This window comes from Miniopterus natalensis, chromosome 7, assembly GCF_054644295.1.
Source record: "Miniopterus natalensis isolate mMinNat1 chromosome 7, mMinNat1.hap1, whole genome shotgun sequence".
In the NCBI taxonomy this organism is placed as follows: Eukaryota; Metazoa; Chordata; class Mammalia; order Chiroptera; family Miniopteridae; genus Miniopterus; species Miniopterus natalensis.
In genome coordinates, this window is record NC_142087.1 from 14248426 (window position 1) to 14359879 (window position 111454).

The 111454-nt window shown below is 46.5% G+C and overlaps 3 protein-coding genes, 1 non-coding gene and 1 pseudogene across 7 annotated transcripts in view; 1 reads left to right on the forward strand and 4 right to left on the reverse strand.

The window, feature by feature from the left end:
- Positions 1-6574: 6574 nt before the first annotated feature.
- Positions 6575-51371, reverse strand: TM9SF4 (transmembrane 9 superfamily member 4). Of its 4 annotated transcripts, none has more exons than XM_016200624.2 (18): positions 51233-51371; positions 33129-33242; positions 30561-30660; positions 28137-28305; positions 27906-28035; positions 26687-26810; positions 25320-25438; positions 25106-25217; positions 23803-23873; positions 21866-21998; positions 20616-20697; positions 20446-20521; positions 17201-17284; positions 14915-15090; positions 14360-14423; positions 13030-13149; positions 12375-12464; positions 6575-8492 (listed from the first exon to the last, which is right to left on the reverse strand). In XM_016200624.2, exons 1-18 carry the CDS (start codon positions 51245-51247, stop codon positions 8343-8345), a joined length of 1929 nt encoding a protein of 642 aa, XP_016056110.1. In that variant the 5' UTR covers positions 51248-51371; the 3' UTR covers positions 6575-8342. The 4 variants fall into 4 exon arrangements, with proteins under 4 accessions (XP_016056110.1, XP_016056111.1, XP_087674935.1 ...); XM_016200625.2 differs by lacking the exon at positions 51233-51371 and adding an exon at positions 48801-48881; XM_087818809.1 differs by lacking the exons at positions 17201-17284; positions 51233-51371 and adding an exon at positions 48801-48879.
- Positions 34338-34472, reverse strand: LOC148092695 (small nucleolar RNA SNORA5). The gene has a single exon (XR_015714842.1). It is a non-coding gene; the product is annotated as a small nucleolar RNA SNORA5 (small nucleolar RNA).
- Positions 39237-40596, forward strand: LOC107527721 (E3 ubiquitin-protein ligase FANCL pseudogene; annotated as a pseudogene).
- Positions 51372-57708: 6337 nt separating the features above from the next.
- HCK (HCK proto-oncogene, Src family tyrosine kinase) lies at positions 57709-78850 on the reverse strand. The gene is made up of 12 exons (XM_016200623.2): positions 78734-78850; positions 75669-75711; positions 74988-75090; positions 74124-74222; positions 72651-72754; positions 71995-72144; positions 71513-71665; positions 69681-69860; positions 68848-68924; positions 63703-63856; positions 61703-61834; positions 57709-59108 (listed from the first exon to the last, which is right to left on the reverse strand). The coding sequence occupies exons 1-12, from the start codon at positions 78848-78850 to the stop codon at positions 58906-58908; spliced, it is 1515 nt and encodes a 504-aa protein (XP_016056109.1). The 3' UTR covers positions 57709-58905.
- Positions 78851-105983: 27133 nt separating this feature from the next.
- The window catches only part of CCM2L (CCM2 like scaffold protein), a 14373-nt gene continuing 8902 nt past the window's right edge, over positions 105984-111454 (reverse strand). The window contains exons 7-10 of the mRNA XM_087818557.1: positions 111135-111198; positions 108477-108606; positions 108033-108171; positions 105984-106922 (exon numbers count right to left, since the gene is read on the reverse strand). Of these exons, the coding sequence (XP_087674683.1) occupies positions 106612-106922; positions 108033-108171; positions 108477-108606; positions 111135-111198 (644 nt within the window). The 3' untranslated portion in view covers positions 105984-106611. The remainder of the gene's footprint in view (positions 106923-108032; positions 108172-108476; positions 108607-111134; positions 111199-111454) is intronic.

Below are 111454 nucleotides of genomic sequence, written 5' to 3' on the forward strand. Positions count from 1 at the left end.
CTTATCCATCTTCCAGGAAGCCCTCCATGATTGCCCTAGCCCACAACAATCTCTGCCACCTTCCAAGCACAGCCTAGAACCTGAATTTGGGACACCAGTACCTGTGTGTACCCTCTGGGTTTCTCTTGTGCCAAATGTCTGTCCTTGATGATCCCAGGAGAATCAGGGTGAGCCTCAAAGCATCCTGGTGATCCTGGAAGCTGGTGCCCAACGTGGTTTCCCTGCCCCATACTTACCTAGTAGTTAGCAGGTGCTTTTAGCCAAGATGGAATTACAGGGATTATATTTATCCTTCCACCTGAAGCAACCAGAAAAAAAAAAAGACCAAATACATGAAACTGGTTTTCAAGGCTCTGGATATTGACCAATAAAGGACAGTGATCCAAGACAGACAGAAAACAAGGTGAGCCCTATGATTGCCCTAGCTTACTGCCCTGAAAGAGTTTTCAGGCTGCAGCTTAAGGAGGGGCGACTGAAGTGGAGCCCCGTGCACTGAGTTGAGATAGTGCTGAGAGTCTGGGTATCATGGGGCACTGAGAATGCTTAGAAAGGTCTTGCCTCAGTAGTGGCCAATAATTAGCCCTGGAATGAGCACAGCTCTGGAATTGCCTAAAAAAATCTTATGAGCAAGGCTCAAAAAGATTAAGCTGATTCCAGCAACTTAACTGTCCCAGAACAAAGCTCAAGGGGATTTACAGGATTAAAAAAACATTCAGCACCTAACCAGGTAAAACTCACAACGTCTGGCATCCAATCTAAGACTGTCAGGCCTATAAAGTCACAAGCAACATAATCCACAATGAGGAAAATAAGCAATAAAAACCAACCCACAACTGAAACTGAGGTTAAAATGAGCAGATAAAAACATTACAAGTTATAATTGCATTCCACATCTTAAAAAAGTTTAGCCTCACATATATGGTCAAATGATTTTTGACAAAGGTCCCAAAACCATTCAATGGGGAAAGAACAATCTTTTCAACAAATCGTGCTGGGAAAACTGGATTTCTACACAGAAAAGAATAAAGTCGGGCCCTTACCTTATACCACATACAAAAATTAACTCAAATAGATGAAAGACTTAAATGTAATACCTAAAACTATACAATTCTTAGGAGATAACTGGGGAAAAGCTTCATGACATTGGCTTGGTAATGATTTATCAGATATGACACCAAAGCACAGACAACAAAAGAAACACAAATGGGCTTCATCAAAATTACATCGAAGGGCCTGGCCGGGCGTGGCTCAGCGGTTGAGCGTTGGCCTAGGATCCAGGCGATCGGTGTTTAATTCGAGGTCAGGGCACATGCCCGGGTTGTGGGCTCGATCAATGACTCTCTCATCATTGATGTTTCTCTCTCTCTCTCTCCCTCTTTCTTCCTCTCTCTGAAATCAATAAAGATATATTTTTTAAAAAAATTTACATCAAAGGACACTATCAACAGAATGAGCAGGCAACCCACAGAATGGGATATGATAATTTGCAAATCATGTATCTGATAAAGGGTTAATATTCAGGATATAAAAAGAACTACTACAGTTCAGTAACAAAAAACAAACAACTCAATTTAAAAATGGGCAAAGGGCCTGGCCAGCGTGGCTCAGTGGTCGAGCTTCAACCTATGATCCAGGAGATCTCAGTTTAATTCCCAGTCAGGGCGCATGCCCGGGGTTGCAGGCTCGATCCCCAGTAAGGGGCATGCAGGAGGCAGCAGCCAATCAATGACTCTCTCATCATTGGTGTTTCTCTCTTTCTCCCTCTCCCTTCCTCTCTCTGAAATCAATATATATATATATTTTTAAAAAGGCAAAGGAATTGAATAGACATTACTCCAAAGAAGATATACAAATGGCCAATAAGCATTTGAAAAGGTGCTCAGCATCACTAATCACTAATGCAAATCAAAAACACAAGATACCACTTTACATTTGAATAGGATGGTGTAATAAAAAACAGAAAACAAGTATTGTCAAGGATGTAGAGAAATTGGAACTTTTATGCATTGCTGGTGGGAATGTAAAATAGTATAGCCACTCTATAAAACAATATTGTGGTTCCTCAAAAAAATTAAACATAGAATTACCACAGGATCCCGCAATTTTACCCAAAATAACTGAAAACAGAGACTTGAAAAGGTATTTGTACACCAATGTTCACAGCCGCATTATCCACAATAGCCAAAAGGTAAAAACAACCCAATGTCCACTGGTGGATGACAAGATAAACAAAATGTGGTATTATACATACAATGGAATATTAAGCCTTAAAAAGGAGTAAAAATTCTGATACACATTACAATGTGGATAAACCTCGAACACATGCTAACTAAAATAAGACACAAAAGGACAAATATTGTGTGATTCCAGTAGAGTAGTCAAATTCATAGAGACAGAAAGAATAGTGGCTGCCAGGAGATGGGGGGAGAAGAGGAGTTATATTAATGGGTACAGAGTTTCAATCTGGGATGATGATAAGTTCTGGAGATGGCTAGTTGTGATGGGTGCACAACACTGTGAATGTACTGAATGCCATTAAATTGTATATTTTAAAATGGTTAAAATGGTAAATTTTATGTTATGCATATTTTATTCAATAAAAAGTTAAGTAGAGATGGGGAAGATATAAAAAAAGACCTAGAGGGATGGAGGAGGGCGGGTGGGTGGAGGGGGAGAGATCAACCAAAGAATTTATATGCAGATATGCACAACCCAAGGACACGGACAATGGGAAGAGGGGGACTTGGGAGTGGGGTGGGACAGGGTGGAACGAGTCACTGGGGAGAAAAAGAAACATCTGTAATATTTTAAACAAAAATTAACTAACTAACTAAATATATAAATAGAATTCCTAAATCATGCCCTGGCTGGTTTGGCTCAGTGGTTAGAGCATCGGCCCACAGATCAAAGGGTCACCGGTTCGATTCTTGGTCAAGCGGCACATACTTTGGTTGCAGGTTCAATCCCCAGCCCCAGTCTGCATGCGTACGGAAGCCAACCAATCAATGTGTTTCTCTCACGTCCATGTTTCTCTCTCTCTCCCCCTCTTCCCACCCTTCACTCTCTTTAATAATCAATGGAAAAAATATCCTTGGGTGAGGATTAAAAAAAAAAAAGACTTAAATGAAATTTCTAGAGATGAAAAAGATAATGTCTGAGATGAAAATCACACTGGATGTGATTAATGGCAGAGTACATATGGCAGATTAGTGAATTTAAAGGCATAGCAATAGAAACTATTCAAAATGAAACACAGAAAAGAGAATTTTTAAAAAGGAAAATGAAAAGAGCATCAATGGGTGGGACATCAGTGGTGGGACAACTTCAAGCAACATAACATATGAGTAATCAGAATGGCTTAAAGAAGGGAGAGAGATGGGGGAACAGAAAAAAAATTTGAATATATAATGGCCTAAAACTTTCCAAACTTACTAAAAACAATAAACACACAGTTCCAAGCAGCTCAATGTACTCTTAAGTACAAGAAATCTGAAGAAAACTATACCAAGGCATCCATAATCAATAGCTTAAAAACAGTGACATAACATCATTAAAGTACTATGAAAGAAAAAAACTTGTCAACCTAAAATTCTATACCCAGTAAAAATATCTTTCAATAACAAAGATAAATTTGAGATGTTTTAGGCATATAAAAACTGAAAGAATTCATCAGCAGCAGATCTTCACTACAAGAAATGTTAAAGGATGTCTTTCAGGCAGATGGAAAATGATACCAGATGAAAACTGGATTTACACAAAGGAATGAAGACCACTGGAAATTTTAACTACCTTGGTACATATGTAAGATTTTTTCCCTAGTATTTAAATGCTTTTAAGACAATTATTTAAATAAAATTAGCAAAAGTATATTGTGAGGTTTATAACATATGTAAAAGTAAAAAAGAATGACAACCATCCTATAAAGGCTGGGAAGGCAGACATGGAAGTATACTATTGTAAGTTTGTTGTTGTTTTTTAAATATGTCTTTATAGATTTCAGAGAGAGGAAGGGAGGGGGAGAGAGATGGAAGCATCAATGAGAGAGTCATTGATTGGCAGCCTCCTGCACGCTCCCCACTGGGGACCAGACCCAAAACCCAGGCATATGCCCTGACTGGGAATCGGACCATGATCTCCTAGATCATAGGTTGATGCTCAACTGCTGACTGAGCCATGCCAGCCAGGCTGTAAGCTTTTTATACTATATGTGAAATTGTATATCACTTAAAGGTAGACTGTAATCAGTTAAGGACATATATTATAAGGCCTAAAGTAATTACTAAAATATCAAAACAAAAAGTTATAGATAACCAAAGGAGATTAAAATGCAAAGTGTCCTTGATTTATCCAAAAGAAGGAAGAAAAAAAGAGGAAAAAGCAAACAGATAGGACAAATAAGGAACAAATGGCAAGATTATAGACTTAAACCTAGCCAAATCAATACTCCCATTAAATGTAAATGGTCTAAACACTCCAATTAAAAAGCAGAGATTGTGCCCTGGCTGATTTGGTTCAGTGGTTAGAGCATCAGCCCAAGGACTAAAGGGTCCTGGGTTCAATTCCGGCTAAGGGCACATGCCTCAGTTGCAGGTTCGATCTCAGCCCCAGTTAGGGCGTGTGTGGGAGGCAACCAATGGATGTCTCTCTCTCTTTCTCTTCCACTCTCTCGAAAAAGCAATGGAAAAAATATCCTCAGATTGTAAGACTGGATACAAATCTATAAGAAACACACTTTAAATATAAAAATGTAAATAGGCTAAAAGTAAAAGGATGGAAAAATATATATTGTGCTAACATTGGTCAAAGGAAAGTGGGATTGACTATATTACTTAACATCAAAGTAGATATCAGAGCAAAGACTATTACCAGGGATAAATTGATCAAAAGGACAGTATGTACCTAACAGAGTCTCAAAATACATATAGTAAAAACAAAACTTCAAGGAGAAATATACAAATCTATAATTATGTTCAAAGATTTCAATACCCCTCTTTTAATCAATATAACAAGCAGGCACAAAAATCAGAAGATATAATAGACTTGAACAACACTATCAACCAACTTTACTTGATTGATATTAATAGAACACTCCACCCCCAAACAGAATATTTGTTCATGTGTACACTAAACATTTACCAAGATAGATCATATTTTGGGCCATAAAACAAGTCTCAATAAATTCAAAAGGTTCAGGTAGTACAATGTCTCTGCCCACAATAGAATTATAATAACAGAAGGATCCCTGAAATAAATCCATCAATATTTGGAAACTAAGTAACACATGAATTAAAAAGAAAGCAGCCCTGCCGGCATGACTCAGTGGTTGAGCCTTGACCCATGAAACCAGGTCATGGTTTGATTCCTGGTCAGAGCATATGCCTAGGTATTGGGGGGACTGATCCCCAGCAGGGGATGTGCAGGAGGCAGCCAATCAATGACTCTCTCATTATTGATGTTTCTTTCTCCTTCTCCCTTCCTCTCTCTGAAATAATTTAAAAAATATTTAAAAAATCATGTATTAGTATCTTGAACTAACAATGAAAAATATCAGAATTTATGGTATGCTGCTAAAGCAGTACTTAGGAAGCAATTTATAGAATTGAGCACCTATATTTGAAAAAAAAAAAAAAGCCTCAAATAAATGGCCTCAGCTTCTACTTTAAGAAATTAGGACAAATTAACTGAGGCTTGGAGATGGAAGCGGGGGAGGTATAATAGGCAACCATTGTTTTTGTTGCTTTACATTCCTTACCTTGGGAAGTCATTCTTCCCTCAACCACTCCAAGTGATTCTGGTGAGGCTGAAATTCACAATAGCCAATGCCCTTGGGGTATGCAGCCCATAATACTCTGTTCCCCTTGGTTTAGTGAGTGGTCCAAGATGGCTAGCAGTAATCCAAGCTGGGCGCACCAGGGACCTTTCCTGGGACTTATTTATATTAAATACACTGAAGTAGGGAAGGGGATGTCCTTTTCTAGGCTTTCCAAACTGGCTAATGTAAGCCTAGAGCAATCTGTGCCATGCCCTCCCTACCTTTCCCATAGGGAAGAAGACTCTTGACACTCGGACAGAATGGACCAGAGAGAAGCAGAGTGGAAAAAGGGAGAATCCAAAGGCCATCCTTCGAGGCCCTTGATCTATCCAGATCTGAAGCCAAACATTCTTTTCCTTGGTGACTTATGAGCCAATGAATTGCCCTTGGGGCTTAAGCCAATCTGACCTGTTCTACTGGTTGCAATCGAAGGAGTCTTACATGACAGAGAGGTGGAATTAGCAGTAAAATATTGGAGGTGAGAACTTAAAAGCAGGTCTCACTGCTACCAAAGCTCACAATTAAATACCATTTCCTTCTTGTGGGGATCAGAGGGGCAAATGCTTGTGATTCAGAATGGAGGGGCTGAGCAGGTGGGAGAGGCTATGGACCTGTACCAAGCAGGGAAACAATAGGGTCCCTAACCCTAGGATGCCTGACATGAGACTGAGCTTTGAGGAAAACACCATTCAGCTCAACCCATTTGGAGAAGTTGCCTCGCCTCAGATCCCTAATCCTTATAAGAGATTCAAGACACACAACAACAGGACAATGGCATATTTATTTACAATTGGACCAAAAAAAGGCATACAGGCATTTTTTAATTAAAAAGAATGATGATGATGATTTAAAAAGTCAGGAAAATTGATGATGTTTAAATCCTTTATGAGGAGTCCGTTTCGCTATTCTCCCCAAAAAGAGAATCTCTTAGGGGAAAAATCCAAGATGTGAATGAACAAGACTCCATTACCATTCTCTACTGCTTGGGTTCCCTTTTCTCCAACCTGATTCTTGGTGGCTGCCACTTGGCACTGTGGAGTCACTGTGAGGCAAGGTTGAGAAGTTCACTGGTTTGATTGGTGGAGTTGGTAGGGGCCATTCGAAGAATCTGGGAGGGGAAAGGGGTAGAGTGTGTTCCTAGCTTAACCAGCATCCTGAGCTTTGTCTTGTGGTGGGAATGCCAAAGGGCCTGGAGCAAGGGTGAGTGGCTGTTACTTAAATCCTAATCCCAGGGTGGGTTTGGTCTCTTGAAATTTAAGAGCCAGTGTGACATGCACAGAGTAGGCGGGGGCTTGGCCCCAAGAGTGTGTGTTGATAAAAGAGTGGGTGTTAGCTCCCTCTTTCTAACTTGGGGAAACTGGGCTCCTTGCCTATTCCTGGGAACTGAGGAAGAAATGACAGAACTTACCTTCCATCTCCCTTCTCACCAGCAGTTTTCTGGGCATCCCTCAAAGGAGTCAAGAACTCAGATGGGAGGGGGGTGGGCTTGGCTAAAAGAACTGTAAATGGGTGAGGAGGCTGGGGGATGTCAGGGAGGGAATGTCTCTCCCCAGCCACCTAAAGGAAGGGATCTGAGGTCTCCAAGCCTTGTTCTGCCCAAAGTGGGGAAGGAGGGACCCTGCCACCAGCACACTTTGCAAAGAACAGCAACCCCCTGAAGGAGCTGGGGAGATATCCTGAAGGGTGAAGAACCTTTGCCCAGACACAGACATATGGATACTTGGTTTGGCTCTGGAAATACCTGGCCCTGGATCCAGGGTTTCTTGGCACGAACACAGTTCACTGCAAGTCTCTTCTCTAGTCCAACAAACTCCCACTGCTCCCCAGTACTTCCAGGGATTTCCTTGTAGCAACCAAGACTGGACTTGCTCCTGGTAACAAGATGACCCAGAGGCCAGGGTGGAAGCCCTGCCTTGGGCAGCCCCAGAAGGAGGCTGGGGCAGCGAGAAGAGGGAGGGAAAGTGGCTGGTAGAGGCAGGTTGGCACTGAGGATGCATGTGTAGGCTAGAGCTGTGCTTGTCTCGGCATCAATGGTGAGGATGGGCGGTGAGAGGCTTGGAAACCTCACTGAAGTCCCAGAAGGCCCGGCTTTTCCTCTTCCAGTTAGTCGTGGGGTGGCCAACAGCCCTGAGGAACTGAGGTGGAGACAGCGACCAAAACCCAGTTCTCGGTGGAGTTATCCATGCTGGATCCATTGTTTAAAAAAACCCAAAACAACTAAGGTAAAAACCCCTAGCCAGAAATAAACCTGAACAGGTCATGGAGTTCCTGCTGAAGGAACTTTCTCAGCACTGAAGAAAAAACAACCCACAAAACCCTCACCCCCCACAGAATTGGAATAAGATGACGCAGAAAAACGCACGACTTATCTACAGGCTTCCCGCCCCCACGCAGCCCTGCGTCCAGGAACACCGTGCCAGGAGCTACATTCCAAACGAGCAGGAGCTATTTTATTTTGTGTGCCTCCAGTTCCCCAGCAGGGTGGCTTCCTGTCCGTGAATGGAGTGGGCCTGGCCGTGGTCCACCCCCATCAGTCTATCTTCACAGCAGCGTAGATCTTGCGGACAAACATGTAGGCTGCATAGAAGCCGATGGTGCCCGTGAGGAGCCAGAAGGACAGGACCATGAGGGCCGTGTAGCCAAAGTAGAGGAGAGAGGGAATGAACTCGACAATGTCCAGCTGGGGAATGAGCAGTGGAGAAAAGAGAGGGATAGATGCTTAATGCCAATCCGCCATGGTCAACTGTCTCCCCCCGACTGATCTCATGACAAAGCCTGGCAGGAGAAGGGGCTTGCTCCAGGTGGGCAGATGGGTCCCACAGCCACGGTGAACGTTCTTCAGTACCAGGGCCCATGCATTGCCTTGGATTCTCACGACCACTATGGTAGGTTATTAGCCCATGTTACAGATGGGGCACGGAGGGGCTAAACAACGCCCACAGTTACACAGCTAGGAAGTAGAAAGAACTGGGATTTGAATCTGGGGGCTAGAGGGCTAGGAGTCAAAGGCCCAACTCCATCAACCCAGGCCATTTCTGGCTGGGGTAAGAATCTTCCCAGGGAAAGGCCTAAAAGCTCCCTGGAAGACAGATATGACCTTAGGGGCGAGAATGCAGTAGGTACAAACAACCAGAGCTGTGTTACTTTTTTACCCTCCACAGTCCCCAGAACAGTACAGTGACACTCCTGGATGGCTGGAACAGCAGACAGAGAATGGGGAGGAGAGAGGCGTTTAAGATTCCCAGCTTAGCCCGGCCGGGCGTGGCTCAGCGGTTGAGTGTCAACTTAGGATCCAGGCGATCGGGGTTCGATTCCCGGTCAGGGCACATGCCCTGGTTGCGGGCTTGATCAATGACTCATCATTGATGTTTCTATCTCTCTCTCTCCCTCTCCTTTCCTCTCTCTGAAATCAATAAAGAGATATTTTAAAAAAAAGAAAAAGATTCCCAGCTTAAGGACCAGAGAATCCTTGCCCAGCCTATAGTCTTCTCTTCCTCAGAACACTTCTGTTACTTTGGTAACATCTCACAGGGATTTTATCTTGGAGCATTTTGGACTCCTCTGTAGAGTTTAGAGGCCCGGGCAGGGAGGCCAAGGATCTGGGTTATGCTGGTGTGTGCTGGGCCAAGTGAGGCTAATCTGGAACCTTGGTATCAAGACTTGCCCGGCACATCAGGGCTGTGTGGGCCTGTTACAGGGCTCATGGGCAGACACATGGTCACAAAATGCCAGGAGCCCAGAAGAAAACAGGAAGGTTACTGTTTTGTTTTTGTTATTATTATTTTTTAATGTTTTTGATTTTTTTATTAAGAGAAAGAGGAATGGAGAGGGAGGGAGGAAAGGGTGGAGAGGGGCAGGAAGGGAGGGAGGGGGGAGAGAGAGAGAGATTTATCAATGTCAGAAACATTAATCTGTTGCCTTCCGTATATGCCTCAATTGGGGATCAAATCCACAACCCAGGTATGTGCCCTGACCGGGAATAGAACTGGCAACCTTTTGGTGCACAGGACAACACTCAACTAACTGAGCCACTCTGGCAGGGCATAAGGTTACCGTTTTGACACCTCCCTGAGGTCAAACATTCTCAAACTGGAGGTGAAGGCCATGTTTTCAGGCTCACCCCCCCATCTCTCCTTTTATAAGCTTTCTTGTGGCTGGAGATAGGATAGGGTGATGGGAAGTAGGGGCAGGGGACGGGGCAGTGGTAAATCCAATGGTAAAACCAGGAAAGGGCCGAAGTAAAAAGGCAGTACTGGAAAGGCCCTTTGAATTTAGACAGGCCAAGGCGATCATTTTACAGACAAGGAAGGCTCTGGGGATGGAGGAGGAAGTTTTTAGAACAGAGAAAGAATGAGGCAGAAGGAGAAATGACAGGAGACTGGTGTGACTCCAGGGCGCTGGGTGGGAGGAAGCGGTAGTTATGATTTGTTTGCCCAACACTGTCTCCTGTCTTCCTCCTGCCAGTGTTTTGGAGTATACACTCCCCACTTTGTGGTCCTATTGGGGCTGTCATTCCTAGTCTAAAACCTAAGCTAGTTAGCCAGAGTATGCCATCTTACTGAGGAACAGTGAGGGACGGCATGTAACTCAGGCCAATAATAGTCTTCCCTTAGGGATTGATAATGTGATGGTAGAAGACAGGTGTTCTTTTAGTGCTAGGGCTGCGAAGCTGAAAAAAGGAGACTCTAGGGCTGCCAGGGGCCAACTTTCTACCTTGTGGAAAGATACTACCAGCTGACTGAAGCCAAGAAAACACATGCAGATTTGAGGTGCGGACACAGAGCTCTGACACCATCTGAGATGCTGGATCTAACCATGCCAGAAGCTAGACCTCCAACTTCTTAAATTTTTCAGTTATTTCAGCCAATGGATTGTCTTTTTGCTTAAGCCAAATGGAACTGGGTTTTGGTCACTTTTTTTCCCCATTGCTTTTCAGAGAGTAGAAGGAGAGAGAGAGAGAAACACCGATGTGAGAGAGACACATCAACTGGTTGCCTCCTGACTGGGGATGGGGATTGAGCCTGCAACTGAGGTGCATGCCCTGGCTGAAATCAAAGCCGGGATCCTTCAGTCCACAGGCCGATGCTCTAGCCACTAAGCCAAACTGGCTAGGGCCATGTTTTACTCAAAACAATTCTGATTAATATGTGCTACAGAGGAGGGAAATTAGACTTGTTCTGGATGATTCCAGGAATTACACAGTTTGAAGACAGAAGTTACAGGGAGGCAGATTTCAGTGTCAATCAAGAAAGAACCTGATAATGACAGGAGCTGCTCAGAGAGAGAATGGGAGTGTTAGGAGGGAGTATCTTCTGTTGCTGGATTTGCTAGAGCAGGGATCAGCAAACTCTTTTCTAAAGGGCCGGATTATAAATAGTTTAGGTTTTATAGGCCACATGGCCTCTGTTGAACTGCTCAACTCCACCATAGTGGTGTGAACGCAGCCATAGATGATACGTAAAAGAAGCATAACTGTGTTCCAATAAAACTTTTATGTAAATAGGCGCATGAGTTACAGCTTGGTGACCCCTGCGCTAGGTGATCACTTGTTCGGATCCTTGGGAAAGACTGGCACAGTCAGTACACTGGAAGCAGGGGTGGAGCACCACACTAAGTGATTCTTACAATCCTTTCCAACGTGACCTTTTCGGGGAAGAACATTCTAAGCTTCAACCAACTGACCCATGACCCTAGCTTGGGAATACATCCTGGTTGCAAGCAGAGGACTGCTTGCTTTTGGGTTTTGGAGACCCAAAGTACAGCTGGTGAGACCAAGTCTTCAGTGTTAGCCTTGGAGGTGAGGGATCCTCCAGGTTGCTCCAGACTCCTCTTGGGCCCATTTCCTTTGTGTAACACATGAATCTACCAAAACTGTTGTGGACTGTTTGTATTCTTATTCATGCCACTCTCTGGGGAAAATGAGCTCTGTGAATGTGCCTGAGTCAGGTGAGCCAGGCTCCCTTTCATTTGCTCACACTTCGCCTATGTGGCCCACAAAGCACGGATGATCCGAGATGCAGATAAAGCCCTGGTCACCCTGTCCTTATAATGAAGTACCAAACAGTACTTGAATGAAGAGGGAAAGGGAGCATCCAGAGACAGGACGTCTGAGGGCCTAAATTTGGGTGCTAAAGGCTATTTCACTATTTTCTGCTTTTATTTTTAATTCTTCTCATTTACCTTCTGTATTCTTTCGTGTTCTTTTTGCCCCCAGCTTCTTGAGGTGACTACTATATTATCAATGTCTTTCATTTCCTATTAAAAGCACTGCAAGCTAATATATTTCCTTTAAGTACCCCTTTGGCTGGCTATCACAGGTTCTACATACAATATTCTCATGGTATATATTCTGAAGGCTTTTGTCTCCCAAACATACAGAACATAGATTCTCCCTTTCCTAAGAAGGTGCATGTTCTAGAGCACAGACAGTTCTATACTGGCATTGGTCCCACTGTTGATAGGAAAGTAAGATTCAGACACTTAAGTTTTTCCCAGCACCCTCCTCTCCACCATCCTGCCCTAAAAGGGCTAACCGGCCTTGTTAACAAAATAAGGGTGGTACCTTGTTAACAAAATAAAAGATGGCATAGACCAGGACGTAGAATGCAGATCCCCCGGAGACGAGGAAATTCCTCCACCACCAGCGGTAATCCTGAGGAAGAAACAAGGGTCAGAACCTCTTCCCCAAGTTTCCCAGTTGCCAAGGAGCTAAAGACTCTGGGTAAGAACAGTGATATCTGGGGTGATGGGAATGTTTTATATCTTGACTCTAATGGTGGTTTTACAACTGTATGCATTTTCAAAAGACACATTAAAAAGTGTGAACTTTACTGTTTATAAAATACAGTTTAAAAAAATCAACAACAAAAGAATAGTAATAACAACTAGCATGTTGTGAGCAAAAGCTCCCCACGAGCCAGGTACCATTCTAAGTGCTGTATGTGAATGAGGCCAGTTTAATCACTGTAGCGGTGCTCTGAGTCAGGTCCTACTGCTATCCTTGTCACATGAGGAAAGCACAGACAGGTTAAGCACCTGCCAACCAGAGCTACTAATGAAGGAGCCCGCTGAATAACTGGAGGCTCAGAGAGGAAGTGATGTACCTGCCCAAGACCTCATGTCCAGAAGGGGGAACATGGGAAACTCAAACAGCCTTACTGACCTGTTCAATGTTGGACCCAGGTCCCCCACCCCCACTCCTCACCCCATGCCCTTACCTCTGCACACAGCTGGAAGTATACCATAACGATGCTGATTTGTGAGCAGGACACCACCAGGATGATGAAGACGAGGAACAGGAAGCCAAAGAGGTAATAGAACTGATTCTCCCAGATTGCCTGTGGACACATCACAGCTGGCCTTTGGCTCGCCTGCCTCCCCTGGTGGCCGTTTCCCTAGCATACCCTGCCTGTTCTCAGGACACTAGCCCGAAGTCAGGGCGGGCAAACCACCTGTCACCACGGCAGGAATGGAGACACCATCATGACACCACTGGGGCCTATGTGCCTGGCATGTGGCTCTGACTGGCCCTTCTCTCCAGAGCAGAGGGTGAGCCAGCTATTCTTCGGGAGTGGCTGGGGCATGGCTGACCCTATGATGGGTGGGCCCTAGCCTGCACATGGCAGCTTGTAGAAAGTAATGAATCCCACCCTCATCAAAATTACATAGCAGCCACCACCACTCAGGAGCAGCTTACCACATGCCAGGCAAGCTACATGCTTCATGGACATCTCCACATGTGAGCCTCTGGCAGTGTGGACTTTTACAGCTGAAGTCAAGGCTCAGCGAGGCTGGTGACCGACCCAGGGTCACACAAAGAGAACTGAGGTGGCTTCCCTGTGAGGGCAGCCAACCCATCCTCTGACCCTTTTCCTAGGCAGGGCTGGGTGAGCAAGGGGATCTCAGCAGGGAGGGGCTGGCCCACTCCAGAGCAGCGAATGCTTTTCCAGCACTGACGTGGTGCAAGGCACCCTCTGTGCTGGGTACCGAGTAGGTGAGACAGACTTCAATGGCTATGAAGAGCACTACCGCCAACTTTCATCTTGGTATGCCCGGGACAGGAGCAATCGTCATCACAACCACAGCTACAATTTAACAAGCATTTCCTGAATGTCAAGCACTATGCCTTTTATAGACATTATCACATTCCAGCTTAAAATGACCCTGAAAATAGGCCTCATTCTCCCCTTTCCTGAGAGTTTTGAGTAACTTAGGTAAACATGTGTAGAAACCCAGAAACCAAAGCAGACGCGACAATATTAAAAATAGTGGTGACTGACTGCAGTGTTACTGAAGCAGCTTCTTCTATTTACTGAGCCCTCCCACACCAGACCGGTACACATGCCCTATTGCATTTGACCTGGAAGTCTTCCAGAGCGGCATGACTGTTATCCCATGTCAGGGTGAAAAATGGGGGCTCGAACAGGTTAAATGCCCCATCTAAAATTTCATAGGCAGTAAGAGGCAGAGCACCTAAGGGGTAGGGACCAGGCTAGCGGGGTGAGGGCTGTGTGTGTGGAGGGGAGGGGAGCAGACAGCACTACTCACACTGAAGATGAAGAAAAGCTCGATGAACATGGCGCCGAAGGGCAGGATCCCAGCCATGAGAATGCTGCAGCAGAACAGGAGGATTAGCACTGGGAGGAAACCTGGCCTTTGGAAACCCCAGCTCCCTCCTGAGTCTGCCTGAGAAAGCTTACACAGTGTAGTGGTTCCAATTCTTTCGGCATGCTTTTGTACCATTATAGCCTCTTGAGAGATAAGCAGGGTGGGCATCACCTCTCCATTTTAGAGATGTGGAAACTGAGGTACAGAGAGGCGGGCTGACTTGCCTGAGGTCCAAGCAATGGTTTTAACCAGTGCCACTGCACCTTTCCACCCCTGCCATCCTGGTTTCCAGGTCAACACTAAATCTGGCTATAACTCAGTCCTCTGTCTTGGAGTGAAGCTAAGCTCTCATGAAGTCTACTAGAGCCAGCTAAGCTGCAGAACACCAGTCACAGCACCCTTGGAGGGAGGCACCTTCTCCCATGAACTCCTAAGGAGATGGCTCATGGCAGTGTTGACCTCACCCACTCCAGAAGGCCCCTGCGAGAGACTCACCCCACAAATCGGTTCATGTACCACCGCTGTTCGGGGATCTGCCGGGGAATCTGGTTGGTGCGCACAGGGTTGTCATATGGCTGCTTGCGGAAGCCGAAGTAGTAGCCCAGGTAGACGAGGGGCAGGGAGATTCCAAACCACATGCACAGCAGGGCCACCATGGTGGGGAAGGGCACCTGAGGGCACAACACCATGAGGCCCCATAAAGCCCTGATGCCCAGGCTGGGGACTGTGCAGGGGGAAGGAGACCTTTGGGCTCTCAGGAAGGGAGGGGTACAGCAGGGCCACAACGGCGGGGAAGGTCCTACAGACACACACCCACAGGACTCCTGGCCAGAACCTCCTGGAGCTGACCCCAGCCCTGGGGAAAAGTGGAGTGCACACGGTAGACCATTTGGGCTATGAAGATGGAATCATAGCATCCCAGAGCTTGTCATTCAGGAAGGAAGTGGGGAAAGAACAGGGAAGGAGGAAACTGAGAACATGAAAGAGAGATGAAGAGGCCAAAATGAAGGGACATTATATGTTTGGTATGTTTAGTGAAGAAAAAAAAGAGTGTGTGTGGGGGAAGCTGCACAGTGTTCCCTATTTTGCTAAAATAAACCCCCTAACATACTACTGAGTGAAGCAGGTTATAAATATGTACATCTAGAACTCCACTTTAATAAAAACACCCAATGTTTACGGGTGTAAGCGCCTAGAAAGACCTGTGCCGGAGGGTTAACGGCACCTCCTCGGCCGGGACGCCTGCGGAGGGTTAAAACTGACTTTTCATCGTCTTCTTTACCCTCCTCTCTAAAGTGCTGCCTTTGTAAGAATCATGCAGCAAGAGCGCTGGCCGGTGCGGCCAGTAGGTTAGGCACTGTCCTGTGTGCTGAAAGGCTGCTGGCTCAATTCCCAGGCAGGGTACAGAGCTGGCTTCAGGCTTGACCCCAGTCGGGGGCTTGCAGGAGGCAGCCGATCCATGTTTCATTCTCACAGATGGTTCTCTCTCCCTCCCGGTTTCCTCTCTCTCTAAAAATCAATAAAAAATCTTTAAAAAAAATCCATTAAAAAGAGCCCAGCCAGGTGTAGCTCAGCGGTTGAGCAACAACTAGGATCCAGGCGATCAGGGTTCGATTCCCGGTCAGGGCACATGCCCAAGCTGCGGGCTCGGGGGCGTGCAGGAGGCAGCCGATCAATGACTCTCTCATCACTGATGTTTCTCTCTCTCTCTCTCTCCCTTCTTCTCTCTGAAATCAATAAAGGTACATATTTTTTTAAAAATCCATTAAGAAGAAAAAAAGAATCATGCAAAAAGAAAGAAATAATATCTGTCAAGTATTTAGGACTTATTCCAAAGTAAGCATCTTAAAAACATTTGCTATTATTTTATAATTTTTAAATTACATCATCCTGTTTCAAATAAATCTAAAAAAAGGGAAAAGACTGAAAAAACACACAGTAAAAATCTACATAGTATTTATCTCTTGGTGGTTGGATTATGGGTTACTTCTGACTTCTTTAACTTCTCTGTACTTTCCAAAATTTCTACAATGAGTGTCTGTAATGAGCAGCTGGTAATTGGGAGAAAAATGCTGAAAGAGAGAAGGAACACAGGTATAAAAAAGAGGAAGTGAGAGGAAGAGCACCACTGTTTTTCCTGGGCAGCTTCCTGGACTACTGGAAAGAACCCAGTTCTCCAGCAGCCTGGATGGAAGGCCTCACCCAAGGACTGTTAGTGAGCAACTGCAGGTGGAGAAGAGGTGGCTCTACCTGCTGTGGCTGGGAGGGCAAATGCCTGCCTTACCTCTACCACAGCCCTGCTAATTGATCAAGAACCCATCTCCCAACCCTCAAATGAGTTCACAATCCTACTCAATAAGTCCTGGGCAGCTGCTAGCAACTGGTGCTGGCAGGATCCCCGTCTGAGGACAGGACAACCTGCAGAGGCTGGTGCTGAGGTGCAGGGAATCTTAGAGGAAAGCCTTGTTTTGGGATACTGACCTAATAAATTCACAGCAAGCAGCTTTCCTTGGGACAAAGGGAAATTCCCCAGTTGGCCCCTGTACTGTGGACACCTCCCTATAGAGAAGTGAGCTTTGACAGCTGTCTAAAAAAGCTCACAGGAAGGCCAGGGCCTAGGCAAAATCATGGGCAGGGCTGGGGAAACCCCAGCTGACCCTCAGACCCTAGAGCTGGAAACAGAACTGTGGAGACTCAGAAAAGGGAAGGGAACAGCAGGAAGTGACCTGGGGGAGTGGAGCTGAGCAGAGCCGGCCCTCCCTCGCTGGGGAGGGCACTTACCGCTCCTGACGAGTGCTTGCCCCAGATGAAGCAATTCAATACGAAGCAAATGCCGAAAACCACGCCCGGGTACAGCGTTGCTGTCTGGAAGCAAGGGGGCCAGGTTGGGGAGCTTCGTCTAGGGAGCTCCCACCTGTCCCAGTGGGCCCCCCGGACTAGAGGATCTCAACCCCTCCTTCTCTAGGACTCAACTCAAGAATCATTCCCCCCAGAAAGCATTTCCTGATTCCCAGACAAGGCAGGACTCCTGTTCTCTGTCCTCTGAGATCCCTGAACTGCCCCTTCCTTGCCCTCATTCCAGTTTGTAATTCTGTATTGTTGTTACCTAATCAGTGTCTGCCTATGCCATAGACAGGGGAGGGGTATGCCCTCCTCCTCCTGTTCACTGATGTAATCCTAGCACTTGGAACACAGCAGCTGCTCAATAAACATTTGTTGAATAAAGAATGAATTAATAAAAGTTTAATAAAATGTGTATGTCTGGGTCCCAATCCAAACTGCCTAGACTGGTGGTTAAGCTTTAATTGTCTTAGGGGTGGCAAGCGCTGGGCACTACATGCACCAAGTAACCTAATCCTCACTATGACCTAGATGGAAACTGAGGACAAGAGGACACTGAGGCACAGCAATGTTAAACATCCCCCCTCCACGAACTTCACACAGTCAGTTAAGGGTGGAACACAGATTCAAACCTAGGCAGTCCGACTCCAGAGCCCACGTTCCAGATGCCCTGTGGTGTAGTCTATTCAGTCACAATCTCTTGGGCTGGGGCTCTGGCACAAAGAACCAAAGCCCCAGAACTACAGTCAAGCCTCTTGACTGTGGCTGCATAAGCATCTAGGAGGGTCATTGACCACAATGCCTGAGGCCCTCTGCAATCTGGCACTCAACCTCCACCGCCAGTGTCACCTTTGGCACATAGCCCACCAACCCAATCACTGCTACAGCATGTCCCTGTTCCTGGACCTTTATGTAGGCAGAGTTATAAACACCTCAGGGTCTCTGCCTCCTGAGTGCTAATGTACTAAGGGCCTTTCATGCTCAGTCTCTTTCCATCCACACAGTAACACCCACAGGCAGGTGCAACCATCTCCCATTAGAGATGCAAAAACCGAGGCTCAGAGGGCTGTTCAAGGTTACCAGCCAAGGAAAGAACAGAGCCAACACTGGGATCTAGGAGATTCCAGAACTTGAGCACTCCCTGATGGCCACTTCCATCCATTTGAAACTCTCAAGCCCAGCTCAAATGTCATTTCCTCCATTCCTATATGTTCCTGCTTTACTCTGTCATGAAGCAGGAAACTCCTCATCTGCCTTCCTGGCTGAAGTTTATGGACTGGACACTATGATAGATAGTAGGGGTAAAAACAGGAAAAAAGTCTCAGGTAGGAAGACAAATGCATAAATGGTGAATAACATACATGTGCTACTTGTAGGAACAAGGCTCTGCCCAGGCTGCTCTGGGGGCAGGAAAGAGGACACAGAACGGGGCCGTGGTGTAGCTCCTAGAGGAGTGACACTGAGCAAATAAGAGTTAAAGGATAAGCCCTGGCTGGTGTGGCTCAGTTGGTTGGGCATCATCCCATGCACCAAAAGGTTGCTGTTTTGTGTCCAATCGGGGCACATGCCTAGGCTGTGGGCTTGATCCCCAGTAGGAGGAGTACAGAAGGCAGCCGACTGATGTTGGGCTCACATCAATATTTCTCTCTCCCTTCTGCTCTCTCTAAAAAAAATAAACTATTCTTTAAAAAAAAAATTAAAGGATGAAGTGAGAGAGTGAGGGGGTGGCATGCCCAGGCAGAGGTGATGGCAGAGGCTGGCGGAAAGAAAAGCAATCACAGACCCGCACTGCTGTAGGCTGCAGTACACGCCCATCTGTGAAGGAGTAAGAGCACTTGTAAGGGAAGGGTCAGAAACTTATGGGGAGATCAGGGAGGCCAAGGACAGTCAAGGGTTGAGGCAAGAGGCAAAGGTGACTAAACTTGAGCAAGAGTCCTGGAGATGGAGATGAGAGAAAATTCATGGACTGCTTGGCAGGAAAACCCTTACTTGATGTCTGAGGAGGTGGTGACCTGGGTGAATGGTGGTACCACCAGGTGCAAGGAGCAGGTTTGGGGGAGACTGGGTTTGGTATGGGATCCACTGAAGGAGATCCTGGAGAGTATCTGGGGGGAGACCACACCAGGGGAGGAAGGGAGGGGTTTTACACCTCTGTATATCACACAATGTGTCTTGAGAAAAACGCTTGATGTATCAAGAATTCTGGACCCCTTTTTGATCCTTCCAGAATAATCACCATCACAGCTCTTCTATACTGAGGGTGTACTACATCCCAGGGGTGTGGCAGCTGGAGCTGAGACAGTCTGAGCTTCCCTCCCCCAGGCTTTCTGTGTGATTTCAGAATGCTGGGACTAAAGGCTTCTCTGAGTCTGACACCAGGGTCTTCCTGGTCCTCTAAAGGTGTCACTTGCTCTGGGAAAAGGGGCTAAGGGCTCCCTGGGAGGCAGAGTTGGCTCCCAGGCATCCTTCAATGTCTTTTTTTTTTTTTTTTTTAAATATGTCTTTATTGATTTCAGAGAGAAGAAGGGAGAGGGAGAGAGAGAAACATCAATGATTAAAGAGAGTCATTGACCCGCTGCCTCCTGCATGCTGGGGATTGAGTCTACAACCCGGGCGGGGAATGGAACCCTGATCTCATGGATCATGGCTCGATGCCAAAACTCTGAGCCATGTCTGCCAGGCGGCATCCTTCAATTTCTATGGCCTGGTGGAGGACAGAGAGGGCAGGAGCTCCTCTGCACCAAAGTCTGGAAAACAGGTTTAGGGTGACAAGGGGCCTGGCCTCTGCCCCTTTATGCCACTGGGCAGGGTGCACTACTCCAGCAGCCCTGATCAGTGTTTGACCTTACACCTTTACACTGAGGTTTGGTGCCTAAATTCAGTTATTCTGAATCCCCTATTCCTTCCCTTGCCTGAGACATCACACTAAGTAGACTAAAAATCACCTAAATTCAATCCCCTCATTTTATGGATGTGATGACTAAAGCTCTAGGAGGTCCCCCTGTGTCTATGGGTAAGAGCCCAGCATTTCTGACCCTCTAGATGTACTCTTCCTGCTCCATCATGCTGCTGCTCAGCCTCTGGCCCTAAAACTCTCCCAGGGCCTGCCTACGCTGCTCCAGAGGAGCCCAGAAAGAAACTTCTCAGTTCCCCACCAACACCAGGAGAAGGTTGAGGACACTTACACAGAAGGCTCCTTTCTTCCACCGATGGCCTTTTAGAGTGCGGTACAGACGGCCAGCAGAAAATCCACCGAACACCCTATGGGAAATGGTAGGGATCCACACCAAGGGACCTGTTAGCTGGACTGTAGCTGGTGTATGCCAGCCCCTGGAGCCCGCTCAGACACACCTACCCCATGAACATGAAGAGGAAGCAGGCAGTGGTCATGAGAGCTCCCCGGCTGGAGGGCGACAGCATCCCAAGCATGGCCACAACTATGGAGGAAATAGAGAGAAAGTCAGCGTGGCTGATTGCCAGGCCCTCACCCCCCATTCCTCATCCCAGGATGGCTGACAGGGCCTTGGGCAGATAGGGCGAGATAAGTATACTCCCTTCCTCTCTACAGGAGAAAACTAGGCCTTAGCTGGGATTCAGAGGGGTGCAGCAGCTGCTGGGCTTTGGCTGGCCACATACTAACTGCAGCTTCCAGCCCACAGGGCACTTGCAACCAACCAGGCATTGAGCTGAGAGTATTATGAATGCTAGCTCACTGAATCTGCCTTATCAACTTGGGGAGGTGGAGGTTAGTTTTCCCAATTTCTTAGATGGGGAAACTGAGGCTTACAGAAGTTAAGATCACAAAGTTTGTCCAAGGTCACAAAGCTTGGAGTTGAGATACAAATTTAGGCAGATTAGCTGCCAAGAGCTTAGAGCTTAAAAGTTCTCATCACAAGAAAAACTACAACTATGTGAGGTGATAGGTGTTAACTTATTGTGGTGAACATTTCATAATATATACATATATCAAATCATTATGTTGTACACCTTAAACTAGTACAGTGTTATATGTCAATTAAAAGATGGATAGCCCTGGCCAGTGTGGCTCAGTTGGTTGGGTGTCATCCTGTGCACTGAAAGGTTGCTTGATCCCCAGTAGGGGATGTGCAGGAGGCAGCCGATTGATCTTTCACTCTCACATCAATGTTTCTGTTTCTCTCCCTCTCCCTAAAAGAAAAAAAAAAAAAGATAAAATAGTAAAAAAAATTTTAGGCAGATTGACTAGAACTGTCTGTAACTACCATATATTAGTTTTTAGGGGGTTGTTTTTGAGAAAAAAGGATCTCATTCCAGCCCTCATTCTGGTGCTGACTTGGTAAATCACTTCATGCCTGACTGCAAAAGGAGGCCAACCTCACAGCACTGATGTGGGCTTCCCTGACAGAGTAGACATGGTGGGCTACCAACAGTGCTGGAAAGCTCTGAGGAAGATCAAATTACCAGGGTCTGGGGTTGAGAAGACCTAGCCTTTTTGCTGGGATGGATGGCTCCGTCTGGCCCAGAGATGCCTTCTCCTCCAGGAAGAAAAGCCTACCCTTCTCTCAGACTTAGGCCCATGCTGCTCTGGTGACAGCCTCCCACACCAGGCCCGCCAGGCCCACTCACAGATGACGATGAGGATCATACAGAAGAGCTGAATGCCTGAGCCCAGCAGGGAGCTGAGGATCATGGGGTACTGGGGTGGCCTGAAGACATCACCGTGTACCAACTTCCACCCAGACTCTTCCATGGTGTCCTCCTGCAGCAAAGGGCCAGAAAGTGAGGCTATGTCTTTGGCTCTAGCATAGGTAGCTCCTGTAGGGACCACCCCCGAGGACCCACCCTGACTAGGGCTAAGGAACCTTCAGGTGTCAATCAGCTCTGCTCTGACACAGGAGTGAAAGTGACACAATATAGTGCTTCCCAGAGAACTGTCCCATGGGACAAGGAGGGCAAAAATATGAAGCTCACAGCTACAAAAAGGGAAAATCTCCTTCCCAAACTCCACAGACCAAATGCATAGGAAAATAATGTAAACATCAACATACAAAAATGTTAACTGTGATAGTTTTTGGGTAATAAGGTTTAGAAGCAATTTATTTTTTAATGATTATAAAAATAATATGTGCTCTTACTTGTACCATAAAAAAAGTAAAAAAATGTTGGTATATGGCATGATATTCAATGATCAAAAATAATAAATGTGTACTGTAGAAATTTTTTTTTAAATTTAGAAAAACTGAACAAAATATATAAAACTCATACTCATAGATTAAAACAACAAAACAAAAAGATACAGAAAATAAAATGATTTATATACTTAATGATACCATTGTTTTGATATATTTCCTTTAGTCCTTTATGTATGCACGTGTGTATATGTATATATAATTTATAAACAATGAAACTGGGATCATACTATATTTACTGTGTACTTGCTGTTTTCAGATGATGTTTGTGAACATTTCCTCATGCAAATAAATATTCTTTAGAAGTATTATTTTAATGTCTGTACACTTTTTCATTGTACAGCTAGGCCATAACATAACCAACCCATCATTATGGAATGGTTGTCAATGTCTAGTTTATTTAAATTATAAATAAAGCTGCAATAAATATTTCTAGACTAGGTTTTTGTATTTCTGACGCTTTCTTTAGGAAAATTCTAAAAGAATTACTTGGTCAAAACAAGTCAACTATTTTATAGCATGTACTATATTATATGTACTGCCAATTAATTACTTTTCAGAAAACTACCAATTTATACTTGCATGGGTGGCATAGAAAGGTGCTTATCTCACGCTAACCTTGCCAAAAATAAGTTCTATAAGGAAACAAAAATATGTGCTATTTTGAAGGTCTCAAACTATTTCTCATGATTGTTTGAATCTGTAATTTTGGAGGTTATCTCTGAGGTGAAAGTAGTTACTAGCCAGGTACAGTTCCTTGTCTGTAAATTCTTTGTTCAATATCACATTAAAGATTTTTTTTTTAATCCTCAACTGAGGATATTTTTTCCATTGCTTTTCAGAGGGAGGGAGTAAGGGAGAGAGAGAGAGAAATGTTGATGTGAAAGAGACACAGCGATTGGCTGCCTCCTGCACATGTTCTGACCTGGGGCTGGGGTTCGAGCCTGCAACAGAGGTACATGCCCTTGGCTGGAATCGAATCCAAGACCCTTCAGTCTGAGGGCCAACGCTCTTAACCACTGAGCCAAACCGGCTAAGGCAAGATTTTAGATTTTTTAGAAAGAGATTTTATACCAATTCTTTTAACTGTATCATCTTTTTTCAGTTTTAAAATTTTTAATGTCAAATTCACCGGGTTTTTTTTCCTTTTTCTGTGATTTCTTTCATTGCTTTTATGCTTAGTAATTAGAAAACCTATCCCCATCATTTTGGGTCATTAAACATTTTTTCCTTTTCAATATTTTTAAGGTTTACTCTATAAGTGATTACACACACACACACCCCTCCCCCCCTCTGGTCTAGCAGACCTAGAGCCCTACTGCTAGACTGCTCTCCCTCTCCCAAGTCCATTCCTCCCTAGCCAAGATCTCGTACAATGTCATCCTCTTTGTTATAGTTGGCGATGTCCTTCCGGAGAGTCCGAATGATAATCATGCTCAGGATACCTGAAACAAAAAGGAGAGGAAGAGTCATCAGCATTGCCAACTAAGTGCTGCATGACCTCCTGGGGTTGGTGTTTCACTGAGGGATGATTGGCATGTGTGGCTTCCTTCACTGAGAACTGGTTTATGTGGTCGCCTCAGGGGCTCTCCTGGGCATAGCTCCACCCCACCCACTTGGGAGGGGTGCACGGAGGGCCACCCCCTAGACAGAGGAAGGAAGGAGCTGCTGGGATGGATATGGGCAGCTACAGGACATTGCTTTTTATTCCAGGGAGAAAGGCACCTCAGGAGCCATGCCTGGTCCTACCAGCTTCTCCAGCCTCACCTCCTCCCAGGCTCCCCTCCTCTCACTCACCCCTGGTTCTTCCTGCTCTTATTATCACTTCATGGCTGCATTGCTCTCTCACCTCCATACCTTTATCCAGGCTATCCTTTGCCCTGAATGCTCCACTCTGCCCTGACCGTCTCCTCCTCACACTAGTGTAGTGGTTAAGACAATGGGTTGTATGATCTTGAGCTAAGAAGTCACGGGACTTCAAGGACTGAGATGCTTGTAAAGCGCTTATTAGCACAGCAGTCGGGCCCTGGGTTAAATGTTTATGAAACAGTAGCTAGCATTATCTTTACTTCTCATATGATGCTGAAATGATTAGTTTCATTTCACCTCTGCCCACCACTCTGCCCCCTGCTTAGCTTACCACTCTCTTGCCATCAGGTTTCTCACAACTGCAGGGCAGTGACCCTTGCTGGATCAGTCTTTCCCTGGTTTTTCGAATGATGGCTCCTCATTCAAAGAGGTATTCTCTAGAACAGCCTTCACCTTTCCTCATAGCTGTGTATTTGATCATCTTTTTTATCTGCTTCATAGCACTGACCACTCCACTACTTCTTTGCTTTTTTGTCTCTCACGCCACCAGAATGCAGAGATGGGGTTGGGCTTGCTCACCACCATATCCCCAGCATGAGGGGCAGCACCTGCACAGAATGTGCAACAAAGTCTTGCAGACTGAATGTATGCATGAGATGTACGTCCCCCCCAGGAGCTCTCCAGAGTAGAGACCGAGTCTTGTGTCACCTCTGTGTACCTGATGCCTACCACAGAGTCCTGAGGCCTGTTTTTGATCCATGCTTGGCCCTGAGAACACCTCAGAAGTCCCTTGTAAGTGATGTGATGCCTCAGCCCCTTATCCCTCACCCCCTTGTCCTCTCCACCCTCCCACCTACAGATCTCTCACCTGACAGGAAGAAGACCACAACGACGGAGTTAATGATAGAAAACCAGTGGATCTGCACGTCACTCATGGTAAGGTAAGTGTCCCAGCGAGAGGCCCATTTGATGTCACTTTCCTGGCGGGGGGAGTAAGCACTTAAGAGTCAGGCCTCTGGCTAGACAACTCCTGCCCAGACCAGGACCCTCCTCCTCTGTTGTGGTCTTCAGCCCCTTCTCACCTCCCAGTGTACAGAGTAGGTGAAGTACAGCTGATTTTCCTTGGTGGGGTCAATTTCTTGGGGCAAGGAGTTGGCACCCTCAGGCAGGGTGCATGAATGCTTCTCATCTACTTTGAGGTCTGTGAAAGACAAGAGACTCAGTCTGTTCCTGTGGGGTCCATTGCTACCACCCAAGGGCTGTTCTAGGGGGTGCCTTCAGAAGCTGCCTGAAGGGATGGCATGCTGCTGGGACCCAGGGTCTAAGTGGAGGCTGAGAGAACAGCTCCCCAGAGTCCTGACCTTCTGCAGGGCCTTAGGGGCTACAGAGAGGTGTGTAAGCAGGGAGGGGTCTGAGTCCTCTTTTAATCAGTCAATCTTCCTTAGCTCAATTCCAACACTCATTTACTCATTCAATCAGTCTCATTCACATGCAAAACAACATGGACTCAGTCTATCATATGCTAACTCGTTCACTTAGTCCCCAAAGTTCTGGTACTTTAGTGGTCCACTCACTTAGATGCCTCCATTCATCCTGTTTTCTGTCCATTTATTCAACCAAAAAACATATCATAAGCACCTACTACCTCCCAGGTTCTGTGCTGGAGACAAAACGATGAGAAAAGCAGACAGTCTCTAACCTCAAAGAGCCAATGAGGGACAGATGATGTCAAAATAATCTCATAATAAATGTCAAGCTGTGCTCATGACACTCAGAGGAGAGGCAGTATGGTGCTCTGGAAGTACAGGATGTTGTATATGAAACTTCTGTGTATGCTTTGTTTGAAAATTAGGTTTCACAGCTTAAAAAACAAAACAAACCAACAACTCCCCTCCCCCAAAACCCGCCACCACAGTGGACAAAAGGGCAGACCTCCTAAATGAAAGTGTGCCCTGACGGGTGAGGTGAGACTGGACCAGGTCTGCTGACTCTGGGCCAGTTTTAGTCTACACCACTCACTTACACAGAGGACAAGAAATTCAGAAACTGGTTGACTGATAGCTGTCTGCACACTGCCCCTCTTAGTTCAACCCAGGGGGAGCTGGCTGGTTCTTATGAGAGGCCCAGGCAAGTCCCAAGTTGCTGTCTGGTCTCAGCCAAGCCACCAACTTCTCAGAGCCTCTGGCTCCTCATCTATAATCACCAAATATATCTGGGGGTTGCCAGAGGTGGTGAAATGGTAAGGTGCCAGGCCAGGATACAACAGATGTCAGCTCTCCCCTTGTCCCTCACCTTCTCTAATGGAAATGAAGTGACCCTACCTTGGCTGGATCCACATGCCACCCTGGGGCCTATCAGCCATTTCAGGAGTCAAGTGTAAGAAAACCCAGGGTGTAGAAGTCCAGGCCCTCCACCAGCCCTGCCCCTCTGGTCACACCTCCCCACTCACCCTCCAGCCTGATGCTCTGGGGAATCACCTCGAAGCGGACGACACGGTACGTGTGCTCCTTGTCCTCTTCCAGGTCCTCTCGGTGGTAGTAAAGGATGAATGAGAGGTGATTGTGCAGGTAGATCTACAACAGACCAAAAGAGAAAACAAAATAAGTAGTAGCCAAGAATTGACCAGAAAATCTCTCTGGGAGACCACTCCCTTTGTCCAACAGGCCAGCTGCCCAACTTTCCAAAAACACTGCTCTCACAACTTTCCTATGCTCAGAAACCCTTCAGGGCTCCCTACGGTTTACCAGTCAAAATTCCATCTCTAAGCCTGGCATTCAAGGCCTTCCAACATCTGATTGTCATCACCTAAGACACATTAGTTCGCCTTGTCTCCTGAGCTCCTCCTTGACCCATGAACAGTCTCCACACTGCAGCTTTGTTCACATTTCCTCCAATTAGAACGCTGCCCCCGACTCCACTGAGCTCAAGCCTACCTGCTTTTTAAGGCCCACCTCCTCAGTGACAATCTGAACACATATTTAGCTCCCTTTGAACTGCTTTGGCATTGACAGTCATGGCAGTGGCACATGGTCAGTGAAAGGTATGGAACTGAAGATTCAGGGTCTTACACTGTCAGTTCTCTTCCCATTTAAGATAGAAGCCCTTTGAGGACAGGGGCTGTACCTCAAAAGAAATGTTTTTGTCCTCAGAATTTTTTTTAGAGGGGTTTAATCTTATATATATGTAACCTGAGGGTGTGTTTTTTTTCTTATTTAATCCTCACCCAAGAATATTATTTTCATTGATTTTTAGAGTGGAAAGGTGGGGGGGGGGCAAGGAAGAGAGAGAAACATCGATGTGAGAGAGACGCATTGATTGGTTGCCTTCCACACATCCCGATGGGACCAGGGGTTGAACCTGCAACCCAGGTACATGCCCTTGAGTAGGAATCAAACTTGTGACTCTTTGGTGTGCAGGCCCATGCTCTAACCACTGAGCCAAACCAGCTAGAGAGTATACAGAATCTGAAGTTTTTAGGGCCCTTCCACCTCCTGGGCAGCATCTGGGAGAGCCCTGCCCAAGGGCACCTGGAGGAAGCTGCCTCAGCCAGCCCCAACTTTCCTATTATAAGCCTAGAGCTAAATATTTCCCCCTCCTCTGCGGTCCCAAGTGCTTGTGACTTTGGATTGTGGCTTCCCCAGCCCTTTGAGCACGCCAAGACACTCTACCTTGTTGACATCCACGAAGCCAAGCCGGTAGCCGTGTTCAAACTGCACGTCTTTTTCCTTCTTCTTGTCATCGCCCTCGCGGTTGGAGTAGAGCTCCAGCCGGGTGGCCACAGGCAGGTTGTCGGCAATGCTGGAAACCCAAGGCCCCGCTCAGTCCCTCTGAACCGCCTCTCCCATCAGTGCCCTCCCCAATGTGAATTCAAGGCTGGCAGAGAGCAGAGGACGACTTACAGGTGGACGTAGTATTCCTCCGTGATCCGCTCTGCCACGAGCCGGCTCTCTTTCACGGACAGGATCAATGGTTTGTTGGACTCATTGCACAGAACCTCACACTTCTTTTCGCTATTCATGAGAACCTGGAAAGGGGTGTTGACAATCCGGTCCCCTCTCAGCACCTCTCCTGTCGTAAGAGAGACAGATGGAGCTCAGAGCTTCAGCCCTGAGGCTGCTGAGGTCAGCAGAGCCAGGGAGACCCAGGGATGACTTGCAGCGCTGTCATCAGTTCTACAGCCTGGCACTCCATGCTCTACCTGACCTGTTCAGCTTGTCCCTCTGACTCCCGCCCATCGCCCTCTCCTCCCCCTTTGTACTCTAGCACCACCAGACTCTTCAGAGTTCATCAAACATGCCATTTCATTCCACGCCTCTGGGTCTCAGGTTATTTCCTTTGCCCTGGAGTGCCAATACCTGCCTAAGTTTCTGAGAAACTCCTCATACTTCCAGCTCAGCTTCTGTGTCACCCCTGGGAAGTCCTTCCTGACCTTTTCACTTTCTCCTCTGATTTCCCTCTGCACCAAGGTAGCATCACACAGTGGTGAGGAGAGAGGGCTGCCTGCTACTGAACGCAGGCTCTGCCACTTACTCTCTTGGTAGTCTTGGTAAGTCACTTAACTTCACTGGGCCTCAATTTCCTCATTTGTAAAATGAGGATATAAGCACCCACTTCACAGGGTTACAGTGAGAAATAAAGTACCAGTTACAGAGTAGGCAGGCAACAAATATTATTTTCATCATCAACATCTCCTCTGCACCTTTTCTTATGTCAATGATGTGACTTAGCACAGTGTTGACATATTAAGTTTCTGTCTCCCCTGACTGAATCCTTAAAGGTAGACAGACAGTGCTTCCTATTTACCTGTGTCTTCAGATCCTGATTCAGGCTGGGGTAAAATCCAGTACCTGAGATTTTTAGCCAAAGAATCTTTTTACTTAATGAACTGGCACACCCCTTGCATGCCTGCCTCAGAGTAACCTGCTGCCAGATGTCATGCTGGCAGGCAACAAGCAGTTAGGGATTGCCAACTAAACTCAATGGTGCCTTTGTTCTGAGTCATTCTAACAATGCTACTGTGATGATGTGAAACTGGGGCAAGCCAAAGGAGACTGACCAAGCCAACTAACGCCTGCACACAGACTTGGTCTAACATTTGCCTACCAGTGTGGACCCATGTGACATGGCACTCTCTGCCTCGTCATTCATTCGCTCATTCATTCATTCCCAAACATGTACTGGGTTCTGGCTATGTCCTAGGCCCAAAAGATTTAATGCTGAACAGACATACACACAAAGCTTATGGTCTAATGGGAAGACAAACTTTGATTAAATATTTAGAATAAAGAGAATATATTGTACAACAAGAGGAACTTGCTCTAGACATGGGAGAATGGGTCTAGGAAAGTTTCTCTGAGGAAGTGATGCTTGAAATGAGCTATAAAGGAAGAGAGAAGCATTAACTAGGCAAACAGATGGGGAAGAATGTTCTAGACAGAAGGAACAGTATGTGCGAAAGCCCCTTGAGGGTGAGGGAAGCACGGTAAAATTGAGAGGCCTGTGTGGCTGTGATGCAGAGAGCAACTTGAGGTGAGCTGAAGAGATGGGCTGGAGCTGGATCTTAGGGGCTGTGGGCCACACTGGAAGTTTCAACTTTATCCAGAGGGCAACAAAAACCAATGAAAAGTTTCTAACAGGGGTAGCAGAAGACATTATCTGATTCTGTTACAGAAAGATCACTCTGGATGTTTGTGAAGAAAACAGCAGATACACAGGATGATAGTAGTCTGTTATATAAGTGAGCAACGGTGGTTGTGATGAGGGAGGAAACAAATATACAGATTTAGTACCTACTGAGGAGATGAAATCTAGGGGACCGGTCCTGACTGATACAAGAGATGAGTGAGGAGTGGTGCATATTAGAAAGACTGAGGTTTCTACAACCAGGTTCTAGGTGGGAAGACAGGAAGTATAGCAAAATTAGACTGAGGGCATTTTTTTCAGTTTGTCAAGTTTGACTTGATATATCTGGAATAAGGCTCAGAGGAGAGGTCAGCACTGATGGAAGCTGAGTTGTTGGTATGTAGATGGCAGGGCCACAAGCTGAGGAAGAACATACAGAGAGAGAGGAGCAGGGTTGCAGTCCAAGTAAGGTGGGTATCACTTCTTGATATTTAGAATTAAATTTAAAGCAAGAAAGAGGACATAATGATTTCGAATGGCTCATCTGTATTCCTTTTAACTTTTTAAGCTGGGAACAGGTAGCCAGCCAGGCTAAATGAGCAACAAGCTATGAATGTGGACCCTGTAAGAGATCTGGGAACCCAGAAAAGATCTGGGTTCCCACTGGGGCAGGTTGACAGCAGTGAAAGAAAAGAACTTACCCAGATTCTCTGCCTTGTAGGTTATTTGTAAGGGCCGGCAGAAGGGCAGTGAGTAGTACTCATAAGGTAGCTGGGTTCGAGAGCTGGTGAGCTTCACAGCCTAGTGGGAGAAGAAAGGCCATTATTCCTCAATCCACACTGTTTCAATAATCCTCCTGGTACCCGCACATCTTTGGCATACTCAGTAATATTATCTAAGAGGCAAACAAACTGCTGCAGATACAACTGTAGTATTCTATATACTCTACTGTTCACAATTCTGAATTATTTCAAATTTCATTAGATTTATTAGACTACCTAACAGACTTTGTTAAAAATCACAAACAAATTCAATATATACCAAAAGGCTTCAACATGCTGATATTCTTAGACCCTGTAATTTCACTTTTGGACATCTTTCCTAAGGGAATAACTCCAAATGAGGAAAAACCTTTAGGAACAAAGAGGTTCACTCCTTAATCATCACCATAGTCTCTTTGGCTTCTAGTTCCTTGAGCCCATCAAGTTGCTTGCAACTGATGCCCCAAATGAGCATGATGTGTAGCAATTTGAAATTAAGGGACAAACTAAGGGACACGTACATAAGAACATCGTGTGGACAGCCCTTTGTAACTTTCTTGCCTTCTGCTTCTTCTGAACACTGTGATGCTCAAGACAGAATAAAAACTTTATTTTCACACAACCTCATTACTTTGCTTTTGCACACAGCAGTGCTCACATCAACATGGTAATGAAGCAAGAAATGTACATTTAGTTTAGAAGCAGAATTTATTTTCACTTTATAAGTTCTGCTAGGTCTTTTTATAGGACCACTAAAAAAATCTGGCCCAGCCGGGTGTGGCTCAGCAGTTGAGCATTGACCTAGGATCCAGGAAATCGAGGTTCAATCCCCAGTCAGGGGCGTGCAAGAGGCAGCCAATCAATGACTCTCTCATCACTGATGTTTCTATCTCTCTCTCTCCCCTTTTTCTCTCTCGCTCTCCCTTCCTCTCTCTGAAATCAATAAAGATACATTAAAAAAAAATCTGAAAGACTCCTCAAAAATTTCAACTACACATTATTTTTTCTATGGGGGACTGATGGAGGTGTGAGAATGCGAAGTATTCTATACTATAAACAATGCACAGAAAAAAAGAGTAAGAAAAACATACCAAAGTATTAAGAGTGTATATTTAGGTGATGGTAGAGGGGAGTCCCTTTAGGTGGGAGCCCTTGTACAAGGTTACACCCCTCCCTCCTCTGGTAGTAATTTATATCCAATGACTAGTCCATGGGGGATACAGAGAACTGGTCCTCTTGCCTCAATCTGGAATAACTTTGAGGGGCCAGCCATTCCAGTTCCAGAGCTTCCCACAGTCCTCAGTTGTACCATAGCTTAACGTCTCCCTCTGCCCAGCCCCACTTCCCTCACTCCTGCCAAGTGCTGACCCTGAGAGTCTCCCCAGTACATCTCCTGCACCAAATCTCTACCTTAGAGTTTGTTTCCTAGGAAACCAGATCCAAGAAGATCCACCACCAACCCCAAGCCCTGCTTGGGGCCCTGAGAATGCCATCAAGAGTCCACAGTTTTAGAGACATAATCAAGGTGTCATCCTGCCCACTGCCCCGGTCAACATTTTTAAAGTGATTCCCTTCCACTCTCCACCCCTGCCACAGTTAACTGAGCCACAGATGGGCATCCGGCCTGAAAAGGTAAGGTAGCTCAGTTGGAAAGCTTCTCTCTGAATTCTGATTTAGTGCAATGCTTCTCAAATCCTAATCATTCACATACCAACTTGCCTTATCAACTTACCATTTATTCTACTATTGCATCTGACTCATTTTTCAGTAAATACATTTAAGAAGCAAACATTGTATCAGTATTAAAAACAGAAAATCAACAATAGCCATGAAACCAAGAGTCGATGTACTAGCTATGTTTTCTAATATACATTAAAAGGAAATAGTTATTAAAAGAAAATATATTTGTCAACCACTTAAAATCATCTCATATTACCACCACTCAGGTATGCAGTACAGTTTGGAGATACTGAACTGAAGAATCCAGCTGGCGGCAGAAATTAAATTGAAAAAACAGAGGCCATAATAGGCTGTGTATGTATAGACGATATAAGTTATGCAGGGAAAGCTGGTAAGAGAGGAGATAGAGCAGATAAAAGAGGAAGGCAGAGATGTCATAGAGGAGGTAGGTTGAGAGAGACAGAAACACAGAAAAAAATGAAGATGAGTGAGAAAATATGTGAAAGTGACAGAGACACACAGAAATTAAGACAGAGCCAAAGTGAAGGGGGGGGGGTCACAGAGAGAGAACACACACACAGGGCAGAGATGCAGAGAGCGGGGTGGGGGGGAGAGAAAGGAAAGACGGAGTTCCTAGAACTGCGGGTTCCTGAAGGCACTCTACTTCCAGCCTGTGCAGCAACAAGCGAACCCTCTTAACCCTTTTCCCACGCTTACTAGCACTGGTCTTTGTTCTCTGTAACCACAGGAGGGATAAGACCAGTTCATCATGGTCCTCCAGCCACACAGCCCAGCACAGAGCCTCCAACAGTCCAGGAACATACTTACCTTGATTTCTACAGGGTCATTCTGGTGGAAATTGATTGGCGCGACCCCAGGGACATAGAAGGCTCTTGTTCCGCACATGAGGGAGAGAAGCAGCAGGGACCACGGCAACCAATCCTGCTTGGAAAGAGAGAGGCCTGGGTTGGAATGAGGGAAAGAGGCGAACATCCCTCGAGGGCAGACTAAGTCATAGTTCGCTTGTGTGCTTTAACTGACCCAGTCTTGTCCGTACTCTGGGAAGCCTGAGCCCTTCTAGATGCTGCCTCCTAAATGCCTCCAAGAATGCTACAAGGAACCAATTCTGGACTTCCAGAAATGAGCAATAAAATAAGTGAGGTAATAATTAACATGGAGCAAAAGGGAAGACTAATATAATACAGGAGCTACATTTCCTTACTTCTGGATCAATATTCTCTTTTAAAATATGTTTTTATTGATTTTAGAGAGGGAGGGATGGAGGGGGGGAGAGAGAGAGAGAAACATCAATGTGAGAGAGAAACATCGATCGGCTGCCTCCTAGACACACCCTGACTGAAACCGAACTCGCAACCAAGGCACGTGCCCTGATTAGGAACTGAACTGGTGACCCTTCAGTGCACTGGACGATGCTCAACCAGCTGAGCCACACCGGCCAAGGCTGGACCAATGTTCTTTTAACCATTTCATATTGTGTCACTCTCCTGTAGAGCTAGAAGGTAATAGTCTTCCATTAATTCCCATTTCTCTATAGCAACAGGCTCACTTTGTCAGGAAGCTCCTCTGTTACCAATGTATTTTCCTATAAGCCTTCTTCAAAATTGTACTGATCTCTTCACCTCCCACTCTCCTCCTCACTCAGCTACACTGGCCTTCTGGCTCTTGACAGCAAGTCCTTCTCCACTCCTTAGGGCTATCACCTCTGCCAGAACGCCCTTCCCACAGATATCTGCATGGCTCATCTCATTCCTACTCCCAGTGCCTAGCACAAAGTAGGCACTCAGTAAGTAATCTGCATGCAGGGTAGTCACCTGGGAATCAAAGGCAAAAAAGACCAATTACTGGCCTGAAGAAATTCACCCCATCAAAGCATGGCTTTCCCTTCACTAATACTATTCTTCACCCCCTTAAGGAAGTGGAGCTTCCTGATTCTCTGCATGGTCTGAACAAGGAACTTTTGTCATCTATAATTGGATCACCAACTCAATCTTTTTTTTCTTTTTCTTTTCTTTTTCTTGCTATCTGTAACCAAATTTATCCCTGAAGCCCAGCAGAGGGGATCAGGGCCCATGAGTCACAGTGTTTCTATGGCAGCCTTCTGGGCGAGTACCTGCCATGGGTGGGGCAGGCACTGAATTTGACATGGCTGCAGGCCAACTCAATCTTGTTTCTGCATCTGCCTTCTCTCTCCACCCCCTTTACTGCAGCAGCATTTCAGACCTTCATTTCCTCCCACCTGGACACTGGCCACAACCTCCTGATCACCTTGCCTCAGCAGACCCTCCATCTTTCAAGTTACACTCCCCCCCATACAAAGGTTATTCTTTCTGAAACAGGAATCAGAGTCACTCAGAGGACTTGACAAACACGTAGACCCATTTGCATTTTCCCAGGAGCACAATGGTAGAAAAAATGGCTTAAAAAATTTAAGGTTCTGAGCTCGGTACACTTTTTTATAGATACAAAGGTTGGTCAAAGTCTTAAAACAATATATTCACAGAATATTTCCTCCCTGATTTGTTGTGAACATTTGTAAGTATCTACCAGCTAATGTTCATTATGAAATATGAAATAATAGTTTGACCCTAATAACAACAGTGAAAAATAGCTAAAAGAGCTGCATTGTATTTGGTAATTAGAAGGTCAGCAGAATTAGGGATGAGAGAAAAATTTTAAAGGAAATGACAAGAGTAGAAAATAGAAAATTGCCTAATAGGGCAGGATTCTGTATAGAAAGATAGTACTCCCCACCCTTACCCGTCTTTATTCATTTATTTATTTTTAAATAAGTTTAAATTTACAGAAGAGTTGCAAAGATACTGAGAGTTCCCATATACTTTTCACCCAGTTTCTCTGATGTTAACATTTGACATAATCATGGGTGAATAGGCTTTTAAAAAATAACTAGCGCCCGGCCGGGCATGGCTCAGTGGTTGAGCATTGACCTAGGTCAACCTAGGATCCAGGCAATCAAGGTTCGATTCCCAGTCACGGCACATACCTGGGTTGCGGGCTAGGCAGCTGATCAATGACTCTCTCATCATTGATGTTTCTATCTCTCTCCCTCCTTCCCTCTCTCTGAAATCAATAAAGATATATTTTAAAAAAATAAATAAAAAATAACTAGCTTTGCCCAGCCGGGTGTAGCTCCATGGTTGAGCGTCGACCAAGGATCCAGGCGATTGGGGTTCAATTCCCAGTCAGGGCACATGCCCGGGTTGCAGGCTCGATACTCAGCAGGGGGTGTGCAAGAGGCAGCCGATCAATGACTTTCTCTCATTATTCATTAATGTTTCTCTCTCTCCTTCTCCCTTCCTCTCTCTGAAATCAATTAAAAGAAAAAAAAGAAAAAAAATCTTCCTCTCACTTCAGCTCAGAAATAAATAAAAAATAGAATTTTAAAAATAGAAAAAAAATAAACAGAACCAAGAGCTGTTTTTTTGAAAAGATAAACTCGACAAACACTAAGCAACACTAAGGAAAAAAAGAGAAGACTAAAATAAATAGCATCAGACATGAAACAAAAACATTACAATAGATGCCTTGGAAATAAGCAGGATCATAAGGAACTATAATGAATAATTAAATGTCAAGAATTGGATAACCTAGAAGAAATGGACAAATCCCTAGAAACACACACCTACCAGAGCTGAATCAAGAAGGAATAGAAATCCTAAACAGACCAATAAAAGATAAGGAGACTGAGGCAATGATCAAAAACCTCCCAACAAATAAAAGTCCAGGATGAGATGGCTTCACAGGTGCAGTCTACCAAACAAAGTATTAATACTGATCTTTAAACTCTTTCAAAAAATAGAATAGGGAACACTTCCAAACTCATTTTATGAGGCCAGCATCATCCTGATGACAAAACCAAAGATACCACAAGAAAACAACGGGTCAATATCCTTAATTAATATCGACAGAAAAATCCTCAGTAAAAATACTAGCAAACCAAATTCAGCAGCATATTAAAAGGCTCATACACCAAGATCAAATGGGATTTATTCCTGGGATGTTGACAGGCAAGTCATCAATGTGAGCGATATACCACACTAAATGAGAAAAACCCCCAAATGGATCATTTCAATAGACACAGAAAAAGCATTTGACAAAGTTCAACATCCATTCATGATTAAAATTATCAACAAAATAGGTATAAAAAGAACTTATCTCAACATAATAGAGGCCATATATGAAAAGTACACAGTTAACATTTTTTCTTTTTTATTTATTTGTTGAATTCACTGGGGTGACATTGGTTAATAATATTATTATTTCTTGCTAATAAAAAATAAATGTGTTCTGAATTTCCCCTCCTAGGAAGCCAGGAACTTTTTTTTAATTTTACCTTATCTGATATGTGATTTGAAGCCAGGGCAGAGGATTACAATCTCCTGAGTTATCAAGCCAATTAAATCTAAGAAGTCACCCCAGTTCTACCTTCTGTTGAAACCAGAATCCTCCAATCTTAGCATACAGACACCACCCTTGGGAACTCAGGGGCTTCCCGAGAGTTCAGGTTGCAGAAGAATAGAAGCAAATCCTCAAAGATGTCAATACAACTTTTGTTATGAAGTCTCAAACGAATGGAGCAAGTATACACACAAAAAACAAAAACAAACAAAAGGACCCAACAATGAGGATAATGCTCACCCTGGTGGAAAACACCACTAAAAAGCAACAGGAAGCCACAGAGCACCTGCAAAGTCAGTACAAGGAACTGTGACAGACACTTTACAAACACTAATTTGTGCCATCCTCACAACTACAGCTACCTGGGAACTTTTGTCAACATTTCAAATGATTGCTAGTTAACTAGAGACCCAGAGATTAAATAACTTCCCCAAGGTCGGAATGTAGAGAAACATGTACGCTCTTTTTAGGCAGGTGAGTTGCATTAAAAGATGATGAGCATGCAATGATGACAATGATTACATCTGCAGCTAATATTTACTGAATGCTGATTATTTGCCCGGCACAGTTCTAGGTTCTTTTCATGCAATAACCCAATTAATTTCACAACAATCCTGTGAGGTTAGAGACTCATTATTCTCATTTCACAGGATCAGAAAACTGAGGTTCAGCTCGGCCGGGTGTGGCTCAGCGGTTGAGCGTCGACCTGGGATCCAGGTGATCAGGGTTTGATTCCCGGTCAGGGCACATGCCCAGTTGTGGGCTTGATCAATGACTCTCTCATCATTGATGTTTCTGTCTCTCTCTCTCCCTCTCCTTTCCTCTCTCTGAAATCAATAAAGATATATTTAAAAAAAAAAAAGAAAACTGAGGTTCAGAGAGGAGACGTAACACTGGCTGAGCCAGGACTTTAACCCAGGCAGTTTGATCCCAAAGTCCATGCTCTAATCAGTATAGAAATTAGCTGACTATTTACTGAGCACCCACTATGTATCAGGCATTGTACCAGCCTCACAGAATGCATGTCCACTAGGAGCTCTCAGCCAGTTGGGGGACAGACAGGTCATTGGCCAATCACAATACTAGGTTCCAGATGCTATGGAGGCTTAGGACAGTGTGTTGGGGAGTATACAGGCATAGCAACATACCCAGTCTTGATGGGGAGGGGTGCAGATCTAAGAACTCAAGTCTACTTGAAGGCCTAAGAGAAAGAAGAGGGAAGAAAAAAGTGTTCCAGAAAGAGCAACTAAAGCACAAAGGCCTAGGGGCAACCATAAGGAGTTTTAGCAGGTGAAGTGTAGGCTGGTGCTTCTCAAACTTTAATGTGCATATAGATCACCTAGAGACCTTATTAAAATGCAGATTTTGATTTAGCAGGTCTGGGGTGGGTCCTGAGATTCTGCATGTCCAGCAGACTCTCAGGTGATGATGACATTTCTAGTCCACAGACCATCCTTTGGATAGCAAGCCTGCATAAGTCTGTGTAGACAGGAGGCTGGAAAACAGGCGAGGGACACATCCCACATAAGCCACATTGAGGAGTCTGGGCTTTGTACTTAGTGCAGTGGGGAGATACTGAAGAACTTGAGGTAAGAAAGGGATAAATCAAATTTGCAGTTTTAAGGATGACTCTGGCTACTGCGTGTATGTGTGCACGCACACATGTGTGTGTATCTGAGGGAGAGGGAGTGCATAGCACATTTCTGCCCCAAGACATAGTAATGTCATTCTAAATTTGACATCTAGTAAGTATAAATGAAAACACCCATAAATTTGGTCAGATGTGAAGAGAAGCAGCAGCCAGGTGGGGAAGCAGAATGGTAGGCAGTGGTTCTGAAATTTGAGCATCTAAGAAAACCACCATGAGTATTTATTAAAACAGATCCCTGGGTCCAACCCCCACAGTGTCTCCTTTAGTAAGTCTGGAATATGGCCCGAAAATCTGCATTTCTAGCTAGTTTCCAGGGGATACTAATACAACTGGTCTTGGGATTACACTTTGAGAACCACTGGTGCAGCAGAAAAAGCACAGGCTTCCACTAAATATTAAAAATACAGCATAGAGCTACCCAAACTGGTACTGGAGAAGATAGACAAGACTTAAATGTAAAAATTGAGCCCTAGCCAGTCTGGCTCAGTGGTTAGAGCATCGGCCTGTGGACTGAAGGGTCCCGGGTTGGATTCTGGCCAAGGGCATGTACTTCGTTGCAGGCTCGATCCCCGTCAGGGCACATGCGGGAGGCAACCAATTGATTTGTCTCTCTCATATCGATGTTTCTCTCTCTCCCCCTTCCAGTTTCTCTGAAAAGCAATGGAAAAAATGTCTTCGGGTGAGGATTAAAAAAAAAATTGAAATAGTAGTAGTACTGGGAGAAAATATAGATATACTTACAAGCTCTCACAAACCACTGAAGGGCAAATAACCCAAAAGAATATAAATAGGCAGTTTTTAAAAAGTTCAAACGGGGACGGGCCCCTGAGGTTCCCGGACTGCGAGCCATGGAGGAGACGGAAACCGGCCTGTGGCACCAGTTCCCGTTGCTGTTGCCCCAGAACCGAGCGAGAACCGTGTATGAAGGCTTCGTCACTGCTCAGGGAAGAGATTTCCATCTTAGAATATTGTTGCCTGAAGATTTGCAACTGAAGAATGCAAGACTACTATGTAGTTGGAAGCTGAGGACAATACTTAGTGGATACCATCAAATAATACAACAGAGAATGAAGCACTCTCCTGATCTAATGAGCTTTATGATGGAGCTGAAAATGGTTTTGGAAGTTGCTTTAAAGAATAAAGAAGAGATACATGCACTACCTCCTCCTCCCCCATTCTACTCAAGCCTTATTGAAAAGATAGGAATTCTTGGTTGGGATAAACTTGTATATGCGGATTCTTGCTTCAGTACCATCAAGTTAAAAGCTGAAGATACTTCTGGTAGAGAGCATCTAATCACTCTCAAGTTGAAGGCAAAGTACCCTGCAGAATCACCAGATTGCTTTGTGGATTTTCCTGTTTCATTTTCTGTTTCCTGGATACCACAGAGCTCCATAATAAGCATTCATAGCCAGTTTTTGGCAGCATTGGAATCACTGAAGACATTCTGGGATGTTATGGATGAAATCGATGAGAAGACTTGGGTACTTGGGCCAGAAAAACCTACATGGAGTGCAACCACACGCAGAATTGCAGTAGGGAATAATGCTTCAGTACATGTGGAGGTGGACCCCAGGCACCCTACTATGCTTCCCGAGTGCTGCTTTCTTAGAGCTGACCATGTGGTGAAACCCCTGGGAATTAAGCTGAGCAGAAACATACATTTATGGGATCCAGAAAATACTCTATTACAGAATTTGAAAGATGTCTTAGAAATTGATTTTCCAGCTCATGCTATCCTGGAAAAATCTGATTTTTCTATGGATTGTAGAATTTGTTATGCCTATCAACTTGATGGTGCCATTCCTGACCAAGTGTGTGATAATTCCCAGTGTGGACAGCCTTTCCATCAGAAATGCTTATATAAGTGGTTGAGAGGACTACAGACAAGTAGACAGAGTTTTAACATCTTATTTGGTGAATGTCCGTATTGTAGTAAGCCAATTACCTTGAAAATGTCTGGGAGGAAGCCCTGAAATAATGAAACGTTTCTGTGAAGAACTGGAACTTTAAAAACTATCAAAATGATTTTGCTATCTTCAAAGAAAATATAAAGCAAGCCCTACTAACGTCAAAAGACAAAGAATGGTGAAGCCATAATAATATACATCTGCCTTTGTCTCTTCACTAAGGGTAAACTGGGAAATTACAGGCCAAAATCCTGTAGAACTTTCTAAGTCTGTGACTTCCATACCAACTGAAGCAGTGCGTGCGTACCACGATGGATGTCTTGACTTGTTGAATTTATCTGGATGGGGTTCATAAAATGAGTCTGGGAACTGCATAAAGCTGTCTTTTTGTGGAGAACTTTTTACTTCATTCAAAAATAAAAATAAAATATAATAAAAAATAAAATATAAAATAAAAAAGTTCAAACGGTCAAGCACAAAAAAGAAGGGAGGTAAAACTATGATTAAAGGACTGCCAACACAAGTTATTAATCAGAAAAAAAGTAAAATGCACAGCAGTGTATGTAGATCATAATCTTATTTGTCTAAATACTTTTTTATGTACCAAAGCCAGAAAAAGACATCACAAGAAAAGGAAACTACAAATGAATATTGTTCATGAACACAGAGTAAAAATCCTTAACGAAATATTAGCAAATCAAATCCAGCAACATATAAAAAGTGACCAAGTGAGGTTCATCCCAGGAATGCAAGGTTGGCTTAACCCTAATGTAATGTACCATATAAACAGAACAAAAGGTCAAAACCACACAATTATCACAGCCAATGCAGAAAAAGCACACACTCGTGATAAAGACTCTTAAAAAACTAGGAATAGAAACGAACTTCCTCAATCAGTAAAAGGGCAGCTGTGAAAAACAGTCAACATCACACTTGATGGTGAAAGCCTGAATGCTTCCCCCCAAGATGAGGAACAAAGCAAGGGTGTCCACCCCTGCCACTTCTATTCAACACTGTTTATAGATGCAACTAATGTGCACTATGGCAAGTAATTAATTAAAGGCATCCAGATTAAAAAGAAGTGCTTTTATCTACAGATCACATATCTCATATTTAGAAAAGCCTAAGGAACCCACAAAACAACTACTAGAACTAATAAACAAGTTGAGCAAGGCCACAGAGTACAAGAGCAATACATAAAAATTAGTTGTATTTCTACATACTAACAACAAACAATATAAAAATTAAATTAAGAAAATAGTTCTATTTATAATAGTTTCAAAAAGAATAAAATATTTAGGAATAAAAATTTTAAAAGGACTTGTATACTGAAAATTACAAAACATTCCTAAGAGAAACGAAAGAAGATCTAAATTGGATATTCCATTTTCAAGGATTGGAAGAATCAGTATTGTTAGGATGGCAATTCTCCCCAAAGTGATCTACAGCTTCAATGTATCCCTATTAAAATAGAAATTGATAAGTTGACTCTAAAATTCCTATGTAAATTCAAAGGACCCAGAATACCCAAAACAACTTTAAAAAAGAACAAACTTGGAGGATTTATACTTCCCAATTTCTAAGCTTATTATAAAAGCTACAATAATCAAGACAGTGTGGTAAGGATAACCATAAAGATCAAGAGAACAAAACTGAAAGTCCAGAAATAAATCTTTACATTTAAAGTAAACTGACTTTCAACAAAGTTGCCACGGCAATTCAAAAGGGAAAGGATAGTCTGTTCAACAAATGTTGCTTGACAACTGGTAGCCATATGCAAAAGGAACCTCATACCATACACAAAAATTAACTCAAAACAGATCATAGACCTATATGGAAAAGCTAAAACTATAAAATTTCTAAAAGAAAAGCTAGGAGAAAATCTTTGTGACCTTGGGTTAGGTAAAGATGTCTTAGATTCAACACCAAAAGCACAATCTACATTTTGAAAATTGATAAATTGGATTTCATCAAAATTTATAATTTTACACTTCAAAGGATATTAAGAAAATGAAAGGCTACAGATTAGAAGGAAAATCTTTGTAAATCATCTATCTGATAGGGGACTTGTATCCAGAATATATAAAAAAACCTCTTACAACTTAATAATAAGAAGACAAACAAACCAATTGTAAAATAGGCAAAAGATTCGTACAGACATTTCACCAAAGAAGATAGGAATGGCTAATAAGCACATAAGAAGATGTTCAGAATCATTTGTCATAAGGGAAATGCAAACCAAAACCACAATGAGGTATCACCACACACTCACTAGCATGGCTAACCTCAAAAACACAGACAATAACGAGTGTGGACAAAGATGTGGAGAAACCGAAACCCTCACATACTGGTGGGAAGGTAAATGGTACAGACACTTTGGAAAGTTTGGCAGTATCTTTAAAAAGTTAGACATAAACTTACCACACTATCCAGCATTCCAATCTTAGGCATTTACCCAGGAGAAAAGGAAATATATGCCCATACAAATACTTGTACATGGATGTTCCTAACAGCTTTGATCATAATAGTCCAAAATTGGAAACAATCTGAACACTCATCAATTGGTGAATAGCTAAACAAAATGTAGTGTAGTCACAGAATGGAATACTATTCAGCAATAAAAAGGAATAAACACTACTAACTCATGTTACAACATGATGACCCTCAAAAACATCATGCTAAGTAAAATGAGATGTAAAAGTCTGTATGTTGTATGATTCCACTGATGTAAAATGTTTAGAAAAGGTAAATCTATAGAGACAGAAAGACAATCAGTGGTTGGCTGGTTGTGGGAGCAGGAATTGACTCCAATTGTCAATCCTTTGAATGTAAGGGAACTTGGGGGTGATGACAGGAATGTTCTAAAACTTTGTGTCATTGTGATGATGGTTGCACAAGTCTACACATTTACTAAAAATCATTGTACTGTACACTTAAAATGGGTAATTTTATGGTGTTAAATGATACCTTCATAAACCTGAAGGAAAAAAAGAAAAAACAGCTAAGGGAGGTATAGATGAAATAAGTTTGGCAATATAACGGTAATTGTTGAAGGTGGGTGAGGTGGGGGTTCATTATGCTATTTCTTCTACTTTTGTGTATGTCAGAAAATTTTTATAGTAAGTTTTTTTAAACAAACATTTTTATATGCATAAAAATGTTCTGGAGAAATTTTTTTAAAGATTTTAAAAAATTGACTTTTAGAGAGAGAGAGAGAGAGGGAGAGGAACATCAATGTGAGAGCCTCCTGCATACCCTCCCCACCTCCTGGCACTGGGGATAGAGCAGGCAACCCTTCAGTGCACAGGACATGGGCTGAAACCTAACCAACTGAGCCACACCAGCCAGAGCTAAAGAAATATTTTTTTTAAAATTCAAAACTATTTATCTCTGATGAATGAATTGGGTGGGGATTGCCAAATCACTTTCTTTTCATTTACAGCTTTTTTTATACTAACTTTTTTCCATATACATGGATTACCCATATTCAAAATAAATACATTTACATTTTAAGAAGGTGAAGAAAATGGGTTGCTCCAAAAATCCTTGGGCAAACGCTCCTGAAGATACACAGAAAATGGGAATTATATGTAGAGGGGATTCTGCAACCAGATGTGTGCGTAACCAGACCAAATCAGCAATTCTTAACCTTAGGTAGGGTACTGCAAATCCCTTTTGAGAATCTTATAAAACCCGCAGAGCCTGCTCCCAGGAAAAATGCTACAAAATGCAGAATCTGATGTACGATTCCAGGAGGACTGAGGAGTGAGAAGTTCACGGGCCCCTGGTAAGACCCTGTACTGGATACCATTTCAACTTTTTGTGATTCTTTACCTCTGTAGCCCTGACAGTCTGATAGATGATGTTTGACCCACAGCTCATTTCTATAAGGAAGTTAGAGAGTAGCAAAGTACTTGCTTCTTTGGAAATTCCATTGCATTTTCCTTTAATTTTTAATTGATCGCCACAGGAACTCTCATGTGAGGTTCAGTCTGAAAAGTCAATTAAATATTTAGCAAACATCTTTTAGACGTTCAGAGCCCTGAAAGGAGTGGGAGTCCTAAGAGATGTGAACCAGCCCATTCATCGTTATTGCTTTACTTGGTTTCCAAGTCATGAGATGGCAAAGGTAGCATGTCAAGGAACAAGGTGATGGCAATCAAGAAGCCCTTTGTGCTGTAATCTAACACCCCACCACTGGCAAAGATATGGGTGACCTGAAAAGTTATAAAGCTCAAGAGACCCAAGAATCAAGGTTTTGCCTTCCGTATCTATTTCATTCTTGGGAGCCAGGCATGAAAAAAAATCCATCCCAAACAGCCCAGTGAAGGACTGCTAGGACTTAAGAATACCCCTCACTCCCCCAAATTTGCAGCACCCAGTATGAAAGGTGTGAACAATTTCTTCCAAGGAAAACAGGAAGTTTCCCCTGAGAACTGAAAATTATTTTACTCACATTTCTCTGTGGCCAGAAGTTGACTTTTTTTTCTGGAGCCCTCTCCCTTGCAGCCTCGTTTCCCATAAATCACCTAGAGATACAGTCTGGCCAATCTGAACAGCCTTTCTGGTTCCTATTCCATGCCTTTTCTGCTGCAAAAGCAGCACCTTCCTTAACAGTAAGCTAGGTTCTTCCTCTTCTCAAAGAATACAGTCGCCATTTTAAGATCATTCAGTAAGTGCTCCCCAGATTAAGTGAAAAAACGCAAAGAAAAAGGCTTTGGGGCACAGTTTGCCAACAGTTAACTGAAATCAATTACCCAATCAGCTAAAGCTCCCTAAGAATTCAACCACACATGCAGGATGGTTAATGTCGGCTAAAGAACACTTACCAAACAGCCCCATGGAGCTAAAAAAAACCCACAAAACTCACAGAGCAAAACAAAACAAAACAACAAAAACAAACAACCAAATCAGACTCAAATTAGCCACAGGAGACTGAAAATGTAGCCTTTATTTCAGAGCCCACAGACACTGAGTAGCTGTGAGCAGATACATAAAAAAGACTCAAAACTGTTCTTTGGGGGTAGGGAAAAACCCGCAGCAGGCTGTGGAACCCCAATGAAACAAATAACCACCCTCGCCTAGCAACAGACAACCAGACCTAAACCCTGAGGCCAGAAAATACAGAAATAAACCTTAAGAAATGCATTGACCTTCCCTCTCTGCCTTGAGTATTTATAAAAGAAACTCTCAGTCCAAGCAACAGACTTAAACGCTTCACCTCTGGAAGACTTCAAACCCTGAAGTGGAAACGTTACAGAGTCTCCTTGTGTTAGGCACTTTCATCTCATGTTCATTCAATCATTACAACAACCCTTCTGAGGAGAGGATTATCCTCATGTTAAAAATAAGGAAACTCCCTGGCCGGGTAGCTCAGCTGGTTAGAGGGTCATCCTAATACACCAAGGTTGTGGTTTCAAACTCCAGCCAGGGCACATACAATAATCAACCAATGAATACATCAATAAGTGGAACAACAAATCGATGCTTCTCTTCCTCCCCACCCCTTTCCTCTCCCTAAAATCAATCAATAAATAAAAATTTTAAAAAATAAGGAAACCAATTCAATATGGGAAGATGAAAAAGTTCTGAAGCTGGATGGTGGTGATGGTTGTACAACAACTGAAGGTACTTAATACCACTGAACTGTACACATAAAATAGTTAAAATGGTAAATTTTATGTGATGTGTATTTTACAATTAAAGAAAGGATTTTTTTTAAAAAGGTAACTGAGGTTTAAAGAAGCAGTTTGCCAAAAGTCATAAAATCAATCAGAGTGTCAAATTCTAGCCCAGGTCCTTAGACCAAGCCTTAGTCTCTTCTATAAAAAGGACTTTTGTAAAGATTAGATGAAATAATGAGTGGGCGTGTGGTTAATCAACTGACATGTACTATGTGAGTAGAAAGTTTTCCTTTAATGTCGGGGAACATAGGGGATTACCATAAGCTTTTAATAGCTTGTGAATCAGAATGTCAGAGTAGAAAAAACTTCATGTAGAGATCATCTCACTTTGGGGTTGCAAATTCAACCACCTAGAGGGGTCATACAAGTGACCTAAATGGTGAAGCTGCTCCAGGAGTAAGACAAGAGGGAATTGAGAAAATGATAAACTGGGCCCCGCATAGGGAATGCTCCCGATGGGGACCTTTTGGCCCAGATTTTCAAGAGAAATGAAAACCTAGAATTATGAAATCTCCCAATCATTAACCATTGACAATTAACTTGAAAAATATTAAGTACTGTGCCAGCCTCCCCCACACCCCCAGTAAAGTCCATATGATGATGTGAAACAATTTATATAGTGTCTGACCTACTTCAAGTAGAAACCAAGGCCCAAAGATGTTAAGGGGACCCAGACTCCCTTCTAAACAGCTTTAAGAATTCAGTTTCAACTTGTGATTTGATTTTTTAATAAATTTATTTTTTAAAATTTAAGTATAGTTGGCATATAATCATATATTGGTTATGTCAGTTTCAGGTGTACGATATAGTGGTTTGATGTTTTTATGCCTTACAATGTGATCACCCCATGAAGTCTAGTAACTACTAGTAGCATTTAGCATACCTTCTGAATACAAAACCTTGGGATTCCAAACCCTGGGAATCTGTCAGCTTAATACTCAGGCATAGGTGAGACATCATGGCAGGAAGGCAGAGAAGGAAGCAATGAAGAAGAATGAAACAGACTTGAGAAGTCCTGGGTGTCCCTAACCATGGCCCATTTGGGAAACACTAGTGTCAGCAAATGGTTCAGAGATCAAAGTAGGTTTGGGGGTGGTAGGTGACTCCTATCATTGTCTGTGCCAGATGGCCCTACTCATCCCGGGTCCTTCCCACCTTCCTGCCAGTGCCAGAGATCAAAACTCAACCTCCTCCAGCATTCTGCGACCTGCATCTTTAATGCTGAGATCAAAGGGGAACTTTTATCCAAGCTGTAAAAGAGAAACCAAGAGGCAACTTAATGCTATCTCTGCTCCTCTGTACTTCCTGAGGGGATTAAGGGCACTCCTTTAAAGGGATTCCTCAGGGAAACACATTTCAACCAAGGCCTAGTGTCTGCTCCTGCAGAGTATGTGTGGGTGGAGCGACTCAAGAGATCAGAGAGACAACACAACCAACAGACAAAAGCTTGGAAAGACCACAGAAACTATGATCAATGGGTGGGGAGGATCCACCTGATTTTACAGGTGTATTGGCAAAAGTCACCTTAAATGAAAGTATTTTAAACCACAACGCTTTCAACATGGAATTTAGAAATCAGCAAGTCCAAACCTTAATTTCACAGGACATATGAGGAAACAAAACCAATAAAGTCAGTGATCTGACCCATTCCCATGTTGGATCACTGGCAGTGTTGGGACTAAGCATAGGCTGCTGACTCCTGCTCTAGTGCTCCTTTCTCAATGGGCTAATGCCCACTCCATGTGAAGCCCAGAGGAGACAGCAATTTCCCACACATGGGACTGGTGGCGGAGTCCAGGCCTCCTGCCTCCTGTTCTAGGACTCTACCATCCAGATTCCACCACTAAAAACAGTTCTTGTGCTTCTGACTGAGTTGGGGGGACTGGCTAGCACTGCCTCCATCTGCTCAAAGGAACTCTGAGGTCACTCAGTCCATTCCCCCACCTCTGGACTGCATCAAACCCAAGTACCTCAAAACAGTGGGAATTGACTGAGCAATTCCACTCTTAGGTATAAACCCAAAAAAACTAAAAACACAAAAACTTGCACACTAATGTTCACAGCAATGTTATTCATAATAGCCAAAAAGTAGAATCAACCCTAAGACCCAGCAACAGATAAAAGGATAAACAAAATGTGATTTATCCATACAAGGAAATATTATTTGGCCATAAAAAAGGAATGAAATACTAATAAAAGCTACAACGTTACCTTTGAAAACATTATGCTACGTTTAAAAAAAAGTCACATACTAAACACTGCCTGTTGTGTGATTCTGTTTACATGGAATGTCCAGAATAGGCAAATCTATACCGGCAGAAAGTAAATTAGTGGTTGTGGGGAACAGGGCTGGGGAGGGTGGGAAGTGACTGCTAATGAGTTTTGTGGGGTGATGGAAATGTTCTAGAAGATAGTGGTGAAGGTTGCACAACTTTGTGAATACGCTAAAAACCACCAACTATACTTTAAAAGGACATGTTTTAGGGTACATGAATGATATCCAATAAAAAGGGAGAAAGGTGAAACACAAAATGGAATGAACAATGACACATGGAGAGAAATACAGGACTTTACCCTCCAAATGGGGGTTCTAGGCTCCTGAAATGCCTACAAATGTACTTGATGCACATTTCCCAAGTTCTCCATAATATTCCCAAAAGCATATTTCCTATGCCAGTTATTTCCATAAATGAGATATGCGCCTGCCTCTCACCTCAGACCTAGCGAGAGTAACTTGCTATCCTGTAACTTCAAAGTCATCTAAACCCAAGGCAGGAGGAAGGCAAGAAAACCAGAGAGAACTTCAGTTTATACCAACCATACTCCTATGGTGGGAGAGCTCTTGTCCTGCAGGTTCAAGAAACACCCACTGTGCTAACACAGACCTGGGAGGTGGCAGCCCAACCCTTGAGGAAGAACCATTCACTAAAAAAAGGGAGGAGAGGGGAAAGCCCATAAATATTACAACTTCAAACTTGCACCCACAACCCTAACTTTCAAAACAAAGGAACAAACCAAAAACCAGTCTGTTCCCACGGTCAGTGAATCTACTAGCTCAGTTCCTCTTTGGTTGTATGACTTGCCTCAGAAACCCATACACCCCAAAGCAGATCCACATGCTTACATCCCCAATGGTTGTGAAACAGCCTGTGTATAAGACGGTGTGGGGACTGTTCTGACTCCCGAGTAAGTGCTTGACACAGACCAAACTCAAGTCTATCTGTGACTCCACTCGGCCTAACACATATCCCCCCGTAACAAACCACACCTTTCCACTATTGCATCAAACATGAAGTTTCTTGTGTGCACCCTTTACACTGGCCTCTGTGGGTCACTGTGTGCATTACATCCTGTTTCTTGAAATCAGTTACTATATTCACAGCACTTACCACTACCTGACATTATCTTGGTTCATGTATTTGTTTACTTGTTCTCTCTCTCCTCAGACTGAAAAGCTTCGCAAGGGTGGACCTTGAACCTCCAATTCACAACTACATCCCTAGGCCTTGGCAAAGAGTAGGCACACAAATATCTGTTGATTATATAAACGTGTTCTGGAAATATGTATTGCTAACTTATCTCTTTAAAACTTCTGAACGGGGCAGGAATTTCCCACTGCAATTCTATAAATGACATTTTATTGAACTTTTTTCCTATGGCAAGAGAGGGTGGTGTGCCTTTTCCTGTTAAGTTCTTACACCATCCTTGTTCTGAATGTGGTCCAAAAAAAACTGGGTTTCAACATGCCACTTTTGGGATTTTCCCCATTCATGATTCAGACCGAAGTCTGACAACACAGAAATCAGGCAAGGCTGTGAAATCTTTTACCTGACCTCTGAGGTTCTAAATAAGGAACCCCCTCATTAAACGAAAAGGATAAGTTAACAGTTGGTTAACAGAAGGAGGGAAACTCGTTATCAGCCAAAAACCTATCCTTGTTTGGAGAAAACCAACACCAAAGAATTAAACAAGTATTTTCCTTTGTTAAAGTGAAATGTCACTTCCTTTTCTCTGTGTCTTCCTTTGCACTCACTCCCAGGATAACATTATCAGCTAAGGAAGCAACATAAAGGAAGACCTAGAAAATCACTCTGGATTAAATGACTTCAATTTTGGTTCAGATCTCTTGACAAGCAGAGGGTGAGCTGAGCCTCTGGAAGAAAGGCCATTCCTTCAGAGATCTACTTCCAGGATTTTGTACAAGGAGCCAACAAGTGCTGACCCACTTTCCAGGCACACTGCACCCTTATCCACACACAGGCTTCATCCTAACGAGCTCCATCCCAATAACCTTCATCTCTAACCGCTGTGTGGCCCCTGCTGGGGCATGGAAAGGGGAGGCAGCTGGGCGGGGCTAGTATAGTGTTTTTTAAAACGTAGTACAGACCGCCTCCATCGTAATCACTGGAGTGCTTATAAAACTGCGGATTCCCGAGTATCACCTAACCCTAAGGAATTAAGAGTCTTTAGGAGTGGGGCTCAGAAAACTATTTTCAACATACCTCCCTCCCCCCAACCCCACCCAAGACTTAAGCACACTAAAGTTTGAGAACCAATGGGATAAAAGCTCTCCAGGAAAGGCAGAAAATTGACAGAAAGGAGACAGAAAAATAGTTAGGGAAGGGTCTGGGGATGGAAGATGGGGCGGCGGGGTGGGGGTGGGTAAGGGCATGCTCCGGGGTAACCGTAGTCGACACACGCGCGCGGTGGGAGCAGGTGAGGGTAGAGTTGAGGACCCGGCTCTAGAAAGGATCTGAAACAAGGCTAAGCTTGGGAGGCTGGTCAGACGTGAGGTCGCTTCCGCCGACCCGTCAGGAGAGTGGGGAGGCGGAGAAAGCAAGATCTGGATGTGAGAGGGAGGAGCAAGGGCGGAAATAATGGGGGGGCTCTTCAGAGGGGTCAGGGTTGGGAAGTGAAAATTGGAAAATGGGGATCACAGAAGGCGGAGACCAAAACAGGAATAGGAACCTGCGGAGGCGGTAGCCGAGACCTTTCCTCCGACCCAGGGCCTCCCCCAGGACCCCCAGGAGGCCCTGGGTCGGAGGAAAACTCCAGGCCTTGACAAGCCTGAGTGCGGGGCCAAGGCCGCGGAAAGGAAACTTTGGGGGAGACAAGCCCAATCAGGGATGTCCTCAAGCCTGAACTAGGGGCTCCGGAGGTGGCTCGGGGCAGGCATGGGGTGCCGGAAGGTCCTGGGATCCCCGGGAGAACCCGGCTCCAGCTCCGGCTCCCGGAGTCTCCTTCACTCACCATCGCTGCCGCCATCTTGGGTCCACGTGTCGGCGTGATGACGTCAGCGGAAGTGGTGTTTCCCTGGTTACGGAGTTGAACTCCCCGAGGTGCTGCCGCGCTTCAGTCGCTCCTGTCTTTGCGGTCAGGACGGGCAAAGTAGACTTAGCTCCTGATCTGTAGCCCGGTCTGGGCGGTCAAGTCGCTGATCGGGGGAAGACAGAGAGGATGGTGTAACTATGAGAGCCATATTAGCTCCTGGCAGAGACAGCTACTCCCTTTTCCCCACTGCATTGTGGGTAATGAGGGATGTGCGTAAATGCGCTTGTTCTCTGGGCGCCATCTTTACTATTGGCCGGAAAACCGTTACCAGGGTTACCGGAGGCCTGGATTTAGGTGAATGGGTGGGTACCACGGTTCCAATAGGAGCCAGACTCCGAGAATAATTTGTAATTATATATTTAATTACTTGCTTGACTATTATATATCCTCTTCAGTAGGCCGTAATACCTATTAAGGTAGGATCCTGTTTTTTTATTTAGCCTCGCTCTGCTTCATTTTCATCTGTAAAATGGGGAGGGGATTAATATAATACCTCCATCATAGTTTTATGATGGTCCAATGACATAATGTTGCACAGCTGTCGTGATAGGCCTGATGAATGCCCTTGTGCACATCCCTCGGCGTGCGGTAGTCGCCCAGTCAGCGCGCTGTTTGTTAAGGGGGTGGCGGCGGAAGACGCCTCTGAACGGGAACTGCCCCGTGTGCTCGGCAGGCAAGTGTGCGGAACGGGGCCTGGCCGGAGCCGGCGCCCAGGGCCGCCGGGCGTGTGTGGGCGCCCGGCCACGCGGGCAGGGTTCCCGGGAGGAGTCCGGGGGTGTTTAGAGCACCTCGATGGACGCGGGGGGCAGTGAACCGGGAAGGGCCGGGGGGAGCGGCAGCCCGAGGGAGGCCAGGCGGGGAGGTGGGCCCAGGCCGGGCTGCTTGGGCTCCGCGGCAGTCAGAGAAAAGGGGCCTTGGGGGCAAGGCGGGGGTTAGCCGGGGAGGAGCTGCCCCTGCCCCTTGCCCCCTGGTTGCAAGTCTCCCGGGTCCCTTAGAGTGGAGGAGATGCGGGGGGGGGGGGGGCGCCCTTCACTTTGAGGGTTTTAGGGCTGGGAGTTTAGGAGAGTCTGACAGACTGTTCCTCAGGTTCAGGCTGATGTGCCAAAATGAGCTTTATTCCCTTAATTTCATCTGTCCTTTTTTTTTTTTTTTTAAATAATTTTTAATCCTCACTGGAAGGTGTTTTTTCCCACTGCTTTTTCAGAAAGAGTGGAAGAGGGAGAGAGAGAAACATGGTTGGTCGCCTCCCAAAGCCCCCAGCCTGGGCCGGGATGGAGCCTGCAACCGAGGCACCTGCCCTTGGCCGGAATCGAACCCGGGACCTTTCAGTCAAGGTGCCGACACTAACCACTGAGCCACAGCAGCCAGGGCCGCTCTTCCTCGGGTGCGGCTGGCAGGTGGCGCGCGGCCTCCCGCGGCCTCCCCGGTGGGCCACGCGCTCGCTGCGGCCGGCGGTCAGCGGGCGGCTGCCGGCGGCCTGAGCAGCCGCTTCTCCCGTCGGGAGGCGGGTTTTGTTTCTCCTGCCTCTGAATCTGGCTGGTCACGTCACTTGCTTTGGCCCATAAACTGCGGTACAGATGACTGCCAGTTCTGTGTCTTAACCTTAAGAGGCTTGGCAGCTTCTGCTTCTTCCTTCTTGGGCCTAAAGAAGTCTGGTTACCCTGCTGGAGAGCCACAGGAAAGGGAGGCGGGCCAGCTAGCGCCTCGAGGCTTTCTAGAAACTCCAGCTGAGCGCTAGAATTGTGCATGAAGTCATCCTGGACATCCCAACCCCAGCTGAACTGCCGGCCGAAGGCAGCCACGTGCAACACCGTGGGCAACAGAAAAACTGCCCCGCTGAGCCCAGTTGTTCTAGAGTTTGGAGTGGTTTCTCATGTAGCAATTTGATAATTGAAACACACTTCCATTAACTTGTGACCCACACAACTATCCTGAAGATTAGCTGAACAAATATTATTCGTAAGCGGGGAGAAAGCTTGAGAGACTAAGAGGATTTGCCTGGAGTCTCCTTACTAGTAAGTCACAGATTGCAAACTTGCAACCAGTTCTCCTGGAGCTTGAATCCTGGCTCTTTTCCACCATTTTTGGATGCCTGAAGAGGGATGACTGATAAAGGAAAAGGCTCCACAAATGGTATATTATTCCTCAATATTTCCATTTTCCCCCTCCTCGTGCTTTCTGTTTTCCCCCAAGGGTTTTCACATCCCAATCTCTTTCGATAACATATACCAGAATCCTGAAACTTGGTGGCCTGAGGTCACGTCCCATCCCTACCTCTCACTATATCACATGGTAAGTTTCTTTTTTTCCTGAAAAAAACTTTTTTATTGTGGTAAAATATACATCATATAAAATTTACCATTTTGATCGTTTTTATTTTTATTTTTTTAATGTTTTTATTGATTTCAGAGAGGAAGAGAGAGGGAGAGAGAGAGGTAGAAACATCAATGACAAGAGAGTCGTCGTCGATCGGCTGCCTCCTGCACACCCCTGACTGGGGATGGAGCCCATAACCCGGGCATGTGCCCTGACCAGGAATCGAACTGCAATCTCCTGGATCCTAGGTCAATGTTCAACTGCTAAGCCACTCCCTCCTGGGCTCATTTTTATTTTTTAAAGATATTTTCAGAGAAATATACATGTTTTTTTAATTTTTTAAAAGTATGTTTTTATTGATTTCAGAGAGAGGAAGGGAGAGGGAGAGAGAGATAGAAACATCGATGAGAGAGAAACATTGATTGGCTGCCTCCTGCACTTGCCCTACTGGGGATCGTGCCTGCAACCGGGCCATGTGCCCTGACTAGGAATCGAACCAGTGACCTCCTGGTGCATGGGACAACACTCAACCAACTGGCCTAGGATGGGTAGCTCAGTTGGTTAGTGCATCATCCCTATATGCCAAGGTTGTGGGTTCAATCCCCAGTCAGGGCACATATAAGTATCAACCAGTGAATGCCTAAATAAGTGGAACAACAAATCTCTCTCTCTCTCCCTCCTTCCTCTCTCTCTAAAATCAATTGAAAAACCATTTTATATTGAAAACTTATCATTTCCTAATCCTTTTACTATATGTTACTATTATCTATGCTCTTGAGTTATTTGCATCTGTTTTATGTGTAACCCTGTTAAATGGTGTGTTACTGCATAGCCCTTCCCAGCTCTGTGGTCAGTGGTGTTGGGTTGGTAGCAGAGCCAACTTATGCATTAACACAGTAGACACAGTGCAGAAGGCCCACCATACTTTTAGGTGCCACAAAAATGTTCAAAAGAAATTAATTTTTTTAAATCAGAAGGGAAAAATGAACTTTTGGGTTGAAAATAATGTCTTCATATATAATATTAATATATTCATCTTGATATCAATGTAGTTGTCAACTATAATTTATACTTACTTTAATATATTTATAAATAGAACCTATATTTTTTGGAGGAAGGTTCCAACAAGGGCAAAAGTGCCAAAGGCCCATGAATATCATAATATAGTTCTGGTTGGTAGTTTGAAATTGGCCATGGTGGGACTGTTTATAACAAAAGTCAGCAAATGCTACAAATCACGACTTGAATTACTGTTTCACTAGCAACATTTTTCTGTAAAGGGCTGCATAGTAAATATTTTAGGCTTTGAAGACCATGTGATTGGGTCACAACTACTCAGATCTGCCTTGTGGTACAAAAACCGCTACAGACACTAAGTAATGGTGTGGCTGTGTCCCAATAAAATGTACTTTGCCAAGCCTAGGTCTAGACTTAAAGTGATGGAGCCAATGCTAATAATGCAGATGAAGCTTTAAGTGTGCTGTGTCTGTAGCTGTTACATTGTGATTAGCACAAAAATGTGACAGTATTGGAAACTCTTACCATATTCAGCAAAGAAGTTGCTCATATCATCACCTACCAATGAGTGAAGACACACATACTCCCTTATTCCATTTTCACCTTACTCATGAGTATAAATGAAACTGGCAACCGGCCTTCATGTTGGAACTACACCTGGAGATGGTATGTTGTCAAACAACTTAACCTCTGTGGGTGACTGAAGCTTAATCCTGTGGGGAAAGCCTGGGAAACTGCAAAACACACCCCTCACAGTTATCCCAACCAAGAGGCAAGAGAGCTGGGGTATTTATTTGAACACCAACTCCCAAAAGTCAGTAATTGAGCACTGGTCCCAGAGGGTGTTAATTCCTTAGCACTTTTGGCTTTCTTGGAACACTGGCAGCTGAAGTGTTTTTGTTTGTTTTTTGCAGTTTTAGAAAAAGAGCCCTCAGGCACAGTGATGCAGATAATGACAGCTAAAAGCCCTGGTCACTTTACGGAATACTGAATACTGACCGTGCTTGCCACACCCTCTGAGGTATAAGTCTGGAGGACTGTCCTAGCTGTATGGTGGCTGTGCCTCAGAGATCTTCATAGATCCAGGCTCTATCCAGCTTTGCCATCCCTAGAGTTAATTCATTTTCCTCAGATACAAGATGGCAGCTAGAGCTCCAGCCTTCACATGCACATTCTAGACAACATGATAGAAGAAGAGATGAAAAATAGGGGCAAAGAGTCTGCATCATTTGTCTTTTAAGAAAGGACCCTGGGAAGTGCTGTACCACACTTCCACTTACAACCCATTGATCAGAATGTAATCACAGGACCATACTTTGCTGCAACAGGGAATGGGAAATGTAGAGTTCATTCTGGGTAGTCACATGCCCCTGATAAAATTTCTGTTTCTCCAGGAGAAGGGGGAACATGGATGTGGGGACAACTAGTAGTCAATGCCAACCTTCAAAAGGGAAGAGATGCAAATAGGATGTAAATTGATAGAGTCTTATTTCAGATATACTGTGATGAGGACAGACACATGACAAAATTGAGGGCCCAGGTTGGGGAATAAGGAGGCAATTTTATTTCAAATTACGGGAACCTATACTTATACTCAAAGCCCAGCTAGAGGGTAGATTGAAGCAAGTCATTAGCATGGGGCATTGTGTCCATACCTTCCTTTGCCACCTTCCAGGGGAGGACTATATGGTTTTCCCATAGAATTGGCACAGAATTTATCCCCATGTTTTGGTTTGTTTATTTACTAGACTTTATGTTTTAGAGCAGTTTTAGATTTACAGAAAAATGAGTGGAAAGTACAAAGCTCCCATATATCCCCTCATCCAGCCTCCAATTTCCCCTGTTATTAACATCTTGCCTTAATATGATATATATGTTACAACTAATGAGCCAATATTGATACATTATTATTAACCAAAGTCCAGAGTTTACATTAGTGTTCACTCTGTGCTGTACATTCTATAAGTTTTAACAGATATATAATGATATGTAACTACCATTAAGAGTATCATACAGAATAGTTTCACTGCCCTAAAAATCCCCTATGCTCTACCTACTCATCTCATCCTCCCTCCCCACTAGCCCCCTGGCAATTGCTGACTTTTAATGGTCTCTAAAGTTTTACCTTTTCCAGAATGTCATGTATTTTAATAAAGTCCAATTTGTCAATTTTTCTTGCATGGATCATGCTTTTGGTGTTCTATCCCCATGTTTTCACCTGTCTTTCCTGTGACCAGAGGGATAAATCAGAGTGTAGAGCAGTGTAAACTGATAGAGTGGGAGGGCATGCATGAGCTGACTCCTTGATTTTGTCCACATAGCAATAGGCTCCAACTCTTGAGATTATGTCTATAATAATGCTATGTAACAAAACAACCCTAAAACTTAAAGGCTTATAAGCATGTATTTCTCTCTCACATGTCCATAGGTCAGCTGGGTTTCACTCCATGCTGCAGGTTGGGTCCAGATCTGTGCCACATGTCATTCATCTTTCTTGGACCATGTTCTTTTCAGAGCAAAAGGCTGGAGGGCAAGCCAGACCCACAAGCACACTTTGAGCCTCTGCTTGCAACACACCTTCTAACATCCCATTGGCTAAAGCAAGTCTCATGGCCAAGCTCAACATCAGCGGGGTAGGGAAGTATACTCCTCCTATGGATTACTGAATGGCAATTCAATGTACCACAATCAGGAGTGCAGATCCTATCACAGAGCCCTGTGCTCTGCTTTCAGGCACCCAAAGACACATCCCAAACCAGAAAGCAGAGGAGAAATTGAATTACCAACTAGGTAAGTTGAAGCACTGATAGCTTTATTTTCCACTGCTCTTATATCCAGTTTCTAAGGTTAAGACTCTGTGCCACCCAGGGGTACAGAATCAGTTCAGTATGGGGTTCCATGGGACCCTCGTAGGTGCTATGATACAGATTCTTCAAGGAATGTAATAATATAGAAAGGTGTCATATGCTCCCTTCCCACTGTCACCTCTTCTCATCACTCCCTTTACAACAAAAGCTAGGGACTTTCAGGGGTGACAACATACCTCCTTGTCTTCTCTGCTTCCTTCCCAGGTCTCCCTCCCCTCCACTGAGAGCTTCCCACGCTGGGAACCAGATACCTCTCAGCAGCCACATCTCCAGACCCCAGGATTCTGGCAATGGTGGATACCTTCTTAACAACCACAGTGGCTGCTTGGCGATGGGCAACGCCCCCCGTGCTGGTGGAGATCCACCAGCTCATGTAGCAGTGTGGCTTGGCAGGAGGCTCAGGGTCCCAGAGCGTGAAAAATCATTCCTGTCATTCTGGCAGACCCAGCTCCTTGGAGACAGAGACCCATCCAGAGTCCCAGTGCCTGTGTGATAAGCAGAATAATGACCTCCCCCCAAACAAGGTCCATATCCTAATCCCTAGAACTTGTGAAGATGTTACCTTATTTGGCAAAAGGAACTTTACAGTGTGATAAGGATCTTGAAATGGAAGATTAGATTATTCAAGTGGGTCCAGTGTAATTATAGGGGCCCTTGTAAGTGAGAGAGGGAGGCAGGAGACTCAGAGTCAGAGGAGGAGCTATGATGACTGAAGCAGAGTTTGTAGTAGCGAGCGGAAAGGAACCATGTAGCAGCTGCTAGAAACTGGGAAAGGCAAGGAAATGGATTCTCCCCAAGTGCCTGCAAAAGGCACATAGCCTTGTCCCACCCATTTCAGACTTCTGATCTCTGGAACTGTAAGATGATAAATTTGTGTTGTTTTAACCCACCAAGTTTGTGGTAATTTGTTACAGCAAGAGGAAACTAACAGAGCTAGCAACTATTTGGGGCTGTTTGAATATCGAACTCCACTTCTCTTTGCACTACTGGTTTTGGGGAGGGGCTTTCCCCATTTCTGACTTGTCCAGCAAAAAGACAGATATTCAAGAACTGGAGGAAAACCTGACCTGTCAGTAAAGCCTTTAGCATTTGCATCTTTTATTTAAATATTTCATTATTTTTAAATTTTCCTATTCAAACCACAGCTGTAACTGGAATCCAGATGTCCCAGGCAATAGAAATATCAACTTGGGGTCTCCTGAGAATGGCAGATTGTGGATTGCTAGAGTCAGAAAGAGGTTGTCCAGTCCAACCCACCCACTTGACAGATGAGGAACCATGGCTGGAACGAGGGTGGGTGTCTGGAAGTGGGAAAGGTGAGCGGGCATCTGGCAGATGGTGCTGGAGACACGTCACAGGCCTCAGCGCCTGGCCCTGCCTTTGTCCCACACATCATGGCTGCTGTTGGTACTGGCTCTCAGTGGCTGTGTAGAAGTCGTCCAGCACACTCTGGATATATTCAAAGGTGGGCCGCTCCTCAGGGCGGTTCTTCCAGCAGCGAGTCATGATGTTGTAGAGCTCCTCGGGACAGTGCTCTGGCCGGGGCATCCGGTATCCGCGCTCCAGCGCCCGGATCACCTCAGGGTTTGACATCCCTGAGAAGGAGCCATGGAATTAAAAAGGGAGGGATTGGAGATGGGAATCCAGGGGTGGCAGACACAGTTGCCTCCCCCAACATCCATCACTCCCCACCTCCTGTGGGAGCTGAGCCTCTCCAACTGTGAAATCCATAGACTCCCTTGAGCGAGGGCAGGGGCATTGGCACCCAGTTTTGGCCAATGGGAGCCAAGGGGGAGTCTCCAGAGAGACTTCCAGGAAAGATTTTCCTCCCTGATAAAAAGAGACTTTGGAAGACACACGCTTCCTTCTTCCTTTGGACACTCAGACAATGTGATCCTTGGAGCAGCAGCAACCATTTGACCATGTGAGGAAGACAATCAGACCAACTAACCCAGAGTCCTGAGAGCTGCTGAGCGGCTGAACTAACCAGACACCAATGCCACACTCATTATGGGGATGATAATTTCCTTACTGTTTCCACCACTCCTTAGTCTGTTATTTTGTTACTTGTAGCTTAATGCATCCTAATGGGTACAGGGTTTCATAACCCATTGCCTGGTTTTTCCTGGCATACCCTCAAGACAAAACAGGTGACGAGACTCGATGTCACCCTGTGTGAATAAGGCCATTTCCTTATTTAATTGAATTTGTTAGTTATCCGTAAGAACTGTTAACTGTCAGTGGTCCCTGATTTTATATTACCAGTCTTGAACTCCAAACTCATATATCCAAGTGCTTTCTTGAACACCTTTGCTTGGATGTCTACTGGTCACCTCAGATTTAACGGGGCAAAGACAATTCTTGAATTTCTACCCACAGACCATTGCGCACCCAATTGCTCAGTTAAAACCAGGAGAATCAGCCATGATTCCTCCCTCTCCCTCCGCTTCCACATCAGCAAGTCTCCCCCTTTCTTCTTTTGCAACGTGGCATCAGCCCATCAGCTGATATCTCCATTGCCATCACCGCCTCTGCCTATGCCCCTGCTACGGCTGCCACCATGTCCCCAGCCCCAAACCCCCTCTGCACTGAACCAAAGCATCACTTAAACATGGAAATGAGATGATGCCACCTCCCAGCCCCAAACCCTTCTCTGGCCTCCGCATACTTAGGCTAACACCCCCTCGCTGTGCACCACGACCGTGGGCCCTGCCGGCTCCGGCCTTGCCCGCCTCGTAGTCTACCCTCTGCTCTCACTCCTGGTCTCCAGTGGCCCGGCTTCTTGCTGCTCTTCGGGCATACCTCGGGCCCGTGAACTAGCTCAAATACAACCTGCTCTGACGGGAGCCCCGGGTCCCTCGCCCTCAAACGCCTCTGCTGCATCTTCTTCCCAGCAGTGATCTCCAGCGGGGAGTGTGTCTCCTTAGCGTGTGCTCCAGGCTAGACTGAGCTCCTTACAAGCAGGCACCTGGTCTCTTACTGGATCCTTAGCGCCTAATGCATGGTAGGAACTTGATAAGTCCTGCTGCATGAACAGTGTCCATAGCTTTTGTTCCTAATCTTCACAACCACTCCTGCAAGGGAGATGGTATTACCTGTATTTTGTACAGGCGGAGATACTGCGGTGAAGTGAAGTGAATTTCTCAAAGTGTAATAGTTGATGGGGACAGGATTCAAATTCAGGACAGTTTATAAAAAATCAGGGACTCTTCATATCTGCCTTGCCCCTCTTCCAAGGTTCTGGCTATAGATACCCACGGAGCCATCCCAACCAAAAAGGAACAGAGAACAACATTATTTACTGAGTCCTAGGCAATCTGTGTGTTGGGGCACCTTTGTATATCCACGTGTTCTACTCAGTGTAGGGTGCTGCCCACAGGCATGTGGACGAGTCATCCATTCCACAAAGAGCTACTAAGCACCCACTACGTGGCGAGCACTGAGTAGGCGGTGCAGATTCCCCGGTGAGAGACACAGACGATTCCTGGCCTCGGAGCTCAGAATCCGATGGGGAAAATACTAAACAAATACATAGTTATCTATTGTGATGAACACCCTGAAGGAAACAGTGTAGGGCGTTCGGAACGAGAAGCATGCGGGACCCGTGCGGTACTTGGGATGACCAGCGGGGGGACACAGCGCAAAGTGAAGCTGGAGAAGGAGGCAGGGTCTGGATGACGCAAGACCTGCAGGCATAATTAGAAGGTTGGGATTTTGTCCTAATTGTGACGGGAGACCACGAAAAATTTGGGGGTGGAGAAGGGACAAGGCCTGAGTGACAATTTTAGAAAAATCTCTCTGGCTGCAAGTAGAGGGTGGCCTATAGGAGAGAGGGGAGAAAGCAGGGTGCCGGTTAGGTGGCCATGGCACCCTGGAGGGGAGAGGTGATGTTGGCCTGGGTGTGAGTGGAGGCTGTGCAGTTAGAAGGGGAAGACTTGGGGTGTGTTTTAGTATCAAATGCCAGAACCTGTGGCTGCTTGGGTGTGGTAAGGGGTGAGAGAAAAGAAAGGGTGGAGGAAGCCCCCAGACTTCAGGCTTAAGACACCCGGTGGGTGGTGGTGCCTTTAACTGAGATGGGGCGGGTGGGGGGAGTCTGAGGGTGGGGTCAAGAACTCAGTCCGAGTGGACATTGACAAGAGAGCCAGGCCGGGCCCTGGAAGCAGCCCCAAGCTGATGCCCCCTACGGTACCTGGGTATGGGATCCGGCCGTAGGTGACGATCTCCATCAGCAGGATACCAAAGGACCAGACATCTGACTTGATGGTGAAGGAGCCAAAGTTGATGGCTTCAGGAGATGTCCACTTGATGGGGAACTTGGCCCCTGCGGAGTTGGAAAGAGCCGAGTCAGGGAGAGTCTGGAGAGGAGTCAAGGCTGGGGCTCTGCTGGGGTGAGGGAACAGGACTGCACAGCTGCCCACATCTGCCCCCTGCAGACCTGCGATTTCCCTAAATCTGGCCTCTGGAAGCGAGGAACATCCATGCTGAGGACAGAGGGCTAAAGTGGGGCGGAGTGGGCAGGGGGCCCGGGGTGTGGCAGGGAGCGCACTCCCCAGGACCACCTTGTTAGTTCCGCTGTTACCCTGGTGACCTCCGACTCCTGAAGAGTGGAGTCCTAGAGGCCGCAGAATCCTCGGGGACAGCAGGACTTCAGGGGCCTTGAGTCCAGGTTCCCGCTAATGCCTCAGCGCCCTCGCCCCAGGCAATGGGAGAAGGGAGATTTGGCCTTGGCCTCTGAGGTTTCCACCAGTCGCTGGGTGTCTTCCTCTCCTTCTGCCTGGTCCAAAGTTTAGTTAACCTCTGGTTACTGATTTCTGCCTTAATCCACTGTGGCTGGGGAATGTGGTCTCTAAGGACTCGTGTCCTTTGAAGTTTGATGAGACCTGCTGTACAGCTAAGTACATGGTCAGGTTTTGAAAACGCTCTATGAGGTTTTTTCCTCCCTCCCTGCTGTCCTTGAGATTGAGAGAATTTTCTGCTTATTGTCTCCTGGTTTAGAAAGTATACTTTCTACTCTTACTCTTTCAGTGGTTGCCCTCAGTTTAGATTTTTTTTTATTGTGTCCTAACAAACATGAACTAAAGTGCACAAACCTCTCATATACAAGGTGAGGCATTGTTATTCCTGTATAGACCTTGTAATCACCACTCAGGTCAAGATGGGGAACACTTTCAGCCCCTCTGAGGCTCCCCCCCGTCAGTCAGTACCACCCCCGGCCCAGGTAAGCACTATTCTGACCTCTATTGCCATAAATGAGTTTTGCCTTTAAAAGTTTTATTGAGATACATACACAGGTCATACAATTTACCCACTTAAAGCGTGCAATTCAATGGTTTTTCGTATGTTCACAAAGTTGTGAATTTTAGAATATTTTTATCACATCCCCCCAAAAAACCCCATAGCAGTCACTCCCCGGTTCTCTCCAACTCCCCCCCCCCCCCCCCCTGCAGTCCTAGGCAATCATTAATCTACTTTCTTTATAGACTTGTTTGTTCTGGACATTTTGTATAAATGGAATCACCTAACATGTGGCCTCTGTATCCGCCTTCTTTCACTAGCCTGCCGGGTTGGAAGTTTCCCCACGTGCGGCATGCATGAGCGCCTCACCCCCTTATGAATGATATTCCATGGGATGGACAGGCCACGTTTTGTTTATCTGCTTATCAGTTGACGGGCATTTGGTTTGCTTTGCTTTTTGGCTGTTACAAATAATGACTCTCTGAACTTTCATACACGAGTTTGCTTGTTTCTGAATTTTATATAAATGGAACCATCCAACATCTTTCTTTGGTCTGATTTCTTTCATTTTGATATGATGTCTTGAGAGTCAACCACTTTGTTGCATGCAATGTTGGTTTGTAATTTTTCGTTGCCTCATATGTTGTATTGTATGAATGTACCACAATTTACATATTCATTTTCCTATTTATGTGCATTCGGATTCCTCCCAGTTTTTGTCTGTTACACATAAAGTTGTTCTTACACTTAATTTCAACATGCACACACCTGACTCAATCTAAAATCAGAGTCCCTGGGTGACTCTGCAGGCCAGGACCCTATATACAGAGGACTCTATTAACTAACAACACAGCTAATCCTGGGGCGGCCTTTGCATTTTACCCACTACTTCCACATGCTCAACGCTCAACACTCCCCCCTCCCCACAAGGCAGGCCCCTCGGCAGGTGCCTACCTTCCCGGGCCGTGTACTCGTTGTCCTCGATGATCCTCGCCAGGCCGAAGTCGGCGATCTTGCACACCAGGGACGCGGAGACCAGGATGTTGGCAGCCCGGAGGTCTCGGTGAATGTAGTTCCTCTGCTCGATGAAGGCCATGCCTTCCGCAATCTCCACCCAAAACAGAGACACCCTCAGATCTGGCCCAGCCCAAGATGGGTCCCACCCAAAGGCAGAAGAGGAGCGTCTGAGTGTGAGAAACAGGACAACGTATGTACCAGCTCCCCCTTTCTGTGGGAGAGTCCTACGCTCAGCTGGCATTTCTCTGTCTACCATCCAGGTTGGGAGGGTCCTCAGGGCCTGGGTCGGCGTGGGGCTTCCCTAGGGCTCCAAGACTTCCAGAGGACACATTGAGGAAAAGGCAATGGCATTATCCCGCAGGACCTATGTGTCCCCACACAGGGACAATAGGAAGAGCTTTCATCCCCACCCTCTTTTTGGGGACCACCTAGGCTCACATCACATTCTGATACCTTCTTTATCCCCAGACCTCAGTAGGAAAAATTCATTTATTCACAAATATCTACTGAGTGTCTTGTGGGTGCCAGATGTGTTACTTGAACAGGTGCAGAGGCAGGCAAAGCCCCTGCAGGTGGTAATAAGACCATAAAGAAAGGATAAAGAGGGGTAACAGGAGGGGAAATCCAAGGGCTTTTGGGGTTGAGGGGTCAGGGAAGGCTGCTTTGAGAAGGTGAAATTTATGCAAAGATCTTAGTGATGATAATAAGTGTGTCAAATAAGAATGTTCCTGGCAGAGAGACCATCGTGTGCAAAGGCCCGGAGGTAGGAATGAGCTTGAGTGTTTGTGGAACAGGTTGCTGAGCAGAAGTTGCCACCGGGATAGTGGGGAGAGTTGAGAGGGGAGTGGCTGATCGTGAAGGACCTTGTGGGCTTGGAGAGGAGGTTGGACTGTATTCCGAGTACGATGTGAGGACAGCAGAAGGCTTCGAGCAGGAATGTGACGCTGTCCGATGCATATTTTAATGTCATCCTGGCTGCCGCGTGAATAATAGGCTGTGCTGAGAATTCTTACAATGGGGCCCTGGATGCCTCTGATGGAAAGGGGGCGATTTTTCCTTAGAGGCATTTTTTACTTAGAAGAGTTTGTGCATTAACCCTTATAAAGAGGTTTATTATTAACCCTCAGATACCTAGCAAATGGTGCTTATGATTTACAAACTGGCCTTCAAGCTCCTTGAGGCAGGTGCTCCCACAATCTGTTTTACAGAGGAGGGACACTTTTTCCAGATCATACCACCAAGAAAATTCTGAATGTCAGACTCAAACCAGTCTGCGGGTGTTCAACCCCAGTGCACCCTGCTGCCTCTAATTACTGCTGAGTCCCAGTGCTCTGGAGGACTGCAGCTCCGTGAAATCGGTGAGATATTTGGAGAGTTAGAGGGCCCGGCCAAACAGTCCAAACCAAGGCACAAGCCTGCTCAAGGTTGGAGGAAAAGAGGGTGGTGCACTTACAGGAGGTGGACAGGAGGGGGCACCCATGACTATTGAAACTGAGGTGTGAGGCTGCAGACTTCCCAGCAAAAACTTGAGACTTTTAAATTTTGTTTGGGGTAGCCCGTCAGGGGTTGAGTAAGACAAGTCTTGGCCGGGGTGTGTGGGAAATGTATAAGGAGTCCTTATAGGCACAGTTGGACAGTTGTTACCTTAATGGCAGACATTGTAACTTACTCATGTATTATAAGATGATATTTAACAAATAGTATTTACTCTCTGCTTTGGGGGAGGTACTATTGCTATCAGCCCTGTTTCACAGATGAGAAAGCTGAAGGCCAGAGACATAAGTAACTGGTCCAAGCGAGAACCAGGACAGGAACCCCAACAGCCGTGCTCGTGGTCCATGCACGTACCCATTACTCCACCTGAATTTTGGACCATCTATTTGGCACAGAGCAGGCATAATGCTGGTAGTTGCCATTTTTAGTACCCACTGGCCGACACTCACGTTGTTGATTTTCGCACGAGCTCAGTGGGGTAGGGGGACTAACCCCACGCAGAACAGAGGGGGCTAATGCCTAAGGGCCTCTGGAGTTGGACCAGCGCAGCTCGAGCCCCACAGCTCTGTGATCTCAACCAAGCTGCTCCAACCTCTTACGCTTCCTGTTCCTTCTCTGTAAAATGGGGACATTAGAAACTGCTCCTAAGGGGTTCTGTGAGGATTAACCCTGTAAGCCTACTTCGAGAACGAAGAATGGTGTCTAACATGTAAGTATTCTCTTCAGTGGTGGCACTTAATGCGCCCTGTTGAGGAAAGTGGCTCTCAGAGAGGTTAAGCAACTTGCTCAAAGCTACACAGGCAGAGCTGGGATCAAAACCAAAAATCTGTGCAACTCCTAAGCCCAATACAGAGAGTTGCTTCTCAAGATTTTGTAAACTGAATGAATTAACTGGGCTCAGGGTTGGTCTAAGAATTGGAGGTTGATCAGGTGGTGAGATTTCATGACCACCAAATGGGCTGCCATGATGTCAGGCATGGGAACTTGGGTTTCTTCCAAGAGTATCAGGGAATCACAGAATCAGAGCTGGAAGGGCCTGTAGGAATATTCTAGCTCTTCAAACTGAATCCTACTGATACCTCAAGGCAGCCAGGGTTGGGGGTTGGGGGATGGGAAAAAAGAAAGGCGACCTATGAGGCCTCTCCTTTCAATCAGAGGGCCTCTGTTTTGACCTATTTTATAATATCAGCTACTGTATACAATTTCATTGACCAACAGAGTTGTGCCTGAAAAGAAAAAAGAAAAAAAAGCTTCTGAACTTGAAAACCACAGATGTGGTCCAATTCCCTCATTTGACAAATGGAGAGACTGAGACCCAGAGTGGATCTGAGGCCATCAGCCAGGTGGTAACAGGTCTGGGGTACCCAGCACGGTGCCAATCTGCCTCTAGGACTGGAGGTAAAGGCCAGGTTGGGTCCTTCTTGTTCCCGGGCCCATCTTATTTCTTGGACTCCTGGATGCACAAGGACCTGGCACCTCTTTTTCTCTCTTGGTTTGTTTTCCCATCTATGAAATGAGGAGAGTGGCTCTTGCCCCAGTCAATGACTCTGCCCAGCAAGGTTTCTGCCAGCTTGACTGTTATAATTTAGCAACACACTAGACTATTGTTTCTCTAGGGCCCATTAAAGTCAAAATTCCAGGCCTTGATTTCCATATGTCTTTGGCATTCCAGGCTCTAAAATGCAAGACCTTTTTTTATACCTCTGATCTCCACCCCCCCCACCCCCACCCCAGGATTTGCCTACTCAAATGGGCTCTACTTTAGGCATCTTCAGAAGGCCCAGCTCTAGGTACTGGTGTAGGTCTCCCTTAATTCCCTCCAGGCTGCAAACCACAATCCCTTCATCTTTACCAGCCCCAGGCACCGGCTGACCAGGTGGTTCTTTCGTTTTTTCCCTTTGAGGTTTGGCACAGGCTCTTTCCTTTGTCTAGAACTCCCCTTCCTCTCATTTTCATCAGACTCACTCTACTCATTCTTAAGGGCTCAACCTATAGGCCACTTCTTCTGGGGAGTCTTCTTGGGTTGCTCCTGGACCAGGCTACATGCTCCAGCCATGTAATCCCATAGCACCCCTTTCCTACCTATTTTTCCACAAATAGGAGAGAAATAAAAAGCATTCAGAGTGAGGGTGAGAGGAGCCACAGAGAGGGAAAGGAAGATGAAAAAGAAAAGGGGGTTTTAAGAGGTGTTTCTGTGACTTGTGTACAATATTATTTTGCTGGATACTGCATTCTTTTGACACTGAGCCAGGCCTCTTGGGTCATAGCTCTTGAAGAGATTCAGTTATTTAATATCTATCTTCCCACCTGGACTGTTCACACTCTGTGAGGACAGCAATTCTTTCCATTTTGTTCACTGCCGTATCCCTCAAAATGAACACAGTAGCTTAGGGAAGCTACTTAACCCCACTGGGCCTCGGTTTCCTCATCTGTACTCATCTTCTCTATGCTCAAGTTTCTATTACGTAAACTGGGATGGCAATTACTATCCTGTGGCCAAACTGTTACATTGGTGACTCCCAATGGACCATGCCTCCTGGACTCAAGCCCATGGCCAGTCCCCTTCCACACTGGCTCTGGGCTGTACCCTGTGACATGCTTTAGCCAATGGGACATGAGCAAGCATGATGCAGGCAGAAGCTTCATCAACATTTGCACATTAGGGCTGGGCCCCTTCGTGTGCTCCCTCTTGGGACCTTGCCGCCAAGCCATAAACTCTGGCTGGACTACTAAGCGATGAGGTTCCACATGGAGAAAGACCCCAGAGGATGAGACACCATCGGGGGCCTTCTAGCCCTCGGCAAGCTGCCAGCAGAATGCAGCCGTGTGAGTGGCCTCAGTTTCAACATGTGGAGCAGAAGCAGCACAGCCAACTCCAGTCAACCCACAGAACCACGAGAAATAACTAATTATTGTTTCAATCTCCTAACCTTTGGAGTGGCTTGTTACATTAGAATAGATAACAGCCCTGGCCAGGGTGGCTCAGTTGGTTGAGCATCGTTTCTTGCACCGGAAGGTCACCAGTTTGATTCCCAGTCAGGGCACGTGCCCAGCATGTGGGCTGGATGCCCGGTCAGGGGTTCGTGCAGGAGGCAGCCTATTGATATTTCTCTCTCACATCGATGTTTCTCTCTCCCTCTCCCTTCCTCTCTCTCTAAAATCAATGAAAACACATTTTTTAAAAAGACTAGATAACAAAATCCCACCCTAGACGGGTGATGTGAGGACTGAGTTAGTACATGTAAGTTACATTTTAAAACGGGTGGGAAAACTTGTTTCTGCCAAGGGCCATTTGGATATTTATAACATCATTCACAGGCCATACAAAATGATCAACTTAAAAATTAGCTATGAAAAAAGCTCCTAGATGTATTGAAGTCCCGCCTGCAGTTGCCTTGGCAGGGCCAGACCGAATGATTTCGGCCCACGGGCCGGACATTCCCCACCCGTTTTAAAAGTATACTTTTATACAGAGTAAATGTTAGCCAGTATTGTTGCTGTTATTATAGCATGTGGTCAATAAACAGGTGCTGAATAAGTCACTGCATTCCTGTCTCCCCCGCCCCAGCTTCCCCATTAGCCTCTCACCTGCGCCGAGAAGTCAATGAGCTTGGGCAGTGGCTGCTTGCTGCCTTCGTCACTTTTCAGGAAGTCCAGCAGGCTTCCTGTGGAGGAGGGGGGCGACATTGACTGCTCTCACTATAGGGTAAAATTGCTCACAGTAATGGATTTCAGTAAAAATATTTATTTACCACTCCTAGTGTTTGAGAAACATAATCGGAGTGTTTTCAAATGACTCTGTGATTGCTAGACTGGTTCTTTGAGAGCTTTCTGGGCCCAGATGACTTGGGCTATGGTGTTGAAGGCTGATATAACTGTGTATTTAGAAAATGAAAAAAGTTTTGAGATTTTAAGTCACACTAAATGAGGTTGGGTGAGATGTTTCTATTAATCAAAAATAGGGATTGAAAATGGCTGTGAAAAGGTGGCCTAAAAGAATCCCTGAGAAATTCTGGATCATGGGTGGGCAGGGTGGGGACAGCCTCGAACGGATGCTTTGTTGAATCTCTTTTCCAGAGCAATGATCCATGCAGGGAATGTGGCTGAGGGGGAGAGTTACCCCTGGACCTTAAGGCTTACAGTAAATCCATAAGCCTCTTTTCCCATCACACAACGGGGTTCTGCCGTACTCCCCTCTCCTGGTAGCTTTGTGTGCTCCCCTTTCCCTGGCATCTCCTTAAGGTGATTTCACCCCATGAACCAGGAGGGCTGGCAATTGCATATGAAGGTGCTCAATGGGTACTTGTGGGAAGAGCTCTTGGCCAGACTGGAGGCATCTCGAGGGCAAGAACCATGTCAGAGTCACCTCCTAGTCTTTGATTGACTTGTATGAGCGACAGCCCGCATCCCCAGCACAGCACCTTTGGCCATGAATTCCGTGATGATGTAGATGGGCTCCTCTGTGACCACTGCGTGCAGCTTCACCAGCTTGTCATGCTGTAGAGTTTTCATCAGGTTGGCCTCTGCCAGGAAGGCCTCCACAGACATGCTACCCGGCTTCATCGTTTTCACGGCCACCTTGGTGTGCTTGTTGTAGGTGGCTGAGTGGGAGAGAAAGCAGGAAGGTGGTCGGAACCTACTGCTCTTTTCCCAGAGCCCAGGAAGGCTCAGTTGCAGACCTGCCTCCTCCACAAAGCCTTCCGTGCCCATCTCAGCCCTTAGAGAGGGATAGGCTTTGGCTCAGACAGATGTGGGCTGGAAAGCTGATTCGCCCCTTCCTAGCCGTGTGCCCTTGGGCAAGTCACTTAACCTCCCTCAACTGTGGTTTCCTCATCTGCAAAGTAGAACTGATAAGCACTGCCTTTGAAGGGCTGTTGTAGGGGTTAAAGAATAACCTCAAAACATCGCTCAGATTATGTAACTCACTCATACACACACCACCTTTTCTTAAAATGCTTGAATCTTAACCCTGCTCTCAAAATACATACCAGTCCCACCGGGGTCTGCAAGGCCCTGTGTGATCTGGCCTTGCCCCTCACCAGCTGCATCATCCACCAAACTCCCCCTTGACTTGTGTGCACCAGTCAGCCTGCATGTCACTCAGCCCCTCAAGCATCCCCCCCCAAGAACTTCACATATGTGTCCCTCACCCCACCCCTACATCTTGTCGATGATCTTATAAATCTCTTAACTGTTTTTGTGTTTCCATTTTTGCCTTGGCTGTCAGGAAGCTCTAATCCAAATTTGAGGTCTTCCTGTAGTAAGCATCTAAAGCCTCATATAATATATATATATATATTATATATATATATAAAATATATCTTTATTGATTTTAGAGAGAGGAAAGGAGAGGGAGAGAGAGAGATAGAAACATCAATGATGAGAGAGTCATTGATCAAGCCCGCAACCGGGCATGTGCCCTGACCGGGAATCAAACCCTGATCACCTGTATCCTAGGTCGATGCTCAACCGCTGAGCTACGCCCAGCCGGGCATATATGTTTTTGTTTTCTAACTCATTACTCAGGTCTGTCTTGCCTTCTCAATACTTTCTCTGCCATATCCTCTTATTCAGTGCCTGGATTATAGCAGCCTCTCAATAAATGTAGCTGAAATAGGTGAATTTTAAACTTTTTTCCTGACTAAATTGTTTGCAACTCTGTAAGTTTTGAAGCATGGTGGTTGGAAACACAATGGGGTGCACCAGGCACTGGGCCAGGCATTGCATCGACCCCACAATTCTGCAAAGCAGGCATTGCTGTTCTTAAGTTATTAGGGGCAGGACAGCAGGGGTGGGACATGCCTTATGGGTGCCCCACAATGCCTTGGCATGGCACTAGGCACACAGCGGGTGCTCAGAGCAGCTTGCTCATCAGTTGCCAACACTGAACTCACCCGGAAATCTCCAAGCTGATTTCCACATTCTTAATTTTCATCACCCTAAGAGGCCTCTGGTAATCTCACCCTCAAACTGGTAGACCGTCTGGGCTCCATGTCAGGGGGAAGATTCCTCACCCAGGACTCCTGTTTCCCAGAAGGAAAATTTTGACCCCGACAGGCCTGGCCTCAAAGGTGAGTGAGTGTTTGCATGGCAGGACAATTTGGTTTGCTATCAGAGGAATTGCTCTTTATGGCTATTATTCAAATCTCCCCTTCTGCCCTTGGTGACATTCCTACTTTGTCTCAGGCTGTTCCTGGAAGCAATGACTTCCCTCTTTTCTCCCTCCCGCCACCCTCTGGCCCTAGGTCCTTACCCATCCAGACTTCCCCAAACTGCCCGGCTCCAAGCTTTTTCTCCAGTTTGAGGGATTCCCGGGGGATCTCCCAGGCATCTTTCTCCCATGGCTTCTGGGGCTTGGAGGACACGCAGGGCACCGTCAGCTTCTGGCAGAGTCCATCGCTCCCTTCTGCAACAGAGCTGCCTGTTAGTCGAGGGCAGCCAGCTCTGAGCCAGCCAGAGGCTTCCCCTCAGAGGCCTCCCCGCCTGGTCCACTGCGTCTGGCCAACGTTCCAGTGGGTGGCCATGACCAGGGACATTCCCAAGAGAGCAGAGCACACTGAGATGCCACCTCTGCCCTCCTTCTCAACAGGCCTAAGATTTCAGGAGAGTCCAAAGCAACTGTTTAGGGAGGGTCAGAAAGAGCACAGCAGGCCTCGGAGGACACAGTGCACAGTGACTCGGATTCCCGGGAGACAGGTCCACCCTGGTTGGGATGTGGCCCTGGGCAGGACTTACTCTTGTAGTGGGCCACCAGCTCCTGCAGGGTGCTGAAGGTGCTTCGTGGGGAGATGTAGAAGCCCCCGTTGTCCAGGGTCCGGATCTTATAATGTTTCACTGTGTCCCTGTGCTGGGGGTCGTAGTCTCGCACGGACAACGAGTAGCTCCCTGCATTGGCAGAGAGAAACCGCTAAGGAGTGGGACCTCTGAGGCCTGCCACTTCATGTCAGTACCCTGGCACCCCTTCTGGGCATCCCTGTAAAGCCACCGCTGGCACCATCCTGGCAGTGGAGCACAAGGGTAGGAGTGGGCTGCAGCTTCAGGCCGCCTGGGTTCTTGTCCAGGCTCCTCCATGTCCAGCTGGGAGACCTTGGACAAGTGAGCACATCACCCCTCTGTGCCTCAGTTTCCTCATCTGTAAAATGGGATTGGTCATGAGACCTTCCTATCTTATCACATTGCCTGATAATTGAAAGAAGTAATGCTTGTAAAGTAGTCAGGATATAAACACTCAGTAAACTGGCTGTCATTATTATTATTATTATTATTATTATTATTATCTATCTATCATCTATCTATCTATCTATCTATCTATCTATCTATCTATCTATCTATCTATCTATCTATCTATCTATCTATCATCTATCTATCTAGTGTGGGGATTGCTGGGTTACCTTTGGTGGTCTCGCTGTCCCGGATCATGAAGGAACCCAGCACGTTGCCAGGGGCCAGGAGTTGGCGCTCTGCATCCTTCCGGCTGATGCCCTTGAAGAACCACCTGGTGGGAAGGGGAGGAGACACAGCCTGTGAACCCCGGGTGCGCAGTCCTGTCCCACTGACCGGGGGCCCCAAGATACCGAGGGCCTGGCTTCCTGCAGCATCAATTTTCCTCAAAGATTCTTTTGGGGAAAACAATGCTTCTTTTAATATTAAAACAGACATTTTACCAGAGTTTAATCCAGTTTACTGAGACTGAAACTTATGCACGTTGGGGAGTTTTCTTTAAGAAAAATAACACACCATTACAAATACAAAATGCCAGGGCTCATTCCAACGGCACCCAGGAAGAGGGGTAAGGCGATGGACAGAAAGACTGAGTACGAAGATACAGCAGCCTTAACCAGCTGTGGTCAAAATCTTACTTTTGCAAATTTTATAAGAACACATGACATTCCTCTAGGGGCCTCAAAGGCCTATGTGAGTGAGGGTCTGAGCTTCGCCAGCTTCACAGTTTACCCTCCTCTGTGTAAACAAAGTCAAATGTAAAATCAGCATGAATTTCTAAGCAAAAATGTGAGATTTCAAATAATTTTATACTTGGGATCATATCCTTGGATCTTTTCTTCATTCTCCCAGAATACTTGGGGTATAAGGTTGGAAAGTTCAAGCAGCAGCAGCCAAATCCATTTTCTCCCTCAGGAGGGTGAGGAGTGGTTCATGTGCTGTGATGGAAAAAGCCCCAGACCAGAGGTCAGCAGGCTTTGGCCCTGCCATGAAACTGCTGTGTGACTTTGGGCCAGCTGCTTTTCTTCCCTGGGCTTCTGTTTCCTCTGTATCAACTACAGAGAAAGACAGCTGACGTTCACCACCCAACAACTCTGTGCAGTTGTTGCCCTTATTGTCTCCATTTTATAGATGAGGAAACTGAGGAACAGAGAGAGCAAGTAACTTGCCTGGCATTGTGCGGCTGGGAAGTGGTGGCGCCAGGCTTCGAATCCAGGCAGTCTAACTCTAGGGCCCAAGCCCTTCATCACCAGGCTACACTGCCCCCTGCCCTGCCTTCTTGATTTCATTTTGTAAAATGATTCATGCCATAGGAAAGTAGTCAAGCACTGCTGCAGGGTACACAGCGAGAACTATCTCCCTGGCAATTCCACCCCTAGGACGTTATTCCTCAAACCTTGCACAAGGAAGAAATGCTAGTAAGAAGTGTTCAAAAGGGAATAAGAGAGTCACAAAGGGGACCCGCTTTAGACAGGGTGATCAGGGAAGGCCTCTCTGAGACCTGAAGGGTGAGAAGGAGCCAGCCAGGCAAAGAAGCCTAGGAAGGGTGTGCCAGGTGGGGGGATGGGGAGTGCAAAGGCCCTGGGGCGGGAACAAGCTGCGCTCAGGCTTCCTTCAGGAGGGCAGGAAAGTGGAATACTTACTCCTCCGTCTCCAGGGAGTCAATGCGGGCGACGTAGTTGCTCGGGATATAGCCCTCTTTCCTGGTGGCCAGGGACCGAGCCTTCCACCACTCCCCAGACCTAAGGGACAGGAGGAAGCAAAGGAATCAGGGGGGTAGAAGGACTACCCCTTGGTCCTCTTGGGCCCCTCAGCCTTGGTCTAGAGTACCCCCTGAACATACCCCATGATTAGGGTAAGGATGTTTACAACAGTCCCCACTATGCATCTGAGGGCCTGCCATCAAAGCCTGTCCCTGCATTCACAGCCCCCAGACCTAGGTCTGTGGCCCACTCTTTTTTCCCTGGACTTGCAGCCTTGCCTTCCTAGCCATACCCAAGGTGGGCCCTGTGCCCATGGCAGGCTCTAGGGCTTTGGCTTGGGCCAAGAGCCAGAGGGAGTGGGCTCAGGAGTCTGAGCAAGCATAGCCACATTCTGGCCCCCCCCACATCTTGGACACTACACCCACTCTGATGGTGAAGATTGGAGGAGATTGGAGGCAGCAAACTCAGAGATCCAAGGGTTTCTGAATGCACAGTCACCTCAACAGGGTCTGGTCCACAGAGGAGCCTACCGCTTGATCACAGGAGCCCGAGGAAGGCTTCCCTGGGAAAGCTCTTTGAGCTGTTTGTCCTTGCCTGGATGCACACCATTAGTAACTACACAGCCCCTTTACTGTGGCTCTCACACTGGTTAACAGCCAGGCCTTCCTCCTCTACTGTGATCAGGTTCTCATCAGTCATTCACACCCTAGTATAAGGTTGCCTACCAGGTTCTTTATTGAAGTGCAAAAGAGTATAACTGGGTACTGGGTGTAGGTATGTCTTGGGGGGAGAGGAATGACTCACTCCTCCAGGACCACCATCTGGTCTCCCTTCTGGAAACTGAGGTCTTCACGGTGAATGGCCTCGTAATCATACAGGGCAATCACGATGATGTCCTCGGGACCTGCTGGGACGAGAGACACACGGGGTAGTGAGGCTTTATCTGGGTGCCCCCACAGCCCTGGGCGTGTCCCACCCCAACACCTGGCACCCGGCTCTGGGCCCATGGACATGTCTGTCTCTGTATAAGTAAGCATCTTGCAGTGCTGGGTGCGATTCTACAGTTCAAGGCTAACAGTGTTTTGTTCATGTTATTAAACAATGTTACAGAAACACAACAGCCTGTATGAAGAACTTTGGTGGCAATTTAGGGGATTTTTCTTTTTTAAAAATATATCTTTATTGATTTCAGAGAGAGGACAGGAGAGGGAGAGAGAGAGAGAAACATCAATGATGAGAGAGTCATTGATCGGCTGCCTCCTGCACGCCCCCTGACTGGGGATCCAGCCCGCAACCGGGGCATGTGCCCTGACCGGGAATCGAACCCCGATCGCCTGGATCCTAGGGCGACGTTTAACCGCTGAGCCTCGCTCGGCAGGGCAGGGGATTTTTCAAGGGTGGTTTTGACTGGGACTTTTGCCTCAAGCTCTGGCTGAAAACCTACATATCACATGGCTCCACTGCACATGTTTGCCAGATACTTACCCTCCGCGGACCCCGTGGGGTTGCCGTTGCTGGTGTCAAGTCGCTGTGGGGGAGAAATAGGAGAAGGGGGTGAATCCAATAGTGGGTGGGGAGCCACAGAATGCCTGTGTCAAAAAGGATACCCAAAGGCCTCTTAGCCCAGCCCTGTGTGTCATGGGAGGAGGTCCAGAGAGGGCAGGGGATGTGCCTGAGGTCACACAGCACATTAGGGATATAGCGACAACAAGAATCTGGAGTTGTGGGCTCTGCCCTTGGCCTTGGACATACTGGGGGACACTGGCTTGCCTCTTCCCCTTGACATTCGGTGAGGGGGCTGGTCCAGATCCATGTTTTCCAAGGTGTGCTTGAAGGAACCCTGGGTCCACCAACACGTTCTATGAGTAAAGGCTCCATGATGTGTGTGAAAGAATCTAAGTGTCTGTCTCAAGGGGAACTGGCGCCTACACTGTGGCGCTCTAAGCAGCCCTTATAAGAGGGAGGTCAAGCTTCACTCCTGACTCAACTAGACCTCAAAGATATATTGTTGAGTGAACAAAGCTACTTCTTTGGAAAATGCATACACACGCATCCCAAATACTTTCTGTGACACATGCTATGTATGTGTGAATGTATATTCATTTCAAAGGTTCACAAGGGTCCTTGACAGACTGACAACAGTTGATACCTGGGGGGGGGGGGGGGGGGAGACCTCTGGGAAGGGGTCATTGGTCAGAAGAAACTGTAGCTTTAACTGTAATTTGTGACTTTTCAAGGGGAAAAAGTCACACATTTGTGACTCACACATTTAAATAAACAGTAATTTTAATTAAAGAGACAGGTTTGGGAAACACTGAGAAGTATACCGTTTTCTGGGAGAGTCTGAGCTCATTGCAGAGATTCATGGAGGCCCTGAGGAGTGCTCCAGGGAAGGAATCTGTTTGGCCCAGAGTTTCACAAACTGAATTGACCTGGGAACCCCGTCTCTGAGAAACACTTACTAACTTACCACTGAACTAGTGTCCTGCAGGAGGGGAACAATGAATGGCTGAATATAGAATCCCTTAAATCTGATGTTCAGAGGGGACAACCAGAAACTGGTGGGAGAAAAACCCCTGCTTCCCACTGGTGACAAGCTAGAGGGCCTCGGAGAACCTGAGAACCTGGCTCCTTAGCCCCAGAAAGGGCCCAGGGTCATGCAGGTCAGAGGGAAACAGACCCAGGAGTGACTGAGGGTTTAGGATGTCAGCTCAGGACATCCCCAGTATGAGGAGCTCATTTAATCTCAGGCTGTATTAAAAGAGGTCAAGTGTCAGAGGGAGGGAGGTGACTATTCTACTATTCTCCCATTTCCAGAATTAGCCCTGCTTTAGACATCATGCCTGGAGAGGGGCAAGCAGAATGGAGAGAGGTCAGGAATCCAAGTTATGAGCAAGAAGACTTGGAAGAAATTAGTTAGGATAAGATCTTTGCCTTCAACATCTACAGGCTGTCATGGGGCAAAGGGAGTGGATGTGTTTGGAGCGGGTTAAGGAAACAAGGAGTAGGGGTTAGGGGGTAACAGGCTGTCCTTCAATACAAGGAAGAGCTTTCTAAGGGCGCCAGGAGAAGGGGTGCGCATCTGCCTCTGGAGGCAGCAAGCAGAGGCTGTGCTTTCGTAGATAAGCTCAGGTACGGGCATGGGCTCAAGACCCCAGAGAGGAGACAGGACCCAGCCCCGGGGGTAGAAAGACCTGGTTCTGCTACCTCTTTCCAGCTGTGTGACACCAGGGAGCCTTTTTTATTTTTTTAATTTAATCCTTACCCAAGAACAATTTTTCCATTGCTTTTCAGAGAGAGTGGAAGCAGGGGAGAGAGGGAGAGAAACATCAGTGTGAGAGACACATCGATTGGTTACCTCCCGCTCGAGAACCAACCGGGCCGGGGATCGAGCCTGCAACTGAGGTACATGCCTTTGGCTGGAATCGAACTCGGGACCCTTCAGTCTGCAGGCCGTCGCTCTAACCACTGAGCCAAACCGACTAGGGCCCCCAGGGAGCCAGTTAACCACTGCGAGCCTCAGTCCCCCGGCTGTAAAGCGGCAGAACTCCTTCCTCACAGCTTTTGGGGAGGATTAGGATGTGGAAACACCTCCCTCCAAGGCCTGGAACATAGTAGGTGTTCAAAAACCGGTACGGATGATGTGACTGTTGCCGCTGCTACTCGCGCTGCCATCACCATCGTGAATTCTGCTACTGTTACCACCGCGGTCACTCCTGCCGCTGCTCTCTGTCGCTGCCACAGCTGCCACGACTGGCGGTGCTATCGCGTGGCCGCTTCTGCCACCATCGCCCCCGCTATTCCCAGCATTCCCGCTGCTCTGGTCCTTAGCATTCGGCCTCAGCCACTCTTGCTCCCACCACTGGTACTTTGGAATCTGCATGACCCAAGGTTAAATCCTGGCTCTACCCCTTACCAACCATGTGGCCTTTGGCAAGTTATCGAATCTGTGGCTCATCTGTAAAATGGGTGTAATAAAAACTGTGACCGGCAATGAGATTATTGTGGGGATTAAAGGTGTTAATAACTGCCAAGCGCTTAGGAGAGCGCTTGGTTCGTTGTCAGCTCTGGATAAACGTAAGTAAGGAAATCCTTTCCCAGCATTACACTCCTCTCACGGCTGCTGCACTCCCCCTGGTGGTGTTACTGTTATTGCTGTGATTGTTATCACAGTTATTGCCATGCCCCTGGTAGCATTGTCACTACTGTCCTTCCTTCGGCTGCTGTTACTTGTCTGGCCCCTCGCTGGGCTCGGCACCGCGTCTGCTGCCCCCCGGGCGGAGGCCTGCCATGCTCCCTGGGACCCGGTCATGGGAGCCCAGGCTGAGGGGCCAAGGCCTGGGTGGCAGGACACGGAGAAGTGACGCCTTGCCCTGGGTGCTCGGTGCAGACGTATGCTGGGGAGTTAGGATGCTGCTGGTGACTGGCCAGCTCCATTTCACCCCAAACATGCCTGCCCACCCTCAGGAAAACAGAAACTGTAAGGTGAATTTGGGGCAGCGTGGGGCAGCCCCCCCCCGCCTCTGACTCCCCCTTCTACCTCCACTCACCCGCTTGCCAGTGGACGTGGGATCCGGCACATACAGGGGGCTCTGTGGGTTGGCACTGGGCTCAGTTTTCGAGACCTTGCCTCTGTCCCGGAGGAACTTGGACTTCACACACCCCATCCTGCGGCAGAGAGAAGGGAGGTGAGCCCTGCCAGCCCTGAACCCCACGCAGGGGAGTCTTCGATGCTGGGTTCCAGGCATTGCGCCCCCAGGCTGGCTTCTCCTCTCCCTCCCCCTCTTACCTGCCCCTCAGCCCCCTCCCCCGCCCTTGCCACGCGGAGCTCACTCTGCCCTTGCCGTCTCTGGGCTACTTCACGTCCATCCACGTGAACCACGCACCGCTGGCACAGAGCTGGCAAATGTTTATAGTCATGTTACCAAGGACCCTTGCCATGAGGACTGTATTCAGAGAATAAATCATGAGGACCATCAAAATTCAGTAAGTAGAGCAGGGGAGCAGAGTGGGTGGTGGGCACGGCCACCTTGGGGTTCAGAAAAACCGAGCCGATGCTTGGCCCTCAGCCCTACCTGCACCTCGCCCGCCACTCCCCCTGCTCCCCAGGCGCAGTTCCTCATCACCAAAGGGGGACGACGACAGGGTGTTGGAAGGACAAGAGAAAGCACGCAAACAGTAACGTTATACTATTATCTAAAAATTACCATTTTATATTAAACGACAAAGATAGGTCACATAATGTGGCTCTGACAATCTGGCTAAGTAATAGCCAAGGCACCGTGTTCCTTCTGTCATTTTATAATTGCCTTATAACAGCTCCCCCCCCTTTTGTCTCATCGATTTATTTGCTCCTTCCTTCATTCATTCATGGACTCAGCAAACATTTATTGAGCACTTTTCTAAACCACAAATAAGACAAGCAAGTTCATGGCCTTGCAGAGCTCATGCTGGAAATGAGTGGAAGACACAGACAATAAACAGACAAATAAATAACAAGGTTTATTTATTTACTGAAAAGTGTGAGGACAATAAAAGAGGAAATGATAGGGAACATCTCTGTGAGGCCTCTTTATTTATTTATTTTTTTAAAAAAAATTTTAATTGACTTTTAAAGAGAGAGGACGAGAGAGGGAGGGAGAGAGAGAAAGACCCAAGTGAGAGCGAACAGCACTCTCTCCCTGCACACCCCCTACGGGGATGGAGCCTGCAACCCGGGCATGTGCCCTGACTGGAAAAGAACCAGCAGCATTTCGGTGCCCGACCAACTGAGCCACACAGGGCTCTAGGAGGCCTCTTTAGATCGGGTGGTTGGGGAAGGCCTTTCTGAGGAGGTGATGTTGAACCTGGGGCCTGAATGACACAAAGGAGCCAGTCGTGCAACACTCTGAGGAAAGTGTTCCAGGAAGAGGGAACAGCAAGTGCAAAGGTCCTGAGGCTGGAATGTGCTTGGAGAGAATGAGGCACTTGCAAAGAGGCCAGTGTGGCTGGAGATCACAGGCAGGGGAGAGGATGGTATGTGATGAAATTACCACATCTTGGACAGCAAGTGAGGAATTTGGACTGGATTCTAAGGGTGATGGGAAACCATGGAAAGCTTTAGGCAGGAGAATGACGGGATTCAACTTAAATGATCCTACTGGCTTCTGGGTTAAGGATGGACTGTAGGGAGCAGGGTGGGAAACCCTGTCCACTGCAGTTGTCCAGGCATGAGATCATGGTGGCCTGGCCAGGGTGATGGCTATTGAGATAAGAAGCAGACAGATTGATTCAGGGCCATTTTGGAGGGAGAGCTGATAGACTGTGCTGATGGGTTAATCAATTAATTTAAAAATACGTAGAGAAAACATTACCTGATAAGAGTCAAGTTTCATTGTAAAAGTGGTAGAAATATTTCCTTTCTTTTCTCAAAATGTGCATGTGTATTTGCTGAGGAGATAGGCTGTGAGCAGCCACATAAGGAAGTCATTGTTTTCCCTCATCTCTGTACAATTGAAATTTTCTCCTAAAACAGTTAGAGCTCAGTTATACTTGTTAAAATAAACATGTGTTAGTGGTTTAAAGGGAAAAAAATTCAAATTCTTAGGCTTAGGGGAGTTACTTGAAAAAAATTCTTTCTATTTACAAGGATGTTTTTGTCTGTCCGGGTGGGAATTGGGAACAATTTACCACCTCAGGATTTAAGCATTTTTTGCTTCAGCTGCCTTTTGTGAATAAAATAAGGAATTCAGACTCCTGGAGTGCCAGATCATGAATTTGAAAAGTTATCACAATTAATCACTGCTTTATAATGTGCTTGTATTAATTTATTTATTTTTAATTGATTTCAGAGAGAGGGAGGGAGAGCGAGAAAGACATAGAAATATCAATGATGAGAGAGAGTTTTTGATCGGCTGCTTCCTGCATGCCCGCTATTGGGGATCAAGCCCAAAACCTGGGCATGTGCCCTGACCTGGGGAATCAAACTGTGACCTCCTGGTTCATAGGTCGATGCTCAGCCACTGAGCCACACCAGCTGGGTTGTGCTTGTATTAATTTAAAACAGAAATCAAACTAACACTTCTTTGATTTGTGATAAATATCACAGCTCTTGAAAATAAAACAGCATATTGTGTGGTTTGATATGGTATAACATGATTGCATTTTCTATATTTTGATTAACGAGGTTGTCCTGGGAAGAGCACTGCTGTGTGATATAGGGCAGCTTCTTCCATCTCTCTGCGCACCTATTAAGTATCATTTACATCACAAGTTACATATTCGAGATGGCCACAGGGTCCTTAGAGATGGGTCTCTGAAAGCCCTGTGTTCATGCACGATCCAAGGTCATCTCTGAGAAAGGATGGTGGGGTTTTACCTCAGAGGATGCTGGTGAGCACAGAGTGAGTTATAAGCATAAAGGTGTCTGGCACACAGTAGGTGCTCAGAAATGTTCACCATAACCATCTCTGTCCACTAGCATCATGGCCTTGTCCTGGAACAAAAGCAGGGACAGATTGCAATTCCTTTGGCCCATAAGCTTAGATGCTGCAACATTTAAGAAGTTAACTTTTTAAAAATAAGTTTTTAATTCAGTTTTGCACAATAATGTGTGATTTTTTTTAAAAAGTGGCAAACCAGCAGGAGCCGAATTTGCATAAAATGTGACTATGCCCCTAAACCCAGAGAACCATTCCACTGTGCAGTATGGAGTGGCCTCAGAAATGACCATTTTCATGACCACTAGACCTAGAAATGTTATGTGAGCCCCATATATAACTTAAAACTTTCTGTAGCCATATTTTTCAAAGTAAAAAGGAACAAGTGAACTAATTTTCAGATATATTTATTTTTCCCAATGTCAAAATTCTTATTAACAGCTAATCAATATAAAATTATCGGCTGATTACTTTATGTTCTTTTTTTCATGTTAAGTCTTTGCATCCCAGTGTGTACTTTACACGAACAGCACAACTCAGTGAGGATTCACCATGTTTCAGGTGCTCAAACGCTGCCTGTAGCTAAAGATACTGTATTCAGCGGTGCAAATACAGGATGTTTCCATCCTCGCACACAGCATTTGCTGATCTTGCTCATGTCTGTGTCCCTCAGTGCTTAGCTCAGTGCCTCCCTGGCACACAGTAGGAGCACAACGCACGGTTAGTGAATAAATGTATGCCCAGAGCCTATGCTCTATGTAGTCAGTCCAACTTACGTTGATGTCAGGATGTGGGTCCTGATCCAGGGACCAGGTTGAGAAGGGAAGACTGGACATAGAGAATTACATTCCAAAGCCACTTGCAAAGAAAGTGGTAGGGATTGACACAGATAGTCAGAGCCATACAAAGGTTGCTAAGATACTTGGTGAGTGAAAAAAGCAAACTGCAAAACACATATAATACCAAGCCATTTTTGCCAAATGTATTTATATTCCAGTTCTGCCACTAACATGTGTATGTTAGCGTACATAAAAAAAGCAACCTGTTTATAATAATTGAGCAGCAGGATAATGATGAGTTGGGTTTTGAAGACTGTGGAGGATTTCAATAAATATTTTGGGAAAGTCAAGAATGTTCTAAAGCACTGACTTCCAAAGAGAATTTGAGGGAACTTATAATATTAAACCATATGCAAAGCACTTCAAGACTCACAAAAGGTTATGCTACCAGCAATTAGAAAGGAAAGATTACTGAACCAGAAGCCTAGGGTGTGGCTGCTATTGCCACTGCATACTAGATTGATCCCTGAGCTTCCTAGTAGCCAAGGTAAAAAGGGAACTTGTACGCTGTCACCATAAAATCCCAGGAAGCATGGCAATTTGTTGACAGAAATAAATATTTTTGAGCATGAATTCAAAAGAGAATTTATTGTGTGGATCCTCGTATAAACGTCACTGAAGGACACAGTGGACAGTTTCTTCCACTGTGATTTGGGAGCAGAGCCTACAATATGTTGATTAGTGGTCCCCAAATAGACGGCACTGATGTTTGGGTGCATTGAACCATGGGATGGGGCGAGGGTGGGAAAGGATGAGGAAAGGGGTTTACATAGTCCAGGACCCCTCTACGGGCCGGGGACAGCAAAAGCTCTATTACAGGGAGGCTTGAAGTGAATTTAGAAATGAGACAGAGTGCCCAGCTACTCTAAGTGTGGCCAGTGTGAAGACCAGCAGCATTTAGAAATGCAGAATCTCAGGCCCCACCTCCCAAATCAAAATGTGTTTTAACAAGGCCCAGGTGATTTGTGTGCTCATTCTAGCTGGGAAGCACTTGCACAGGGAACATCTTTGGCACTTGCTTCCTCAGCATCCATCGCTCTTCTGATAACCACACCTGGATTTTACTTGGAAAGCCAGCCCTCTCCCACTCAATGGGTGGGATGTCGGGAGCTACTTCCACCCTCAAACTCAGGGATTGACAACTTGATACAGGCCTGGCCAATCAGAGAATTCCATGTCTCCCTGGAAACCAACAGTGGTTGGTCTGGTTATTGGCCTGATCCCAGCTGAGGCTAACAGAATCTGTCCTGGGACTTTGCTGGAAAAATTAGGGGAAAAGCACTCTCTTTCTATGAGGGTTATTGATGTAGATGGAGATGGAGAAACCTGGAGCTCTTGGGAGCCATCCTGACATCATGAAGGAAGGGGCTGCCTCAGAGTGAAGCCATCACAGAGGACAGAGAACTGAGTAATGGAGACATACTGATTCCTGATCAGGTTTGAGCACCTGGATCCAGCTATGCCTGAAGCTTTTCAACCTCAGGATTTTTCTAGTTCATAAGCAAATAAATTTTCAATTTTGCCTGAGCCAGTTAGAGTTGGATTTCTGCCACTTGTACCCAAACAGTCCTCACTGATTCTTGAGTATTCCTGGGCCACACACTGGATGGAATGAGCCAGAGTCTCTGGGGATGAGAGCCTAGAATCTGCTTTTCTAACAATTCTTCAGGAGATTCTTATGCACTAAAATTGGAGACCCACCGATGTGATGAAAAGGAGGACTGAACTTGGAGTCAGAACTCAGATTTGGATCCTGGTTCTCACATCAACTGGCTATGTGACCTTGGGTAGGTCCCTTCCCCTCTCTAAGCCTCATTTTCTTCCCTATAAAATAGAAGGCACTTGCTTTTCAGGCTTGGCCTGAGTTCCTGTGTGACAGGGATGTGAAAGGCTTTCTAAAACCTCTGAGAGCACACCATGTTCTTGACTAGTGCCGTTCAAAACCAGGCTGTAAGAGCAGAAGTGGCCTCATAGGCCCCAGTCTAGCTTAGAATTGCTGACCTCTGACAAAGACACTTCCTCAAATCACTACTGAACTCCTGGAACCTGAAACCCCCTCTTCATCCCCTCAGCTCCTGCTGGTGCTGCATGGGAGGGAAATGAGAAAGGTCAGCTTGCTTGCCACCCCCCACCCGCTGCTTCCCACGGCCACCATGCTGGCTGCGTTGGCTCAGAGACTCCTCCTGCGCTCCCAAGGGGCAGAGAGCAGGGCCCTGCCTGAGAATCCTGTGGAGTGGGCAGCAGATGGTCTTGTGGGAGCTTTTAGGTTCAAGCAGAGGTCTGTGAGGGCTGGGAATGAGGAGCCCTGGTTTCTGGTCCCACCTCTGCCACAAGCTCCTTGCGTGACCTCAGGCAAGTCCCAACCTCTCTCTAGGCCCCAGTTTCTCCAAATATGAAGTGAGATGTGGGATGATAAGCTCTCTGAAGGGGACAGCTGTAGTTTTTTCCTGCATACCATGTTTCCCCTTATTCTGACAACAGCTCCCCAGTTTTCCTTTGGGAATCATTTCTCTCTCATTCTCGATTCATGGATTGGGGTAGAGCTGACTTCAACCCTTGGCAGCAGCAATGGGTCTGTGACCAAGTCTGGCCAATCAGAGTTGCAGTAATAGAAGCAGAGGTGGGCATGTGACTCAGGCCTGGCCAATGAGAGTTATACGTTGGCTTTTGGCTGGAAAAGAGTCGTGCAGTTGTAAAGCAGAGCCAAGAAATGTAGAAATACAGATTCTCAATCCCTTGGATCCAGCCCTGCCTGAAGCTGATATGCTCATTGAATTCCAATAACTTTTTGTTCTGCTTGAGTCAGTTTGAGTTGCCTTTTTATCCCCTTAAATCTCAAAGAATCTTGCCTAGTGCAGAGGAAATTCTTACAGGGGTTGCAATTCATACTCAAGTGTAAATGGCTTATGGCAAAGACTTCCTTGACAGCGGGTTTTGATAGAAAAGAAGTAGAGAGTAGGTGAGGATGTATAGAATATGAGCCTCGTGAAGCTGATGGCACTGAAACCATGCCTAGAAAGTGTCTGGCATGTATCAGGCCCTCCATATACATTTGTGGAGTGAATATATTATGTTCGATCCTCTATAAGCCTTGCCATACTTGGTTGAAGTCAGGACGACCAGAATTATGAGCCCATTTTTCAGATGGGGAAATGGAGGCCTATGGCAGAGAGAGCTCCCAGGTGGTCAGTGGCAGGTAGAATGAGAACCCAGTCCTCCTGCCTCTCATCCTCGGCTGGGGTCAGGCTCAGAGGCTGCGGGGGGGCTGGGGGAGGCGGGATGAGGAACCCAAGCAGGAAGCTCAGGGAGGCAGACTGCCAGGGCTCAAAGCTGTCCGGTTAGAGGAACTTTCTCTTCTCGGTACAGCTCAGCCTTGGGTGTGGGAGGAAAGTCTTCCCCCATCAAGGGCCAATTCTCTGAGAAGTTTCCAGGGGTGCAGAGTCCTATAGCTCCCTCTCTTCGTGTTCCCTGTCTTCTGAATGAACCACCTAAACCCCCAAGTGACTGTTGTCCCTAAAGGACATTTGGGGCCACCCCTGACCTCCTCATCTCTCCCCTTTTCTGACCCTCAGCTTCTTTCTGATCAAAGAGCTCAAAACTTTGACTTTGCAACAGGAAGGGGTTGGAGAGACCTTCTTTACACAGGTGAGAGCAGCAGCCCCAGAGTGGGCAAGTGCTGTCTTACTGTGTGTCACAATAGCAAGTGACAGAGCAACACACTGAAGAGGAACTCGGGACCTTTGGTCACTTGCCTGACTCCGCTGGAGGGTTAGCTCTGAGATGCCTGTGTTTCAGCTACTTGTTTCTGTTTTGTTTTGGAGCTAGAACTATATTTCAAATAGGAAATTAGCACAAAAGTATCGATAACTGGTGTTTAAATGTTTTCCATAATACAGATATGTGAAAATTATGTTTTAACTTAACTATCTCTTTGATAGAAAACAGTAACCAACTACTTGTTTCAAACATGTAGCAAATTCTTAGCATGTTCAATATTACCGCCGGGTCACCTGGCCAACTCCAGAATTCAAGGACAGTTGTAAATCTCCGAGAACAATTTTATCTGTAAGGTAGGCGGGGGGCAGGGAAGTTTGGGCAACAATACAGAATGGGATTTGAAGTCAGAAAGACTTGGGTTGGAATCCTCATTCTGCCTTTGACAGGTAAGCGAGCAAGCCTTTAGAATATAAACCAGGCCACATGCCTGCTCTGCTCAAAACCGCCTGGGGCTCCCATCTCACTTGGAATAAAAGCCCAAGTTCCCTGGGGGGCTGGCAAGGCTCAGCCTCCCAGTCCTGCCTCCCGCCAGCCCTCCCTTGACTTTTCCATCCCGGCCACACTGGCCTCCTGCCATTCCTTAGCTCACCAACCTCAGGGCCATGCTTGCTGCCTTCTGGAGTGTTCTTCACCCAGGAGGCCTTTCCACTTCACCCAGGCCTCTTCACGGATCCCGCTTTCGCAGAGGGGCCTTCCCTCACCAGCCTGGCTAACACAGGGGTACCCGCCCCCGGCCTCCATCCCTTCCTAGCCCCCTGCCCGCTGCATCCTTCACAGCTGTGACCGCCACCAATGTGGCCACAGCCAGGACGGGCTCTCGGGTCTCGCCTGCGGAGAGCGAATTGACCGATGGCCCCAGTGGCTGTGATTTGAAGTCCATCCGTCACCATGGGCTGCTCCCAGCCAATGACCGGGCCAGGGGGACCTCTGAGGGAAGACTTTGGCTAAGGGCTCCTTGACAGCCTTCTCAAGCTTCCCGAAGAACTGCACCGCAGCCTAAGACACTTCACCCCCCCCTTCCTCCCCTCCGCCTTCTTCATCTGGATCTAACATGCTTGCCCTCTGCCGGCTCTCCTAGCCTCTCCTCGTTTCTCCACAGGCATCCCCTCTAGGAAGTTTCTTGTATATTTAATATCCCTGAGAGTCTGCCTCTCAAAGGGCCTGAACTAAAGCACCTAATATATTATCTATAGATTTATCACCCTTCTCCCCATAGAATGTGAGATCCCAGTCCTTCTGGGATATGGTCATACCAGGGCACAGTCAGTGCCCAATAAATTCTTGAATAATTAAATGAAGTCCCCCCTTTAGCTTCCTGGGTGCCCCAGTTTTCCCTGTCTAAACAATAGTTATGAATGTGTGTTTAAACTCAGAACAGCTGTCTGTGTTTGTTCATCCCTGGAGAGGAACAATCTTTCCCTCACTGAATCTGAGTGGAGGCTGTCCCCTTCAGACAGGACGTGGTGGCCAATTTGCCCCAGGGGCAACTTTCCACCACGTTCCAAGGTCAGCGGCCCTCAAAGTGTCCTCCACAAGTGGAAACCTCAAAGCTATAATAGCGCATTCTCTGACCCTTTTACAGTTACTTTTTTTTTAAAAACAACAACATGTTTTTATTGATTTCAGAGAGAGCAAGGAAGAGGGACAGAGAGAGAGAAACAGCAATGATGAGAGAAAAATCATCAATCGGCTGCCTCCTGCACGCCCCCTACTGCAGATCGAGCCCCCAACCCCCGGCTTGTGCCCTGACCGGGAATCAAACCGTGATCTCCAGGTTCATGGGTCGATGCTCAACCTCTGAGCCATACCGGCCAGGCCAGTTACTTTTTAATAGTTGAAAAGTAGTAAAGCCTGTTTATTTTATTGTTTGAAGGGTATGCATTGTTTTTAAAATGAGCTTTCATCACCTAGTAAAACAGTTCATCATCCTTGTTAAAAAAATAACATTACAGACAAATCTAAGGCGCCCTGGATTCCTCCATGTCCAGGCCCCCACGGCCCCCCTCCCCCCTCCAGGTAGCCTCTGCCTCCGCCCTCCACACCCGGGTATTGACGCAGATGCTGTCGGTGGCCTGCCCCATCACTCTGCCCTTTACCATTCTGGACCACCCTCACTGGACTTCCACCTGTTGTGCCTGCATCTCTTTGCCCAGGTGATTTCTCTGTGGCCACTGGTACTTCTCTGCCCACGAGCTTGGCAAGCTGAAGTTCTCGAGAAACATCACCCCCTGCCCCCAGGAGGAGCCCTCGGCCAGTGACTGACGGGCAGTTCCCTCACCTCTGGAGCGGGTTCAGCCTCCCAGGGCTCCTAGTGGAACTGAGCTTCAGGTGCCCTCAGGGGTGACTGTCCTGATGACAAACCTCTAGAGGCTCCTTCTCTCTCTGTCTCCCTTCCCCACTCCTCTACTAGGGTTTTCTGGGATCAGTTCCCAAATTAAATAGTAAATGCATTGGAAGTCTTTTCTAGGGTCTGCTTCTAGGGAAACTCAAGCTTAGACATACATAGCCGTGGGAAATATGGAGTATTTTTTTGTGTGTTAACATCAAAAACTGTGCTGCATGAATTGTGAAGTAGTACCCTTCTATTTCCATTTGGCAGGTGAGAAAACTGAGACTCAGGGAGAGAAGGAATTAGCCCAAAGCGTCGCAACTGATAAGAGGCAATGTCGGCACTCGAACTCAGGTCTTCTGTGCTCTGTTACTGTCCTTCAGTTTTCTGGTAGTGATGAGGGAGGGTCTCCTATTCTTTTGTTTGCACCTAAGTCTCCTGGGCTAAAGGATCTCAGAGTGATGGTGGGAGCTCGGGCGGGTGTCTCAGGGCAGAATTAGGGATGCAAGAGCCACCCAGAGGGAGCAGTGACATGCAGAGGGCGCAGCATGTGTGGCCACCGACACTGGCCAAAAAGAAAGACACATTGTACATCCAAGCAAGGGTTTTTTCCTGCATCGTTACCCATGCCTCTGAAAGTACACTGAAACTCCCAGTCCCTGGGGTGGAGGAAACTGGAGAAATGGCGTGAAGATCAAAGTGCTGTGGGGATTTGTTGAGAAAGATGGAGGCTAAGAGAGACTGTACCACTAACCAGCTGTGTGGCTTTGGAACAGTTACTTACCCTCTCTGGGCCTGACATTCCTTTTCCATAAAAAGGGAAGCCTTGGCCTGACTGGAGGACAGAGCTTGAAAACTCAAATGTCTGTAGGAGCCCACAGGGCCATCCACAGGAGGAAAGTGGTCCCAGAAAGGGTGCAAACCGGACAGCTCAGGGCAGTGTACAGGGCAGCCCCTACTCAGCTTCGCCAGTGCTGCCATGAGCGAATAGCAGAGAAGCATGGGAGACAGAGGTCTTAGTCCCAGGACGGCTAACTCTTCCAGGTTTTCAAGAAAAGACAGAAATCTAGACTTGTGTGCTGTCTCAACTTTAAATGTTAGCAACTAATTAAAAAGAATCACTGGGTAGAGCCAACTGAAACATACCTATGTGCTGAAATGTCTCAGAGGTTGTTCAACATTCTTACGTTCTGTATTTTTGAGGCCCTACTATGTGCCAGTGTCAAGTGTTAAAGATACAGTGGTTCAGGAGACAGCACGCCTGTGCCCTGGTGGGACTCACTTTCTAGAAGAGTTTAAAGTCCAAGCCCTGGCCAGTCCCCTGAATACAAATAACTTTCTCTTCTACCTCTGGGGTAAGGGCCCCAGACAGCAGCCTGGTTGGGGTGAGATTAAGATTTGTGCTTCCCACACCACTAGGATACTTATAATAATAATGATTTTTTTTTTTTTTTTTAAAGAGTGAGTGTTGGCGAAGATGTAGAGAAATTGAGACCCTTGTACATTGCTGATGGGACTGTAAAATGGTGGGAAACAATTTGGCGATTCCTCAGAAAGTTAAGCATGGAATTACTATAGGCCCCAGCAAGTCCAGTCCTAGGTATCTACCCAAGGGAATTGAAAACTGGTGCGCAAACAAATACATGTACATGCGTGTGCACAGCAGCATTATTCACAATAGCCAAAAGGTGGAAACAATCCAAATTTCCATCTGCAGATGAGCGGATAAACAAAGGGTGGTGTACACATACAACAAAGTATTATTCAGCCATAACACGGAGTGAAGCACTGATACATGCTACAAGGTGGATGAACTTTGAAACATTATGCTAAGTGAAAGAGGCAGACACCAAAGGTCACATATTGTATAATTCTGTTTATATGAAGTGTCCAAAGGAAAGTAAGCCTAGATACCAAAAGCACGTTGGTGGTTGCCAAGGGCTGGGCCTGGAAGGCATGGGAATAACTGCTTAATGGGTATGGTGTTTCCTTTGGGGGGATGAAAAGGTTTTGGAACTACATAAAGGTGGTGGTTGCACAGCACTGTGAATATACTAAATGCCACTGACTTGTTCACTTTAAAATAGTTAATTTTATAATGTTATATAAATTTCACCTAAAAAATATCACTACACAAAAGTGCTTTGCTAGGATGGTTAAGCAAAATATGGTACATCCAAACAGTGGAATATTATGCAGCCCTAAAAAATTCAAGGATGTTTTAATGACACAGAAATATGCTTACAGTGTAATGCTAAGTGAATAAGTAAGATAAAAATTGTATATGCAGCATTTTACTAATTATGTTAAATAAAAAGTGCGCAGAAAAGACAATATAAAAATAAACTAAAATGTTTGTTATCCAGATTTTTTAAAAATTTATGCTTCCATGGTCTGAGTGTCTACTAAGTGTCAGGCACAAGTGAAGGAGGCAGAAGGAGGCACCTTTGCCCACCTGCAGCAGAGGACAGGGGACTTGGGACAGCGGCCCTGGGCCTAGAGAGAGCTGGGAGGTCAGCAGAGCTGGAGTCCTCTCTCTTCTCTGCCCCAGACTCCCTGAGTGACCCTTCCAGGCCTATGTCCTTCTCTTCCACAAAAGGAGAGGCCAGAGAGCCCCTTCTGGAGAGCCATCCATTGTCTTGGCATTTCCCTGAAGAAATACCTGCCCACGTGCCGAAGGCCACACATCCAGGATGGTCCCAGCAGTATGGTTTGTCGTAGTGAACACCTGAAACAACCCGAATGTTCCTCAGCAGGGGAAAGAGAAATAAGGTAGGGTGGGCACTTGCCGAGACACTCAGAAGGAATGAACTAGACCTCTGTCTCTCATCCTGCCTAGACCCTGACACTTCATGATAAGAAGGTGTGTATGTGGGGGGAAGGAAATTGCAGAAGAATCTCACAGTTAGATAGCATTTATGCAGATCTTTAAACTACAGAAAACAATTCAATGTATTATTTATGCATCATGTTTATGCAATACAGTTATAAAGGCATAGGCTGGAAGGACTAATTCATGACAGTGGTTTCCTCTAGGGAGGGAGAGAAACAGAATGAGAGGGATACAAGGTGGGGACGCTTCAATTTTCTCTCTTACTTTTAGAAATTTTATTTTATTTTTTAATCTGAAGCAAACATGACAAAACGCTAACATTTGGTAATCCTGGGTGGTGGGTCCCTGGGATATTTAACATACTATTCTTTTCACTTTTTCTGTATTTAACCCCTGAGCCGCTCCCCGACAAGGACAGTGACGAGAAAGCCATGAGATAAGGGAACTGATATTTACTGAGGCCTTTCTCCGTGCTGGTTCTCAAAGCACAGTCTCTGGACCGATGCACAGCATCGGCCTCCCCAGGGAACATATTAGAAATGCAAATTCTCAGGGTCCTGCTCCAGAACTACTGAATCAGAAACTCTGGGGTCAGGGCCCAGAACTCTAGCTTTGAGAAGCCTCCCAGCTGATTCTGATGTGCCGCTGAAGCTGAGAACCCCGGGCTAGGCCGAGTAGCTGTGGCAGCAGGTAACGCGCGTGAAGCACGCACACCTGCGGGACGGTGCTCTCGGGCTCTCCTGCAGCAGCTCGATCTCATCTTCCAGACAACCCCGTGGCGAGTTCCGGGGACAATATTACTATTGTCCCCATCCTATAGCTCAGAAATGGAGGCCATGAAAGGCCAAATCCCCCGCCCAAAGTCCCAGGGGCAGGTTGCTCCCAGGGGCCCCCTTCCTTAACCAGGACACTACACTGTCCTCACCTGCAGGACCCCCCCCCCACTCCAGCGCACTGCAGCCTCGGGAGAAGGAATGACGAGCCCCACTTGACAGATGGAGAAACTGGGGTTCAGAGATGAGGGCCAGTCACTCTCAGCAACGGGGAGAGCGAAGAGGCTGACAGCCTGCGGTCATTCCGTGAGGCTGGGGGTTTGACCTCGACGGGGAGGGCCCAGGGCCCGGAGAGGAGGGGGGGAGCGCAAGGAGGGCTCCCAGCTGCAGCCCCGCCTGGGTGTGGCTCGCACGTCACGCCCATGACCAGCTGCCCCCTTCCCCACCACGGCGGCCAGCCCGCCGTGACCCGCCACCCACCCCCACGGGGAACCGTGAGGGCTTCCCCCCGGGCTTCGCGCAGCCCCATTCCTTCCTTCTCGTTTTCTTTTTTTTTTTTTCTTTTGCAGAAGGGGAACCTGGACGGCCGAGAGAAGTGGCAGCTCCAGCATAAAGGCGCTCGGGGCCCGAGCTCCCCCTCCGCCCCGACTTTCCCGGGTGGCGGCTGAGCGGTTCCGCCCCCCAGCTGGGTGCCGGCTCCCGGGTCTGCCCCTCCGCCGCCCCCCGACGGTCCCTTCCCGCTGCCCCGCCGCCTGCCCCGCCCACCACCCGGGCTCCCTCCGCAGCCCCACCGCACGGGCGGTGTCCCCGGGCCCCGCGGCACTCACCTGGGCGCCCGCTCCTCGTCCTGCGGGCAGCCCGGATCCTCGCAGCTCGGGCGTCCCCCCAGTTCAGCAGCCCCCGGGGTCCCGGGGTCTGTACCCGAAGGAAACGGGCTGACTTTGAAGAAGAGGCGGGGCGGCCCTGCGGGTCCCCCTGCACTAGCCTCTCGGCCGCGGCGGTCTGCCGGGGCTAGAACCGGGGACGCGGCGGCGCGCACGGGCCATCTGAGCGGTGCGGCCGCGCCGCGGGCGATGCCAACCCCGCCCCGAATCGCCCTAACCCCGCCCCCGAGAGGTCCTGGCCCCACCCAGGGGCCCTAATCGACACGCCCACCTCCCAGGACCCTGATCCCGCCGCCTAAGGGTTTGTTGCCCCCCCAGGTTTCTAACCCCACCCTCAAGGATTCTAGCCTGGCCCCCGACGGACAATAACCCCGCCCCCAAGAATTCTAATCTCTCCCCCAAAGGTCCCGAGCCCGTCGCCCTCCCCCAACTATCCTAACACCTCCCCCAATGAATTCTAATTCCGCCTCCCGACAAACTACCTTGTCCCTGAAGGGATTAAACCCCGCCCCCAGGATTTTAACCCGCCCCCCAAGAACCTTCACACGCCCACCGGTCTCTTCCTCCCCAAATCCTGGCTCTGCCCTGGACGGTTTTGAATCCCACGTTTGAAGGATCTTTAACCTCGCCTACCAAAGGTTTCTAACCCTGCCCCGGGGATTCTAATTCAGCCAACCCAAGGATCCTAGCCCAGGGACATCTGTAACACTGTCAGCAATAAATTTAAAATATATCTATTTATAACCCTAACCCTGGAATTCTAGGCCCACTGCTAAGTGATCCCAGCCTTGCTCCCAAAGGATCTGAATCCGCCCTCCAGGATCCGAATCCGGTCCATCTGCAGACTCCAGCCCTGTTCTCCAGGGATCCTGGGTTCTAACCCCACTCTGAAGGCTTCCAGCCCCCCCTTCCCCAGCTCTCTGAGCCGTGTCCCCCGCCGTCCCCATGCCGTCCTTCTAGCCCGGCGCCCCCAGCCGAGTCCCGAACCTCCAGGCCCTTGGGTTTCTGCTGCACTGGACCCGGGCTATTCAAACGCCCTGCGAGGGGGGCCTCGGCCGCAGGAGCCGCCCTGGCTCGCTCCCGGCCGGTTTCTCCGCAGGTCAGAGGACGTGGAAAATTGAGGGGGGGGGGGGGGGGAGCCGGGCCTCCAGGAAGAGAGATGCAGGTTCTGGGGACAAGAGAGCGTCGTCGTCAGCATCGGCTGTATCTTTTTCCACAAGTTTGCCATTGTGTTGGCAAAGGGCCATAGATAGCTGAAACATTCTTTTGTTAACAGCCCACCGCGCCTTGTTTATTTTTTATTAAAGTAATGCTGCAATATAAATCCTTTACATGTTCCCAAAGCTCCTGACAACTTTACTCTGGAATGCTTTTATAAATAAAACGCATCATTAGAAATATTCAGCTTGATATGTTTTGGCAAATGTATACCCCTGTGTAACTGCCACCATATATTAGCATCAGAGACTATTTATACAATTACAAATTTTATCCTAAGACACCGCCTTACCAGTATTTGAGGAGCAAACATTTGCCTGCTCACTCATTCATTCATTCATTGTCATGGAGAATATAGTTGATCACAAGAAGTGGTGCTAAATGCTGCATCTTTGGAGTCAAACTAGGGTTCAAACCCTGGCGCTATCATGTGTCAGCTGAGGGATACAGCACAAATCACGTCACCTCTCTGACCTCAGTTTCCTCATCTGTCAAATGGGAATAACAATAGTGTTTACCTCAGTGAGTCAGTGGGATCTCGGCTGGGTGGAGAATGGGTTAGAGGGGCCAGGGGGAAACAGGGAACCCAGTGAACAGACCCAGGCAGTCATCCAAGGGCAAGATGATGGTGGCATCAGCTGGGATGGTGGCAACTGACGATTGTAGGAGCTCAGAGAGAAAGAGACAAGATCTGAATGCCCAAGTCTTCATGAGTATGTACAAGGAGAGTCATTGCAGCACTGATTTTACTAGGAAAGGACTGGAAATAACCTATCCACCACTTGGGGATTGGGAAAATAATGGTAATACAATAATGGGATACCAAGCACTTATCAAAAAATACAAAGATGTATAAAAACTAATTGTATTTCTAGACACTACTAATGAACAATCTTAAAATAAAGTTAAAAAAACAAATTTACAATTTCATCAAAAAGAATAAAATACTTGAGAGTAAATTTAACAAAAAAGAAATGCAAGGTACTCTGAAAACTAAAAAACATTCTTGAAAGAAAAGAAGACCTAATAAAGTCATCTCATGGGATAGGAAAGGCGTCTCATGGTAAAGACATCCCTTCATGGATTGGAGGACTTAGACTTCACATTGTTGAGATGAAGATACTCTCCAAACTGATAGAGAGGATAATCCCTATCAGAACCCCAGATCTCTCTCTCTCTCTCTTTTTTTAAAATAGATGAGCTTATCCTAAAATTCATATGGAAATGCAAGGAACCCAAACAGCCAAGACAATCTTGAAAAAGTAAAATAAAGTTGAAGGACTTACACTTCCTCATTTCAAAACTTACTTTAGCCTGGGGAGGGCGCAGGAGCAGGGTAGAGGGGGTCAATGGGAGAGGGAGAGGGGCTTTGTAATACTTGCAACAATAAAGAAAAAAACTTACTTTAAAGCTGCAGTCATCAAGACAGTGTGGTACTGGCATAGGATAGACATATAGATCAATGGAAGAGAATTGAGAGTTCAGAAATTAATCCTCACATTTATGGCCAATTGAATTTCAAAAAATGAAAAGATGACCCACAGAATGAGAGAAAATATTTGCAAATCAAAGATCTGATAAGGGGCTGGTATCCAGAATATATAAGTAACATAATTCAATAATAAATAGACAACATAATTGAAAAGTGGGAAAAATACCTGAATAGACATTTCTCCAAAGAAGCTATACAAATAGCTATAAACACATGAAAAGGTGCTTAATTATTAGTCATTAGGGAAATACAAATTAAAGTCACAATGAGATGCTACTTCACATCTCTTAGAATGGCTATAATAAAAAAGATAGCCCTTGCCGGTAGCTCAGTGGGTTAGGGCATTGTCCCTAGAACAACTAATCAATGTTTCTCTCACTCTCTCTCTTTTTCTGTCTCTCTCTCTCTTTCAAAATCAGTAATAATAAAAAGACAGACAATAACAAATGTTGATGAGAATATGAAGAAATTAAAACCTTCATACAGAGCTGGTGGGAATGTAAAATAGTGTAGCCCCTTTGGAAAAGTTTGGCAGTTCCTCAAAAGGTTAAACATACAGTTACCATACAATCCACTCCCAGGTATGTACCCAAAAGAACTGAAAAAATTCATCTGCACAAAAATTTTTATGTGAAAATTTCATAGCAGCATTATTTAGTGATAACCAAAGAATAGAAACAACCCCAGTGTCCATCAATGAGTTAGTAAAGTATGATCTATCCATACAATGAAATATTATTGGGCAATAAAGAGTTATGAAGTACTGACTCATGCTACAACATAGATGAACATTAAAAATGTTATGTTAAATGAAAGAAGCCAGTCACAAAAGATCACATATTGTATGATTCATTGATATGAAATGTCCCAAATAGGAAAGTCTACAGAAACAGAAAGTAGAATTGTGGTTTCCTAGGGCTGGGGTTTGGGAAGACATACAAAGTCGCTATTAATGGGTATGGAATTTGGGGTGGTGGTAATAAAAATGTCCTAAAATTGGTTGTGGTAATGTTGTACACCTCTGTGAATATACTAAAAGCCACTGAATTGTACATTTTAAATGATGAAGGTATGCTATGTAAATTATAATTCAATAAAAATGTGTTGTGGTTTTTTTTAAAGAATAAACTCCCTATGTACTAATAGGGGGCAAGGTGGTAAGTGGAGGTGGGGCAGGCACACAATGGCATCTAGTGTACTTTACCACTTGCGTACAAGAAGAGCACACACGTGTGGGAATTTACCAGCACGTGCCTGGTCCGAGCCAGGAGGGGACACAGAGCGGTCTCCGCTGAAGCGGTCCCAATGGAGCGGGACTGGGTAGCTGGATGGCAGGAGGGAGGGAGGCTTATTGGTTGTCGCACGCCCTTTGTACTCTTGAACTTTGAGCCACCTGGATATATTAACTATTCAAAAATAAAGTCAATTGTAAAAAATCAGAGGCTTCATGGACGAGATAGAATTGAGGCTGGGTAGGATTTTTACAGTTCTGGGTGTGCACTTGACAGTGGCTCAGGGCTGGAGAAACAACGGAAACAATGGAAGCAAAGGTGTTAAGGCTGGACTGCCTGCCTCTCACTAGCTGTGGCTGTTTTCTCATTTGCACAATGAAAACACCTCACCAGCTCACTGAACTATTGCACAGAAAGCTCTTATTGTGCCCTCACATCAACTCATTTAATCTCTTTGAGACAGGGATGACTATAAATGGGTGGCGTGGAGAGGTAAAGACACTTACTTGCCCAAGGTCACACAGCCAGCAAGTGGCAGAGCTGGGATTCAAACCCATGCCTGTGGGCTCCAGTGCGTCTCCAAAGGCTATGCGTGTAATGACTGCACAGATTCAGGAAGTGTGCTCTGGACGCTGAGGAGCAGAGAGAGAGACGCTTACTAGAGGGCAGGACACAGGGCTCAGTCCTGGAGGGTGGGCAGGAGCTGGGAAGCAATGCAGGCCTCACTTTACAGTGGATCAGATGCTGGCTCTTTCAAAAATACATTTTCCTATTTTCAGGGGCATTTGCATCTCATATTTCAAGTTCTTTGGGACCACTGTTGATTGTTCTATATTCAAAACAGGGCGGTGATAGGGAAGAGCCACAGCATCATTCCAGGGCTCAGCCATTTCCCTTTGCATTTGCAAAGTGGCCAGTGCTCGTTTCACAGCTACACCCTCCCAGGCGGAGGTCACCGCTGCCCTCATCTTCTGAGAGGCAAATGAAAACCTGAAGAGACCAGCCCTTGAGACAATCCCAACAGCCCGCAGCAGGTCCTGGACCCGGCTTCTTAAAAAGCTCCTCCAGCATCGGCCTAGGATCCAGGGGATCGAGGTTCGATTCCTGGTCAGGGCACGTGCCCGGGTTGTGGGCTCGATCCCCAGTAGGGGGCGTGCAGGAGGCAGCCGGTCAATGACTCTCATCATTGATGTTTCTCTCTCTCTCTCTCCCCCTCACCCTTCCTCTCTGAAATCAATAAAGATATATTAAAAAAAAAAAGCTCCTCCCCCCTGCATTACTTTTCTCCAGAGAATTGTCACCACCATGCACCACAGGACATATTTATGTTTTTCTGCTTATTGTCTCTCTCTTCATACATTTTCTGAGTTCCATGCGAGCACTATTCACGTGGCCACTCTACAGAAGAAGGAACTGAAGCTCAAGGCTTATGAACAGCCAGTGAATGACAGTGCTGAGAGCCAAACCCTTCATTCTTTGGTTAATTCTATTAATATTTATTAAGGGCTTACTACGTGCATCTCTTCTAGGGGCTGCGAGCACACATGCACACAAAACAGACAAGATACTCTTGACCTTCAAGCAATGTCCAATCCAACTAAGGAGACAAAACCTTAAACCAACAACTTAGATACAGAGTGGAAAATGCTGTGGTAGAGAGAGGCCCATGATATTGTAGGAGGGACACGAAGGGGGGACACTGGTCCAGCCGGGAGTGCGTCAAGGAGGACTCCTTGAAAGAGGTGATCAGTTGAAGTTTAAAGGATGCTAGTAGAAGATCATTGCCAAGGGCATTCCAAACAGAAGGGAGAGCTTGACAAAGTCTTGAGGGAGGAACAGCTGGCCTGTCTGATGAGCCCACACTTCTGTGTGGTTGGTGCCTAAAGCCAGGACACAGACAAGAGGAAGATGAGGCTGGCGTGGCAGGACCAGCTGACGAGGAGCTGGGGCTTTCCCATCTAGGTGACGGGGAGATTTGCCTGCCCGTGTCTTGGAAGCTTGCCTACCCAGGTGCCATCCTAAAGGCGGCTAGCCTCCCACTCAGGGGTGTGGTTGGACTGTGCAGAGATGGAGATGCTGGGGGTGCTAGTGAAGTTGTTTTTCTGACCCCAGCTGCGTGGCCACCTCCAGCTGACAAGTCCCCCCAGGGCGGGGGACAGTTTGGTTTCACAACTCCCCTCTCTCCCCAGAGTGTCCCCAGAGGCCAAGAAAAGAGGAAGCGCTTGGAGGACTTCCTCTTGGGTCCTGGTATGCTGGAGCCCAGGCAGGTGGGGGCAGGGAGTAAGGGGGAAGGGCAGAGTGGGGCCTGCCTAGCCTCTGGGCATTCCCCGAAATAAAAAGTCCTGGTCCCAGCCCTGCCCTCATTCGGAGGTGGCCAAGCTCCTGCAGGGTGCACTCAGGCCCGGGAGCTAGGACAATGGGCTCTCATGCCCGCAGTCCTAAGTTACTGGTCCTTCCCGGGCAAGGCCTCCTCTCCCAGCCTTTCATCTTCAACAAGGAGGCCCGTCCTTACTCAGCAATTTAAAACTGAGGTGATGTGCATGAATTGACACGGAGAGATCCCCAAGACTATGTGCATAACAGTTTAGAGGTTATATTCATTTGTAAAAATAACATGATTTTGTATTTATCTACATTTGTATGTAAATACATAGAGAGAGGTCTGGAAACTACACAGCCAACAAGAACAGAGGTCTCCACTGAAGAAGGAACATTATGATAAGGGAGAAAGAGATGGTGATTTTTTTCTGTATTTGCTTTAAAAATTTTTTTTAATTAGACTATATTCATTTTTATTTGTGTAACTAAAATAATAATAATAATAATAATAATAATAATAATAGAGAGGATTTTTATATATGGTTATCAAGGGTCATTTCCCCCAAACATTTTATTATGAAAATTTCCAAAATTGAAAGATTTTTACAACAAAACCCCCAACCTCACCACCTACATTCTACCAATAACATATTACTTTCTTTATCACTGTCTGCCCTATCCACTCATCAATACAGCTTTTAAAAGTACATTTAGAAGTAAATCACTTCTGCACACATATTATTAACTAGAGTTCAATGTTTGATTATGGTATTTTAATGTAAAATTTACATACAATAGAATGCACAAGATTAAGTATTCATTTGCTGAATTTTTACAGATGCTTATACATCTATGTAACTTCAACCCCATTAAAATATACATTCCCATCACTCCAGAAAGTTCCCTCTTGTCCTACAGTATATTTTAATTGCCAACATTCTATGAGTCAGCATTCAACAGAAGGCTAAGTATATAGTAAGTGCTCAATAAATGTTGGTTGAAGTAATAAATGAGTCTGGGAATGAATGTGTACATGGACCGCTACCCTGAGGGCAGGACCACGAGTCTCTTGCATTCCTCACAGAACTGGTACACAATAAATGCTTACTAAAGATTTATCAATTATATTAGTTATACATTGCCGTGTGACAAATTACCCAAAACTTAGCAGCTTAAAACATTATAAATAGTTATTATCTCACACAGTTCCTGTGGGTCAAGAATCGGGGAGCAGCTTAGTGCAGTGGTTCTGGCTTGGACTATCTCATGAGGTTGCAGTCAAGGTCAGCCTGGTCTGCAGTCATCTGAAGGATTGACTGGGGCAGGAGGATCCCTTTCCGAGGTGTCACTCACATGACCTTTGGCAGGAGGCCCCAGGTTCTTACCATATGAACCTCTCTTGTAAGGCAGCCTGATTGTGTTCATGACACAGGGGCTGGTTGTCCCCAGAATGAGGGATCCAGGAGAACAAGGCAAAACATCTCATGGGTTACACAGGTCATCCCCATTCAAGGTGGGAAGGGTCTACACAAGAGCATGAATACCAGGAGGTGAGACTAATTGGGGACTTTGTGGGCAAGATAGTCATTATGAATATGTGTTCAACTTTTCTGAAAACTTGCTTTGTGGTGGGTGCTGTGTTGGGTTCCACAGAGAGTAGGACCAGCTCTCCCTATTCCCCTCACAAGAGGGGTGTGTGTGTGTGTGTGTGTGTGTGTGTGTGTGTGTGTGTGTGTGTGTTAGGGTGGAGATGGGGAAGTCAGACAGACATGAAAACAGATGGTCTTATAGAGTACAATAAATATCACAATGGCATCTTTTTAAAAATTGCTTTTCTGTGATTTATATTCATGGCACGACATTTAAGACAAGTTATGAAAAGAAGTTTCCTTCTGTCTTTATTATACTATACACTCCTCCAGCTCAGAGGCAGCAACCATCACTCGTTTTGTATATCCTTCTGAACAATCCATGCATTTACACAAAGACATCCCCTCCATCTGTAAAGAGAAAGAAGGCACTATCCAAAGTGCAGTGTTCTGCACCTTGCTTTTTTTCTCTCTTTATCTTGGAAATAATTTCAAGTAGTACATAAAGAGCTACTTCATTCATGGTATTCTACCTTTTTCATGGGCCACAGTTTATTTAACCAGTCCCCTGTCACTGAACATTTTGTTGATTTCTAATCTCTTGCTATTAGAAACAAAGCCGTGACGTCCACCATTTCTGTTTGTGACTGTATAAATGTAGGAGAAATTCCTAGCAGTGGACTTCTTGGATCAAAGGGTCTGTGCATTTAAAATATTGTAGATGTTGCTAAATAGGGTTTTACCAACTTACCCTCCAACCCACAACGTGTGAGTGTGTCTGTATCCTCACACCTACACCCACATGGTAAGTTATCAAACTTTCCAAACTTTGCCAGTCTAGTAATTGAAAAATGGTTTCTCTGTGTAGTATTAACTCACATTTTTCTTATTATGAGGGAGGCTGAACATTTTGCCACATGTTTCAGAGTCATTTGTATTTTCTGTGTACTGTACAATAATTTGCCTATTTTTCTATTGGGCTGGGGTCTTTGTTATTTATTTGAATGTCTTCTTTACACATCAAAGGCACTGTCCCTTTGTCTGCATGGCAAGCTTCAAAAACAATTTTTTAAACAAGTTGCTTTTAGACAGAAATGAGAAGTTTTTGCAGGTTGCATCATTTTCTGTGCATCACTGCAGGCCGCCCAAGGGCTGAGGGCGCAGCTATGCCGGGTAGAGTTCTAGAAGGCAATGCTAGGACCTGGCAGTGGGGGTGGGGGAGCTGGGGTGGCAAGGAGGCAGTTGTTAGCTCTCGCACTTCTTGGAAAGGACTGCCACAGAAGACAGTGAAGTCCCCGTTGCAGGAAGTGGACAAGACAGGCTAACCTGGCTCTAAGACACTTTGCCCTTCATCTAAAATGGCTCAGGATGGACAAGTCACAAATGAGAGGACACACCAGGGGGGCTGTCAATTTCTGATCATTTAGGCCTGTTTGGGTGGTTAATAGTTATATAGACTCCCTAGAATATAACCTCCATGAGGCCAGGGTTCAAGTGCTAAAAAGCAGTTGTGGAATGAATGAGTGAATGAGTGACTGAATGAGTGACTGAATGGTGAGTCTAATCAAAGGGTGTGAGAGCCTGCTCTTTCTGAGCCAGGAGGGAACCCTCTTCCCCTCCCTTCCTTTTGGAACCTGCCTTCTCCTCTTTCTTCCTCTTACCCCATCTGAGCCAGGTTTCAGCATCTCTCATCTGGTCATTGTCCCAGCCTCCTGCCTTGTCCCCCAGCACCCAGGATCTCCTTTATCTTCTAGTCAACCCACCTCTCCAAGCAGCTAGATTCACTTCTGGAAGATGAAAGCCCATGAGGTCCCCATTGCCTACCCTTCCTTGTCCCTAAAGGGCCTTCTCAATCTGCCCACTTCTCTAGTTTCCTCTCTGACGCCCCTCACTTTGCCCCCCCACCTCAGACACCCCATCTTCCTCCAGCAATAATAATGGTCACATTTATTGGGCACTTACTATATGTACTTTTACATGGGTTATCCTGTTTAAGAGTTGCAACAGTCTATGAGATCTATAAGGGTAATACTACTATTATTCCCATTTCGTAGATGAGAAAACTAAGATCCAGAGACATTTAGGGGCTTACCCAAAATCACCAAGTCGCAGATGTCAGAGTTGGTATTCAAAACTCACTCAGTCTGACCCCCGGGGCAGAGTGTCTAATCACTGCCCTGATGCTAACTGGTCACTGTTCTTAGAGTGTGCCATGCTCCTTCCAACTCCCTGGCCTTTGTTATGTTGGCCCCACCCAGGAAGCCCCCCCGGTACTGTATACCTGCCCAAAATCTTGCTCTTCCTTCAAAGTCTTGCTCATAAGTCACTTTCTCTGCAAAGCTTTTTCCATCTTCTTCAGAAAGAGCTGTTTCTCACTCTCTGATTTTACAATTGACAACTTTCTGCTGTGGTTTTATAAGGACTTCACTTCCCCATCAGGCCCAGAGCCCCCCAAAGGGCAGGGACTGTTCTGTATCTCCCTCCAGTGTTTGGGACAGTGTCAGGCACAGTTGTGAAGGACTGCTAGAAGTCTCCAGTTGGAAGCTGGGAGGGAGTAGGAAGTTGCAGGGTCCCAAAGTAAAAGGGGCTTAGTGTAGAGGTAAAGACAATTTCACTAACTTCACCACTTGTCCATGGAGCAGTTCTGTCCCCAGGGGATCTAGCTGGTTGGGAAGTTCCATCTTTATAACACTCCTATAAGTCTCTGGGAATCAGCTGCCCCACCCCCGGGGGGTTTCCCCATCTTGCAGTGCCAAGAACTGAACCCTGATGGGAAGTGATCCTGGCTGGGTTCTGGACGCTACAGGAGGAAGTGTGGCCAGAGTCCTCATGCCTGGGGCCTGGGCCACCTCAGCCAATGCCCTTTGGACTTCAGTAACTAGAGGTTACATGGCTTTGGTAACTGGGCAGTTCCGGGGTGGTGAGGACTTCCTCGGGGTGTGAGGGAAATTGCTCCATTGCCAGAGCTGTGGGGTAAGAACTGCACCAGTGCCTCTCAGCAGCCCTTTCACTGTGCCCTGGCTGGGACTGTTGGCAATTTCTGAGCTTGATTCTCTTGCAAAGGCCTTACACCTTTAAGAGGAACCTCTAGCTCTTTGGCCCCAGCCCTTAGCCAACTGACTCCTCCCTCTAAGGCTGCCTCACTTAGGAACCACTAAGACTTTCCGGAACCTCAGGTCCAGATGCCTCAGCCTGAGATCACTACATCCCAAAGTCTGGTAGACGGGATAGATGGGCACCTAGGAGCATGGGCTCTGGGTCATTCACTTCACCTCCTTGAGCTCCAGTTCCCTCATCCATAAAATAAGGGTGAATAGATTTGAAAACATCCACATTAAGGATTCGTTCAATGGAACAAATTTCTTCCAAGGAATGCACCCTAGACCATTGATTCTCAAAATGTGATCCCTGGACCATCAGCATCACCTGAATACTTGTTAAAAATGCAAATTCTTGGGCCTCACCCTTGCTCTATTGAACCAGAACCTTGGGGTGGGTTTAGCAATCTGTGTTTTAACGAACCTTCCAGGAGATTCTGATGCATGCTAAAGTTTGAGAACCACTGCCATAGGTAAACTTAACAGATGGGCAACATATTGGGAGAAGATATCTGGAACCATCAACAGCCAACAAGGGATTAATATCTAAAATGTATAAGCTACTCTTGCAGATCAATAAGAAACCCAATAAATAATGGGCAAAAGATCTAAACAGGTAATTCACTGAAGGGGAAGCCCAAATGCCAAAAGTATAGAAGGAGGTTCTGAATTTCAGGATTAATAGAGTAATACAAGTTAAAACAACAATGAGATGCCACCTTACCACCCAATCTGTAGGCAAAATTACAAAGTCTGACAATGAAAAAGCTCATGTAAGTGTGGGGAGACAGCATCCTTCACAGGTTGCTAGTGGAGCCGCTTTAGCAGAATTTACTGACATTTAAAAGCTAAATGACCTGTGATCTAGTCATCCTAATCTTGAGTATAGAACCCAAAGAAATTTTCATGTAGCCCCATGAGGTCCACACACAAAGATGTTAATCTCGGTGTTGTTTGTGGTAAGAGGGAGTTGGAAACAACCTGGGTGTCCATCACTGGGGGAATGGATACATAAAACAGTGGATGCTCAGCTTGGAATATTTTTGCAACAAGCTAGATGTTCCAAGAGCAGCATGGGTAGATCTTAAAAACATATTATGAAGTGAAAAAGCAGCAATGAAATGAGATGCGTACCTGACACTGTTTATGTAAACACGCATGCAAAGCGTTGCATATTTTATGTCCAGGGACATACAGCAACACATAGGAGTGGGTGCCCATGGTGGGGAGGAGGAGTGGGGGAACGTGTAGATGCAAGGGGAAAATAAAGGAAAATAGCCAAAGGGCCTTGCCACAAACTGAGTATGAACCATGAAACTCTCTGGACCTGAAGCCATAATAATAATAATAATAATAATAATAATAATAATAATAATAATTTTAATGGGTGATAATAGCCCTGGCTGAGTAGCTCAGTTGGTTAGAGCATCATCCTGATATGCTAAGAGTGTGGGTTTGATCCCCAGTCAGGGCACATACAAGAATCAACCAATGAATGCATAAGTAAGTGGGATAACAAATTGATGCTTCTCTCTTTCTCTCTCTCTTCCTCTCTTCCTCTCTCTCAAATCAATTCTAAAAATGGGTGATAATAGTACCTACCTCACAGGAAGTACCATGTGCCTGGCCATGGAGGGCTCTGTAACATTATTACAAATAGACTTGCCTAGTCTCTGGTCTCCTCTCAGGGCTCATTTCTTTTAGCCTCCAAGCCTTTACTTGGGCTGGGTCTTGTGCTGTACTTATGCTGACCTCTCCCTCTCCAACCCTGCCTTCAGATCTCTTCGGCTAGTCCAGGCCCCTGAGATGGCTCTGTGGAGTCTTGGGTACTTTTCTTTTGGGGCTCAAGCATGAAGCGAGGCCGTAATGGAGCTGTGAGGGGCAAGTCCTATTTCCTCTTCTCAAATTGTGCTCCCTGAGGGTCTTCTTGCATCTCACCCCCACCTCGGATCCCATCCCATTGCATGCAGGACAAAGACAGGTAAACTGGGTCAGAAAGTGTTAGACGGAAAAGGGAACAGCATTTATTGAGTGCTTATCATGTGGCAGACCCTGCACTAAGGTCTTGACCTTTGTTCATCTCCATGATCACCCTCCTCTGAGTCAACTCTCAGTAGAGAAAAACCTCCACTCCACACTGATGGTCTGATTCAGGGGTGGTAATGGTGGTGGGGGGGAGTCCCTGCTATTTAGAGCCTCAAAAAGACCCTCTACAGGCTCAGTATGGTCGACTTGAGGTAATGTCGCAGGAGCATCGGTTCCCTCAAGTCCTTTCCCTCTGTTAAACCTCCGCTTCTCCAGCTGTCGAGCGGGAGCAACAGAAGTCTCGGGGTCCTGGGACTTCTTTCCTCCGTCGGCCAGCAGGTGGAGCCCCCTCATCACCCGTCCGAGGCCTCCGAAAGCTGCGCCTTGCAGGGAGGAGGGGGTCCTGGTGCAGAGTCCCGGGGTTAGCGGACGAAGAAGGGCGCTGGCCATCCAGGGCGTGCAGAGCGGGGCTAACTGAGTCCCAAGCGACTGCCCCGAGCTCTAGGGCTCCGCCCCCTGCAGGGCATTCTCCAGGCTGCACGGGCTGGAGCCTGGGGGCAGCATCCGGGTTGGGGGAATGGAGGCTGGGTCGGGGAGACACGCTACAGGTAGTTGTCTTCCGTTGCCTCATTCCCGCCCGGGGAGCCCCGGGCCTCCTCGTCGGTGCTGTCGTCGTCGGGGGCCAGCGCCTCGATGTCGTGCGTGATGTCCGCCAGCAGCCGGTGGAAGGTCTGCTCCTCGGGCCGCTGGGCCGCGCCGTCGTAGCTGCGCACGGCCGAGGCGGATGTGGAGCTCATGCTGCGCTTGATGCGGCCAAAGCTGTCGGTGAGGATGCCGCCCTCGCGGATGCCCACGCCCTCCAGGAAGCCCTCGAAGTAGCCAATGTCCTGGTCCAGGATGAAGGGCCGCATCCCTGTGGGCCAAGGTCGCATGACTCCTGGGGTTCAGCCCCTTCCCCTCCCATAGCGATCGCACCTTCGTTGGAGATCAGAGTTTAGCTCCCTGCCTGACACTCACTGGCTGTGTGGCCTTGCAAAAGTCCCTTGACTCTCTGAGCCAGAGAATAATGACTTATTCCCGTGGCACACAGTACATGCTCATTACATGTTAGCTTATTATTGTTATTATTATCACAGTTGTTATAGTCCCATGATATAGTTGTGTGACCCTCATTAAATATAACTACTCTGAGCCCTGGCTGGGTGGCTCAATTGGTTGGAAACTCTTCGATGTGCCAGGGTTGCGGGTTCAATTCCTGGTCAGGGCATATGCGAGAGTCAACCAGTGAATGCAAGAGGTCAATGTTTTCTCTCTCTCTCTCTCCCTCTCTCTCTCATCAGAAAAAACACACAAAGCTATTCTGAGCCTTACTTTCCTCCCGTGTAAACTTGAGATAATTACATATCTTCTCCCAGTAGGTATGTGAGGATTAAATAAGGTACTTAGCACACACTGAGTGCCCCACGAGAGTTAGCCCGTTTCACTTTAGTCACTACTTACTATGTGACTTCAGTACTTTGCTTCTCTGAGCCCCAGTTTCCTCATCTGCAAAATGGGGGCAAATAGTTTCTACTTCCCAGAACTGAGGCTACTTAATGAGATGATGCATGGCAATGGTAATGGCCAAATACAGGTTAACTTATCAATATTACCATTCCCATTGTTGTTTTATTAGCCCTCCTTACTAGCTGTGTGACCTTGAACAAGTTCCTTAGCCTCTCTGAGCCTCGGCTTCCTCTGGATGGGGTAGGATGGGAAGAATCATTCCCTCTCGCAGCTTTGCCATGAAGATGGAATGGCTATACCCAGGCTCTGTTCTTATCAGCTCTGTGACTGCAGGCAAATCCCTTCTCCTCTCTGCACCTCCGTCTCCTCATATGCTCCATGGATCTCATGATCTTGGCCTTATCAGGCTGAGAGATAAGGAATGAAGACTCCCAGCCTGGAGACTGACCAGGAATGTCATGGACCATGTAGGGGCCTTGGCTGACCCTTGGGGATGGGGGTGGGGCAGGGGGCTCACCAAGGAGGAAGAACTTGCGCCGCTCTCCATAGAGCTTCAGCAGGCCTGAACAATAGTCCTGGATGGGCAGCCCGAGCCGGTACTCCCGCAGCAGAAGCGCAAACTGCTGGATCTCGAGGGGCCCCAGCTTACTCCGCAACTGTGGGGACATCATTCGAGGTCAATCCTAGGAAGCAACCCCCATCCAACCACTGCCTGAAAGGCCCAGAGCCCTCTCTGAGGGCATATTTGGCCTAGACGGCCTCTGAAAATGCTAGCTGACATTAGTTTAGGCCTTTCAACAAGCTGGCCTCAGTATACTCACCTAACCTCGTGCCCCGCTCTGACCTCTGGGGTCTTATGCTTCAGTCATGCCCAGGATTATTCCTGATTCTTGAAATACCCCATGTTTTCTCCAATTCCTAGGCCTCTGCTTGTGCTGTCTGCACTGGCGCCCCAGCTCACCGTGACCATGTAATCCTGCAGCTGCTCCAGGCCCAGGCCGCTGTGGTCGCTGCCGCTGCAGTGGGAGTCATGGAAAGAGGGTGTGGATGTGCCGCTGTAACACGCTTCAAATGTGTCCTGAGAGCCATTGCTGCAGGGACAGGCAGAAAGGGGCCCTCACTCATCTCCCTCCAGCTCCTTCCCTGTAGCAGGTGGAACGTGGAAGGTTCATAGCTACCAGTGCTCTGGGCCTGAGGCGTCATCCTAGGTCCCACTTTTCTCCTTCAAGGCCCTGCATTACCTGGCCCCACATTCTCTGGCCCCTGGCTGCCTCTCAAGCCTCTTCTCACCCTTGCTGTTTGTGCTCAGGCTGCCCTGCCTTCTCTTTTTCTCTAATACTCCAAGTACCTCTTCACCTCTGAGCCTTTGCACATGCTGTTCCATCATCCTACAATGTCTCTCTCCCCTTATCTTTTGCTCAGTTAATTCTTTTTTTTTTTTTTTTTAATATATCTTTACTGATTTCAGAGAGAGGAAAAGAGAGGGAGATAGGGAGAGAAACATCAATGATGAAAGAGTCATTGATCGAACCCACAACCCAGGCATGTGCCCTGACCGGGAATTGAACCCCGATCGCCTGGATCCTAGGTCGATGCTCAACCGCTGAGCCATGCCCAGTCGGGCAGTCAGTTAATTCTTATTCATCATTGGATTTTATTTTTTAAACTTTGAGAGTACATTTATTAAAGCTGGGGACAGTGAAACAAGGGCCAGCCTAGGACAGAAGCAGCAGGAAAGAGACTAGGTGGGGCTCCTTTGGCTCTAGAAACATTATGGGGAAGAAGTGAGCCATGGTAGAGCTACTGTCAGCTCACTGGAAAGTCAGAGAAAAGGGGGCCTTGGAGACAGGTGCAGGGGGTTAGCCCGGGATGAGCTGTCGCTGCCCATTGCTCCCTGGCTGCAAGTCTTGTGGGGACCCTTAGAGTTTAGGAGATGCATGCCTGTGGGGGAGGAAGAAGAGGGGGGTAAAGGCGCCGGTGTGCTCCAGGGAGGGAGAATGCCTGGATTTTAAGTGTCACCTGCTCACGAAATTTTTCCCTGATCCTCCCAGGCTGGATTAGACCCTCTGTCAAATGTGGCCACAAAGTCTATAAGTCTGCTTATGACATGCAAGGACTTTCCAGATCTCACTAAACATCCTCTCTGACTACTGTCTCCCTTATAGCCTCTGCCGCAGTCACAGTGGCCCCCTGGCTGATCCTCAAACAAACCCTTGACTTGCTGTTCCCTCTACCCTGAATGCTCCTTCTCCAGGTCTCAGTTCCAGTGTCATCACCTCTGAGAGACCCTCCTGAGTCCCACAGCCTCTCTCAGCACTCTGAGCTTCTCTTTAGTGCTTATTTATCATTAATGCTTATTACTATTAAATAATGACTTCATTGTCACCTGTGCTGGACTGTAAACCATGCAAGAGCAGGCACTTTGGTTTTCTTCATTTGTTGTGTACCTACTATGTGTTAAGCATGGGTCTTGTCCTTGTCTTGTTCCCCACTGCATTGCTAGCACACAGCACAGTGCCTGGCATGCGATAGGTACTCAATAAATATTACTTAATAAAAAGTCAACCTGCCTCTTGGTCTTTACATTGTCCCAGAACCATTTTCCATGACCTACAGAGAAGCAGTGTAGCTTGGTGGTGAGATTTTGTTTTCAGTCCTGTATTTTCCAGCCTTCCTGGTTGTGGCCATATGACCAAGTTCTGGCCAATGAAATGTAAGCAAATGTTGTCAGCAGGAATTCCAGCAAAGCTCTTTAAAGAGGCCCCTGGCATCCTGGCTGGTGTGGCTCAGTGGTTAGAGTGTCAGCCTGAGCACCAAAGGGTCGAGGGTTCGATTCCCAGTCAAGGGCACATACCTGGGTTGTGGATTCACTGCCGGCTCCTGGTTGGGGCACATGCAGGAGGCAACGGGTAGGCAACCAGGCAATGTGTCTCTCTCACATCTATGTTTCTCTCTCCCTCTCTCTCTTCCCCCTTCCCTTCTTCCCTCTCTCCCACTCTGAAAAGCAATGGAACAAATATCCTCCGGTGACGATTAACAAAACAAAACAAAAAAAGAGGCCCCTTGCATGCTACCCTGATGGCTGAAGCTATGACCACCACATTGGAGCAAGAGGTGGCGTTGAGGATGGAACAAGTGCCAAGGAGGGAGGAAAAGAGAAGCCTGGGCCCCTTACAACCATGAGACTCTGCATGAAATCCTAGTCTAATATTTATGTAAGAGACAGGAAAGAAAGCTCCATCTTGTTTAAGTTATTCTTTTTTTAGGGTTTTCTATTACACGGAGCCTAAACTGAAGTAAACCAAAATGATTTTTTGGTGTTAGCTGTGATTTTGGCCACTGTGTCTGGGTGACTGGGAGAGGACTACAGGCTTACGTGGGCCCACTTCTGGGTTCTGGTTGCACCCTAGGCCTCTCAGGGGTATGGATCCTATGAGCTCATCAGAGCTCCATTTACCTCCCACCCTCAATGCCCAGTGTCTCAGCATAAATCAAAGTGGGGTCACTTTATCCCACCCTTTCTTGCCCACAGGGAGCTCAAGAATGCCTAGAAGAGCAACCCTGTTTATGCAAAGGTTGGGGGGGCAAGAGTGGGGTCCCCAGCAAGGGTGATACCTACAAAGAGCTGCAGCAGCTGAAGTCAGCGTCATAGGCATAAGTCCCGTCAGTTCGGCAGCTTTCACCTGGGACCAAAGAGAGAGGGGTTGTCAGAGGAAGCGAAGCAGGGACCAGCATCCCTGGCTCCTGAGGCCTCAACTTCAGTCCCACCCTGGGGTTGGGATGGTGGCTGGAACACAGATGGCCTTGTAAGCAATTGCAAGGACATTAGTTTTTACTCAGAAATGGGCAGCTACTGGAAGCTTCTAACCACGATTCCTGCCCCCTCACCCCCCCAACTCGTCCCCTGACACACAGCCAACCTTGGGCAATTCACGTCCT

What these genes read in the sequence shown, in the direction of transcription:
- HCK (XM_016200623.2), bottom strand. Translation starts at nt 78,850, where the DNA reads ATGGGGTGTGTGAAGTCCAAGTTCCTCCGGGACAGAGGCAAGGTCTCG. An exon ending in GACTCCCTGGAGACGGAGGA is followed by an intron (nt 72,755 to 74,123) that starts GTAAGTATTCCA and finishes CCTTCCCACCAG; the next exon opens with GTGGTTCTTCAAGGGCATCA. An exon ending in GTTTGGGGAAGTCTGGATGG is followed by an intron (nt 69,861 to 71,512) that starts GTAAGGACCTAG and finishes TCTCCCACTCAG; the next exon opens with CCACCTACAACAAGCACACC.
- TM9SF4 (XM_016200624.2), bottom strand. An exon ending in GAGGAATACTACGTCCACCT is followed by an intron (nt 28,036 to 28,136) that starts GTAAGTCGTCCT and finishes TTGGGTTTCCAG; the next exon opens with CATTGCCGACAACCTGCCTG. An exon ending in GGAAGAAAGGAGCCTTCTGT is followed by an intron (nt 17,285 to 20,445) that starts GTAAGTGTCCTC and finishes CCTTGCTTCCAG; the next exon opens with ACAGCAACGCTGTACCCGGG.